At 47.9% G+C, this 120,813-nt stretch overlaps 3 protein-coding genes and 1 pseudogene across 3 annotated transcripts; 2 read left to right on the top strand and 2 right to left on the bottom strand.

The window, feature by feature from the left end:
- Positions 1–9,767: 9,767 nt before the first annotated feature.
- On the top strand, positions 9,768–68,628 carry LOC136464263 (3-hydroxy-3-methylglutaryl-coenzyme A reductase 1-like; annotated as a pseudogene).
- A 1,091-nt stretch (positions 68,629–69,719) lies between these two features.
- On the bottom strand, positions 69,720–70,695 carry LOC136466058 (uncharacterized). Its single transcript, XM_066464553.1, has 2 exons — positions 70,360–70,695; positions 69,720–70,280 (listed from the first exon to the last, which is right to left on the bottom strand). Exons 1-2 carry the CDS (start codon positions 70,693–70,695, stop codon positions 69,720–69,722), a joined length of 897 nt encoding a protein of 298 aa, XP_066320650.1.
- Positions 70,696–71,591: 896 nt separating this feature from the next.
- LOC136464262 (protein ALP1-like) lies at positions 71,592–72,948 on the bottom strand. Its single transcript, XM_066463226.1, has 3 exons — positions 72,439–72,948; positions 72,120–72,345; positions 71,592–72,034 (listed from the first exon to the last, which is right to left on the bottom strand). The coding sequence occupies exons 1-3, from the start codon at positions 72,946–72,948 to the stop codon at positions 71,592–71,594; spliced, it is 1,179 nt and encodes a 392-aa protein (XP_066319323.1).
- A 34,072-nt stretch (positions 72,949–107,020) lies between these two features.
- On the top strand, positions 107,021–109,205 carry LOC136466057 (uncharacterized). The gene is made up of 4 exons (XM_066464552.1): positions 107,021–107,164; positions 107,626–108,165; positions 108,412–108,795; positions 108,933–109,205. The coding sequence occupies exons 1-4, from the start codon at positions 107,021–107,023 to the stop codon at positions 109,203–109,205; spliced, it is 1,341 nt and encodes a 446-aa protein (XP_066320649.1).
- The last annotated feature ends 11,608 nt before the right edge of the window (positions 109,206–120,813 follow it).

Below are 120,813 nucleotides of genomic sequence, written 5' to 3'. Positions count from 1 at the left end.
ACTTCACGCAAGCTACGCCACTACTTTGACGAACACAAGGTAACAGTGGTATCCGACTTCCCACTTGGCAATGTCCTACACAATCAGGATGCAACAGGATGCATATCCAAGTGGTCAGTCGAACTCAGAGCTCAGAACATTGAGTTTGTCTCCCGCAAGGCTATCAAATCTCAAGTCTTGGCTGATTTCATAGTTGAGTGGACCGAAGCCCAGCAGCCTACTCCAACGGTTATCCTCGACCATTGGAAGATGCATTTCAATGGTTTCCTCGAGCTAGGAGGCATGGGCGCTGGCGTTCTTTTCATATCTCTAGATGGAAAGTAGCTTAAATATGTCCTACAAATACTTTGGCCTGCTACCAACAATGAAGCCGAGTACAAGGCCCTCCTTCATGGTCTCCGAGTAGCAGTCTCACTTGGCACTAAGCGTTTGCTCGTCTATGGTGACTCCTCGGTGGTCATCAACCAAGTCAACAAGGATTGGGACTGCACCAAGGAGAAAATAGATGCTTACTATGCAGAAGTCCACAAACTTGAGAAACACTTCCAAGGTCTAGAAAATCCTCCATGTCATGCAAGATCTCAACGTTGCAATTGATGTTTTGGCCAAATTGGGATTAGATAGAGCCCAAGTACCCCCTGATGTGTTTGTTCAGGAACTCTAAGTCCCTTCAATCAAACAAGAAACCTCCACATCCACCGGTACTCTGACTCCTGGTATCTAGGTACTAGTGGTCAACCTGGCATGGACGCAAGTATTTATTGATTACATTTGAGACTATAAGTTGCTTGATGACAAGGTAGAAGCAGAGCAGATCACGCGCAAAAGCAAGAATTATGTCTTAGTCGGAGACACGCTCTACCGATGGGGCGCATCATCTGGTGTTCTCCTCAAATGTATTACACCTGAAGAAGGGCAAAAAATCTTAGAGGAAATTCACTCCGGGTCTTGTGGCAACCACGCAGCCTCTAGGACCTTAGTCGACAAGGCTTTTAGATCTAGGTACTATTGGCCTACAACACTAAAAGACACAGAAGAGTTAGTGCGACACTGCAAGGGCTATCAGTTTTTCGCCAAGCAAGCCCGCATCCTAGCTCACAACCTTATCTGCATCCCTCCATCATGGCCTTTTTCATGCTGGGGGCTTGACATGGTTGGACCTCTCAAACGAGCACCGGGTGATTTCGAGTACATCTATGTGGCTATTGACAAGTTCATAAAGTGGATAGAGTACACGCCACTTGTCATGTTCAATGCTACAAAGGCAGTCGAGTTCATGCAAGACATTATGCACTGGTTCGGTATGCCCAATCGGATCATTACAGATCTCATATCACCCTTTATAGCTATCGAGTTCAGAAGTTGGGCTCAAGATTGCGGCATCGGCATCGACTATGATTTCATAGCTCATCCACAAGCAAACAACCAAGTAGAATGGGCTAATAGGCTACTTCTAGCTAGACTAAAGCCTCGGCTATTCGATGAGCTTAAGGACTACAACGACAAGTGAATATATGAGTTACCCAAGGTAGTTTGGGGACTGCGCACTCAGCAAAGGAGAGAGACAGGGTACTCTCCCTTTTTCTTGGTTTATGGCTCATAAGTCATCTTGCCAGTGGATTTGATATGGAACTCTCCCAGGGTTGAACAATATAATGAAGGTGAAGCAGACGAAACCCGATGGCTAGAAATTGACAGTGTCGAAGAAATCAAGCTTAACGCACTCTTCTAGTCTGTCAGGTACCTGCAAGGCCTATGACATCACTATGAAAAGAACGTGCACTCCCGCACCTTTCAAGTCAGAGATTTAGTCCTCAAGCGTATCTAAAATACCTTAGGACGACACAAGCTACTCAGCCTCTAGGAAGGCCCCTTTATCATCTCCAAAGTTACTCGACCAGGCTCCTTCAAGTTAATCATAGAACACGGCGTTCCCGTGCCTAACTCCTAGAGAATCGATCAGCAATGGAGATTTTATGCTTAATATTATTAAGTAGTTTTTCTTGTTTAAGTAAATTCAGTGTTCTAGCATCTGTACTTAAGATTCTTTGATAATAGTACAGAGTCAATGTTCTTCGCTAGTTGAATCTGTCTTTTTACTTTTATGCAAGATACACAACTATTCCAGTTGTCTCTCTTTGTTGCAGCCTTTGTTACATCATATACGAGATATACAGGTGACTAATTACGTGGCTACATATCTCTCAATATGATAAATTTACTTGACACATAGTTCTTATTCTGTATACCGAGTACTAGGCTATATTATACGAGATACGCCTCCTATTCGGTTGGTTTACATCTCCTTGTCCAGGAGCCAATTACCGACATTTAATTTAATTATTGCATGTCATCCTGGGTTGGGTGATTCTCATAAGCAAGTAAACTAATTCATTGGCTATGGGATGGGATCCTAACAACAAATAATTGTTATAAGGGTTCCTTGAACAAGTGACTTCGAGCACTTAACATTGACAGAAGGGTCTAACATGATTCTAATCATAGCGACTACGTTGATCACTTTTTTCTCAGCTACTTAGTCTTACGCACGTTTCTAAAGGACTCCACAAGACAAATTTACAGCCTAAGTAGACTATAGTCTTACTTAAAAGATTACCAAGTCTAAACAAGTTGAAAAACCCATCTTAGGTGTTTAAGTACCCTAACAAGACGCATCATATTCGCAACTCACATTCTAAGTTTTGTCATTAAACAAACAGCCTATACAAGCAAAAGAGCATTGTTTCTTACAACGTGCCTACCCGACACATATGCTTAACAAGTTTTTTCCAACTTACATAGCCTATTCATCAGGCTTCTCAATCCTAAGGTCTAATTCATCGGTTATTGTGGTTGCAAGTCTGTCAAGTTCTTCTTCAGCTCTTTCCACGACAGCAAGATGTCCTTCATCGTCATAGTCTATGGTTACCTGATGGAGATCCACAGCCGGGTATAGCACTCAAAGCGTATCGAGTACATTTTGGACACAAACCTTGGTGGCTCCACGCACATAACTCTCGAAGCGGTTGGGGATATCTTTCACTATATCCACCCACTTTTTTCACTGTATTCTAGCCTACGAAAGAGGAGGGCGAGTGGCTTCACGACTTCCCAGAGCATGTTCCGCTCTGACTATGCTCTCTCTAGCTAGGCCTTCATGTCAGTCACTGACTTTAGAGCCTGCATCAGATCACGATCAGCTCCCTGCTTTATCAGCTTAGCTCGAGCAAGTTCTTCACTCGCTCATTCAGTTACCTCTTCAGTTTGGTTGTGTTTGGTTCTCAGGGCTTCATTCAACTCCTTCACCTTGCCTTCCAATCGTTGGGTTCTGATCTGCTCTTCTACAAAAAGGACCATAAACGATCATCATCATGATCACCAACTACTACATGTCATAAACTATAGAGAAGTCATACAATTCTCTTACCTTTTAGCTTGGTGTCAAAGAGCTCAACCTTCTCTGTCATCTTTAACAAAGAATCAAAGGCAACATTTTTCCTAGTTTCGGCGGCTGCCTTTTGGCACTTGGCTTCACCAATCTGAGAGCGGAGGATACAGAGGGTCTCTTCATGGTGCTTCTACGTAGATTCCCACTCGGCCTCCTTCTTGGCCTGCTCCTCCTTTAGCTTGGCGAGCTCTGCCTGGATCTTTTGGACCCCAATAGAGGCCTTCAGCTCCATGCCCTAAGCATATGACTATTTTTGGAATGAGAATTTGGAAGTTATCTACAGAAGTGACAAAATATGTTTACTTACCCTTAACTGGTCGTCGAAGACGAAAGCTTGGTTTAGTAGCCCAGACCACGACCTTGTTAACCCGGCGATCTTCGAGCAATATGCCTAGAGCTGGGTACCCAGCCTAGTAACCAGGACAACATCATCTCCTCTGTTTGCTAGGCTCTTATCGTCGACACCTCTAGGCTAGGAGCACTCGGTGCAGCAGCGCTTGGGTTAGCCCTTGCACTCTGCACTTCTTCATCAGGAGTAGCCTCTGTTGCCTCCAACCCCGATGGCTGGTGTGCTTCATCACCAACAGGCACCGCTACCTATGGCTGTGGCACCTCCACACTCTCTACAGCACCCGGCTACGCAGGTTGCTCTGCTTCACCAACAACGGACATCGGACCCTGCGCCCATGGCATTTCAGTGGACCTAGGTGGAGACATAGGTCCGCTTGCCTAGCCTTTTTCCACCCAGTCACTGTCAGTACGCGCGCCCTCTTCAACCCAAGGCTCTTCACTTTGCACCTGAGTACTTAGTGCCTTTTGTACCTTGGTATGAATAGCAGTCAAGTGATGTCCTGGGAACAAAATAATGTATAGAGAAAGCTTTAACACTTACTTGGCACTAGATTTCTTCTTCAAGGTGGGCTTTCCTAGCGATATACTACTAAGTGATCGACCCAGACCCAGGCTTGATACTGATGCTGACAGTACTGAGTCCTCTAGATGACTCGCAGTACAAGCAACTTGTTCGAGTGGGATCCCATCACCCTGAGTTGGGACTCGGGTGCTCAACAGATCTGGTGGCGACATCCTGCCAAGAGCAATTCAATGTCACCAAGAACATCTATGTCAGAATTCAGTAAAGGAATTTTACTCAAAAAAAAACTTACTGTTTGATAGGAAATGAGGTGTCTTCTTCCTCCTCTTTTGGCTATTCCTCCACAGCATCACATGCAATAACTGTTCATGAATTGGATTCAACACAAGGTAAATTTTAGATTACACGGAGATAGTTCAGACATCTCTTACCTGGTCTCAATGTACAAGATCGATGGGGCCTCTTTGGTACTGACCCACTCACGCTAGCGGTGACATCGGCCTCCAGCGACCGCTTCTCGCTAGCAGCTATCTCCCCAGCACTCGGATTACCCTGGACTATGAAATTGTCTGGGTTCCCTGAGTCGCTATCACCCTCTTTCTCCATAGGGATGGTGGAGGCGACGCTCCCTCCGTCTACTCCGGCAGATGCTGCCCCGCTCCCACCAACTCCTCCAAAGCCAAGACATGGAGGTGGGGCGGGCAAGTCATCAAAGTTGCGCCCCAAATGTTGTATCAATAGTTTTTAATCTACAGGAGTAAGTCCCCATAATATCAAGACATTGCAAACTCACAAAAGTCAGAGTACTTATGGCAGCAGGTGGATTTTGATGGTCAAGTTTAGGTTACTGGTATGGTATCACCAATATCGCCTGGAGTATATCTTGAATCCTCTCTAGGACTTCATCCTCTATCAATTCTTTAGTTGTCACTTGAGATGGATCCTGTGGCCTAATGTATTCGAAACCATAGTTTACCCTCTCCTGGAGTGGCTGCACTCGGTGTCTGATAAAGCTGGCGACTACTCCAACTCCATTTAGGCCTTGATCCTTCATGGCCGAGAGCTGCTTGAGGAATGGACGAATTCCTTCAAGCTCCGTCACGTTCATCGGTCCCTTCTCCCAACGGGCATTGGGCACCGGTGCGGCATTACTATGAATCTCTAGCGACGGCCACATATTCTCGGCATAAAACCACTCGGCCCTCCAATTCTTTATAGAATCAACCAGGGTATAGTGGAGATATTCTTTGTTATTCCCCACCCAGAACTGAATGCCGGCACCCCCCAAAACACTTGGGTTTGCTGTGTTCGGGTGCAGTTTTAGTTTGAAAAAATAGCGGAAGAGAGTGATGGACGGGGGAATGCCAAGGAAAGTTTCATAGAGATGAACAAAAATCAAAAGATGCAGGATGGAGTTAGGGTTCAAATGATTTAGGGTTATGCCATAGTAATGCAAAAAAACATGCAAAACAGGACAAGCTGGCAATCCTAACACATGCTGGATGAATGGCGCAAAGAGCACAATCACCCCTGGCTCAAGATTGGGAATACGGTGCTGACCAGGCTCCTTCCATTCACCAAGCTCCTCGTCTGGCAAAAAGCCCTGATCGCGGAGTTTTTGGAGGTGCTTCGGCTTTGTACTTGGCACTGGCCAGATCTAGGCGGCGACCGCCATCTTCGGCACCTCTAGCACCCTCTTCTCGGCAGTCTTCTTGGCGGTGATGCTAGGGTTCGTACCCTTACCCATCAAGCGGAGCTCTTTTTCAGATCTAGGGTTTCAAGATGCGAGATTGGCAACGCTCACATTGGCTTAGGGGCTTAAGCAGAAAGCAAATGGAGCAGAGGGAGATGATGCGCAGGAGTGGTTTCCTTTTTATAGGGTTTTCACCATGTTGTGGCCTAATAATCATGCCAACAGGCGCAGCATTTCGGTTTCCCTTCCATTTTAATGCGGTTGCACGGTTGATATGACGGATGCACGCCTTTTTAGGATTTTAAATGCGTCACAATGTCTTCAGACTTATCCTTTGGATTCACTCCTTTCGGGTACCTGCCACGCTATGACCGTTATCTATATGGCCACAACGTGAAGTACCTGGATGGTTGCTGCAGTATTTGTACAATCGCTTGATAGTATGCAATAAACCGCGTAGTACTCGGATGAAGATTTTTTTTCAACCATAGTTCAATGGATACAAAGTTGCACACTTTACAAGATCCAAGACCACTCAGATTAATGTGTGACTATTCATTTAGGGAGTTACAGGTATTGGATACAAGATTTTTTCAGTCAATAACAAAGACAATATCTACTCGGATATAACAGAGTACTCATACTCTAAGTGCTTCTCAGTAGGTACTTTTCTATCCGATGCACCTAGATCCAAGGGAAGAGTAATGCATCTGGGTAGATAACAGAAGTGCAGTGTGTCCTAGCCTAGAACCTTTGGGTGGACTGTACAACTATGAACATTTGTGGATCGACTACCCTTGGGAGCATAGCTACTACAAGAGGAAGCCTGCTGGCTGGTATGAAGGATGAGCTACTCGCACATCTTGCCACCCAGCCGACGCCATCTGTACACATTCGGGTCCAGGTACGACCCTTCATGGACAAACATTGATAGGCACCCTAGAAGAACTAACATGTGCTGCTGGATGTGCCACCGACTTCTTCTAGTTGTAGATCCAGACTACTCTACTGTGCACAACTACGGGTTTAGCCTATCTCTAAACCCTCTCACAAGAATTCTTCTAGTCACTATATCCTTTTGATATACCAACCGAGTACTCCCGGGGGCTGGTCTACTTCGCTCACCACCATATTTGCAAGCTTCAAACTCTAAGACACTTTGCTTCTTGTACAACTGAGGTTCAAGTGCTCGCCAGGAGGGTTTTTATAGGCGTCTTGGTGTTGTCAATAGACCTGGTTCATGAGGAATACACGGACAAGCTACTGACTACTACATAGGTTCACATGCTACACTACAAGGGTACAGTGCCTCCCACTACACCTTTTCAGTGTACAGACAGCCTTTTTCCAGCACATGCGAAGCCATAGTACACCCGATAGCACCTTTGATGGTATATTTCCATGAATACCCTGAGTATCTTTGAACCAACTGTACTAAAAGCTTTGCATGTGACTTCGACATGTCCTACCTGCTTCTGTACAAGTAGACATGGCAATAATTTTGGCTGACACTCTCGTCCTAGAGTATATTCTTTTCAGATCCTTGTCTCGAGTACAAGTACTCAGACACAGGCTCAGGAGCTGCAAGGTACATATCCTCTATGGATATTTTTTCTTTTAGACCATCTAACTCTTTATTTTGCAAACAGCAAGAGGCTCGGAGGCTACACTCAGTGAGTGCACTTTTATGAAAAGCGCACGTCACCTAGAGGCTTTACGGAGCACCTCATGGCTTCACTCACGAAAGCACTCGGACTACGTGATGAGGACATGACACCCATGCATATGACCATGTTTGGCACATGGTATGGAGGGGTAGGAGGCTAGCAAGGGTGTCCAAGTCAAGAAGGAGGTCCGAGGCTAATTCGGTTCGAGTCCCCGAGGTGGAGGCCCAAAGCAACTCAAGTTCAAGTCTACCTTGGCCTCCAGGACCAGTCTGCCTTAAACTGGTCACCCAGGACGCATCCGGACTCCATTTTCGACGATCCACATATGGTTGGAAAGCTAATTTGATGAGGAAGCCAATCCAAGTGGTCTCACATCAAAAAGCCCTTCAGAATCAACTTAATGGAAACAGGGATCCCGATCTTTCGTCAGGTAGTGGTAACTATCGTTGTGGCGGAGAATGACACACCGATCCGGCTTCAGATCGAAAGATCGAACCCTGCAATCTTAGCACCACAACTCCTCTGGTTATCAACCGAGACACGGATCCGGTTGACCTCGCCAAGAAGGCTAATCCCTGCCTGCGCAACGAAGAACACAAGCAAGAACAAGAAAGAAAGCAACCAAATTGCAGATGAATGATTAATCTCACGAAGTTGGGGTCTCACAAACCGATGAACGTCGAAACTGTTATTGACAGATTAATCTAAGCAAAACCCAAAACCTAATGACAGTGGTGGCGTATGATTATAAAGGTCTTAGGGTCGTCGTCTACCCTGGACACGCCCCCTAATGGGCCCAAACATGATACACGGTCCAACGGACCAAAAGACGGTGTCGCAGCACCCTGGCAGATTCTGGACGCTGACTTGTTTCGACGATTTCCATTGATTCTGATGGCCTTTTGACGTGAGACCACTTGGATTGGCTTCCTCATCAAATTAGCACATCATTCCTATCGTGTCTTCTGGTAAGCACATCGTTGGCCCATGTGCATCTCTAGATTTGCAATACGTTGTTCATTACACTCTTATATGCAGTATTGGACAATTATCTTGTTTACTCACACTGACTAACATTTTCTGAAGAAACAAGACTGTCATAGCATCCCAAAGCTGCTGATCTGGAAACATTACCTGATAATGAAGTGAGTATATGAATGAAATATGCTTACTTCTGGCTTCTTGCCTGATTTGTTCTGTACTTATTTAGTTATGGCTTTTAGCAACATTCAACTATTTCATAACAAGAGTAACAATTATGATTTCTGGAGCAGGTTCGAGGTGACCGGCTTGCTAGGAGTGATGATAATATGGCTGTCTTGTGTGATATAGCCAAGGAACTAAAGGAAACATTTCTTACATTTCAAATCAACCATGTTTTGAGGGTAGGTCTCACATTTTCCATTGTCATTTGGCCTTGTTCACATTTACTGCTAGATTCGTGGTACAACACGTGTTAGCTAGACATTAGCATAGCATTAGTTCAGAATGGATGGAGTGGCAAATGATGATCAAGGCTGTTGCTTCCAGTTATCCCAACATCAGGTGCTAGTTAACATATTTATTCCAGAATTTCATCAATCTTTATGACCTGAAAACATCTAGGTTGACAGCTCTATGGATTTGAAAGAGTTTCCTAGTTTGATTTAGCATTCAAGACAAGATGGTGATTTTCAGCAGCCCTCTGAAACAATCGGCTTGCCGAGGCGGCGGCGCGGGCCCCGTGCCCGCCCCCTGTCCGTCCGCTCGTTTGCCCGTCACGCTGAACATCTGAGCCCCACTAGAGGCGAAACAGCCCCGCTCCTTCCGCCGCTGCGGCCTTGCGGGTTTCGTGCACACCACCAGCGCAAGAAACCCCGCGGCTGCTCCGCGTCCGTTCGATCCCCATCGACGAACCGACCACCCCCCGCAGGCCGCACCACGCTGGTCCCGCACGGCATGCTACGCACCGCCCCCCTCCTCCCGGCTCCCGCACCAGCAGTTGCTGCACGCACGACACACAATCGTCGCACGCGCCCCCCGGTTTGCTCGCGCTCCGCTCTAACCCCCTGACGGTGGTGGCCGGTTATGCCCGAGCGGTGGTGGATGGACGTGCGCCGGCTCGGAGGCCGCATCGCGGCGGCGCGCTCGCTGCCCATCTCGGTGTGGATCGCCAACGTCCTGGTGATGATCTCGTTCGTGCTCTCCTCCTGCGACCTGCTCCGCCTCTGCAGCGACAGGGACCGTCGGCTCCTATTCCTGCTCGGCGGCCGCGAGTTCGTCACCGTGGTCTGCCAGCTGGCATCCATCGTGTACGTCTTCAGCCTTTGCGGCACTGGCATCCCATTTGCGAACACCGAGACCCCCGCCAGCCGCGACCAGGGTGGCTCCCCCAACCAAACGCGCGCCGCCGCCGCCGACACCGACGTCGACGCGCCAGAGGCATTGCATGACGGGGTGGAGGACGGGGACGAGGAGATCGTCGCCGCTGTGGTGTCCGGCGTGCTGCCGTCGCACCACCTCGAGTCGCGCCTCGGAGACTGCCACCGCGCGGCCAGGCTGTGGCGGGAGGCGCTGCGGCGGATGATGGGGCGGGGCGTCGAGGGGCTCCCACTCGACGGGATGGACTACCAGGCCATCCTGGGGCAATGCTGCGAGATGCCCATCCGGTACGTGCAGGTGCCGGTCGGGGTCGTCGGCCCGCTGCTCCTGGATGGAGTACAGTACCATGTTCCCATGGCTACCACCGAGGGATGTCTCGTGGCCAGCGTCAACCGCGGCTGCAGAGCCATCGCTGCGTCCGGGGGCGCCGTCAGCTCGCTGTACCGGGATGCAATGTCTCGTGCGCCTGTCCTCAAGTTGCCATCGATCAAGAGGGCAGCGGAGCTCAAGGAGCTGCTGTCTTCAATAGGTAAGACATCCTTTTCCATTTGTGTACCTGAAGATTTGCAGGCTTACTTAGGCCCCGTTTGGCAGGGCTTCTTCACCGGCTTCAGGAGCCGTTTGGAGCCGTTTTCTGCCAAACGGGGTAAAGTAAAATAGCTTCACTTGTGAAGCCCCTAAAAACATGTTCCCACAGTGATTTGGGGTGGGATGAAACCAAAAAAGTGGTTTCTCCCAGCTCCTCCTCCAGGCCCCTAAAACATGCTCTCACAGGAAAGCCATTTTACCAAACGGTTTACCAAAACCGCTTCAGCTCCACCGGTGGAACTGTTCGTGGAGTTGAAGCAAAAAAAAAAAAAATAGCTTCACTAATGAAGTGAAGCCCTGCCAAACGGGGCCTTCAAATGGGACATGAATCTGCTTAACTAATAACTACTCCCTCCGTCCCATTGAGTTTGTCGTTGGAAAACCGTGCCCCCCTCACAATCCCGGTTCCCGAGCGACAAACTCAATGGGACGGAGGGAGTACTTTAGTGCGGGGTGACATTGATAGTAGTAGTTAAAAATACATTCCTTTGGTGCATCTTTAAGTTCCCCGTGTGCTGTTTGACTATTGTCATAATGTTGACGGCTAGAACGACATGGTATTAGTATTCTAAGGTCAGGTGATTGCCCACAAAAGCAAGTGTCCTTTTCTTATTTGGTTGATGATGATAGGAGGGACTCCGCAGCTTATTAGCTTATTCCAACCTTCAACATACACTAGCTGAGGCAACAACAATTACCTCCTATTTTAGTATCTGTGGCATTATCTACTTTTATATATATATATATATTTCACTGCGCGTCCGGCGCTCCCCAAGACTCAGATCACTGTAGATCAGCAGTACCGGGTACCGGATCTGCAATAAACAGTACTAGATCTGCAATAAACAGTATAAATCCAAAACAGAACAGTATATGCCCGTTATGGAACAGTACACACCCGTTTCATCTTTTTTTTTTTCTTTTTTTTCCCGCCCTCCTTCCCACGCGAAGCGTGGGCACCCACACTAGTGTTTCCTTATTTTCTGGGATTCGTTATCAACCGTTCGCGAATGATGCCAGTTTATACTTTCAGAAATGTCATCCTTGAATTGTCGTGTTGCATTTATCCAACCACAGGATATTCACAAATGATACCAATTATACTTTCTGAAGTGTTGCCCTTGAATTGTCCTGTTGTGTTTGTTGAAACCGCAGGGAATGTTAACGGTTTGTCGGTTGCGAAGCTTACTCATGGCATGTGGGCTTACCGTCATATGATTTCCGTACTTCCTAGTAACTGTCGGCATATGTTCTTAGAAAGAAGGGCAGTTGATCCTGGCAACTACTTTCGTTACTTCCTAAACCTAAATTAATGCCAGTTTCTGCAAGTTACAGAAGCTTTAAACATTTGTTCTATTGCGTTGTTCGGAAGTTCTGGTTACTTGCTCTTTCATCTCACTAGAAGCTTTTGATTCTGTTGTTTTCTAGGCTTGATAAACTTTAGGTTATTTTTGTTTCACACTAGTCCATTATCTAGGGCCTGATTATGTTGTGGTTCTCTGTTGTAAAATTCAGAAAATATGGAGTCTATTTTCTCAAGTTTGTTTTTCAAAATCATGGTCATGTGCACACCCTATCGACATTTTCTTCATTACTACTGGTTGCATGTATAAGCATTCATGGGTAATCTGGCATTTCTATTAGCATTTAGTAATTAGCTTCTTAGGAATGTTGTGTTCTAGCATTTAAATCACTGCTATTTAATTAAGAACGTATCTCATTCTTTTTAATGTTCTTCCTCACTTTGCTTTATGCCTAATACGTTATTTCACTGCTATGAAACTTTTATCAATCCATTACGATTTCCTCCGCTTCTCTATGTTGACCGTTTTCCTTCAGTTTTTCAAATCTAGTCATGTGGCACCTTTTTTTCACTCTTTCAAAGTACTATATACTGAAACTATTTAATGCTGGTTTGCAACTTTTGAGGATAAGATATTAAAAGGTCACATGCATTTTTATCATTCAAGCTGTGCATTTGCTGATTTTTTTATTTTTAGCCCTTTTTTTGAAAAAATTTCACAAATATGCCTCTGGAGGAAAGATTTCAAAATCTAGACCCTTAGCTCGGCGCCATCGTTACTGGCACCGAGCTTACACATCTCGGCCTCAGCGTCCCTGGCGCCGAGATCTTGGGCTCGAAGCAGACGTGGCGGTGACATGACAGTCATCTCGGCGCTGTAGATTTTGGCATCGAGCTCGGCGCCAGGGTTACTGGCGCCGAGCTGGTGTTTTAACCCCGGCCCCAACCTTTCTGCCCGAACTTTCTTCCTCTTCTTTCTTCTCCCTCTCGGGTTTTTTCTCTACCCACTTCGTCCTACCTCACGAATCAACATATTGGACCTTCGAAACTTTGATTTGATTCGTAGATCTTCGAGAGCAATGTATCCTCACTTCTCTCCTAATTTTTTTCGCATCGATTCGGTATATATTAGTCAGATTTTTCAACCTAAGAATCGTCATTACTTCGGGTTTATTTCTATCCCTCAATATTTGTATTATACAACCGTAGGATGATGCCAAGACGTGGAAAAAACTAGCAAACCTAGGTAACCATAGTACATGTAGTTATGTTATGGGTTCATTGTTGTGCATTAAATGGGAAATCATAGGTTTAAGGTTTAATGTTAATTGCTTTTGGTTCTTAGAACAAAATTGGTTGTATTGTAGTTATGGTTCTCATTGATATTAATTTGTGTTGTTTTGATTTTTGTTTGTTAAATTACATCCGTTTTGTTAGATGCAAGAAATGTATCGGGATGAGTTTTGGTGAAAACGGGGCCATCCTTGAGAATTATACCCCGACGTGTCTAGCAAAGATACCCCCGTCCCTCCTGACCTCCCTATCCCTAACTGTGACTGTGGTTTCTCGGTCCACGTGTTTCAATCGAAACATCCGGACACAGTGGCGCGGTGCTTCTACACATGTAGTCATTTTAATGTAAGAAATTCTTTCCATTGTCTTTTTCTTTATTTGTGTAAGTATGCTACTAATATTTTGTTGGAATCTCGTTGTGTAGGACCATGAGAGGTGTGTTTTCTTTCTGTGGATCGACGGTGCAAACAAGTTTGACCCTAGGTACCTCTTTTTCGACGATTGGTTTAGAAGGAGACATCTACGTGAGCACTTCAAGCGGTGGGTTCCACCCCCTAACCCTCCACCAATGATGGCTAAGGAGAAACACCTAGCCGCAGTTAGACGACTTAAGGAACCTTCTCTGTGCGATTGCAGAGATCGAGCTATGATAAACCCTGAGAATACATTGGAGTTTGTGTGTCCAAACAAGCATAAAGTAAGTGCAAAGTGTATGTGTTGAAATGTTGAGCTATATGTGTTCATGTACTAATGTCACCTTGTTTAGGTGTTTTCAATGACGAAGTGTCATTTAAAGGAGTGATTGTATGGTTCTAAGAACCAATGGCCCGAAGAACCGCGAAGGTTAAGGAAAAGAAGAAAGAAAAGGTAATTTACAAAGCACCTCATATCATGTGCGAATGTGGTGTTAAATCCAACTATGGCCTAGTCCCTTCAGAGCTTGGAATATGCCGGTATTGTGGCCATATGGTTGACTATAATGAGGTTGGTTATTTTTATGGTAAACATGAAATCGTATTTTGTTTCTTTTGCTAAGACATATATGATATAATTTTTTGTTTGAACAGAGCACTAGGAAATGCAGGTGGGAATGTTATGATGATCAAGCTAAGTTCTTGGATGAACTGAAGGGGAGGCAAGTAATTGCACGGAAGAGGGGATATGGACCTGACTACGTCAACCTATTCGTTAAACATCACAAAGAAAAGATACGTGAGTTTGCTAGACAGCACGGTATTTGTAACCCGATCGATGTTGGGCTTAATAAAGGGGGATTGGAGAGATGGATGACGTTAGAGGAGGAGATGGCAAGGGAGGAGACAAGAGTACAGATGCAGATCTTGAACGAGCATGTTGTTGCATTATATGCTAGTGAGTGCTTGAAAGCCTTTTTTTGTTGCCTGATTTTAAATGAAATATAATCGCGTTGCTAACTGATTGTATTTTATAGATGAATGGATTGGATGCAGCGAGGAACATGCCACAGAGGTGGCTCGTGCAAGGTATGATGAAAAGAAGTTAGATGAGCACAGATCGTGAGCTAGTCGCACCGTTCAATCACCGATTGTGTTGTCTGATGAGGGAGACGAGGATGATGACGACACTAGTAGACTGAGTGAGCTCATCACTCTAGCAGAGGCGGGTTTACAGGAGGAGGAGGCTGAGGACGACACTAGTAGACTGAGCGAGCTCATCGCTCTAGCAGAGGCGGGCTTGCAGACGGAGGAGGATGACGACGCGTTCTTCACTCAGGCTGCTGAGGCCACAGATGAAGTGGAGGCCGCTTACTACAGGCGACAGGTAGGTCAGAGCAATGCAGGTGAGCCTAGCCACAACAACAGGGTTGTGGTAGAGGACTGGTACTCGGATGATGAGTTGCTTACTCAATATATTTCAGACTGAGGATTTAAAAGTGCATTTGCCCCCTATGTCTAGTGTCGGCACGTACTTATAGTATTATTATGTTGTTTAATGTGGTATAGTATTGGACTTTTCATTATGTGGTTGTTTTCATTATTTGTGGTCATAATATTCAGCTTAATATCGTTGTTCATTTGTATTTTTGTACCCAAATGAAGTTAATAATCATATAAGAAGCCAATCCTGTAATGCAACACAACGCCACATTTTGTTTCCTCTAAGAGTTGATGGAATGTTAAAGAAGCTGAAGGTTTTGCATAATTTACATCCTATATAACTTAAGCAGTAATATTGTGTACAAGTTACTCTGTAGTCCCTTAATCCATTGTTACACTATTAGTTGTGATGCAACACTCTACTTATTCGTTGCACACTTTGTTTTATTTTCCCCCTTTGTTTTCTATGTTTGTAATCTTTAGACATGTATAACAGCTTAAACTTGTTATGTTCAACGAAGCATGCACAAAATTTATGTCACTTTGCCAGTGGCATCCAGGCATCAGTCCTCAAACTGCGCAGGTTTAGAAGCCGCTGCAGAATAGTAACCCAAGCCAACCATCCAACATGCAGTAGATAAACAAGAAACACAAACATATGTGTCTCATTTGATCTTTGTAGTACATTTGTGCCTTTTTAGCAATGTACTACATTTGTGCCTTTTTAGCAGTGTAGTATGATTAATGATTCATGGAAAAAATCGCAAGAGTTTCCCTTGTTTCAGGAGCATCCACAATTACAAACAGAGACATCATTATATAATCTAAACATTTAATCATCCAAAGAGCACAATGCAACCACAACGAACATTACAATCACCATAACATGTCCTGCACAGTCCAAATAGTCCACAATGTTCGTACAGTCCCAAATAGTTACAGGAAAGTAAATACAAAATTCATAATAGTGCGTACTAACATCTACCACAACCCTTACAGCCTCCTACTCTTACCCTTACCCTTGTGACCGAGAGCGCTCATACCTGGAGTTAAGGGTCAGGTGGATGACGTCGCCTAGCGCCTGGAGGCTGTGTAGGCTGAGTCGAGGGAGCGTCATGGAGCTAAGAGGGGCCAAGCTCCTCGTACCTCTGGTCCACGTCGTCCTTGTCATCATCCTCGTCCTCATCCCCGTCCCCTATAGCTGCTTAGCTAGAGGAACCTAAGCCTCCTCTATCTGCGGAAGGAACGTACACGTCTTATGTCATGTCTGTCCTGCAACCACAACGAGCAGCCGCACGGCGTAGCCGACATGATAACCTTTGCTATACAAAATTATATTAACTAAAAGAATCTAACGTATTAATAATATGTTCGAAAGAATATTTTGAATCTTACGTCTAGAAAGCTACGCATGTCGTCGTCCCTGACTCTCGGTCGAAAGCGCTCAATGTCTTCAATGGAGCATTTGAGTGTATTGCCCTGCAACAAAGTTCTCTGTAATAATACTTCTAAACAGATAGCAATAGGTTTTGTTTATTTTTGTACAAGAATCTAACGTATTATAAGGATGATACGGCTCGAAGGTGGCACTAACTAAAATAGATAACTCTAACACCTAATGTATTAGTATGCAACTTAACGTAGAAAAATAAGGCAATTGACTTACCACTCTATCCAAGATCGGTCCTGCCTCCACCTGCCTTCCTGCATGAGTAGATTGGTCGTACGCCGTGTCTTCATCGTCGAAGGACTTGATGTCGGCGTAGTCATCTTTTGTCCACTGTACCCTCAGCCTGCAACGTGTTGCATGTTGGTACCAAGCTTGGTACCACCTGAACTCATGGTTTGTGTGTGGCTCGTTGTTCTCGTCCACATTGTCGTACATCTCCTCCAATTGCTCAATGTAGAACTGGTGGTGCTTCTCCTAGTCAAAAATCTTTCTATTCTTCTAACGATCCAACCTGCACGTATGTCATCGTTACTTGAATCCATGTACATGTCACCATATTAATAGAAATGGACCATCATGAGACATTTGAAATAGCAAAACACTTACTTGTGTAAGTCAACGTCAGTCGAGAACGGAGCCATTGGCCAAAGCTGTCTCACTCCAAATTGGCGTGCAACTCTATCTTGCAGATGGAACTCGACAGCATAGAAGCAGATTAGAGGGCATCTCATCCTATAGAAGTCGTCTTTGAACCCACAAATGTTGCTCAACTAAAAAGAAAGTGCCCCCTTTCCATCCTACGGCTCCCACTCCACCTGCAACATGTCCAAACAAGATGTTATATGGTATACTAATCTATTTCAAACCAGCATGGGAAATAAAATTTACTTACACTAGACATCGTGAGCGTGTCTAGCTCGTTCATGAACTCAATGTATGCCTGCTCAAACCTTGCATATGGAACCTCACCTGGTCCCAAAGGTACGCCCACGTCGGCTACCGACGTGGAGGCTAACCATAGAACCACTCACGATGAGCCAGAACCACCAGATGACCAACTGGAAGATGAGCCCACATCCACAGCTAGAGCAGGTACACGCATCCACTAAGTGACGTTGTGGACGAAGTCCGACGACACTCCTCGCACAGTTGCCGGTATAGAAAACCTAAGACTGCAGAGCCCCAGCTGTAGTGACCCACCTGGTCCTAGTCACTAAGGCAGTGGACCCACATCTAGAAGGTAGTGTGTAACACCCCAGGTGTTTGTCACCAGTTAAGCAATGGGTTTAAGCTCAACCTTGACATGTTAAGTGGTGATGGAGATGTTAGGTCAAACATATGAAAATGAGCCACCACTTAAACTTGGACCATGCACCATTGCTTACATGTTGCCTTTTCTAAAAAGTATACTTGAGTAATGCTGGATGTACTTGTTTCATGTGTCTCGCATCAATATCCATCTATATTGATCCATGGAAAAGTTTCATGAAAGTTTGGAATCAAAAAGTCACATGAAATGATAAGTCATATCTTTGCATGAATTGCTTTATCAAGTGGATGGAAACCTATGAAGCCAACCAAACCTTGGTACCTTGCTCAAACAACTCTACTTGCACTCATGAACAAAAGTTATGAAGGGTTCATGTTGACCAGGTGGCCAGAAAATGCTCCAATAGATTAAAAAGGGTGATTTAAGCTTTATAGTGATGCTACTTTGATTTGGTTTGAACTGCAGCTTAGAGTGTTTGCATGGCAGTGGAACCTAAATAAAAGTTGGAGTCCATATTATGTACAACAAACTTTATGTTTAGACCAAGAGCTAGATCAGCGTGTAAGCAAGTCAAACAGAGGCTCAAAGTTGCAATCCGCTGCTATTTTTGGACTTCGCAAATTTGGCTAAGTGTTGGAGCTGATTTCAGTTTCATGTACCCATATTTGGTGAATTTTAGTTTGCAAACCATTTTGAATCTGGCCAAACTCCTTTAATAAAAGTTGGAGTACTCTTGTATCTGTACACAACGGTGTAATCGGTGGAACAAATCATCTATCGGTGTAGGAGATACGATGGGAGGAAAATGGAGCTTCAGTCGCATTTTTGAGGTGGTATTTCAATCCTTCAGACTTTGAAATCGAACCAGCAGGCGGATGCCGTGGCCGACCGACTTCGGGCACTGCAGGCCGCGTGGCTCGTCTGTGCTGGCCTCCCTTGTCGCATGAGCGCCACCTCGCCCCCTCTTGTGCTGGAATGCTGAGAACGGCGCCCTCTGCTCTCTCTCTCTCACTCACTCGCCTCTCTCTTTCTCTCCTCTGCGTCTCGCTCGCCGTGGCTGACGCATGCTGGAACTCCATCGCTGCCGCTGCTCTCCTTGCTCCGGCTTCCTCTGCCCGAACCAGCCACGCCGCTGCTGGCCACAGCAGGGCCGCAGCCGGCCGCTGTCTGCCGCCCGGCCTCGCAACGCTGTAGTGCTGTACCACGTCTACGCCACCATGGCTGGCTCCCAGCAGAGCGCTCGCAGCCGCGCCCTCCTCCTGCCGCTTCTACCAGTCAAGCTATGGCCAGGCACGGTCCATGGCTTGCCACAGCCCCACAGCTCGCCGTGGCCTTGCAGCTCGCCACCGGCGCCGTCCTTGCCGGCCGAAACGGCGAGCTCTAGAAATATGCTCTGCTGCAAATCCACGTCAAGGACTTTGCGCAACAATTAGGAGAAAGGGAGGGTCCTATCTGCAATGTATAGACTCATATGAATAGTGCTCCTAGGGACCTATTTGTGTTAAATCAGCTGAAAGTTTGGAAAATAATAATAAATCATAGGAAATTCGTAAAATAGCAAATGGGGACTTTTTGGAATCCTTGTAAAATTTTCTATGCAGTAGATCTATAATATTTCAGGTTTTAGTTTAAAGTTTTAGCTGTGAAAATGGATTTATGCATCTAGGTTTTCAATTCTAGTTATATTTGTCTTTTTCATAACTGTAGTTGTAGGGCTCCAAATGAAGTGAAATTTTTGTGGCATGCTACTCATATGATGTTTGATGTATGGTAAAAATTTCATGAGTATTGGATGAAGTATGAGTGAGTTATTGGTTTATCTTGCTCTCACATGATTTCTTGCTTTAGCAACTTGTCTTTTTCATAGAGGTTGCTATACATATTCAAATGGAGTGAACTTTGTACAGTAGACTATTGAGAGGATATGTGAGCCACTGTAATTTTTGTAGAATTTATTGTATACTTTTGGTATATGTTCATTAAGTCACCTTGTTATCTAAAATAAATTAAGAAATGCATTAAAAGAATTTATTTGGTCATGGACACTAGGTCTTCTGGTGTTCTTTAGTCATGTGTGAAATGTTGGTAAAGTTGGTTTTGCCCAATTATGAATTTGCAACATAAGTTAATAATTATGTTCTTGCCGATGTGGTTTATGGACAGATCTGAGAACTTAGCAAAGTTCTTCATGATAATGTGCTTTGTTGTGAAACTTGTTTATATAAAAGTTGTAGATAATTCATGTATCTATCTGATGTTAAAATTTGGTGGTATTTGGTCTTGTGGTTTGTGAGTTATGCCTATTTAAAGTTGGGTTCTAGAAATGGCTGCTCTCTGTTTTGTATGAACCAGTTTCTGTAAAGGTATAATTTTGACCTACTTAACATGGGAATCATGTTGTGATGGTTATATATGAAATGTAGATAATTTCATAAGCTTTCCAAAATGTCTTCTTTCAAGTCATTTGGATTTGTATAACTCCAGTTATAGCTAAATCTTGTAGCTGCTGTTTGCATGTCCTGAAATTGGCAGATTCCAATTATAGTGTTTGCTTGTATATTGTTAAGTGTGACTTATGCCTTGAATGATGACTGAGTTAGAGCACCTGAGATCTTGAGAAACTTGTGTCATGCTTGGTGTTGTCGTCTTCTTTGCCATCTTAGCATGATAGATTGTGTGATGTTAAGTTAAGCATCGCAAAGTACTTTAGTGTGTTAGTGTAAACTATGCTTGTCTTGCTTGCTATCTTATGATGCGTCTCATGGTACTATTCTTCATATTTATGCACTTGTATATTGCATCTCATCTAGGTACGCTAGATGCACCACGTGAAGGATGCGATGTTGGAGCCAAACCCGAAGACGGTGTATGGTGGACCTATCCCGAAGGTGGAAGGACTGGACAAGTGCTAGGACGGGAGATGCTCACTTAGCGAGTGTCATCTAACAAACACGAACCTAGTGTTGGATCCCAGGTAAGCCCTAGAGCATATTAAGCCTCCTAATTTCCGAAATGCAGTTAAAGTATTATTGTTACATATATATATTGTTGCATTAAGTTTAGGTGTTGGATGCAAACACTTGCTGCATTGGTTATCCAATCCTTGTCCAGATATTAATACCCTGAATCCTATGTAGCTCAGGCTCGTGTAGTGCTTAGCCCTGCTTAAACACGGTAGAAGTCAAGTGATTTCCTGTCACCTGCGAGATATAGGAAGATACATATGGTACGGTTGGCTATATTTGCTATCGTGGAAAAGAACCAGTTTTAATTTGAAATGAAGACCGGACAGAGGCTTGCCGGTTTGTAGTGACTCCATCTGTGTCGATTAAGGACTGAATCTTGGAGCCTTTCCTGTTCATGTTGAACGCATGCCTCTCTCTTAGTTGGCCGTGTCCGAAGACCGACCGCGAAGCCGAGTAACTCAACTCAGGCCGGGAGTCGATAAGTATAAAGTACGCCTCGGAAGGGAGGCGTAGGCGTGAGTCCAAGGGCAGGTGATTTAAAAGTCCTGATCGTCCTGGCAGAAGGGTAATCCCTGAGAGTGCTGGCGCTGATCAAACCCACGAATTTGGTTCCTGAGTTGTCCCAAAGGTGACCCACGGCTACCCTTGCAAAGTATGCCAGGGTGAGAGTTAGGAATACCCCCTCAGCTGAGTTGTAATTCGATTCGAGTCGCCGTCTCTCCCGGTTAGTGAGAACTTGACGGGCTTATCTCCAAAGTAGATACACTAAATAACATAATAGTTCGGAAATGATGATATGATGATGACAGCCTTATTATACCTGCTATGGTTAATATTGATTGCTCCTAATAAGTGAGTGCTCTAGTACAGGTGCAAATCTAGTGGACAGGTAAATGATGATAAACTTGATGCGAAGTTTAAATTGGTCACTATATTCATAAGCTCTTTTATGCAACTGTGTCCAGCTAGCCCACCTCATAAGCCTTGCATGACCCTTGGTGTCTTTTATTTCTGGTTTTGACGGGTAAGTCTAGCTGAGTACCTTCTCGTACTCAGGGTTTATCCCACCATGTTGCAGGTGAAGTTCTCGGCCTGTGAAGATGGTGGCTAACCGCCGGTGGCTCGGTGATTCTATCGTTACTTCTCATCTATATGCTTTTGTCGGATGATGTCACTTATGCTAGCAATGTATTTGGAACATATATTAATGTAATCTTTTGAAAGCTATGTTGTTTTCACTAATCAATTTTGAAACCCAAACTAGTACTTTTAATTGTGAACCCAGTTGTAATATTATTTCCGCTGCAACCCTGTGTATGTGATGTGTATTTGCTTAATCACGTGATCTTGGTTGTGATGTTGATTTACCGAGGTCTTTCGGGACACTCGGCGGACTACCGGGTTTATATGAGTGAAAGTATGTGCGTGTCAACGTGTTAGCGGGGACAGTCGTACTTGATCTTGTATAAATTGGGCGGTTCTATTACAGCTGGCATCAGAGCAAGATTAAGCATAATACTGTCATGTACATTGTTTTAAAAACAAAGTTTTGGTTTTAAAAAGCCTATTTTAACTAAAACTGTAGCTACAGGCAAATTTGTCAAAACTAATTTGCAAAACTATGCTAGCGACATCCTCCTTTATGCCCAGTTAAGGACTATTAGGTGGCTATCTAAGTACTAACATGGGGGGTTTTACTTTCGTCGTCCATACGGCGTGCTATTGTATGGATGCCATTCGCTTGAATGGTAATGTATGGATTAATTGTCTCTACGCCCAGGTAAGTGTGAGTTGTGAGAGTATGACCGTCCCACTGTCGGTCTAGGGGAGAGTTAGCTTTGGTTACTGGAATATTTACATGTTACACACATGTATATATGAAGGTACTTAATTGCGGGTATATTTATCGGGTAGCTATGGATATCAAAGTATATACATCTGGGGATGTATATATGGAGAGTATCTTAGTTTACTGCTTTCATTGTATGCTTATTTATCTCTTGTGGGGATGGGCTGCAATGAATTTGCCTGCAGGTACGCTAACCACGAATGCGTAGATTGAATATAGCTGACGACTAGCTATATATCGAGAGAGTACGTGTTATGCCACCGACATAGAACGTGATTGCCACCTTAGGCTGGCAATTTTGTGAGGACGAATAGGACGAGCATGCATCATGATTGTGCTTGTGCATAAATATGCTTCCCTCACCTTGTTCTAATACTAAGTAACTTGCGATCAATGTGATGTTACTATCTTCCCTGTGTGAAGCTAGACAAAATGCCTTGTCCCATGCTGCTTGAATAGCTATGCTTGAAGGTAGTGTGTGATTAGTTTTGTCTTGTATGTTTGCTTCCAAAGGAAATAGATGACAAGTTATTAATTGACAAAAACTCACCCCTTCGAAAACTAAATTGCTAAATGTAAGTAAAACTTGTTTTGTAGAGATATCCACCTACTCAGTAAAAAGGAAACAAAAGATAACAGTGCCTTACCACCATGTTTTGCCTGATATGTGTAGTGGTGTTGTTGTAGGTGACTGCTTGTTATGTACGAGCTTTGTGCTTCGTAATAGCCATTTAAGCTAATTGGATTGAGTGTTTCGAAATGCTCGCTTAAGACCATGATGTAGGCGTGGATGCTCGTTATCTAGGTAGTGCCATAGTTGTCACCCTTTTGTCCTCGGTAAGCATATGAGTGTGGAAGAGCGCTATCCTAGAGCAGCGTCCAAGTCTTGGTAATATCAGGGTTGTCGTCTACAATTAAGTTCTCTCTTAGGAACCTAAGCCTGTACATGTGGTTGCTAGCCTTGAACGTTGTGCTACGAAGACCTTTATCCATGCCTTTGCTCGACCTTAGGCCCAAGCTTAATTCCCTTGAATGCTTGCATGTGTCGTGGTTGTCCCGCTCCTATGGGGGAGGACCTTGCTCAAAAATCTTTGTCGGACTTCATTGCTCTTTCTCTTACGGATGAGCTAGTGCAACGCTAATCGCTATCTGCCCTAGCTTTGGAATCTTTTCTGCGCAGATCATGTCATTGCTTTATCAACTGAATCCCTAGTTAGTGCATTGGCTCTGACCTTCGAATCTCGTTTATTTTGCCTCCAACCCATTCAAGTCCCTGGATGTTTATCAGTCTTGATCTCATGTTGCTGCTCGACAAGACCAAATCTCATGTTAATCTTTATCTGGTAATCACTTTGGTGGACATGAGGCATTTATGGAAATTAAGCAAGAGTCTCCTGCTTAGTTGCCTTTGGCAATTAGGCTATGTTCTTTTGCGCTGTGTTTTGATCTTCTGATCACCTCCTTGTTGATTCCTAACCTTGTGACTAGCCTTGTTTGCTATCCCTCTTTTGCACAATGCTTGTTCTTACAATCTAATTGGTGCCACTAGAAGTTTCACTTTGGTTGTATGTTCAGTAATGGTGCCACGACTAGCGATCTACGGTGCCACGACGGAACTTGGGGCCTCCTTGTGGGCGGCCGACGCATGGTTGTGCTACTGGGTGCGCGCTGGTATCGAGGTTTCTAGTCATGATCCATTGTCAAACTGCACCGATGTGTTATTTTCACGTGAGCTCTTCCTTGGTTATCTCTCTATATCTTATCGAAGATCCATATCTCAGACCGAAAGTAGTAGAGCTTCCTTTTGAAGTCACAAAAAGGATATCCTTTGAAGAACTAGTCACTGACATAAACAATAATAGACGGCAAGAGGTGGTAAACAAGCGACTCTACCTAACTGTCCCTGTAATGACATCGATCGTCTGATGAGCAACTTATGTCATCCATGTTGGATCAGAAAGGTATCCAACACTTAATGTTGGACAAGTTATCAATCTAATGATAATGGATGGCGATATCATGTGGTGTAATAGGTCACCGGGTGCTCATGAACCTCCCGTTCAAGTTCTTGATCTGTAGGTGCTTGATGGTCATACAGTTGAAATCAACCATCTCTAGTGTGACTCATTATCTACAGACTTCGATGGCGACCATCTTTTTGTGCCTCGATTGCAATTACTGTTGTGGTCAAGAGTAAGAAATTGGAACTTTGAGTGTTGAGAGACAACTGATTAGTTACTAGTCGGAAGCTTAACCTCCGGCTAGGTGACAACTTTTTTCTAATTACGAAGGTTATGTCTCGCAGAGCAATGATAAGTAATGTAATAGCAAGCCGTTTAGCAATGCAACTACTGCTTTGTTTTCCAAAACCTGTGCTATCCAGTCAATTCCATCTTGGACAATCACACAGATAGTACAAGACGTTGTATCGGCTATGTAGGAGCTAGCAAAAACACATCCCTAGTTTCAGTCAGCATCTTTGTGCCCCTAGGTACCACAAATGGATTTGTTCAAGGTTCTATTGGACCAAGTGCCAGGGAATATTCAGAAACGGTTCCTTGTCTATGTAGGAATGCCCTCCATGTGGAGTAATGCTTTGCGCCCTGTGAAAATAGCCCACAAGTCCAATGCTTGTGCATCGTCAAGTTGGTGTCGAGATCAACGGCGGAAATTGTTACCTAAGAAACATGTCAGGAAAACTCTAGCCTCCATCCTCAGCTAGGGAAAGGCTGCTGCTGCTATGAGAAAGGTTAAAGAGTGCAAAACACACACCTCAATGTGTGAAGCAAAGAAAAGGGAGAACACGAAATCTGTCCAGATTTTATGGCACTAAACCGGTTATCTTCAAGCCGGCGATTAGTGACTCAAACGAAGTTGGATTTACTCCAAACTTGGTGATCTCATTCCTTGCTTAGGACCCTTCAATGTCTTAAGTTGGTTTGAGTATTGGTTGAGTAAAACATTGGATTTGAGAGATACCTTGTCGGCTTGGTTTGCTGCTATTTCAGAACACAGCAGTTTTGGTAGATGAATTGTTTGGATGGTCAAACGGTGTCCGGTTGAGTTGAATTTTGGTGAGTAGTTAGAAGACCCATGGATCTACATGCCCACCAAAATTTGTGCATATTGAAGCAGTAGTTTGTGAGATATGAATAGAAAACAAAAGGGTACAGAATCTGCAATTTCGTTATGACTGCGATCATCATTTGCATTAGACGGTTGTGTTTGTCATTCATGCCAAGAAATTACAACTTGTAGGTGTATTGCTGTTAGACAACCCTCCTTACCCTTGAGAAGACTAATTGCACCCCTATGTGCCTTGCTTTTGCCCTCTTAGATCAGCAATGTGTGAGCAGTCAAGGTGTTCTAGAAGTCAAATTGTGCCTTGCAATTCGAATGTAATTGGAAAGGTGTCAAACCATAGATTTTTGGATTATGGTTTTTGAGATATTGATTGGCCTAAGAATGGAAGCCTCGACGTCAAATATAGTTTAAGAAAGCTGGTTTTGCTACGATGCAAGTAAACCCAACTTGCTGTGCAACTGCACCACGAAGGCAAATTGTACTTAACCTGCTTGGTAGTGAACTAGTCCCTAGTTTTGTGATTACTTGCAACTTATGTTGTCCTCCAAGCCTCGCTAACATCCTTCTGCGTCAATAGTTCTCCAATGCTGACATGACTTTGGTACCTTATATGTGTTTTTACCTAATAGGTTGCATCAGATTCAACCCAGATCACTGTTGCAACTTAGATCCAAAGGCTCCCTAAGGAATGATCATCGAGAACATTGAGCCGACTGAGTCAGCTATCACATTCACCGCTCACTCAACTGACTCAGGTGATACAGTATTGTTATTAGAGAAAGAGCACTGCACACATGGAACATTATGTAGCTTTCCATCAGTTGACATATGAGTGAGCGCACCACTACAACCAGTTTGGATATTGATTAACTAGCTTCTCATACCCTCAAAGGATGTTTACCCTATCTATGATCACCTCCTTTGCGAAAGGTTGTGCTCGAGCCACTTTAGTAGATAACTGCTTTTCAAACCTTGTGAACAAATATAGCACCGTTGCAAGGAATATCCTTCAACCGACTGCGATCTAGTGAAAGTCCATAAGTTATGTGCTATATCCACTAGGGAAGTAAATGCTACAAGTATTTAGTCTACATTTGAATCACTCTTCGTACATCGAGGATGAAGTACGAAGGACAATGCTATCTTGGATTCCTTCCAATGTAATAATGCTTTATGGACGCCAACGAAGGAAATTCTTCAGACAACAGCATACGACGAAGAGCAAGTATCAGAAAGTGTCGTGACCAAATTAGCCTCTCTGATACTTCGAAGTTAAGTAGCCTAATGCTATCCCTGATGTTGGAAACTGGATGACAAGTTTCTCTTCCCTTAAAAGTCTTTCGCACCGAATCTCGGGACGCGATTCCTTTAAGGGGGAGGGCTGTAACACCCCAGGTGTTTGTCACCAGTTAAGCAATGGGTTTAAGCTCAACCTTGACATGTTAAGTGGTGATGGAGATGTTAGGTCAAATATATGAAAATGAGCCACCACTTAAACTTGGACCATGCACCATTGCTTACATGTTGCCTTTTCTAAAAAGTATGCTTGAGTAATGCTGGATGTACTTGTTTCATGTGTCTCGCATCAATATCCATCTATATTGATCCATGGAAAAGTTTCATGAAAGTTTGGAATCAAAAAGTTGGAGTCCATATTATGTACAACAAACTTTATGTTTAGACCAAGAGCTAGATCAGCGTGTAAGCAAGTCAAACAGAGGCTCAAAGTTGCAATCCGCTGCTATTTTTGGACTTCGCAAATTTGGCTAAGTGTTGGAGCTGATTTCAGTTTCATGTACCCATATTTGGTGAATTTTAGTTTGCAAACCATTTTGAATCTGGCCAAACTCCTTTAATAAAAGTTGGAGTACTCTTGTATCTGTACACAACGGTGTAATCGGTGGAACAAATCATCTATCGGTGTAGGAGATATGATGGGAGGAAAATGGAGCTTCAGTCGCATTTTTGAGGTGGTATTTCAATCCTTCAGACTTTGAAATCGAACCAGCAGGCGGATGCCATGGCCGACCGACTTCGGGCACTGCAGGCCGCGTGGCTCGTCTGTGCTGGCCTCCCTTGTCGCATGAGCGCCACCTCGCCCCCTCTTGTGCTGGAATGCTGAGAACGGTGCCCTCTGCTCTCTCTCTCACTCGCCTCTCTTTCTCTCCTCTGCGTCTCGCTCGCCGTGGCTGACGTGAGCTGGAACTCCATCGCTGCCGCTGCTCTCCTTGCTCCGGCTTCCTCTGCCCGAACCAGCCACGCCGCTGCTGGCCACAGCAGGGCCGCAGCCGGCCGCTGTCTGCCGCCCGACCTCGCGACGCTGTAGTGCTGGACCACGTCTACGCCACCATGGTCGGCCCCCGGCAGAGCGCTCGCAGCCGCGCCCTCCTCCTGCCGCTTCTACCAGTCAAGCTATGGCCAGGCGCGGTCCATGGCTTGCCGCAGCCCCACAGCTCGCCGCGGCCTTGCAGCTCGCCACCGGCGCCGTCCTTGCCGGCCGAAACGGCGAGCTCCAGAACATGCTCTACTGCAAATCCACGTCAAGGACTTTGCGCAACAATTAGGAGAAAGGGAGGGTCCTATCTGCAATGTATAGACTCATATGAATAGTGCTCCTAGGGACCTATTTGTGTTAAATCAGCTGAAAGTTTGGAAAATCATAATAAATCATAGGAAATTCGTAAAATAGCAAATGATGACTTTTTGGAATCCTTGTGAAATTTTATATGCAGTAGATCTATAATATTTCAGGTTTTAGTTTAAAGTTTTAGCTGTGAAAATGGATTTATGCATCTAGGTTTTCAATTCTAGTTATATTTGTCTTTTTCATAACTGTAGTTGTAGGGCTCCAAATGAAGTGAAATTTTTGTGGCATGCTACTCATATGATGTTTGATGTGTGGTAAAAATTTCATGAGTATTGGATGAAGTATGAGTGATTTATTGGTTTATCTTGCTCTCACATGATTTCTTGCTTTAGCAACTTGTCTTTTTCATAGAGGTTGCTATACATATTCAAATGGAGTGAACTTTGTACAGTAGACTATTGAGAGGATATGTGAGCCACTGTAATTTTTGTAGAATTTATTGTATACTTTTTGTATATGTTCATTAAGTCACCTTGTTATCTAAAATAAATTAAGAAATGCATTAAAAGAATTTATTTGGTCATGGACACTAGGTCTTCTGGTGTTCTTTAGTCATGTGTGAAATGTTGGTAAAGTTGGTTTTGCCCAATTATGAATTTGCAACATAAGTTAATAATTATGTTCTTGCCGATGTGGTTTATGGACAGATCTGAGAACTTAGCAAAGTTCTTCATGATAATGTGCTTTGTTGTGAAACTTGTTTATATAAAAGTTGTAGATAATTCATGTATCTAGCTGATGTTAAAATTTGGTGGTATTTGGTCTTGTGGTTTGTGAGTTATGCCTATTTAAAGTTGGGTTCCAGAAATGGCTGCTCTCTGTTTTGTATGAACCAGTTTCTGTAAAGGTATAATTTCGACCTACTTAACATGGGAATCATGCTGTGATGGTTATATATGAAATGTAGATAATTTCATAAGCTTTCCAAAATGTCTTCTTGCAAGTCATTTGGATTTGTGTAACTCCAGTTATAGCTAAATCTTGTAGCTGCTGTTTGCATGTCCAGAAATTGACAGATTCCAATTATAGTGTTTGCTTGTATATTGTTAAGTGTGACTTATGCCTTGAATGATGACTGAGTTAGAGCACCTGAGATCTTAGGAAACTTGTGTCATGCTTAGTGTTGTCGTCTTCTTTACCATCTTAGCATGATAGATTGTGTGATGTTAAGTTAAGCTTCGCAAAGTACTTCAGTGTGTTAGTGTAAACTATGCTTGTCTTGCTTGCTATCTTGTGATGCGTCTCATGGTACTATTCTTCATATTTATGCACTTGTATATTGCATCTCATCTAGGTATGCTAGATGCACCACGTGAAGGATGTGATGTTGGAGCCGAACCCGAAGACGGTGTATGGTGGACCTATCCCGAAGGTGGAAGGACTGGACAAGTGCTAGGACGGGAGATGCTCACTTAGCGAGTGTCATCTAACAAACACAAACCTAGTGTTGGATCCCAGGCAAGGCCCAGAGCATATTAAGCCTCCTAATTTCCGAAATGTAGTTGAAGTATTATTGTTACATATATATATATATATTGTTGCATTAAGTTTAGGTGTTGGATGCAAACACTTGCTGCATTGGTTATCCAATCCTTGTCCAGATATTGATACCCTGAATCCTATGTAGCTCAGGCTCGTGTAGTGCTTAGCGCTGCTTAAACACGGTAGAAGTCAAGTGATTTCCTGTCACCTACGAGATATAAGAAGATACATATGGCACGGTTGGCTATATTTGCTATCGTGGAAAAGAACCAGTTTTAATTTGAAATGAAGACTGGACGGAGGCTTGCCGGTTTGTAGTGACTCCATCTGTGTCGATTAAGGACTGAATCTTGGAGCCTTTCATGTTCATATTGAACGCATGCCTATCTCTTAGTTGGCCGTGTCCGAAGACCAACCGCGAAGCCGAGTAGCTCAACTCAGGCCGGGAGTCGATAAGTATAAAGTACGCCTCGGAAGGGAGCCGTAGGCGTGAGTCCAAGGGCAGGTGATTTAAAAGTCCTGATCGTCCTGGCAGAAGGGTAATCCCTGAGAGTGCTGGCGCTGATCGAACCCGCGAATTTGGTTCCTAAGTTGTCCCAAAGGTGACCCATGGCTACCCTTGCAAAGTATGCTAGGGTGAGAGTTAGGAATACCCCCTCAGCTGAGTTGTAATTCGAATTGAGTCGCTGTCTCTCCCAGTTAGTGAGAACTTGACGGGCTTATCTCCAAAGTAGATACACTAAATAACATAATGGTTCAGAAATGATGATATGATGATGACAGCCTTATTATACCTGCTATGGTTAATATTGATTGCTCCTAATAAGTGAGTGCTCTAGTACAGGTGCAAATCTAGTGGACAGGTAAATGATGATAAACTTGATGCGAAGTTTAAATTGGTCACTATATTCATAAGCTCTTTTATGCAACTGTGTCCAGCTAGCCCACCTCATAAGCCTTGCATGACCCTTGGTGTCTTTTATTTCTGGTTTTGATGGGTAAGTCTAGCTGAGTACCTTCTCGTACTCAGGGTTTATCCCACCATGTTGCAGGTGAAGTTCTCGGCCTGTGAAGATGGTGGCTAACCGCCGGTGGCTCGGTGATTCTATCGTTACTTCTCATCTATATGCTTTTGTAGGATGATGTCACTTATGCTAGCAATGTATTTGGAACATATATTAATGTAATCTTTTAAAAGCTATGTTGTTTTCACTAATCGATTTTGAAACCCAAACTGGTACTTTTAATTGTGAACCCAGTTGTAATATTATTTCCGCTACAACCCTGTGTATGTGATGTGTATTTGCTTAATCACGTGATCTTGGTTGTGATGTTGATTTACCGAGGTCTTTCAGGACACTCGGCGGACTACCGGGTTTATATGAGTGAAAGTATGTGCGTGTCAACGTGTTAGCGGGGACAGTCGTACTTGATCTTGTATAAATTGGGTAGTTCTGTTACACAGTGTCACCCATGGCATTGGGGAAGAGAATGCAGGCAAATAGGTGTAGGATCCACGCCCTGCAGTAGTACCCAACTATCTCCTCATCTGCCTCCTTGGGGCACTATGCGAACTCTTGCCAAAGCCAGGAGATAAGAACTCTAGAAGTGCGAGCCCCTTGCTCGCCAAGCTCACGCCCAAGGAAGGCCTCCACTTGTGCTCTCCAGCCTTCTGATCTACACTGCCCGATGACTAGGTTGCCATGAATCCTCAGGCCGAACATCTTCTGATAGTCCTAAAGCGTGACTGTCATCTCCCTTAAAGGTAGGTGGAAGCCGTGAGTCTTCGACCGCCACCTATATTTTAGACAAAGCAAGATTACATGTCAAAAAGGCAAGCACTTGAACAAATGACCATGATTGGAGGCAATGATTGAATATAATACTTGTCAACCAACGCAGTTATGGCCGCTGAGTTGAACTTGGGTAACCCACAATGAACCTGAAAAGAGATGACATCCAGACCAACTCTTTGTAGGAAAGGAGTGTACATATCGTCGTACCGCATGTCCAAGAACCCACTGTGCGTTCTAGGACGAAGGAGCAGAAGGGCCTATATGGAATAAAACATAGTCTCATGTTACTTCACGAACACATGTATGCTCACCATTTGAACAAAACGTATAGATTATTACCTGCCCCTACGCTATGAGACGTCCTCGGTGGGTTGCCTCGTACGTCGGGTCGAGCAAGTGGAATTACGCCATCCTACAAAAAAGTCTATGAATTAGAAATTCAATATACAATGAAACATGAACTTAGAAATGTACAAGTAATTGACATAATTACATGCATAAATTGAGACATGCATAATTAATTAAATAAATACGATAAATATGAAATAATAAAATCAACCAATAGTCGCACCTCACTAATCTGCCAATGACAACTTTATGAATTGTGGCCAAGTCTACCACACTTGCCGCACTCATACTGCTCGGGGTCAGTAACAAATGGGGTCCATCTCCCACGCCTCATTCTTCTAGGTATCTGATCCATAACCATTCTGTGCCTCGTCCTCTTCCTTAATCCATGCTTGTTCCAATGATAAGCTGGATCCACAATGTACTTTGGCCCATCATATGGAGGCCACTCTCTAGGGCCCTGAAAAGGCACGAAGTGGGGGCTCCATGTGTGCACAAGCATGTCACAACTGAACTCGTGAGGTATCCTGCTCTCGATATTATAGTTATGATGCCTAACTACTACCACCAAATGGGAACATAGAAAGTGGTACTGCCTTGGTTTACCACAAGTGGATTTGAAATCTTGGAGGACAACCACATGCATCCTCGACTCTCGGACCTTGCCGTCGGACGTTGTACCACCCCTATGCTTGACCTGATATGTCCCTGTGGCATAGTCAAAGCATGTAACCTCATGTGTGCCAGCCCTTTCATTTGCCTTCTCTAGGTGTGCCTTTGGTTTTGGAGCCCATATCTCCCTATCACTCTGCAAATTCAATGCATGGGCGTGTCTATCATTGAACCAGACAACAAGCTTATAGAAGGTGAATTGATTGATTGCATTCACAGGCATACCACGTATCCCCAATAGCAACTTATTGAATGACTCCGCCATGTTGCTACACTAAAACTCGTACCTCCATCCACCGGCGTCGTGAGCTCTCGTCCATTTCTTCAAATCCCTCATCAAACCTATGAGCCATTGTCTACCTTCTGCATTTGATGTGGTTCTAACCTTCTTCAACTTTTTCTAAAAGTACTTGTCCTCAAGCTGTCGTGTAGTCTCCTAGAATAGATCAAAGTTACCCTTCACACCATCCTTTCAGAGTAGATTCTTGGCAAGGTGCTGATTACACCAATGATGGTGAAAAGGTGCATACCCCTCTACCTGCTCTCGCACGGCATTAAGTATGCCCTGGTGCCTATCAGATATGACGCCAACCTCCCTATCAGGCCCAACCACGTATATTTGGACTAGCCTCAAGAACCATCCCCAACTATCATTGTTCTCCTTCTCAACCAAAACAAATGCCAAAGGAACCAACTTGTTGTTCGTGTCACATGATATGGCTATAAGAAGTGTGCCCTAGTATTTGCCAATCAAGAACATACCATCAATGGAGAAGACGGGATGATAGTGCCTAAAGGCCTTGACACATAGAGGGAAGCACCAGAAAGCACGGAAGAATATCTGCCTCCCATCCTTCCATGTATTTGGTTTTGGGATGTACTCATAATGCATGCCTAGATTCATCGCTTTAATTGCATTGAAAAGTACTGGTAGCTGCTCGTACCCATCCTCCCAGTCCCCATATATCATCTTCCACGCTCGCTGCTTAGCCCTCCAAGCTTTACCATAAGTTATCACATAACCTCCATAAAATGCCTCAACGGTCCTGATAATTGTCCTAACCTTCATGTTGGGTTCTCCCTGCAATATTCCCATCAACCGCTTGGCAATGAGGGTAGATGTCAACTGCTGATGCCTCAGTGTTAGCTCATGGTCAGCATAATTGTGTGGCCCGACAACTTTTGTGATCTTCCACTTTCCGGTGACCTTTTGCTTCCTTGCACAAACCCTCCATGGGTAGCGTTCCTTGTCACACACAACTATGTAACGGCGCTCCGCATATGAATGCAAGACCTTGTAAGGTCTCTTTTGTATCACTACAAAAGCCTGCAACCACCTCTTCAATGCAGGGAGGTCATTGAACACCCTCTCATTCTCAATTACCATGTTAGGACTGGCATTAGGAGCTTCTAGGAGCTCATCATCACGTCCTTCTACACATGCCTAATCAGAATGAGTAAGATCGCTGAACTCGTGAACTCTTGGATCACAACAGCCGGGAAAGATACGCCTCAGCATCTCAACATCACTCTCTGTCATCTCTCCAATAGGGCAATCATCATCAGAATCAAGAGCCCTTGCCATCTCATATGGCTCTGAATCATGCATAATTTCAACACTATTGGAGCCACAGAATCCATCTCCAAAGTGCACTTGCGCAGCAACAGGGGGCACATCCACATTCTCAGGAATGTCTCCTGCAACATAAGTAGAGAAATGAGGAAAGAATAAAAGAAATGGATGTAAGGAAGGAGGTAAGCTCCCAATAACCATGTGGTTAAGACCCTTACTTAGATGATTCTATGTCAAAGGGATCTCATGAGGAGGATCTACCACAACAACATGAGTCTGACAAGCATCTCCAACTACCTCATTGGGGGCAGATTGAGCATCAGGAACCTAGGTGTAACCTCCACATCCCTATCAGGTTCCAGGACATGAGGGTCGATGTGTGTCTACTGACCCATTGGTGGGGAAAACCCATGAGGGATGGGGTCAACTAACAACCGATGCACAACCACGTCCAAACATTACAGCTGGCTCTTCATAGCCGATCTCACATAGTTCTCCCACTGATCCGCACAACCAATTGGGATCATTCGCCTAAGGATGTTGGGAGGAGAACCTAGGTGCAGTACACCCCAACTGCAATGCCATCATCTCTAAGGCAATGCAGCTCCTCCCGAGCCCCTGTAACCATCTCACTAAATGAAGGCCTATCATTGAATAGCACAGGCACGCTTTGTGTCGGGGACCAAATACTGGGGTACCCAAAGAGGTGGATCTCATAACCATCAAACGTTGATGCTTCCGAATAGACAAGAACACAACTACACTTTTTGCTCATACGACCGAAGGTTGGCTACGCCTCGCCCGGCCCCTGAGGGTTGGCTCCACCTCGCCCGACCCCCAAGGGCTGGACTCTGCCTCGCCCAATGTCTAGGGACAGACTTCGTCTCGCTCGATGACTGAGGGCTGGCTCTACCTCACCCAATGTCCGAGGACTGGCTCCGCCTCGCCCGACGTCTAAGGGCTGGCTCTACCTCGCCCGATGTCCTGAGGCTAGCTCTGCTTCACCCAACGACTACACCCTGCTCCTTCATAATGATGAGCATAGGGTAAGATAGGACACTCGAGTCAACCATAGTACCGTGGACCATACCCTGCACGTCTATGGGAAAGTACCATTAGGATACAACGGGACGGGCGCTTTAAGCCCTTCTAGGCATGACAGAGCCCGAACAGTGTTGTAGGCGCTGACTTTTGTCTTACAGTGTTGTGGGCGCTGCCACCAGCCCTCAGACGTGGATCCTGACATAAGCATACGACAACCACTATGACCCAGAAGGGAACTCACATCACCTATAGTGACGGATGCATAGTCACTACCTCATCTGGTCTCCGTAGGGTCACAGCTTGTCACCCTGGCACACCGCACCATCTGCTGAAGTAGGATGGGATGTGACCACTTGCTGAACGAAGCTAGAGCATGGCCCTATCAGGATCAATAAATGTGCTATCCCTAGCACTGTATACCATGTCAGCAGGGCAGGCTCAAGGAAAAAGGAAGACCCGGCACCTTCGACTGACCTTCTCTACCTCTGGTTTTTCCTCTTTCTCCCATCTGTAATCCCTGCTCTCTCTTGGTCTATAAAAGGGAGGGCAGGGCACCCCACTAAGGGGATGGATCAATCCTACACACCACGCACCACATAGCACACAGCTGAGCAGCAACCGAGCTCTCAGTACTCGCTCGACTTTTCCATCAGAGACTTGGGACCTGTCCCTCTCTCGACTGTTTGTACCCCTACTATGAACCTTTTAGTGCTAATAACACGAGCAGCAGTAGCAAACTGGATGTAGGGACATTCTACCCAAACCAGTATAAACCTTGTGTTTTTTAGCACATCATCCGGACCTAACGCGCAACAAATACAAATTTACTAGTTATTGTTTATTCAAAACACCGATAGTTGGCATGCTAGGTAGGGGATCTTTGCGCGTTCCGATGTTAGACATCTGGCCATGGATGGCTAGCCACAGTATCAGCTGGGTCCTAGGCACACATGTGTGCTTTGGGAACCTAGACTTCATCGTCATGGTGGGAGGAGAGTTAGCATTGGCTCACACCGCCATTCGATCTCTCCCCTCCATTGGCCTCAACCATGAGAAGTTTGAGCGCCAGCTCGACATCTCCCTTAGACCCCAGCAGTCCAGGGAGGACCAGCGCTGCCTCAACCTTTCTAGTGCCCATGACATGGCATGATTTTCCAAAGGAGGATCCCTCTCTCCGGAACACCACATACGAAGCGCCGCGATAGAACTACCGTTAGGTCTTCGCAATGCTGTGGCGACTGTTAGCCACCTTGTTGCACGATGCATGGTCCTGCCGCCCATGAACAATGAGTTTGTGGGCGTAATCGAACATGTCACGGAATCTCTCCACAACCTCCTCACAGAGGAGCCAGAGTCATCCTCCGGCTCTGACTCTAGCAGGGGAGCCATCACCCCTCCTAGGAATGCTTCATGACGGGTACCCCCGAGGAGGTACCGTTAGCCACCTTGTTGCACGATGCATGGTCCTACTGCCTGCGAACAACAAGTTCATGGGGGTAATCGAACACGTCACAGAATCTCTCCACAACCTCCTCACAGAGGAGCCGGAGTCATCCTCCAGCTCTGACTCTAGCAGGGGGAGCCATCACCCCTCCCGGGAAGGCTCTGACGTCGAAAGCATCCCCACGGAGGAGGCTACCATGGCGGGCAACCTTGGCAATGAAACCAAAGGGGAGAGAGCAGCCCCACCTCGCATGGGGGTGGAGCAGCTAAAAGCCTGACAACAGGAGATTGAGGAAGCATGACTCCAGCTTGTGTTGGAATGCGTGGGGCTTGATCGGGAGATTGAGCGCCGCGGAGATAGTGGGCGCGCACGTGCCATGGCCTGTGATGTAAACCGAAGGATTATCGCCGATGATGAAGCCCTTCCTCACTTTGCTCGGGCAAGCCAGAACATCGCTACCACGATGGACTTGCTCCATGGCCTTCTAGAGGTCACGATGCCCAAGGATTGTCAGGCCCACCGTGAGATTCGCACGCTGCTCGAGCGTGCAGCGGTGCAACAGGCAAAGAGCTTATTGTCTTGGCGACACGAGCTCAATGCCAACCAGTGCACGCCCTTCAGGTGTCTCAGTAGGGATGCGTCGGTCCATAAGGCACCACAGGGCGGCAGGCAGCGCACCACTGTCCTGGTGCATCAGCGTCTCAACCATAATAGCAATGCACGCAACACTCTCGATGCCCACAGACATACCTACATTGACCCAAGAGAGGGAGCCCACTATAGCTATCATCCTTGTTGCAGTGGACGCTACGACAGCGGTGAGGACCGAAGCCCAAGCCCTAGCCTACTGGGCCCTCAGGCCTTTGGCCAGCACATCCTCAACGCTGCCTTCCCACCAAGGTACCAGCCACCAACCAATATCCTAAAGTACTCTAGGGAAACAAACCCCAGATTATGGCTCGAATACTATCGGCGTGCCTGCCAAGCTGGTGGGGCAGATAATGACGACTTCATTACTCGCAATCTTCTACTGTTCTTGGCCGATTTGGCACGAGCATGGTTGGAACACCTGCTATCCAACGCAATCCAGAGTTAGGCGGATCTGAGGGAGATCTTTGTAGGGAACTTCTAGGGCACATATAAGCGCCCTAGGAACCCCTAGGACCTCAAGAACTACCAACAGAAGACCGATGAGACCCTCTATGGGTACATCCAGTGCTTCTCCCGATAGTGCAATGAGCTTCCTAACATCGCTGATGCAGACGTTATATGAGCTTTCTTGTCCAGGACTACCTGTGAGTCTTTGGTTCATAAGCTAGGACGCAAGGGCCCGTGAACAACCAAAGAACTCTTGGACATCGCCACCTACCATGCCTTAGGAGAAGAGGCGGTCAGAGCGATCTTTGATCGTCTCAACGCTAAGGCAAGGCGGGACGAGGGTGTTGCCGAAGGCGCCTCCAATCATTCTACCAAAAGAAAGAACAAGAAGCAATGGTGCAAGGACTTGCTCGTGGCCGCTGCTGACCGCAAGGGTGGTCGGAAGCTCACGGAGGGCACTCTGAACCATTTCAAAAAATTACTTGAGGGGTCATGCCCGAACCATGCCTTCCCGATTAAGCATCTATTCAAGGACTGTAGGCTCATGCGGCGATTCTTGTCTGGAGGCTCCAATAAAGGGGAGCATGAAAATGACCCTACCCCCACCATGGATGACACCGAGGAGAAGGATGACAACTTTCCAATGCCAGACAGTTGTCTTATGATCTTTGGAGGATCAGTGATCTATGACTCCAAACGTCGTCAGAAGGTCGCGCGCCGAGAGTTCTATACGGCCGAACAGGCTACACCTCCCTTTCTCTGGTAGTCAGAGTCCACCATAACCTTTGATTGAACTGACCATCTAGAGAGCATCCCGCATCTAGGGAGATATCTGCTAGTGGTCGACCTGATCATCAGCCCGAAGTGGCTCACCAAAGTACTAATGGATGGAGGCAGCGGCCTCAACATCATATATGCCAAGATGCTCAACAAAATGGGCATCGACCGGACATGCCTTCGCCCAACCCGAGCACCTTTCCATGCCATCATGCCTAGGAAGCAGGCCATGCCACTTGGGCAGATCAATCTGCCCATTACCTTTGGGGATTAGTTCAATTATAGGACAAAAACCCTCACCTTCAAGGTGATTGGGTTCCCCAGAACCTTCCACGCCATCCTGGTACATCCATGCTATGTGAAGTTCATGGCCATCCCCAACTATACTTACCTCAAGCTAAAAATACTAGGTCCCGTGGGATCATTACCATCGGCATCTCCTTCCAGCACGCCTATGAGTGCGAGGTTGAATGCTGTGGTCACGCCGAAGTAATCATCGCCTCTAGGGAGCTCGCCGCTCTCAAGGAGGAGGTCATCGAAGAAGCGCCCGACACCAAGAAGTTGACCGGGTCCTTCGAGCCAGCATAAAGCTCTAAAGAAGTCCTCATAGACCCCAAGAGCACTAAGGGTAAAACAGTGCGCGTTGGTACCACGCTTCCTCCGCGCTAACAGAGACATCTTTGTGTGGAAACCCTCGGATATGTCAGGCATCCTGAGGAAAGTCACCGAGCATACCATGAAGATCTGACTAGGCTCCAAACCAGTGAAACAACGCCTGCACCGCTTCGACAAGGAGAAACGCAGGGCCATCGGCAAGGAGATAGCAAACCTCTCGGTGGCCGGATTCATCAAAGAAGTATACCACCCAAAGTGGTTAGCCAACCCCATCCTTATACAAAAGAAGAGCGGGAAATGGAGGATGTGTGTTGACTATACAGGTCTCAACAAGACGTGCGCAAAGGATCCATTTCCTTTGCCGCGCATAGACCAAATAGACGAGTCTACCTCGGGGTGCGAAACCCTCTGCTTCCTTAATGCGTACTCCAGCTACCGTCAAATCACGATGAAAGAGTTCGACCAGCTATTGACATCTTTCATCACCCCTTTGGATCGTTCTGCTATGTCTCAATGCCATTTGGTCTGAAGAACGTTGGGGCTACATACCAGCGCTGCATGCTCAAATGCTTCAGGGACCTCATCGGGCAGACCATTGAGGCCTACGTTGATGACATCATGGTCAAGTCCAAATGGGCTAACCACCTCGTTGCCGATCTCGAGCAGACCTTTACAAAACTCCAAGCAAATGGCATCAAACTCAATCCTGAGAAGTGTGTTTTTGGGGTCCCAAGGGGAATGCTGCTCGGCTTCATCATCTCTGAGCGCAGCATTGAAGCCAACCCAGAGAAAATCTCAGCCATCACAAGGATGGGCCCGAATCAGAACATAAAAGGAGTTCAGCGAGTCACAGGGTGCCTCGCCACACTCAGCCGATTCATCTCATGCCTCGACGAACAAGGTCTCCCCCTTTATCGACTCTTGAAGAAAGCCAACCACTTTGAATGGACATCCAAGGCCTAGGAGGCACTTGACATGGTCAAACTGCTTCTGACAAAGGCCTCAATCTTGGTCCCTCCAACTGATGGAGAATCCCTTCTGCTATACAGCGTGGCCACCACGCAAGTGGTTAGCGCCGCCCTGGTAGTGAAGCGGGAAAAAGAGGGGCACGCCCTCAAAGTGCAGCACCCTATGTACTTCATCAGTGAGGTACTATCCAACTCTAAGACCCGCTACTCCCAAATCAAGAAGCTCTTATACGCCATCCTCATCACCAAAAGGAAGCTACGACACTACTTCGAGGCACACCCGGTGATGGTTGTGACATCATTCCTCCTTGGCAAGGTCGTCCAAAGCCAGGATGCCTCGGGAAGAACCACAAAATGGGCACTTGAGTTGATGGATCAGGGCATTATGTGTGCCTCCCAAACAACGATCATGTCCTAGGTGTTGGCAGACTTCATCGCGGAATGGACCGAGGTCCAAATGCCCCCAGTGGTCGTAGACCAAGAGTACTGGATGATGTACTTTGATGGATCATTGATGAAGAAGGGCACCGGTGCAGGGCTAGTCTTCATATCACCCCTCGAGGTACGCATGAGGTACATGGTTCATCTCCATTTCCCCTCATCCAATAATGTGGCTGAGTATGAAGCACTCATCAATGGCCTACGTATCGCCATTGAGTTGGGCATTCGACGCCTCGATGTCCGAGGCGACTCCCAGCTGATCATTGACCAAGTCATAAAGGAGTCAAGCTGTCATGATGCCAAGATGGCAGCATACTATCGAGAAGTCCGATGGCTAGAGGACAAATTCAACGGCCTCGAGGTCAATCACATCCTGAGGCGCCTCAACGAGGCGGCCGATGCGCTTGCGAAGGTGGCATCCTGCCGAGAGCCGATGCCAATAGGTGTCTTCACTAGCGACCAACACAAACCCTCAGTGTGCTACGACGGGTTGGAGCAGGCCCACAATGGTTCACCCGATCTAGCCTTGGGGGCTAACCAACTGATGGCTCTATCCACGCCCAAGGTCATGGAGATTGAACAAGATCCAGTAATAGAGCCCGACCCTCTGATCGACTGGAGAATTCTCTACCTTGACTACCTCCTCCATGACACATTGTCGATGGACAAGATGGAAGCTTGGTGGCTCACACGTCGCGCCAAGTCCTTTGTTCTTATGGAGGGCGAACTCTACAAGTGGGGCCACACTAGGATCCTATAGCACGGCATCCCCATAGAACAGGGGAAGCATCTGCTAAGTGATATCTATGGTGGGGTCTGTGGTCACCACGCCACGCTTAGAACCTTGGTTAGAAATGCATTTCGATAGGGCTTCTACTAGCCCATTGCAGTAGCCGATGATGAGCAGATCACGCGCACATGCGAAGGGTGTCAGTACTACGCTTGACAAACTCACCTCCTAGCCCAGGCACTCCAGATGATCCCCATCACAAGGCCCTTCATGGTCTAGGGGCATGATCTAGTTGGACCTTTAAAGAAGGAGCCCGGGGGTTACACCCACTTGCTTGTCACCATAGACAAGTTTACAAAGTGGATAGAAGCTCGGCCGATCTCTGTGATCAAATCTAAGCAAGCCATGTTGTTCTTCCTCGACATCGTCCATTGCTTTGGAGTCCCAAACTCTATCATCATGGACAATGGCACACAATTCACCAGAAAAAAGTTCCATCAATTCTGCGATGAATACCACATCTAGGTCAATTGGACCACCGTCGCGCACCCCCGAACAAACAGGCAGGTTGAGCGCGCAAACGACATGGTTCTATAGGGCCTCAAGCCTAGGATCTTTAATCGATTGAACAAGTTCAGCGCACGGTGGGTCGCCAAGCTCCCCGCGGTGCTCTAGAGCCTAAGGACAACCCCTAGTTGAGCCACTGGCTACATGCCTTTTTTCGTGGTCTACGGTTCCGAGGCCGTCCTCCCAACCAACCTCGACTATGGAGTGCTAAGGATAAGAGCTTACGATGAACATGGAGCTGAGGCATCCTACAAAGATGCCATGGACCAGCTGGACAAAGCTTGCGACATCGCCCTCCTCCGCTCAGCCAAGTACCAACAGACATTGTGATGGTACCATGACCGATGACCGATGGGTGCCCCTTCTCGGCGAAGACTGCCAGCACCATCTCATCTATGTTGGATGACCTCCAGCTCGACATCGTACTCTGGATTCACAAATGGATCTGTGAGTTCTCCTCTCCCTCGCATTACCCTCTCTCACTTAGGAATCGCCGCGATGCACGAACGCACTCGGTGAGAAGGAAGGAGGAGAGGTAGCAGCTCAAGAATAGGTGGAGGAATGGGACGAGAACCCTCTCCCTCCCCCTATTTATGGAGGAGACATAGCAGTTGGAGAAAGGCGAAGGGTTGGGGCAAAAACCCCTCTCCCTTCCCCTATTCAATGTAGATGGGAATTTGATGCTGATGGGAATTCGAGGGGACGTGTCTTGACCAACGGGACTCGCCCTGCTCGATGAGACGGTGTCTGGTCAAATAGGACGTGGCCTGGGCATGGCCCGCCACTACCACATGCCAGGGGCGAGAAACAAGGCGCAGCCGCATGCAGGCGGCTCTCCGCCTTCCCAGGCAGAACCCGGAAGGGCCCAACGACGGAACCTCCATCAAGGGGAGCCCAACGGGCCTCCTAAGTTGATTGGACGGCCTAGGCGAATGTCGAGCAATGATGTAACACCCCAGGTGTTTGGCTTCCACATTTGCACTTGCATTTCATAAACATGAGCATCATTCACCCATTCATGACCTTAGATTGTTTGGAACATGCTTTTGAAACATTGCAACATATATTTATATTCCATGTGTGTTTGTTTTATGAAATGGATAGTGTGCAACACTCAAGTGCAATATGTGCAACTCACTCTTGAAACATGTCACATACTTTAGTGAAACATGGTTAGTTAGTACTATGCAACAAACTCATGAACCATATGAAACATGGCTTTGAAACAAAAGTAGCAATTCACTTGGTTTTCCTTGTTTCAATGTATGTGATGCTTGATTTTGGTGTGATCAATGTGTGGTGTGGTTAATCACCTAAAACACCTTAACTACACTTAGGGTACATAGTGGAACATTGTTCATGAAGGTTACTTCACCTAATTAAGCCCCTAAGTCATGTTGAGTTTAGTTTGATCTAGGGAACCAACTTGTTTGACCTTTTATGAACTGCATGTTAGGAGCTTTGCATAGTTGAGCAACCTAAATCAAAGTTGTAGCAAATTATATGTAGAACAAACTTTGTTTAGAGGTCAAGTTATGAAAATGTGCAGAACATGCTCAAAATGGGATCACAACACGAAATTTACCCCTGATTTCAGAGACAAAAAATTTCTAAGTGTTAACTCTGAAAAATAGTTTCATGTACTCGACTTGTCAGGCCTGTAGCTCCCAAACCAAGCTGAACTAGCTCGAGCTCCAATTGGAAAAGTCAAAGATCTCACTTGGTACTACAACTTTGTCAACTACACCTTAACCTGGATCATCACAGATTAGGAGATTGAAGGTCACCAAGTCTCGCTGTCAGGCCAAAATCAGAGCTCTGATGGTGGTCCATAGTAACCGACCGGTTCAGACATCGGCCGCCGTGTGGAGGCCGTGCGTCAGCGTTTGCATTGCTCGGCTAGGCCACATCGGGCCGTTGCTCGCCAACTTGAGCGCCAGTGCTCGCTCGGGACCCCGCTCTCTCTTATTTCATTCCCTGCCCTCTCCTTCGCTTCCAGCAGCAGCCACCGAAGCTCCAAGCTCACCGCCGTCGCCATTGCCGGCGCCAGCTCGCACCGCATCACGTCTCCGCCACCATAGCAGCTTAGTCACCATCCCACTACATCATCGTGCCCGTATTGCTCGCTAGCCGTGCTTGGTAAGGCCTCAGCGCCGTGCACACCCTCACCGCCGTTTCGCCCGTGGTACGTCGCCGTGGCCCGGTCACCTCCGACCACCACGTGCCACGATAGAGTGCACAATAGGTTCACCGTAGTTCATTTAAGCTTGGTCAAGCCCTAGATCGAGTCGTCATGGTTGCCTCCGGTGCCTCGCCATCAAGCCGCGCCGCCGTTCCGCCATTACCGCCGCCATCATGCATAGCTCCGTCAATCGGTCCAATTAGCTAGCTCGTTGTGTTCGCAATGTTTGGTGATTGTCTTGGTACCGGCGACGTCGCCGGAGAAGCCATTGTCGGCGAGCTCCGTTGATCCCGTGCCATCCCACGCTATGTCCCCAACTTTTGGTGCCGATGACATGTGGGTCCGTCTAACCGATGGGCCCCAGCTGTCAGCGACACAGATCTGAAAGATAGCTCATTATTTCTAGATTTGCATGTAACTTTTGAAAATCATAAGTGGAGTTTTAGAGATCCAATTTTGGTGAACCAAAATTTTGTGGTGTTCCTCATGAAGTGTAGTATTTAGGAAAAATATAACATGACCACTTATAGTAAAGTTTCTGGAAGAATTAAATTGCAACTTAAAATGTGTTTTTAAATGAATGCAAACTTGTTTAACTCATATCTAGAGTTCCAGTGCTCCAAAAATTATGAAATTTGTATGGTGAGCTGTTCTTGATGAGTAGAAGCTCTGGTAAAAATTTTAGAGTCAGTGCATGAAAAGTTTTTGAGTTATTAATTTCCCTTTTATAATTAGGTAATCTTTGTGTGAATTTTAATAATTAATCTATGAATCCAATGCTCATGAAACTTATTGGAGGTTGTCATAGTACCTTGAGGATGCTAAGAAAAATATAAAATCTGTTGCTTGACACTTTTCACTAGGGTTTCCTATTTATGCTATTTTCAGCTCTACAGGCTTGTTATTTTTGTGTAGGTTGTTATATTTGTTCAAATGATGTGAAAGTTATACAGTAGTCTATTGGGGACATGTATGAGCTACTGTAATTGTTGTAGAATTTTCTGTACAATTTGGATATATGTTTATTATTTAACTTAAATATCTAATTAAATTAATAAAGGCATGAAAAGAATTTATTTAGGAATGGCTACTATGTTTTCTAATGTTCATTTGATGTATGTTAACTATTGGTAACATTGGTAGTGCTCTTAGTACTATTCTTGTATGTAATGAAATATTATTTTCACTATAATTCACTCGCGGTGAATTTCGGGACAGATTTTAGAGATAAGCAAATTAACTGGTGAAGATGAGATTTTCTAGGAATCTTGTCTAAAACAAAGTTGTATATAACTCACTTAACTAGCTTGTGTTAAATTTTCATAGCATTTGGCCAAATAGTTTTTGAGTTATGCCTGTTCAAAGTTGGCCTTCAAAAATTATAGCTCTCTGAAATTTCTGGACCAGATTTGATAAATGTGCCTGTTTGACCTTGTTAAATTGGGAATCATACTGAGAGATTTAAATATGAATTGTAGACAATTTCATAAGATTTCTAGATTGTCTTGTTGCATGTCTTTTGGATTAGTACAACTCCAGTTATGAGTAAAACTACCTGCTGCTGTTTGCAGCCTTGACTCTGTGATTGAAGTGAATAACTTGTTTGCTTGCTATGAGTTGATGTGATGATTTAGATGCTAGGCCAATTAAGATAACTTGTTAGTTGTAGGTGCTAGACCTCTTACTAAAGATGAACAACCTTATCTTAGGTTGTTAGAGCTTGGTGAGTGTGTAGTTCTTGTTGTCTAGAAGAGATATTCAGCTACTCAATAAAATAGATGTTAATCTTGTATCATCGTGTCTTTCATACGTCCATCTATACATGTCTGTACATTTCATCATCATCTTCAATCTCTTGTGCATGCATGCTTCTTATACTATGCATATGCATGCAATAGGTGTTCCAGAGAGAGTCATGCTTCTAGAATTCGAGCAAGGACTTTCGAAGGAACAACAGCAAGCTCAGGAGCAGGAGGTGCAGGCCCCCGAAGAAGGAGCCAACGAAGAAGTTCTTGAGTGTCCCGATCACTAACCTTCATCTTTTCTGAAAGGCAAGCCCAGAGCATTCTAAGTCTTCTATGTTTTGAAAATGGTTACTTTGAGTATCTTTATTTGTTGATGCATTAAGTGATAGGAATTGGATGCAAACACTTGTTGCATATATCTATTCCTTGTCCAGTAAACGTACCCTGAATCCTATTTAGGTCCTAGAGCAAATCAAAGCTTAGCCTTGCTTAGACCGGTAAAAGTCAGGTGATTTTCTATCACCTACAAGTTAGGATGATGTCTGGTCATGGTTGGCTATATTTGCTATCATGGAAATAACCAAGTGTTAATAATGAATGGAGACCGGGCGGGATATCGATAGAGAAGCAACAAGGCAAGGAGGTCTTGGGTGTGGATCTATCCCTATCTGTGTCGTTTAAGGACTGATTCGATGTACGTCCTCATGTCATATTGAATGCAGCCTAACACTTAGCTGGCCGAATAAGTCGTTTCGACCACAAAGCTGAGTAGCTCAACTTAGGCCGGGACCACGAGCAGTTGTGCACACTCTAGATGGCAGTAAGGATGTGCAGAGAGCCATTGGCATAAGCCCAAGGGTGGGTTAGAGTCCCGATCATCCTTGGTAGAGTGGTTCTCTGATTGTGTGGCGCTGATCGTACCCGTGACTTTTCTTTTTATTCCTGAGTTGTACCAAAGGTGACTTATTTGCGACCCTAATGGGGGAAGCAGGGTTTGTGTTAGGAATACCCCTCCAGCTGGATAGGAATCAATTCGAATTGCCGTCTCTCCTGGATAGTGAGAACTTGACTGAGCAGCGGCAACGTAGATTCACTAAATTTAAAGATATGGGTAAATGATGATGATGATGATGATAATGATCCATGAAATACCTGATATGGTTAATATTGTTTGCAACTTAATCAAGTGATTGATTAGTACATGTGCTAATATAGATGGTAGGTCATGGCTAAAAGTCACTGCTAGGACAAGTGAATGATGCTAATGATTACTCAAACTTTTATGCAAAAAGGTTGTCCAGCAAGATCCACTGATAAAGCCTTGCATACTCCTTGGTGTCATTTATTTTTGGTTTATGACGGGTAAGTCTAGCCGAGTACATTCTCGTATTTAGGGTTTATCCCCCCTTGTTGCAGATGACGTGCTCTATAACGGCTACTGCAAGTATTGTCTCCACCCTGCGGGGGATGAAGACTAGATCATGGGGCATGATCGTCTATGCTATCTTATCATGTTGCTTTTGCTGGATATGACTATGGAACTGGCTTGTATTTGAACTAAGTGTGTGTGAGGGTCTCAAACTACTTTGCTTTCGCTATTTATGAACTCGTATTGTAATAACTATGTGAACTCCGATGTATGAGGTACTTGTGAACTACTTGTGAAATGGATGTAACATGTGGCTTGTTATGTGAATCACTATGATCTTGGTTGTATGTAAGTTGGTTTGAAATCCTTCATGGTTTTGGTTGACTACCGGGTTTATATGAGTTCAAGTATGACAGTTTGATCACTCCGGTGATTGCTTTCGTACTTGTGCTCTTATAAATTGGTTGGTTCTGTTACAAATGAGGTTGAGAAACCAAACGGCCTCTGAAAGATAAGCACCCTTATTTACTTACTTTATGTATCAATTTTACTATTGAGCCTTCGACCCCAGCAATGGTAGGGGCGTGGACATCGCTCGGGGGCTATCAAGAGAGTCTACTCGTTTAGACATTCTCTTCGCCCGACCTCTCCTTATGTTTGAAAATCGGAAGCACGGTGTGTGGGTGTAAACTTTGAGTAAAACTGGTCGAACCACTAGACCCTACTCCCCAACGACTATGGCATTTTTGTTCACTAGCATGATCGAATTCTTTGTCCCCGCACCCCAAGCTTTAGCATCCGCCTTCTCGAGAAGGGTTCGGAGGGGTCTACCTACAGAATCTCCTTCAAGGAGAAGCTTTTAGGTCGCCCAAGTCGATCAAATGGCTCGGATTGCTTCCGAGAAATAGAAACAAAAAACTACGATACTCGTGCAGGTTACACCGGCCTTGTCGCAAACGTCGGACCCGAACCTCGCACGGTAAGAGCTTCTCATCGCTCATGCTACCAAGGTAACATCACCGACCCTCGCTTTTGTTTCCATTATATCGTACATTCATTCCATACATTCAAGCGTTGCATATGCAATTGCCGCATCTCAACGTTTCGCATCGCGTCACAAAGCGGTAGTCGTCTCATTCAATATGAGCTACAACTGACTAAGGTTCAAAGGCTGGCCCATGAAGGGCTCGAGGCCACCTCATGTCAAATAGAGCTAGGGGAGAAAAACTGAGATGAGCTCCAGTAGCCTTGCCCGACCCCGCTCAGAAGCGGACAGGGACATCTCGACCTTTCTCGTTTGATTCTAACATCGAGCCAAACCCATAGAATCTCCATCGAGGAGAGGCCAACGGGCCACCCGAGCCTATCAAACAGCTCAGGCATCTACCAAGAGGCGGGTTAAGAAGTAGTGGAATGCCACATGAGGGCTCTACCGACCCCGTCAGCGGATGATGGACCCAGATTCCACACGAACGTGCCCATTAGCGAGCTCATTGAGTGCAACACTCAAGCCATCGAGGCAAGTGTTGTTAGCTCAGCCCCTCCGGTTGTAGAAACTGAGGATGGGGTGACGCGTGAAACATGACCAATCCCTATCAGACCCTAGGGGCTCGGGGGCTTGAGCCGCCTGATGCTATATCGAGAGACCGAGGTTTAATGGCTGGCTCACTAAGGGCCTGAGGACGCCTTATGTCGAACAAGAGCTAGGGGAGAAAACACAGATGAGCCTCAGTGGCCTTTGGCCAACCCACATAGAGGCGGATAGGGTTGGCTCAACCTTCTTGTTCGATCCAGCCTCTAACTGAGCCCATAGAATCCCCATTGAGGAGGAATCTGTTGGAAGGCGGGTTAAGGAGCAATGGAATGCCACCCGGGGGCTTTGCCGACCCTGTCACGAGTGACTGGACTAGATTTCGTTTGAACAGCCCCCATCAGCGAGCTCATCAAGCGCGTCACTCAAGCCATCGAGGCAAGTGACATCGCCTCAACCCCTCTAGTTGTGAAAACTGTAGACGGGGCGACAGTCACAAAAATGAGTCGACCCTTGACCGAATCCCCGCCACGCATGGGGGCTAGGGGAAGGTTGGACTTGCAATGAGACCGAACGCATGGTCGTAGAACGATAGCTAAAATCCTAAGGAAGGGATACGTGTGAATACAAGAGTAGTTTCATTATCTTCTCTTCGGTCTCAAGTGACATTCGACCCCAGCAATCGCAAGGGGTCGGATCTCACTCGGGGGCTGATAAAGGTATAAATACCCTCTTTTTTCAAAACAGTCACTTCGTCGGACCTCTTCCTCATGTTAAGGCTAGTAGCAAGGTTTGTGGGAACAAATAAACCGAGTGTGTCTGGTCAGACTACAAAAAACCCATGCCCGGACGACTACGACAAATTTGCTCACAAGCATAATCGAAGTTTTCCTCTTATACACCTCGGGCCCTACGGTCTTAACAAACAAAAGGGTTTAGATTGCATAAACCTTTTTTCTCGAATGCAAAAAGGGAAGAAAGCAAGTTCAATCAAACGAAACAAAATTGTGAATTTGTTTAACAAAATGAAGTTGCAAATCTATATTCAAAATACAAAAGTGCCGACACTTGTCCACAGATTATAGATAAATGTCCATTAGACTTATTCGACTAACTACCCCTCCGGTGGAGAACCATGTAATAGAACTGACCAACTATACGCGATTAAGTAAGAAAATTTTCCACCGAAGCAGATAATTTAGCAAACTTAAGCCCGTATAACCCAGTAGTCCATGAAACCACGAAGGATTTCAAACCAATCGACATACAAACCAAGATCATACAAGTTTAGCAAGTACCGTGACATGTTACATAAAGTTCGCAATGACCGTAGGATACATCAGAGTTTAGAATATAAAGTTATTACAAACCAAGTTCAATCTGTAATAGCGGAAGCAAATAGTTTTAAAGCCACACACACACTTTTAGTTCAGATACAATGCCAGTAGGTAGTCATCTCCAACAAAAGCATTAGATGAGAGATACGGAGTGACCATTGCCCTTGGTCCTAGTTGTCACCCATCGCCGGGTACAGGCAGTTAATGCAATAGCCATAGTACATTTGACCATCTGCAACAACAATGGGAACAACGCCCTGAGTACGAGAAGGTACTCGACTAGACTTACCCGTCTTAAACCAAAATAAAGCGACACCAAGGATTATGCAAGGCTTTCTTTAGTGGGCTAGCTGACTTGTTTGTGAAAAGCATAAGCTATCATGAAGAAACCATTTTAAGTACTTTGCATCATCTTTATTATGACCTATCCATCTAGGTAAGCACCTGTACTATAGCAATCACTTGATTAACCAATAACGTCTAGTTACCAATTTAGATTTAGCATATCCCATTCTATCCAGATAACCATTATTGTTCCATAATAATTACTACGATGCCATAGCTCGAGTCAAGTGCTCACTATCTAGGAGCGATGGCGATTCGAATCGATTTCTAACCAGCTGGTGATTTATTCCTCACACAAACCATACTTCCCTTGCCAGGGTAGCTTAGATCACCAAGGACACTATTCAGGTAGCCGCGGGACAGTCTGGAGCCGCAATACCCAGGGACCGCCCGACTGCCAGGAATTAGGGTGCACCTACCCTTGGGCTCACTCTTCACGTCCCTGTCATACCCCCATCAGCACCAATACGCGCACCCGTGTAGATCCTGGCATGAATAGCGTCACTAGCTTCGCGGTCGAAAGGTACTTTATTCGGCCAGCTAAATGTGAGGCATGCATTCAACATGACAAGAGGGACGAGCAACGATCGGTCTTTAATCGACACAGATGGAAACTAACAACACCCCAGAACCCTATCTGGTTGCCTCCAACTTTTTCCGTCTGGTCTCCAATTATCCATCACACATGGTTAATTCCAGGATATCATTCTTTCCATAGCTAAATTCTTCCAGTAACCACCTATAAATGTAGGTGACCGGATATCACCGATCGCTACTGGTCTAAGCAAGGCTAAGCAGTTATTCGATCCTGACCTAACAGGGTAACAAGGTGATAAGGTAGTCAAGGATAGTAATAAATGCATCAACGGTTTCAATCAACTCCTACAACTTAATGCAACAATATATAAACTCATATATATAGAAAGAATTGCTTTTATAAAGTAGGAGACTTAGAATGCTGCAGGGCTTGCCTCGTTCGAACGAACTAGGTTGATGATCCACACACTCGGGCAAGTCCTCTCTCGGCTCCTCTTCCTCTGGCACCTCCTGTGCCTGGACTTCTTGTGGATCTGTCCCGGTCTGCTCTTCCTGAACTACTGCTAGCAACTCCTCCTGCGATCCTGTATGATGCAGATGTATGAGTGCTAATGCATAGGTGCATCAAAGAGATGACATGTAATGATCATGATACATGAAATGTAGATGAACATGTTTAACTTTATTGGACATAGTAGAAGTAAAGCCCTTCTACAAGGTAGCCAACATCATCCAAGAACAGGTACCCCTATACTACTACTACAACCACTGTAATAACATGCCAAGTCACCACACCAATCTAAGATGCTTCAAAGATACACCAAAGCAAACATTATTAACTAATCATGCATTAAAGAAGATTTGTTTATTTCATTTTAAACTAGGGCTACAACAGCAACATATATTTCCAGTGCTCATAAAAATCTGAGAAAATTACAGTAGCATAGTACTACTCTAAGTAGGATACCATAAAATTTTCATGGCATTTAGATAAGTATAACAGCCTACACAAAAATGACAAGCTATGGTGGATAATTGAGCATGAAAATACTTTGTACTACGAAAAGTGTCAAACAATAGATTTAGTATTTTTCCCATGATCTACATAGCATACAATCACTGTACAAAAAGTTTCACCTACATGTATTATTCATATTTTTAGCCCTAGAAATTTTACAAGAAATCAGCAATTAATACACATAACCTACCTAGCCATATTTTTCCACATAACAAGCATGACATATATTTTTCACAGAAAGTACATCTCAAGAATAGATCAACCAAATTGGAATCATAATTTTCTGATACATATAGGATTTACTAAACATTTCACAAGATATCAGCAATATCAAGAATTAAATAAAGCTCTACACTAAAGTATCTTAAAAATGACATGCAATATTTTTATCATGTAGATCTGGTGACAAGGAACACAACAAACTTTGTTTCATCAGTTTTGGAGCAATATAACTCAAGCTAGACATTTTACAAGCTTTTTAATCAATTTTTGAAATCATTTTCTTTAAAACTGAAATTACACCGAACCCTAATCTGCTAGGTGCACCCGGTGCAGTGCACCCAGAGGTGCTGCCATGCGGGACCCGCGGTCAAGCCAGGCCCACGCGTCAGCCGGAGCCGAAGCAGGGGCCAACGTTGACCGGTCGGCTTTCGTCGCCGGTGAGCTTGCTGGCGGTGAGGTCACCACCAGCGACTCCCCGCTACGAGGCGGACCCGATGCACCAAGAACGGGCACTAGAGGAGCTCGGAAGTGAGCTCACCGGTGCGCATGGTGACACGGCGGCGCGGCATGCCCACGTGCAGGCATTTCCCGGCCACAGCAAGGCACGGGGAGGCACGCACGAGGTTCGCAAGGGCAAGGCGGTGCTAACGCGCACAAAATTGGAAGAAGGAAGGGAGCGAGAAGGGGAGGTCCACGGAGCCGTGCTGCTCCGGTGAGAACGGCCGTGCTCTGGTGAGCAATAGCGGCCGGCTCGAGCCTTACCACGTCGAACGGAGATGAGCACAAGCTGCGCGAGGCTGGGGCGAAGGTGAGGCGAAGACGTAGCGAGCTCCGGTGGTCTGGTGTGGCCGGGACGGCTACTCCGGCGACGCAGCGCGGCGGTGGCGGAGCGAGGGTGCTGCGGCTGCTGCTTTCCGAGCAAGAGAGCAAATGAGATGGAGGAGGGGGAGGCAGGATGGAGTGGAGTGCACGCGGTCGAACTGCCTTGAAGCAGCGCGGCCGGTCGGAACGGCGCAGGCCGGGGTTGCCGCGCGGCGTGCTCGCCGGCGCATGGCTGCCACGCGGCGTGCGCGCTCTGGCGCGGTTGGGCAAGTGCACGGCGAACGGGCGAGGCTCGGCGCTGAGGCAGGCCAGGCGAGGTGCGGGGCAGGCCGACTTCACAAACTGGGCCGAAAGCGAGGCGCGAGGCCCACTAAGGTGAAATGATATTTTTCAAATTATTTTCTATTCCTATCTCATTAAATGTAAATTTTGAGCAATTTCAAAGTAGTTTCAAACTTTGGCCCAAAAATAAAAGCTGCTCAAAAATTTATTCTCTACAACTTTGCTTTTAAGACCAAAGTCAAATTCCAAATAGATTTTGAATGACAAAATAAAAATCAATATTAATTCAAAACCCTAATTTTGAAGAATTATTTTTAAAAGCAAAATTTGGCAAAAATTTAAATATAAACTTTGCTCCAAATTGTATCCTAAATATTTATAAGCTATCTTAGTGATCAAACCAAGAAATTATATCACCTAAACATGAGCATGGCATTTCAAATAGTTTAAACATGATGAATTTCAATTTAATTTCAGCACCACATGAAATGACACTTCCTTTCTTTAGAATGGAATGCATAGATGCTGCTTATGCATAATGAAATGATGATTATGCTCATGAGATGGAATGTTAATGCATGCTTAACACCGAGGTGTTACAAACCATGTCTTCAATTTTGCTCACCAGGGTTTCCACAAGAGGAGTCACCGCCGCTTCTATTTCATCCAACTCAGAGGGCTCGTAGCCAGGCGCAAAACCGAGGCTCATTGCATCCAAGTTGATGTTGTCATCATAATGCGAGCGGGCGATGGTGAAGGCTAGGGTGATCCCTGAGCGAAGAGCTTCCTTCTCCAGCTGGTGCACCCGCACCGTGATATCTATGGCACAGGCCGCGTGCGAACTGGTCCCCTCTGCCTGCACCTCCTATAGGTCATCGTAGACTATGCCAAGGCCAACCTTTAGGACATCAAGCTCATCACTCTCCACCTAAAGAAGACCCCTTGCCTCAGTGAGATCCATGGCTAGTTCGGCAGTGGCGCCCTCGGCCTCTAGCTTCTGGGCTTTCACGGTCTCGAGCTTGGCATGGAGGGAGCTTATCCTCTACTGCGCCTCGTCGCGCTCTCAGATGGCCTAGTCATGCTCCCCGTGGGACATATCATGCTTCAAGTGGAGCCTTGCCACAGTCTGGCATAGCTTGTCTCACTCCTTATGAAGCCAGGCGACCGCCTCGGCATCTAGTTTCACCCTCTGCTCTAGGGCCATGGACCTGTCCTTGGCTCCTAGCCTAAGATCCCACTCCTTCTCGGCCACGGCCAGGAGGTCGATGATCCACTGGCTGGTCTCAGCATTCTGCTAGAGCAGTTCATCCTGCTCCTTCCGCATTCTAACTGCCTCCTCCTGATCCTGCCGTGCCCTCTCTGATAGTTCATAAAAAGACTTCTCGGCGTCCTCCGCATCTCGGTGGGCCTCGGCCTCCCACCGTCGAAGATCGTCCACCTCTATGGCAAGGGGCATCAACTTGGCCACCCTATGGTGGAGCTAGGTGGTCATGTCCCTATGCAGCCATGCCTCATCGATAAGGTGGTCCCAATCCTCCTTGTGTTCACGAAGGAACCGGGATTTCTCCCGGCTATGAGCAATAAGAGACTGAAAAAGGCAGTGGTCAGAAAACAAAAATAGATGAAGAAAAAAAGAGATCAAGAGGCAAGACCAAGTGAATACCTAGCCGGTGGGAACAATTACATCTCGAAGGGCGCCCCTGGCCTAGTTTAGAGCTTCCAACGCGGCCGTGAACCCCTTGTTGAGATTCTCTCACTCCATGCCCTCGGCAGCATCATCGAGGGTGAAGAGTTCCGACGATGGGTCCCATGGACTCACCCACCAGAGCGGGGACTCATCCCACGTCGGTGGGTGGTAGCCCCCCAATGTTAGGACTAGGGACAACTCCATGCCGATCTCCTCGGCAACCGCCATGGTGTCCGAGGGTCCCTTGGCCATGACCCCCTCCATCCCACCCATGGCAGACATCGTCTCTGGGGCTGCCGATAGCACGGGATGCGTCACTGCCTCGGGCGCCACCACCATAGCTTCTGGCTATGACCCATCCATCGTAGCCACCATTACCTCCACCTCTATTGGTGGGACCTCATCCGGCTGTGCCACGCCCGCCATGGTCGACGCAACAGGTGCGGCCGATAGCTCTGCCTGCTCCAACGTTGGCATCAGAATCACTTCCGTTGCTGGTTACATAACAACCTTCGAGGTTGCCCCCTCAGCCTTGTCAACCGCTTGACCCACCAAGGGCACGGGCACCACCACAAGCGACACTAGACTGGCTGATGAGGCTGTGACGCCGGCTCTGCTCTTGCCCAAAATGGGAGCGATGTTAGGCGGTGGCCCTCGCCTTGCCTGAAGGGCGATGGTCTTCTTGGGCGCCAGCACAAAAGAAGTGCCCTGTTTGACCCATCTCCCAATTCCACAGAAGAAACAAAATGCATGAGTCACTATGAAAAATAGAAAAAAAACAGAGATAACAGAGGAGTCAGCAACTTACGTTGGCGCTGTTAGGCGGTGGAGACGTTTGGGGGACAAACCCCTAGTTCCCTGCTCCACCTTGTTAGGGCGGGACTGTTTTGAGACTATCCCCTGCTCCTGAGCCAAGGGGCTCACCCCCCTCATATCTGGGGGCACAGCGGTGGAGCCACTCCCCTCTCTCGACACCTCGGGCACAGCGGCGGATCCACCCATCCCCACCGGCTCTTGGGGCACGGCGATGGGTCCGCCCGCTCCCGCTAGCACCTCGAGAGCAGTGGCAGATCCGCCCATCCTCGCTGATTCCTAAGGCATGGCAGCGAGGCCACTCCCCTTCACTGGCACCTCGAGCGTGGTGGCAGATCCGCTCACCCCTGGTGGTTCTAAGGATGGGCCAATGGTCTGGCCCTCCTCCTTTGGCCTCACAGCCACACCTTCCCTTGTGTGGAATGGGAAGGGTCCCTGCATTGATGAGTGGGTACCTGTCAGCATGTCCTCGCTTCCTAGGTCACCCCACTCGATGTCTGTGACTACCTCATCATCTTCCTCATTGTTGTCGTCGTGGTCGTCATCACTATCTGTCTCCTCTCCTCGCTCCCATGCCTGCAGTTTCTACTTCTTTTTCCTCTCGACCTCCTTTGTCTTCTTCTGCCACTCAGCCGCAGTGCGATTCGCCACCACCACGAATGGGTCCTTCGGCAGTGGAGCCACATGGTCCATAAGAATGAGCCTCTTCAGCTGGTCCTGCTATCTCAATCTTAGCATCAAGGAGTCAGGAGCTCAATTAAAAAGGAGGCACGGGGAAAGAGAACTTATGAAGTCGATGTACCCTAGTTCCGACCACATTGGGGGGGTGCCTCGGCACCTAATACACAAAATCAAGAGCGACGTCGGCGTCATCCCGTGAAGGCTCCATCGCCTCCTTGATGCGCTAGGCCACTTCGGAGGGGGGAGCACTCCATCGGCAAGCGCCGTCCCATCGAGTGATGCTCTGGGCACCATCAGGTATAGGGGAAGTGCATGACTCATCAGCGGTGCCACCCTCCGCGTATGGTAGGCACCGATGATCCCTGACCCCTTCACGCCCCTCTCCTTCAGAATTTGGATGGCGGTGGGATTGTCCTATATTTTCTTCTTGTCTTTATCTAGGATCTCCACTTTCTCCATGATTCTAGGGCCCCTTTGATGAGGCATCAGGTGAATGCTAGCAACGGGGTGGCTATGTCATTCTTGATGTAGAACCAATGCGAATGCCACCCCTTGTTGGAGGTTGACAGACGCATCGACAGGTATTCATTGACCCAGTTGTTGTGGAGCTAAATGCCAGCACATCCTATTGGCATGCTCCGCTCCTGCCTCTTCTCCCGCTTCTTCAGGAGGGTGACGGTGAAGAAATGCCACCACAGGTCAAAGTGGGGAATGATCCCCAAGAACCCCTCGCATAGGGCGACGAATGCCACAATGTGTTGGATCCCATTAGGAGTGAGGTGCTGTAGCTCCACATTGTAGTAGTTCAGCCATCCCCGAAGGAACTTGTGGGTGGGGGTGGCAAATCCCTGCTCGTGAAAGTGAGCGAAGGACACGACATAGCCATCGGGCGGTGGCAACACGTCCTCATTGCCGGGCAGTCGCCACTCCTCGGCAGTGGTCCATGTGCAAAGAAGGCCGCGGTAAATAAGGCCCTCTAGGCGCTAGAGGGTAACATCAGATCTGCACCATGGCTCCATTAGACAATTGGGGTGGATGGATGCGAGCTTGATGGTGGCTGCGTTGCGGGTGCAGAAGGCTCAGGTGATTGGTGGCGGAGGTTGTAGATGCAAAGGCAAGGAGGCAATGTACAAAACCTTGGGGCGAACCCTTTGGTTTTATAGGGGCGATGGATGCGAGGAAGGCAACCGTCCACCTGGATCTTCGTGCTTGCCACGATTCACCACCACGTCACCATGCAGGATATGCGCCCCTAATCCCTATCCTTTCCCACCAAAGTCACGCCGGATGTTTTGCCTTCCTGTACAGACCAGGACTCTTTTCCTGCAGAAGGGATACAGGTCAAAAAGCGTTTCTCCGACCTACCTAGGCCTAGGAGTTCGAGGGCTGGCCCAATGCTTTCGATGGCATCCCAACGAAGGATGGGCCCGTGAGCGGCCAAAACTCAGGCGCACGAGCCTCAAGGGAATCTTGATCCACAATCAAGTCTCAACCGGGCTGATCCTGGATGAATCCACGCGAACAGGATACCAGGGTTCCCTTTAAACTATCTAGTTATCAAAACACCAAATCTCACAGCCATACCCGCGAAGGGTCCGAATTACCCCCTGAGCGATTCTATCCGAATCACCAAGGGGCTCGGGGGCTACACCCGACGGGTGCACTCACGCGCACCCTCTAGCGAATCGAAATACCCCCCCGGGCGATTCTATCCAAATCACCTGGGGGCTCGGGGGCTACGCTTGTCAGGTGCGCTCACGCGCACCCTATGGCAAGTCAAATCACCCCTCGGGCGATTCTAACTGAATCACCTAGGGGCTCGGGGGCTGCTGTTGGCGACCAAATACTGGGGTACCCAAAGAGGTGGATCTAATAACCATCAAACATTGATGCTTTTGAATAGACAAGAACGCAACTACACTTCTTGCTCATATGATCAAAGGTTGGCAGCGCCTCGCCCGGCCCCGGAGGGTTGGCTCTGCCTTACCGGACCCCTGAGGGCTGGACTTTGCCTCGCCCGATGTTTGGGGACAGACTACACATCACCTGATGGCTGATGGCTAGCTCCGCCTCGCCCGACGACCGAGGGTGGGCTCCGCCTCATCCGACGTTCGAGGGCTGGCTCCGCCTCGCCCGATGTCCTAGGGCTGGCTCCGCCTCGTCCAATGACTGCACCCTGCTCCTTCATAATGATGAGCACAGGGTAAGACAAGACACTTGAGTCAACCACAGTACCGAGGACCATACCCTACATGCCTATGGGAAAGTACCGTTAGGATATGACGGGATAGGCGCTTTAAGCCCTTCCAGGCATGACAGAGCCCGAACAGTGTCATAGGAGGCGACTTTTGTCTTATAGTGTTGTGGGTACCGCCATCAGTCCTCAGACGCGGATCCTGACATAAGCATACGACAACAACTATGACCCAGAAGGGAACTCACATCACCTATAGTAACCGACGTATAGTCACTACCCCGTCTGCTCCCCGTAGGGTCACGGCTCGGCACCCTGGCATGCCGCACCGTCTGTCAGAGTAGGATGGGACGTGACCACTTACTGAATGAAGCTAGAGCATGGCGATATTAGGATCAACGAACATGCTATCCCTAGCACCGTCTGCCATTCAGTAGGGCAGGTTCAAGGGAAAAGGAAGACCCGGCACCTTCGAAGGACCTTCTATACCTCTGGTTTTTCCTCTCTCTCCCATCTGTAATCCCTGCTCCCCCTTGGTCTATAAAAGGGAGGGCAAGGCACCCCACTAAGGGGACGGATCAATCCTACACACCACGCGCCACATAGCACACAACTGAGTAGCAACCAAGCTCTCAGTACTCGCTCGACTTTTCCATCAGAGACTTAGGACCTGTGCCTCTCTCGACCATTTGTACCCCCTACTACGAACCTTTCAGTGCTAATAACACGAGCAGCAGCAGCAAACTAGACATAGGGACATTCTGCCCGAACTAGTATAAACCTTGTGTCTTTTAGCGCACCATCCAGGCCTAACACGTAATAAATACAAATTTACTAGTTGGTGTTTATTCGAAACACCGACACTTTGCATGTCAACAAACTCAATATATCCATAGCGATCATATTAAACGGTGCCTTCATGATATATGGTTACTAGGTTGTCCATCAAGTTCAAACACATAAAGAAACACATGCCCTTTAGTCAAAATTAGACAATAGATAGTACCTAACAAGTATTTTCTAACTACAAACTAAGTAAATAAGATAATAACTATATACATAGATACATTATACTAACTAAATAGCTAGATCTTATTTAATTAACTAAATATGCAACTACCTATATAAGTAGCTATCTAACTATATCTATGTACCTATGTATCTATGTTTCTATCTATCTACATATCTATCTCACTAGATCACAAACTAAATCAACTACCTGAGTCATCACATTAACTAGTAAATAACAAATGCCAAAACTACTACACTACAATCAAAACTAAGTACGCACATTGCAAATTCATAATTTTTACCTGTCCGACGACGGAGTCATGGACGTCGATGGAGTCGCAGCGGATGCCGAGCATGTGTCAGGCCGGCGATGGCACGACCAGGCGCTGCAGGTGCCGGGGCTGGTGGGGGTGCGACCGACGATGGTGGTGGCGCGCGGTGGGCGTGGGATGCCCGACGCTCCGCACGGCGAGGCCGGCTCGGTGGGTGCGGGCAGCACGGCGAGCGTGGCCGAGGCCGTCGGTGGGGTGCGGGCGACACGGTCACGGCACCAGCGCGGCCAAGGTGGCCGCGGGCGTGGGCCGCACGTCGGCCGAGGCGATGGGACGGCTAGGGCGCAGGGACAGACGATGGCGCGGCGCGAAAGCGGTGGTGGCATGGCCCGGGTGAGGTGAGGACGCGGCAAGGGCGTAGGGCCATGGCGCGCGGTGCAGTCGCGGTGGCGGCGTGGCGTGGTCGGCCAGCCACGGGGCGGGCGTGGGTAGCCGGCGCGGGCTCGGGGTGCGGTGGCGGCGCGGCGTGGGCGTCCGGCGCTAGCGCGAGCGTCTGGCGCTAGCACGGGGCGCGGTAGTCCGACGCGGGCTCGGGTGGCCGGGGGTGGGAGAGGGCGCTGGCAGCGGTGATGGTGCGCTGCTCGGGCGAGGGAGGTGCAAGAGAGAGAGAGAGGGAGAGGAAGAGAGAAATGATTGGGGCCCATACGTAAGAAAGGCTCGGCCCTAGGAACCTGGCGCCGAGCTTGGCGCCAAGATCTACGGCGCCAAGCTCGGCATCAGGGTTACTGGCGCCGAGATGCCTGCCATGTCACCGCCACGTCTACTTCGAGCCCAAGATCTCAGCGCTAGCGATGCTGGCGCCGAGACGTGTAAGCTCGGCTCCAGCAACGATGGCGTCAAGCTAAGGGTCCAGATTTTGAAATCTTTCCTCCAGGGCCATATTTGTGAAATTTTTTCAAAAAGGGCTAAAAATTAAAAAATTCAGGTGCATTTGAGACTTGTTACAATATCATTTGTGGCCGTAGCGATTGGAAGACAACCTGTTTGGATAACGCGGTTGTTCCTATATGGCATTTGCTGATTTGGTACTTCCTTTACAAGACTAGCTGCTGTTATTCCCCTGTTAGTAGTATTGCATATCTCATCAAACTAATTTTCATTCCAGACTTCCAGTTAGACATGTATCATATGCATGCTTGTATGAGGGACACATTTCTTGGTCAGTTTTTTTTTTCAGAAAGAAATAGGAGACGATTAGTTTCTTCTTTAATTGTGCACACTTGTTTTGTATCTTTGTAATTTTATGTCTCAGTGATTGTTTTCTTAATAAAATCAATACAATTCATAGAAAATGCTATCTGCTTTATCTGTTAGAGGTGACATGTAATTTTTTTCATGTCCACATGTCTAGCAGATTTGGGAAGCTTTAGGGTATTCAGTGTGCACTAGCAGGTAGGAACCTTTACATGAGGTTCACTAGTAGTACTGGAGATGCTATGGGAATGAATATGGTGTCAAAAAGTGTTATGATCGGTAAGACGTATGAGCGCAGGAACCGTGTCTAGAGTCCAGAGTTGCTACGATACTGTTGGTTCGCGATCACCAAACGAGTTGCACGTCAGGGATCAGCCAAGTCGGTTAGCATGTCCTAGAATCTAGGACTATTATCTTTAGTTTGTTATTTGTTTAAGTCAGTTTGTTATTTGCGTAAGTGAGAGTCTAGTCGGTTGAGGATTGCTTGTATAAGTACTACACAATTATGATTGAATGGATCAGCTTGGGATTAAGATTAATATCTTCCCTGGGCACCCAGGCGCCTAATGTCCTTGTCGTGCTACTGCCCTAGCTCTGTTCGATCACGGCGCCTCCAACTCGACGCCGTGATTTAGGACCTCGCGCCGTAGCCTCTCCTCCCTACTACCTCCATAGCAAAGCACGTCATATCAATCTGGTATCAGCGTTCATGGCTATGTCGGGTTCTAGAGCACCGGCCATCCCTCCCACCACCACCGCCTCCGCCGCCACCACCCTGCCGCTCGTGCCATCCACATCTGCTGCCAACTCTGGGGCATTCCAACCACCGCCTGCCCCCCCAAGCCCTCCGTCTAGGACAGCCTCTCCGCGCTGACCCTCGCTGTGCAAGGCATGCAGTGTCAGCTGGGGGAGGTCTCTCTGCGATTAACGGCCGTCGAAGGCCACCCCGGTCCATCGGCGACACCACCCCTTCCACACTCCTAGCCTCTACTCCTTGGCATGCCGGGGTACGGCGGGATTCCGACGTCCGGCCCGGTGATCTCGGAGATTTTGCCTTCGCAGTCGCTCTCATCGGCCGAGTCAGTGCATCCATCATCCGGCGCGCCGACTGCTACTTCTGGCGTCGCTGTATCGCAGCCACCGGTGACGGGCCTGCCGATCCAATCTATCCTGTTCCCGCATTCGCCGTCGCCACTGCCGTCGATGTCGAACATCCTAAACGGCGCTGTCATGTCCTCTGCTACTGTGGTACATACACCACCGCACCGGCCACATCCGCATCCTGTTCATGAAGACCATGGGGAGAGCGCTGGAGTTCCCAAATTCCACAAGCTTACTTTTCCTACTTATGACGGCAAAGAAGACCCTCTTGGTTGGCTAAACCGCTATGAGGCGTTCTTCCGCGGCCAGCTCACCCGGGAGGCGGACAAAGTCTGGCTAGCTTCGTTTCACATGACCGGCGATGCTCAACAGTGGTACTACATCATGGAGAGAGACACTAGCCGACCATCATGGGACGCCTTCCGGCTTCTATGTCATCAGCGCTTCGGGCCGGCCTTGTCCACCAACCACCTGGCGGACCTCGCTCGCCTTCCCTTCACCACCAACGTCGACTCCTACATGTCGGCGTTCCAGGCGCGGTTAGCGCATGCCGGCCGCTTGGATCCAGTCCAACAAGCGCAGCTGTTCATAGGGGGGCTCCCTGAATACATCCGCGTTGACGTTGAGCTTCATGAGCCCCAGGATCTGCACCGCGCCATGCGCTTGGCCTAGGCCTATGAGCGCCGCAACACGCCATCAAAACTTGCTCTTCCAGCCCCGTCAAACAGACCGTCTCGCCACACGGGCCAGGGACAGTCAGCTTTGCCTCCTCCCAGTGGCGCATCGTCACAGGCTGCCTCGTCCTCACAACCTCCGGCGCGGGCCTTCAAGTTCCTTACCCCGGTGGAGACGTCCGAACGCCGCAAGCTAGGGTTGTGCTACAATTGTGATGAGCCGTACGTCCAGGGCCATAAGTGTGCGCGCCTCTTTTATTTGGAAGCTGCTGATTATATTGTTCAGGAACCTGAGACGGATGATGAAGAGGACCAGACCCAACCTGCGGGCCAAGAAACTCCCACGATCTCCCTGTCAGCTATCGCTGGGATCCGGATGGAAGACACCATGCAGGTGTGTGTTCAGATTGGGGACATCTAGTGTGTGGCCTTGCTGGACTCAGGATCGACTCACACGTTCATCAGTGGGGACATAGCTCGGCGCGTTGGCATACACTTTGAACCATGCACGGGTACCGGCGTCATCGTGGCCAATGGTGACTGCATTGCTTGTCACGGCCTTGCCCATGACGTGGGCATTCGGATTGCAGACGAGGTCTTCTCAGTTGATTGCTACACAATTCCTATGGATAAGTGGGACATGGTCCTTGGTGTCAACTTCTTGCGCACGCTGGGACCGATTCTATGGGACTTCGATGGCCTTTGTATGGCATTCACCAGAGGAGGCAAGCGAGTGTTTTTGCATGGCATCGGTTCTACTCGGTGGGATGTGCAGTCTACACGGCACCTCAATGCACTCCAGGGAGTCCCGGCCAGTACAGACACCCCTCTGTTGGACAAGATGCTCCTGTCCTTTGACGATCTCTTCACCACACCTGAAGGCTTACCCCCCGCTCGTGCATGTGATCACCGCATCCATCTTCTCCCAAACACGCCTCTGGTGGCTGTGTGCCCATATTGATATCCCCAGCTCTAGAAGGATGAGCTGGAGTCACAATGTGCCATGATGCTGTAGCAGGGCGTGATCCGTCCAAGTACATCAGCGTTCTCCGCTCTAGTACTCCTCGTCCATCAAGAAGCACGACGGCTCGTGGCGCTTTTGTGTTGATTACCGCGCTCTAAACAAGGTCACCGTCAAGGACAAGTTCCCTATTCTCGTGGTTGAGGAGCTGATTGATGAATTACAAGGGGCACGATTCTTTACAAAGCTGGATCTATGATCGGGCTATCATCAAGTCCGTATGCACGCAGCGGACATAGAGAAGACGGCATTCCGCACTCATGAAGGTCATTTCGAATTTTTGGTGATGCCTTTCGGACTCTCAAATGCACCGGCGACGCTTCAAAGCCTCATGAACACCGTGCTCCGGCCGTTCTTGCGTAAGTTCGTACTCGTATTTTTTGATGGCATCTTGATTTATAGCCCGTCTTGGTCGACACATTTGCAACATCTCAATGCTGTCCTCACTGCGCTACGTGAACATCAACTCCGGCTCAAGCGTTCCAAGTGCTCTTTTGCTACTACATCAGTACAGTACCTGGGGCATGTCATTTCATCGGCCGGGGTCGCTATGGATCAGGATAAGGTGGCGGCCATCACCAGCTAGCCACAGCCCGCCACGGTGCGCGGGCTGCGTGGGTTCCTCGGCCTCGCGGGCTACTACCGCCGCTTTATCAAGGATTACGGCACAGTGGCTGCTCCCCTGACCACGCTGCTCAAGAAAGAAGGGTTCCTCTGGACGTCAGCAGCCACTGAAGCATTTGATGCCCTCAGAAGGCGCTCTCGGCGGTGCCTGTGCTTCATCTCCCAGACTTCAATAAGACTTTCGTCGTCGATTGCGATGCATCCGGGACGGGTTTTGGTGCAGTTCTTCATCAAGGTGCCGGGGCCCTAGCATTTTTCAGCCGTCCTTTTGCAGCTAGGCACCTCAAATTAGCAGCTTACGAGCGGGAGCTTATTGGTCTCGTCCAAGCCGTCCGGCACTGGCGACCATATTTATTGGGACGGCAGTTTGTTGTGCGCACAGATCATTATGCCCTCAAATTCCTGCTTGATCAACACTCTCTACTGTGCCCCAACACCAATGGGTGAGCAAGTTGTTCGGATATGATTTTGTGGTGGAGTTTCAACCAGGCAGTCTCAATGTGGTCGCGGATGCATTATCGTGATGTACTGATGGTGACCTGCAGCTTCAACTCGTGTTCGAGCCAACTTTTTAGCTGTTCAAGGACCTTCGTCATGAGCTTCAAGTCAACGACGAGCTCCGCGCCCTCTGGGACTCCGTGGTAGCCGCACGCAGCGAGCCCTGGCACATCACTGGTGGCCTGATCAAGCGTGGCGCCCGTGTCTTCATTCCAATAGGGTCTGCACTCCTGCCCGAGGTCCTCCAGTTAGCCCACGGCGTGGGTCATGAAGGCTCAGAAAAGACCCCCCATCGTCTCCGCCGGGAGTTTGTGGTCGACCATGACCGCCGCCTTGTCAAAGAATTTGTCCGTTCTTGTTTCACTTGCCAGCGCAACAAAACGGAGCATCTGCACCCCGCCGGCCTCCTTCAACCTTTGGAAGTTCCCTCCCAGGTCTGGTCTGATATCTCCATGGATTTTGTGGAGGGCCTTCCCCGTGTTCATGGGAAGAGTGTCATCTTGACAGTGGTCGACCGGTTCTTGAAGCAGGCGCACTTCCTCCCTTTAAGTCACCCCTACACAGCAGCAATGGTGGCCAGGGCGTTCTTTGAAGGCATAGTCAGGCTGCATGGGTTTTCGGCCTCCATTGTGAGTGACCGTGACCCGGTTTTCACAGGCCACGTCTGGCGCGACCTGTTCAAGCTCGCCGGTGTCAAGTTGCGGATGAGTACTGCCTTCCACCCTCAAACCGACGGGCAGTCCGAGGTCGTCAACAGGACCATTGCAATGTACTTGAGGTGTCTCACTGGTGATCGCCCGAGGACTTGGTTGGAGTGGTTGCCGTGGGCTGAATATTGTTACAACACGAGTTACCACTCCACGCTCCGAACGACTCCATTCGAAGTAGTTTATGGCCGTGCCCCACCGGTACTTCTTCCCTACACGACTGGTACAGCACGGACTGACACCGTGGACAGGCTCCTGACCGACCGTGACACGTTCCTCGCAGAAGTTCGCGACCGGCTACTCCAGGCGCAGGAATACGCCAAGCGGCACTATGATGCCCGCCACCGGGCTCTGCAGTTCAAGGTCGACGATTGGGTTCTCCTGCGCCTTCTCAACCGACCAGCTCAGTCACTTCTGCCGGGTGTGCGTGGGAAGCTGAGTCCCCGCTATGCAGGTCCGTTTCAGATTGTGGAACGCGTGGGCGAGGTCGCCTATCGCCTGCGCCTGCTAGAAGGAGCCCGGATCCATGACGTTTTTCATGTCGGAGTCCTCAAGCCCTTCAAGGGCACCCCTCCTATGTCTACACCGGCGCTGCCCCCTCTCCATAATGGTCGTCTGCTTCATCGCCCAGAACGTGCTCTGCGTTCTCAGCTTCGCCGCGGCGTCTGGCACGTGTTGATCACGTGGGACTCCTTACCTCAAGACGACGCCACGTGGGAGCCTGTGGACGAGTTCCGTGCTCGTTTCCCCTCGTTCCAGCTCGAGGACGAGCTGTTTCCCAAGAAGGGGAGAGATGTTATGATCGGTAAGACGTACGAGTGCAGGAACCGTGTCTAGAGTCCGGAGTTGCTACGATACTGCTGGTTCGCGATCACCAAACGAGCTGCACGTCAGGGATCAGCCAAGTCGGTTAGCATGTCCTAGAATCTAGGACTATTATCTTTAGTTTGTTATTTGTTTAAGTCAGTTTGTTATTTGCGTAAGTCAGAGTCTAGTCGGTTGAGGATTCCTTGTATAAGTACTACACAATTACGATTGAATGGATCAGCCTGGGATTAAGATTAATATCTTCCCTGGGCGCCCAGGCGCCTAATGTCCTTGTCGTGCTACTGCCCTAGCTCTGTTCGATCACGGCGCCTCCAACTCGACGCCGTGATTCAGGACCTCGCGCCGTAGCCTCGCCTCCCTACTACCTCCGTAGCAAAGCACGCCGTATCAAAAGGTGTTGAGAATGTCTTGGGCTACCTGCAAACTGATTTCCCCGGCATGGATATCATCAGCCTATCTGGTTTGGTTCTTCCCTTCTGTTCTGTTATAGCAAAGAATTGCTAGTTTTGCACTCTTTCAATAAAACTTGCATGTTATTTAATCAGACAACTGTTCGAGAAAAAAATTATCAGACAACTAAACACAGTGTAAGTTTGAACTCTTTACTTGCTAGTAATTTTACACATGAATTGCGGAAGGAACTGTTGACTGAGGCATTGAAAATGCATACTTTTTATTGGTTCTGTGCCAGTGTTACCCAAGGAAAGTGTGTGTACCAGATTGTTTGATAAGTTTTCATTTTGCTCTGCATACTCAAGAGCTCAATGTGTAGAATACAAGCTGCTCTTCTCACAATGCATGGTTTGCTACATTGCATCTGCCCCCGAGCAAACTTGTTCTGAGGCTGAGCATCTTCAGCTGCCATCGCCACTTTTTCTTACTCATCATTGCAACTGTAACCTGAGAAAAGTATGTCTCTGTATCAGATTATGCTGAATCTGGAATCTTCATGTTGCTATCTATATTGTTTTATCACTCTCAATCTCAAGCATAAATAGAAGCTGCTTTTCTTATAAAAACAGCAGTGAGTAGTGAGTTTACTGGCTGGTTTCAATTTGACACGGAACAAATTCTTTGTAATAATCATGATCTATTATTAGCATTATTGTTCGAAAAAGAAGCGACCATCAGCATTCCCCCCTCCCCAGTCATGGTATGCACGTTGACTTTTTTTTTAATGCCAGGTAACTATTGTTCAGACAAGAAGCCTGCAGCCGTAAACTGGATAGAAGGTCGTGGGAAATCTGTTGTTTGTAAGGCCATAATCAAAGGGGGAGTTGTGCAGAGTGTTCTTAAGACCACTGTGCAAAAACTTGTCGAGCTTAACATTGTAAAAAATCTCGCTGGGTCAGCTGTAGCCGGAGCTCTTGGAGGTTCCAATGCTCATGCAAGCAATATCGTAACTGCCCTGTTCATTGCTACGGGGCAGGATCCTGCCCAAAATGTTGAAAGCTCACAGTGCCTCACCATGATGGAGGCAGTGAATGATGGAGGTGATCTTCACATCTCTGTGACCATCCCTTCCATTGAGGTACTACGATTTTTGTGCTGTGTAAGGTTACAGGCTTATGGTTAGTACTATCAAGTTTTGTTGGAATTATAAAATCAATAGCCCCATTATCCTTCCAGATCATTTACTTATTCCTCGTGCTTTTATATCTGTGATTTGATTGAATGCAGTATTTTGTGACACTAATTTGTCTTCGTAATCTGTCCATTCTCAGGTAGGCACTATTGGGGGTGGCACTTGTCTTGCTTCACAGGCCGCATGTCTGAACCTGCTTGGTGTCAAGGGTCCGAATCGTGACTCAACTGGGAAAATGCTAAGCTTCTGGCTACCATCGTCGCTGGCAGTGTGCTCGCTGGCGAGCTGTCTCTCATGGCAGGCCTTGCTTCTGGCCAACTTGTGAAGAGCCACATGAAGTACAACCGATCAAGCAAAGATGTGGCAGGTGCTGCTTCCTGAGTATTTACAGAAGCTCGTCGGGTACTTCAAGGCAAGTGACATGTTTAGGTAGCGTTTGGTTGAGAGGCGAAATGGAATAGGATGGTTCTGACTCTATTTTCTGGAATATGATGGTTCCTATTTCTGTTTGGTTAGTAAAATGGGATGATCCCTGTTTTCTGTTTGGTTGGGAGGATAAAGTGAGACGGAGTGATCCTATTTCATATTTGGATGAAGAGATAGAGATAGGATATCTCCATATGATCAGGATATCTCCATATGATCACCTCCTTCATAATGTAGCTATACTTACCACCTTTTATATTGAGGACATACTGTTAATAAATAGAATGGCTTATCATTGCTATTGCATTCTGTAACTACTCTGTCTCACCATTGCATTGACTAATTCAAAATTAAATTATCTCTTAGCATCACGCACATGTATTGCCATATGAAATCAGCACAGATATATCTAAAAAAAGACATTGCCATCTAAAATCACCACAAATATATCTAAAAAGATAAATGCATATGTAACATTCAAGTGCACAGTTTGCCATAAAGGTCTTAACTCACATATATTAGCAAGTGCCAAGACTACAGGTCATGCCAAGTTCTTGGACACAACAGAAGTTCAAGGCTTATACATAACAATTCTAAGGCCCCGTTTAGTTGAAGCCAAAAACCAAAAATTTTTGCATAGTACTCGTCACATCAAATCTTGCGGCACATGCATGGAGTACTAAATGTAGACGAAAAAAAACTAATTGCACAGTTAGCCGAGAAATCGTGAGACGAATCTTTTAAGCCTAATTAGTCCATAATTGGACAATTTTTGCCAAATAAAAACAAAAGCGCTACAGTAGCCGAAAGCCAAAAATTTTTGGAACTAAACGGGGCCTAAGCCTTACAAATAGTATAAGTTTTAACCTACCACATAATATACAAACACATGATAGTAAATTCAAGGCTAGTCACAATATATAGTTCGAGCCTTGGAATTAGTTAACCACAGCTAATTGTCTCATGTGGTGCAAGCAAAAGAAGCATTGAATTCCCTATTTCACTGTCCTGAGAACCTTGCAAGCAAAAGAATCATTGAAGCCCCTATTTCATTGTCCTGGGAACCTCTCAAAGACAAACATAGCCACCCACATCAACTTGTGGTCAAAAGGACGGTTGTAGAATGCGCGTCCCATGTCTTTGTTGGCCACTAAATACTGGTAGTATAGATTTAACTGGGTGGCATCGAAACCTGGAAGGTTAATCAACATGTTGAATAGATCATCTGGTAAATCATTGGTGGGCTGTGGTGGAGGTGCAACACAGGCCTTCTCTATAGCTTCAGCAAGTCTGTCACCAACACGATTGATTACAACAATCAACCCATCCTCTTCATCCCCACCAATCCTAGCTTTCTTTGGCTTGCTTGCTGATGAGGTAGCCGCTTGATTAGAAGGAGAGGGAGTGGCCTCACTCTCACCATTTGCATTCAACTCACTCACAGTATTTGCATTCAGGTCTTCATTTTCAGTGTTAGCTTCTTCAGTACCTAATGCAGAATTTGAGTCCTTGGCAAACTTTCCTGTTGCCATACTATTTCCAAAGATTGTCCGCATTTCACCATAGTTTGGAAGACGCCTGTTCAAGAATTCAGCATCAGCCTTGTGATCCTACAATGGATAAATGGAAGTTTAGTTAGAAACAAACAATTAAAACTTAACATGCTGGTTAAGTTTTTTGCAATTATACCTTAACATAGTCATTGTAGTGCTCCTCATCAAGAGTGATAATGAAGTTGTCCTCACCCCAACCAGTAGCACTCACTTTCCTAAGCTTGGTCATCTTTGCAAACTTCCTTTGTTGTGTCTTCAAATGATTTTTAACTTGCTCTCCAGTCTTCATGGTCCTAAACTTTTCATTGATAGCTTTAGCACAAGTGTTCAAATGGACTTTCTTAAAGCCAGAACATGTCTTTGTGCCACTAGCCACCAGATTGGCTAGGTGAGTCAGCATAAAAGCGATCTCTGGTGCTGTCCATACATCATGTCCATTTGTTCCCCCAACTTCCTCGTTCAGGTCTGCCATGACCTCTCATATACAAAACCAGGAAACACAAATGCCACTTGAGAAGTTATTTATTAATTGTTTCTGGCTAAGAAAAAAACCAGGAAGAAGCTATCATATACAAAACCAGGAAACACAAATGCCACAAAAATTGTGGCTAAGAAAAAGCTTATTTTCATGGACAAATACCTGCCAGATTCAAACTACCATTAATATCTCACACTGTCATGCAACATGTGTTCCAACCAATGCTTTAAGAAAAAACAAAGGGTAATTTAAAAAGGCACAACCCAACAAAAGCTCAACTTCACAATGGGGCAAGCCGAAAGTAATTTTGCATTACCAAATATGTTTGCATGGATATGTGCTATGCATAAAGCAAGGGGCTCAGATAAGCATAGCATACAGCCGCCAAACCTACAGCTTGGCTCTACACGGAGTAGGCAAATGCCTCACTTCCTTCAAATTCCTAAGAAACCACACAAAACTCTTCCAAAAACTAGCAAGGTCAAGAAACAGTATATAAGCTGAAAGTGATATCGGTAATTCAAATACTTGCAAAGGAAACGATATTGCTAATTCACACAGACAAGCACACAAAGCAGTGCTTATTAGCCTGCAGAAATATATTGAACCTGTCACTATATCGTGTAATTGTGCACCTTGTAAGGAAGAAAATAGAGCCATAAACAATTAATAAATAACTTCTCAAGTTGCATGTTTCAACATAAATTACTTCTCAAGTTGCATGTTTCAACCAATAAATTTTAGCAAGGCATATGTCATACAAATTCCAGCAAGCCGTACATACATTTCAGCAAGCCATATGTCCATACAAATTAAATTCAGCACGGCTGATCCACAATTGTTTGTCTAAATACATAAAAATACATAGAGATACATAGAGATACTATATATTAATTTGCATAATGGTTTTGATGGTCTACCCACATTTGATCCGCAATTGTTTGTCTAAATTGAACGGTTGCAGCATGCTCACTTGCTTGTCCAGTATACGATGTAGCATGGGTTTGCATTGGCCAATTCGAATCTTGAATGATGTACTCATCAATCCCATCTGCTATGACAAAATTATGGACTATGCAGCAAGCTACAACAATATCTACTTGAGTTTGGAAAGGGAAGAATGGAGTTGCATCATCAAGAATTTTGAATCTCCTCTTAAGTGAACCAAATGCACGCTCTACAGTCACACGAAGAGACGAGTGCCTAAGGTTGAATAACTCCTCATTTTGGACCGGATTATTCCCCCACTCATTCAAATGGTACCTAACTCCACGGAAAGGAGGCAAGAATCCCGGTTTGGCTCCATAACCGACATCAACAAGATAGAATTTGCCTAGCATATTGTAGAAAAGGATATCTCACATTTCAAGTTATCAAAAATTGGCATAACGAAATTAAGTTAGTGATTTTTTTGTTACCTTGTGGAACACGAAGGCCATTAGGGCGTTCTAAAGCATCTCGCAAAACTAAAGCATCATGTGTTGTGCCTTCCCAACCAGCCAAGACATAAGTAAAACGTAGATCGAAATCTACGGCTGCCATTACATTTTGAGTTGCAAAGGACTTTCTACCACGAAACGAATGCTCCAAATCTTTAGGAATAGATGCTCTTACGTGTGTACCATCAATAGCTCCAATACATTCCTAGTTTATGTTCATCAAAGTAAAAATTAATTAGGGGCCAACACAAGGTTACATAATTTAAATGTGAAACAAAGGTAGGGATAAACCTCACACCTTTAAATAAGGATCCCACCGATAGTTTCCGACAATTTTGGATGGAGTTTGCAATGATGGGGGCCTAATAAATTCTGTTTGTAGCTCTCCAATGACATGAAGGACATTGTTGAAATAGCGGCTTACTGTTTCTCCTGACCTTTTATAATTAGTGCCAACAAACCTATTTCTAAGGTTGTGCCCTACTGTATTTAGAAACATAGCCACCTGTTGCTCAACACACATATGAGTGGTATCTTGAAGCAACCCTCGATCTCTAAAAAGGTTACAAAATCGATACAAACATGCTCTATTAAGTCTAAGCATGTTTACACAAGTTGTATCATCCTTCCAAATGCAAGTGTCTAGGTATTCTTGTCTAATTCTATCCCTTTTCTCAATTGGCGCATAAGTAATACCAACTCTACTGGCACGTCTTTTTCTTTTTCTAGACTGAATAACCGTGGCCACCATGAACAAGAACATATATGCAGCAGCTGAACAAATTAGAACCTTGGTTCTCTGATCCATCTATAATGCAATAATCAAAGAAAGAAAAACAATATTGTCATGTCATGCTCATTGCTCAAACACAGATCAGAAACATAAGGCAACTTAACATCTGGGAACACCAGAGTCAATACCAATGAGCCATTGCCACTATGGCAGACTAGCAGATGTGTTGCCATTCAGTACATAAAAGTGGTAAATAGTTAATAATCTGTGGGCATAGCGCATACTACATTAACCTGGAGTCTGATAACTGATAGGGAGTGTTTTGTTTGTCACTAATAAATTTGCTGGTACTTGTCGTTATATTTTTTTTCTTTTCAATGTCATACTGAATATGATGAGTAACATATACTTGTAATCAAAACTTTTTCTTTGGATGTTACCAGAACTATATACCAAATAGAAAAATTGCAAATATTTCTTAAGCATCCACAGGATGCTAGGAGCACAAATGGATGAATAGCCTGAATCCATAAACAAATGTTGGACTGAACATCATCATACAAAGGGTACATCCTTGCATGGCGATAGTACAAATCCAGGCAAACTGAATTCAGCGGCTCAGCGCAAATAGATACATGTACTCAGGGGCATGCAACAACACTCATCTACTTACTAGCGCTACAGCGTAGGGAAAAAATTCCCATTGGACTTTGCTGATTTTTTACCATATGCAGAAGCAAACATGTCTCAAGCATAAATCACATCATACTTGTTGAACTACTGGAGGCAACAACAAAAATCTGCTAATGGAGATCACAAATCTCGGGCAAATCCATTGTGTTAGGGTTTGTATACCTTGGGCAAATCACAAATCTGCTAATGGAGATGGAGGACGAAGCTGCCGGACGTGTGCCGCACCGCCGCCGTCGACCACAGGCCGCGTCGCCGCTGCCGACCACAGCCCATGCCGCCGCTACGAGGGCCCGTGCTGCGCCGCCACCATGGGGGCCGGTGCCACGCCGCCGACGCACCGCCTGGTGCCACGCCGCCACCAAACGCTGTGGCCCCGTGTCCCGCACCGGTGAAGGATGCGTCGCCGCCGAGCTCTCGCCCGCTCGTGCCTTTTTTCCAAGAAAGAACTGAGTGAGGCTGTCGGTGAGAGGTGAGAAGAAACAAGAAGAAAGCAGGGACCGCCCCGTCTGTGTAAAAAAGTGGGATGGGAGTCAAGGAATCTGAGAGCAATATGCTTAGGTGGGATGTCCCTGTCCTTGGGCGAACTCCCATCCAAACAGCCCAAATCCCAGGTCCATCCCATCCCGCCCCTACAAATCCCTCCAACCAAACACATAATTAGACAGCAATGGCCCAAGTGAGATCATCGCCAAACAAATGGGATAAATAGAAACCGATTGTACAGAGTGATAAGCGAGTAGGTCCTAACAGCAAGCGCAACTTGTTTGACTGTTCTGTATGTTAGAATGAACTACTGCTCCCTTGTGTGAACACACAGCAAGGAAAAGCAACGCCGAAAGGGCCCCCTGCTGTGGTACTATAGCCGCTGTTAGAGGTAGGCACCGAATGGCTCACATGTCGAACTGTAGCCACATGCAGGGACAGGCGTAAAAGTCAGTCCTGCTGTGTTATCTAGTTATTGTTGCAGCATGTGCGCTGTAGTAGGACTAGATAGATAGAGTTCAGATTTGCCATCTTCTATACAGGGCTTCGGCCAATGCTGGTGTCTTGTACTGTGTGTATGCTCTGTTCTCCCTCTTCTTCAACCTCTAGACATAGTGTGTGGGGACGGACAACGCTTGTTCGTGGTCGGCTTAGCTAGTGGGTGCTCGGCAACACTAGCGGGTGCTCGGCAAGACTGGTGAGTGGTTCAAACACCTGAGCCAGTGATCCTGTGGGTTAACAAGTGGTATCGAAGCCGTACAAGCGCCGTCGCCAGACTAACCGCTGGCGATAATGAATGGTTCAGAGAGGGGCGATAGCAGTGGCACTGCTGTGGCTGCCCAGCCACGACCGGATGTCATTGTTCGCATGGTGCGGGAGGACAGCGGCACCAGTTGGCCGACGTTGACTCACACCAACTATGGAGAGTGGTCGGTAACCATGAAGGTCAAGCTCAGAGCCCGATGGCTCTGGAACGCTGTTGATAAGGGCACCGACAATGAGGAAGATGACATGCCTGCATTGGAGGCTATCCTCGCTGCTGTATCAACGGAGTACAAGGAGCCATTGGGGGCAAAGAGCTCGACTAAGGAGGCGTGGGAGGCTATTGCGGCGATGCACGTCAGTTCCGACCGCCCAAAGAAGGCGACGACCTAGCTTATGAAGTAGGAGTACGCCAACCTCAAGTTCAAGGATGGTGAAACGGTGGAGGACTTCTCCCTGCGCCTACAGACGCTCATCAGCAAGCTAAAGAGCCATGGCATCACCATCGACAAAGAGGAGGTGGTCTCCAAGTACCTCCACTCCGTGCTGGCTGAAAGGTCCTAATGGCTAGAGGGGGGTGAATAGCCTATTAAAAATTTCTACAACAACACTTAACAAACCAGTTAGACAATTATAAGGCGAAGCAAGTGTTGCGCTAGCCTACTAAAATAGCAAGCCACCTACCACAATTCTAGCTTATATAGTTTCTATCCACACAATAGCTATGACACTACACTAAGTTAGTGTGCTCTCAAAAGCTAACTAAAGAGCCACACTAACCAAACTAACAAGCTCTCACAACTAGCTACACTAAAGAGCTTGATAACTAGTTTGTGGTAATGTAATGAGTGAGCAAGAAGGTTATACTGCTGTGTCGAGGAAGGAGCCAATCAATCACAAGAATGAATAACAATGAAGACCAATCACCTTGGAATCAAATGATGAACACAATGATTTTTTATCGAGGTTCACTTGCTTGCCGGCAAGCTAGTCCTTGTTGTGGCGATTCACTCACTTGGAGGTTCTCGAGCCAATTGGCATCACATGCCAAACCCACAATAGGGTGCCACACAACCAACACAAGATGAGGATCACACAAGCCACGAGCAATCCACTAGAGTACCTTTTGGCTCTCCACCAAAGAAAGGTCAAGAACCACTCACAATCACCACGATTGGAGTCAGAGACAATCACCACTCTTCGCTCGATGATCCTCGCTGCTCCAAGCCATCTAGGTGGCGGCAACCACCAAGAGTAACAAGCGAATCCCACAACGAAACACGAACACCAAGTGCCTCTAGATGCAAATACTCAAGCAATGCACTTGGATTCTCTCCCAATCTCACAAAGATGATGAATCAATGATGGAGATGAGTAGGAGGGCTTTGGCTAAGCTCACAAGGTTGCTATGTCAATGTAAATGGCCAAGATGGTGAGCTTGAGCTGGCCATGGGGCTTAAATAGAAGCCCCCATGAAATAGAGTTGTTGTACCCCTTCACTGGGAACAACATAGGGTGATCGGACGCTCCAGTCATATCGACCGGACGCTGGACCTCAGCGTCTGGTCACGCGATGCGTGCCACGTGTCCCATCTCTTCAAATGTTGATCGCCCGATCTCAACGGTCAAGTGACGACCAAACGCTGCGGCTCAAAGTGACCGAACGCTGAACCCCAGCGTCCGGTCATTTCTAGTAAGCATCCAGAGATGACTTTTCACGACCGGGCGCGTCCGGTCATGCTCGACCGGACACACCCAGCGTCTGGTCAGTCGGCGACTCCTCTATGCATGACCATGTCTGTGTGACCGGACATAGCCAGCCAGCATCCGGTCGTTTCAGCGCCAGCGTCCAGTTGATGACCGATGCTGCGCTTCTTCAGCTGCTACTGACCGGACGCGCTGGTCCTACAGAGACCAGCGTCCGGTCACTTATAGTGACCTCCGTCTTTTCTGTCTAGGGCACCGGTGAAGTTCCTAACCCTTGCTCAAATGTGCCAACCACCAAGTGTATCACCTTGTGCACATGTGTTAGCATATTTTCACAAACATTTTCAAGGGTGTTAGCACTCCACTAGATCCTAAATGCATATGCAATGAGTTAGAGCATCTAGTGGCACTTTGATAACCACATTTTGATACAAGTTTCACCCCTCTTAATAGTATGGCTATCAAACCTAAATGTGATCACACTCTCTAAGTGTTTTGATCACCAAAACAAAATAGCCGCTACTATTTATATCTTTGCCTTGAGCCTTTTATTTTTCTCCTTCTTCTTTTCAAGTCCAAGCACTTGATCATCACCATGACATCACCATCATCATGTCATGATCTTTATTTGCTTCACCACTTGGAATGTGCTACCTATCTCATGATCACTTGATAAACTAGGTTAGCACTTAGGGTTTCATCAATTCACCAAAACCAAACTAGAGCTTTCACTGGCAAAGTACATCTAGACCGCTCTCTCCATAGAGACAATGTTGGACTTGTCCACCCTCACCATTGAGGATGTGACAGGGTGTCTGCAGGTGGTGGATGAGTGCCTAGAGCAGGCGACAGCAATGAAGGACAACGACAAACTACTGCTGATAGAGGAGGAGTGGGCTGCTCGGAGGAACTCCGGGAAGACAGCCTCCTCCAGCCGTGGTGGCGATGGCAAGCGCTGTGGCAAGGCTTCTTTGGGGAAGGAGAAGCAGGTCGACCCCAATGCCTATCGGCGCTGCGGGAAGATGGGCCATTGGGCACGGGAGTGCCAAAATCGCAAGCAGGAGAAGAAGGCTCAGGCTCATCTGGCGCAAGCTGATGAGGAGGATGAGGCCACTATCCTAATGGCGACGTTCTATGCACTGCACGACGTCGAGGCTAAGGAGAGGGAAGAGGCGACGATGGTGGAAGGACCTGGGAGGGCCCTAAAGACTGTCAACCTCGATGAACCACATGCCCAAGTCCACCTCGGACATGTGGGCACCGACCAGATGCAACGGTGGTATCTGGACTCTAGTGCCAACAACCACATGATGGGCTCCAAGGCATCCTTCTCTAAACTCGACGACGATATTACCGGTACGGTGAAGTTTGGTGATGGCTCACGGGTGGCAATCCAAGGGTGTGTCACCATCATCTTTAGGTGCCAGAACGAGGAGCACCACGCGCTAACAGATGTATATTACATCCCGCAGCTACATTCCAGCATCATCAGCATTGGTCAGCTGGATGAGCGCGGTAGCGAGGTACTGATTAAGGACGAAGCCCTTAGGATCAGGGACCAGGAGCAGTGACTTCTTGCCAAGGTGAAGAGGTCCCTGAACTAGTTGAACCTACTCGACCTGAAGGTAGAGCAGCCGGTGTGCCTGGCAGCAAGGCACTCCGAGGAACCGTGGATGTGGCATGCCCATTTTGGACATCTCAGCTTTGACGCGCTTGGTCCGAGGGCTACCCCACATCAAGCAAGGAGGCGAGCTATGTGACAGCTACCTGGCCGGGAAGCAAAGGAGGCTACCATTCCCAAAGGCGGCCAAGTATCACGCGAAGGACGCTCTCGAGCTCGTCCACGACGATCTCTGTGGGCCGATCACGCTTGCTACAAACGGTGGTCGACGGTACTTCCTCCTGCTCATGGATGATTGCAGTCGCTACATGTGGCTGCAACTCCTGACGAGCAAGAACGAAGCGGTGGTGGCGATCAAGAAGTTCAAGATGCGTGTGGAGGCCGAGAGCGGCAAGAAACTCCACATGTTGAGGACTGATCGCGGCGACGAATTCACTTCGGTGGAGTTTGTTGTGTACTGCGCGGATCAGGGTGTGGTGCGACACCATACCGTGCCATACTCACCACAATAGAATCACGTGGTGGAGAGGCAGAACCAGACAGTGGTCGGTATGGCCCGATCCATGATGAAGGCCAAAGGCATGCCGATAAGGTTCTAGGGAGAGGCGGTGACCACGACGGTGTTCATACTCAACCGCGCTCCGACCAAAGCCCTGACGGGTGAGACGCCGTTCGAAGCTTGGTATGGGTGCAAGCCGAGCGTGTCCTTCCTCCGGACATTCGGCTACATCAGCCACGTCAGGAAGACGAAGCCAAACCTCACCAAGCTGGAGGATAGGAGCACATCCATGGTGTTCCTAGGCTATGCGGAGGGTACCAAGGCATACCGACTGTATGACCCACGCGGAGACAAGGTGCTTGTCTCGCACGATGTCATTTCGACAAGAAGGCAGCTTAGGACTGGAGCAGTCCGAGCATGGGGGAAGCTGGCGGTTTCACCAGCACCTTTGTTGTCAAGCACTTGGTCATCCACGGTGGTGGAGACGCTGGGGAAGAGGTGCAGAGCACTCCGGGAGGAGTGCCGAGCACTCTAGCGGTAGAGCTGAGCATTCCTGGGGTAGTGCCGAGCACTTCAGGAGGAATGTCGAGCACTCAGGGAGGAGTGCTGAGCACTCCTAGAGGGATGCCAAGCACGCCAGGAGTGACGCCAGGAGGTTCTTCAGTGGTGGCAACCACTCCAGGACAGGTGTCGAGCACTCCCATGGCGAAGCCAAGAGGTCTTGCAGTGGTGCCGACCACTCCAAGACTGAGGCTGCGCACTCCTACAGTGCCGCCGACCACTACAGGAGTAGTGACGAGCTGTCTAGAAGTAATGCTGAGCACTGCAACCAGGGTGTCGAGCACTCCAAGTGCTGTGCCGAGCACTTCAGCGGAACAGGGAACTCCATCGACGCTGATCGAGTTCGCCTCACCTCCAAGTGACATCACTGAGTTCGTGGATGCCTTTCACGAAGGTGAGGAGGTGCGGTTCCGCAGGCTGGACGACATCATCGATGGCATAGGACCATCAGGACTAGTTGGTCGGCTGCTCAATGACGCAAAGCTACTGCTCATCAGTGCAGAGGAACCACCCACGTTCACGCTGGCCGAGCGGGATGGAAACTAGCGACGAGCGATGCTAGAGGAGATGAAGGCGATCGAGGCAAACAAGACAAGGTAGCTCATTGATCCACCTCTAGGATGTCGTCTGATCAGCCTGAAGTGGGTGTATAAGGTCAAGCGGGATGAGCTCAGCGCCATTGTCAAGCACAAGGCGTGTCTCGTCGCTCGAGGCTTTGTTCAGTGCAAGGGCATAGACTTCGAGGAGGTCTTTGCACCAGTTGCGTGCATGGAGTCGATCCATTTGCTACCAGCCTTGGCAGCTGCAAATGACTGGCGCGTCCATCACTTGGATGTTAAATCGGCCTTCCTTAACGGCAAGCTAGCAGAGACGGTCTTCGTCAGGCAACCTCTAGGTTTCGCCATCAAGGGAGAGGAGCACAGGGTGCTCTGACTACGCAAGGCGCTCTACGGGCTACGACAGGCCCCACGAGCATGAAACGCCAAGCTTGACGCCACACTGGGCGAGCTTGGGTTTCAACGGCGCGCAACCGAGCACGCGCTCTACACGCGGCGACAGGGGAAGGAGGAGCTCATCGTCGGTGTGTATGTGGATGACTTAATCGTCATCGACGCGCGCACGGAGGACATCAATGGCTTCAAGCGCGAGATGGCGGCTCGTTTTCGAATGAGCGATCTCGGCGTACTCTCCTACTACCTCAGCATCGAGGTGAGACAGGGGAAGGAGGAACTCACACTTGGTCAGAGCGCGTATGCCTCCAAGCTATTGGAACGGAGTGGCATGGCAGAGTGCAAGCCATGCGTGACTCCGATGGAGGAGCGGTTGAAGCTGACGAAGACCAGCACCGCGGCGAAGGTGGATGCAAACTCTACCGGAGCATCGTCGATGGTCTGCGCTACCTAGTCCACATGAGGCCGGACATTGCGTTCGCCGTGGGCTACGTCAGTCGCTTCATGGAGGATCCCAGAGAGGATCACTAGGCTGCAGTGAAGCGGCTACTGCACTATGTCAAGGGGATGGTGGATCAAGGGATCATTTTTCCCAAGACCGGCGGGAGTAGGCTGTAACTCACTATGTTCAGCGATGCAGACATGACGGGGCACATTGACGGACTACGGAGCACCTCTGGCGTGCTCATCTTCCTCAGGTCAGACCCAATTTCATGGCTGTCGCTGAAACAGAAGGTGGTGACGCTATCTACGTGCGAGGCAGAGTATATAGCGGCGGCCACAGCATCGTGCCAAGTTGTGTGGCTGCACTGGCTGCTGGGCGAGCTGACCGGCGTGGAAGCTCACCCACCGGCACTGATGGTGGACAACCAGCCCACCATCGCCCTCGTGAAGAATCCGGTTCTGCACGACCGGAGCAAACACATCAGCGTGAAGTTCCACTTTCTCAGGGACTGTGTCGATGGAGGGCAGATCGTCATCGAGTTCGTCGAAACTGGTCGGCAACTCGCGGACATCCTCACCAAGTCGCTCGGACTTCTTCGACTCACGGAGCTGAAGAAGATAATCGGCATGGCGGGGGTACAAAGGATAGCAGTAGGTTTAGGGAAAGAATTGTTAGAATGAACTACTGCTACTTGTTTGAACACACAACAAGGGAAGACGACGCCGAAAAGGCCCCCTGCTGTGGTACTGATGCCGCTGTCAGAGACAGGCGCTGAACGGCTCACCTATCGGACTGTAGCCATATGCAAGGACAGACGTAGAAGTCAGTCCTACTGTATTATCTAGTTACTGTTGCAACATGTGCGTTGTAGTAGGACTAGATAGATAGAGTTTAGATTTGCCATCTCCCATACAGGGATTCAGCCAATGCTGATGTCTTGTACTGTGTGTATGCCCTGTTCTCCCTCTTCTTTAATCTTTAGCCATAGTGTGTGGGGACGGACAACGCTTGTTTATGATCGGCTTACCTAGTGGGTGCTCAGCAACACTAGACTGATGAGTGGTTTACTCACGCCGATGATCTGTGGGCTAACACTGTGGATGTTATGTTAGCGATCGTACAGCACCTAACAGATTATGCAGCTTCATTCTGACTGTTACTTTTGTTTATGTGCGAGTCTTCGTATATTAATGTTTGTTTGTAACCGTTCAAACATCTCTTTGCTTTGGATAGCAGCAGATCAGATTAAATATGTGTTCCTTTTGTGCAGTATAGTAATTTGCCTATTATTATGTTTATATCGTGAAGTGCTTGAGAATCGGTGTGCATTCTCTGCACGATATCTTCATTTTTGGCTCCATCCCTGACTTTCAAGCTTCCAGTTCCAGACGCTGTTTTCCTGAAATGAGATGTTAACTGGAGTTCAAGGTTCAGAACAGAAGTGACTCCTGTTGCCACTTGCCAGGCGCTTGCTTTCCGAGACAAGCCGAACATGCCCCCGTTACTTCAGCACACGGACTTCAATAGGAAAACGTGGTCTTGTTCATTCTGCTCGCAGAATTCAAAAGAAATCTTATCAGCATTTCGATGCTTCCTGTCTCCGTCAACGAATATATTCCCCACTTGTCAGTCGGCTTGTTCGCTGATTGGTTTTTGGGTTGGTTTGAGCTGGCTGGTGCTGGTTTACTGTGAGAGAAAAATATTGTTGGCTAGCTGGTTTTGGCTGGCTGAAACCAACAAGCGAATACTGTTGGCTGTCTGTGTTCCATATCAAGCAGCACAATGAACAAGTTGAGCGATCCTTCTGTGTTTTTTTTAAACTTTTAAAGGAGAAGAACGATAAAAGTGACCAGCAGGAGTGCGCGTAACTTCAAAATGCACCGAAAGGCAGAAGGCTCAGTCAGATCTATCCGCTAGCGAGAATTGTCATGCCGTTCTAGAAGCAAGTATGACGGCCCATGTTTCGCGACTCAAACGGCTTCTGTTTCTCTCCACTCGCAGCGAGCCGGACCAAGGGCCCAACAAAAAGCTCGACTCCTACTCCTGGGATTCTGGGAAGCTGGCAAGCAACGCGATTGCACGATCTACAGGCTACAGCTGCTACTAGTTTCCAAATTCCAAATTCCGGCGTATTCCGGGTTCGAAAGAATCCATAATGCCCTAGCACGTATTTGATCAGCAGCAATCCGTGCTTGCGACGCGTGACCCCCGGCGTTCCGACCAGTAACCAGTTTTTCCGCACCACACGCCAGTGTAGGTGCAGTTGATCCGAACGCGACGGCCGAACGGGTTCAGCGCCCTAACACCAGAGGCGCTCCGGGCCGCACTGAGGCAAGCGGTGTCACTTGACGCGACGGGGCTCGGGCGGAACGGAAGGGCGCGGCGCGGAGGTCTCCCGGCACCGTCACGTGGCCGCGCGGGCCGCCTCGGCGCGTCGCTGGCCCACGGCCCATGGCAGCATCATCAAAGATTCGACGCGACGTCTCCCGGGCAGGCCACGGGAACCAGGACCGGCCGGAACCCAGCGCTGGCTGCTGCTGCGATTCGCGGGGGCCGCCGCCCACGTGTGGGCGCGGCCCCCTCCGGACGGCCTTCCCACGTGGCTGGGCCGGGACCCACTCGCCTGCATGCCGCGTCGCTAGCTGGTGCAACCGACTGCTCATCTTCTCCGGTCGACACGTGTCCCCCGTGGCTTTGCCTTAACAGCGTGGCGCATCATTGCATGTTCTTTTCCTTTCCTGGCCCTTTGTATCAGTGGATTTTCTTTGCCGGGTTTGGGTATCCTCGATTAGATTAGCTACACTGTTTTATGCGTGTACATATATATAGACTATATATCGCAATGAATAAAAGTACTATAAGTAAACTATTAGTCCAAGTCTTGTACAATGCGATGCTAAATTAACATTGACATTTCAGGCAGAGAAGGACTATAACAACATACTTTATGAAACGACGACCCTGAAGGCTGCAAATGGGCTAGACAAATGCCAAAGCACTACTAATGGCAACAAGTTGCGAAATAATGCGGCCTCTGATTGCGGCCGGATTGCGCGCACCTAGCCCGGATTGGGTCACCTCAGATTAAGACCGCCGGCCCGGCGGCAGACAACTAGGCGAGCGCATCATATCATCCTTTCGACCGATGGACTCCCATCCGATAAAGCAACGGACGTCGTCGTCGCCTGCTTACGGCTGCTGGCTGGCTGGGTCATTAACAATAATCGTCAAAGTCAGACGCCCCCCACCCCAGCCGTCGAGGAAAGAAAAAGTCGTCATCGCTAGCTGTCGACGAGCGAGGGCGGCCGGCCGGGCGCCATGGACGGAGAGGCCGGAGCTAGCTGATCGATGAGCCCGGGCCGCAGCCGTCGGTCGATGGAGATCGCAACGCGACAAGCGCGGGGGCGAGCACATGCCCGGCGAAGAGACAGCGCGCCGCTCGGGGTTATCTTAATCCCCATCTAATCTAATCTAATAATCTAATAATCGCCTCCCCACTTGCATGAGAGCTAGCTATACTAGCTACTTTAATCCGTCTTTAGCCCGCCACTGATTTTAAATTAGCCGGCCGGCCATCGGATGCTTTGCCTCACTGTAATCAATCAGCGCGCGGCCAAGCTATTGTTAATTAGTACTGGAACTAGTATAATAATCACTTGTTGCTGGCCTGTCCCTTCGATCCGTGGCTCGCGCGAGCTAATGTGTACGTACAGTCTGAACGCACGCAAACAATGAAACAATGCGCCTCTCTCGCTCGTCGCTGACATGGAATTCAGATTCGTGTCGATCAAACAAAGCTTTGAGTTTTTGCGGAATAATGCTTATTTTTATGACGTCGTCCTTTGTCGTCTCTCGCCATCGACCAAGTAATTATCCCAAATCGGGTCGAGTTCTTTCTTCCCGAAAACGAAATCGAATCTGGCCGTCGGTTATGTCATTAGTTAATAATAATGCTGATCGTAACCCATGCATTTCCAATTACACATCTGGTACCAATCAATTCTCTGCTGCTTGAGCATGCAAGCACGTACGGAAAGGCGGAATCGGGTTTGTGTCGGGGGAAAAAATATATGACACAAGAAAGCTATGAATTTTCCCTTTCCAAAGATTAATTATTATTCTGCGTCACAAGCTAGTGATCACTTTTCTGGGCTGGCTAAACCGGATGGAGGTATCACTGCTGGATTCAGGTTCTTTGCCGAGTGCCTGAGGCTAAATTGCACTCAGCAAAGCCTTTACCGAGTGCGGCATTCGGCAAAGAACACATAGCAAAGAATTGATCGGCAAAGCCCTCTTTGCCGAGTGTCTTTTATCGGGCACTCAGCAAAGGCTTTGCCGAGAGCCTCGGGGGCACTCGGCAAAGAAAAGCGACCATCACGGCGCCGGCCCCGTTGACGGTTGCTTTGCCGAGTGCCAACCCTGTAGGCACTCAGCAAAGATTTTTTATTTTTATTTTTTAAAAATTCTTTGCCGAGTGCCCTCTATCCGGCCCTTGGCAAAGATGTTTTATTTTTTTTCTAAAAATTCTTTGCCGAGTGCCCCCTGGCCGACGCTCGGCAAAGTTTGAATTTTTTTTAGCATGGTTATGGCACTCGGCAAAGCTGGAAAAATGGTTTTCCGAGCGTCCATTTTTCTAGCTTTGCTAAGTGCTGTGACCATGGCACTCGGCAACGGGGTCCTTTGCCATGTGCAACACTCGGTAAAGTGACCAAAAACGGTAATTTTTAATTTTTTTTTACATTCCATCATGACAAATAAATTTATGCAAACATATGTCACATATATATCTCATCCATCACATATATATCTCATTCATCACATATATATCTCATCCATCCATACATCCATCCGCACATATCACATCCATCACAATATATATCACATATATAATACTTCCTCCGTTCCTTAATATAAGCCATATAGATTTCTAAAGAAAATTCCAAAATATAGGTACGTATCAGCTCCCACGCCGATTAATTCACTGGTAGAGAACCGAGCTTTACTCCCGGTGGGGAACCCTCTCTAGTCCCGGTTCCCCACCCGGGAGCAAGCATCCGGGACTAAAGGGGGGGTCCTTTAGTCCCGGGTCAGGAACCGGGACTAACACCAACCGGGACTAAAGGTGCCTCATGACATGCCACGATGGCCGGCACCTTTAGTCCCGGTTGGTAATACGAACCGGGACTAAAGGTTTTTTTCTTTTTTCTTTTCTTTTCATTTTTTTGTTTTCTTTTCAAAATAGGTTTTCGAAGTCGTATTATACGCTGCTAATTATACATTTATACGCGCGTATAGTATGTTTCGGTTCAAGCACAATGAACGTATTAAATCACACAAATCAAGCATATATATATATATATATATATATATATATATACACATATATATATATATATATATATATATATATATATATATATATATTTGCATGCATGCATCATATATATATTTACATGCATGCATGCATATGTGTATTTTACATTATATTATTTCATGTGCATATATTACAAAAGATTGCATTACAGTTGTTGTGACATAACAAGTTTCCTCTCATCCTCTAGCTTGGCTTCAATGGCAGTGTTGGGTCGAAGTAGAACTCGCCCTTGGAATCGATGATCTGCTCATTAAAAAATCCGGCTATAGACTCTTGAATTGCTTTGATTTGGTCTTGCCGTATGACCTTTTCGTCCAACCATCGAGTCTACAGGTTTGAATTAAAGGAAAATAAATTAATATATGTACATATATATATATATATATATATAAAGACATAGTAACATAATCAATAATAATAATTAAATGAATATATAGTGTATTTTTAACGTACTTTGAGTCTCTCTGTAGGAGTTCTTTAGGAGAGCACCTTGATAAACTTGCAAACATAGTAACCACAGTAGTTGTTCCCCTATTCCTGCCTCAGACACCACTTTACGAGAAAAAGATTTGTCATCCAATCTGGTGATCCGGTGAAAGCTATATATTTAATTAATAAAGATGATGCGATTCAGGGGACTTACTTTCAAAGGGATTACATTCAGTGGCGCTTTGCATTTTTCCATGTGTTGCTTCTCAATAAAGGTTTTCCAAACACTGCCCAATAAAAAATTTGCCACGTCATCAGATATAGTTAATCATCATGTTTGTGTGTATATATAGTTGCTAGAGATCCCAAAATTACCTCTGGATAATATCTATCATATCTTGGTAGTCTTGTTGTGGTTTTCTCATCGAGTCATAGATTATCAAGTGACTTTTCACTAGATCGATGTCCATCAATATCCAGTGATTGCTGCATGTGTTTATATGATATAACGCATAACACTCATTAATTAACTAGAATCAACATATGAGCCATTAAGGATATGATCGACATGATTAACACTCACTTGAAGTTATAGGGAAAGAGTATATCCTTCTTGTGGCGTTGGTTCACTAAGAAGTTCATGAGGTTACTCTCTGACTCAGACTTCCAATTAGTCTTTGGAGTAATTGGGTCTTTGAATACTATATGGGGATCAACAAAACCAATTTCATTGCAGCCTTCCTTTCTGAGCTCTGTCATTGTAAATCTGCATATATATAGTACTTGTTAGGATAATTTATATGCATATACACACATATGATGAGTTTAATAATAGATCGAAAGAATTATTACTTACAGGCAATAGCAGCTAATGATAACTTTGTCCAGAGAGGTCAGGTGGCATAGTTGATGAAATTCTGCAAAGTCAACATACATAACATCATCGCCACAGAACCAATGTTCGTCTCTAATTCTGACACCAACGCAGAAGTCTCCACTGGTAGACGCCTGCATGTACCACTTGTTTAGCAGGTACATTTGCGTCCCCAGATCAGATAAGGCTTGAGGGTTGTATAGACTCTGGCCTAGTACAAATTTTTTTCTTTCAAATATCAACCTTCGCCGCACTCTTAATGTTTCCATCACCAAACATCTGGTAAAGGTCGAGACCAGTCTCATCAAGAAATTCACCAAGGTGATCCAAATCGACATCCGGAGGTATGTTTGCCTGATGCATTAATCCTAAATTCGAACCATATTCATTACCAACAACTAGCGGGGGGATTGATTGGTGCGCTTGTTGTCCGAGTTGGGCAACTCCTTTCCCTGCCCGCTTCTTTTTCTGTGCCGCCTCAATTGACTTGGTAAGAGTGCGGTCATAGTCCGATAACGTTGATTTGGACGGCTTACGAGATTCCCGCTGTTGTTGCTGGTAAGAAGTCATCTTTTTTCTTAGAATATCTGGAGCTACGAAGAAGTACGGTTTCTCCGAGTTTCTCCTTGCTTCTTGATTCATTTTAAGTTTGTCATAGAATCTAGACATGTCTTTTTTATATGCATCAGTTCCTTCTTCCTTCTCTTTAGATATTATTTTGGGAATAGCCCTTAGTTTCACGGTGGCTTTCTTTGCAGGTGGGGACTGGTTCTTCGTTTGAGGGGCTGGCCTCTTGCTAGGCTTCTTGGTAGGCGGGGGCGGGGGAGGCGTTGGAGACCTCCTTGGAGGTGTTGGCAGCGGCGTTGGAGACCTCCTTGGAGGTGGCAGCTGCGGCGTTGGAGACCTCCTTGGAGATGGTGTGGATGCAGCCTCGTCTTCCAACACAATGTCATCGTACAGAGCACTATGATGATCTGGCGATTGAACAATTGGATTTAGGTTGGGGGAGGATCTGCTACAAAAAAAGGAATGACATATTATTATGAGCAGATTGTTAATTATTTAAGCCAATACAAATTAATGATGTAGTGTTTTCATCCGCACGTACCTATGGTGAGGTAGTTCAGGAGGAGGTGGATCCAACATCCCTGGAATGATGATGTAGCACTTGCGCCATAGAATGAATGTCTTCTCCGCTTCTCCTAGAGTCTTCTCGCCATCACCTCCAGGAATGTCAAGAGGCAAATCACTAAAACCTTTTTCAGCTTTATCTACCAAGATGGTAGCATATCCTTCTTGGATTATATTCCCATGAATCCTTGGTGTCTGGATTCGGTCGATAGGATTAACAAGACCGATAGCCACCTTGATTGTGGAATTCTCCTTCGGAATGTGTAGCTCACACGTTGTACAAGGTTCGGTGACATCATCCACAGGGAAGCGCAGTCCTGTGTCCCCTTGATTTGGTATCTCCGTGGAAGCGTAGCTACTTTTCAACTGAACAGATTGGCTAATGTTGATTCCTGGCTCTGATGCTTGCTTGCTTGCACTCACTGCTATTTGCACTTGCCTTCTGATTTCCTCCTGCATTCTCGCTTCAAGGTTTTTTTCCTGCTCCTGTGCTTCACGCACCGCTTCCTCCAACCTCTGGAGCCGCTGTGCCTCTTCTTCCTTCTTTCTCTGGCGACTTCTGTAGGAAGGTCTGTCCTGAGGGAATCCATGCTCCCATGAGACACTTCCTTTGCCTCTAGTTCGGCCACCATGTTCAATAGTCCCGATGGCGTATGTCAGCTCATCCTTCTCTCTGTTGGGCCTGAACGCACCACTAGCAGTAGCTCTCTGAGCATAAAACAATCTTTCTGCTGCTTCTTGCAGTCTTGCGCTATAAACGCACTTCCCTGTCTCCTGGTCTAGTGTTCCCCCATGACCGAAAAACCAATTCTTTGCACATTCTCCCCACTTGAGTGATTCTGGTCTGATACCCTTGGCAAGAAGGTCTGCTTCCATTTTGTTCCACTTCTTAATGGCAGTCGGGTAGCCACCTGATCCCAAGGTATGGTGGTATGTCTTCTGTTGGGCATTACATTGGTTCTTTATCACCCGACTCACACCCTCTTCCGAAGTCTTGTACTGTACAAACTCATCCCAATAGGGCCTCTGCTTTGAGATCGGGCCTGGGACAGTAAAATCTGGTGCTATGTTCTTCTTCACATACGTCGTGTATAGGTGTTTCTTCCAAGTCTGAAACTGGGTGGCCATCTTCTTCATTGCCCAATCCCTAACTCGCTCATTCAATTCATCACCATCTATTATATCATCATAACCATCTGTTTGGAGCGTGAAATGTACCAAGACATCTTTCCAAATTAACGCCTTGTCACGATCAGAGACAAAACTTATATGAGGAGCATTGGTCTTCTTCTTCCATTCACGGGTACTAATCGGGAGCCGGTCCCATACAAGGTAACCATAGTGGTGCACAAATTTCATTTTATTCGGCCCCCCGGTTCTCCTGTATCCACATTGAACTCCAAGATGATGAAGCGGCCCTCCAATGGCTTTTTGGGACCTCGAACATTTTTACTCTTCGTTGTAGTTGTTGATGTCGATCCAGAGGGCTACAAAACATAAACATTATTTTTAATGTCATGAGCACACATAAGACATATGATAATATATATAGCTAATAATAAAAAATATATACTTGGCCAATATGTTGTTGCTCATTTTGTTCAAGAGCTAAGTACTGACTCCCATCATCTGCATCCTCTTGCACGTTATTTTTAGCACCATCATCGCCGGCAACTTGAGTGCCAGTGTTGATCAAATTCATCATCAACTCCTCCTCATCCATGTTTCTCAGGTCGGCCATCTAGCTTCAAAAAACAAAACCAATATATAGTACGTCAAATCTTTGCTTACATGCATAAAATCTACGAACAATATGCATTATTAAATCTTGCCCCTCGGTCACGGACGCAATTCGCCATACTAGGGCGAACTACGTCGGTACTAGGGCGAATTAGGGCTATACATAAACGGCCGAGGGCAAATTGCGTCGGTGACTAGGGCGAACCACGTCGGTGACATCAACAGCGCGGTTCGCCCTGGTGTGATTGTTTAGCATTAACGATAACGATAATACGAATGTTGATCAACTAGGCCACGAGAAAGGGTGGTGTGACAAGAGTGGCGGTGCTCCACTCCGCCGTATATATGTCTGTACACATGGGTGAACGAGGGCGGCGGTGCTCCGCCGTATACATAGAAACGCATGGGCGAACGAGGGCGGCGGTGCTCCGCGACGTATATATACATGCATATGAATACAAATGACATATATATACGTGTTGGCGCGGTGGCCGGTGTGCTGATGACGATGATGTGAGGCGGGCCGGCGTGCTGACGACGACGACGACGTGAGGCGGGCTGGGGCGGTGTCGGTGCGTGATGTTGTGATCCTATGTACCATGTGAACCATGTAGTCATTCATCATATGAGAAAATTCTATGTTGATAATGTAAGTATAAGTCATTATGAAATGTAAGTATATGTGTCTTATTGCTAATATAACCATTACTATTTCCGAAATGATAAGAATTTATTTTCTTCTTCTACAGGCGATCTCTGATGATATGATATAAAGTTTGAAGATAGTCTTCCCGGAAAAAATATGTAATGCTCATATTACTTTAGCAACATTAATATATTATATCTGTATATTCAAAGTTCACAAATGAATAAATGTTGAAGTTTTCCTTCATTTGTCTGTAGCCATGCATGCAAGTCCAACCAAAACTGCTTACATCATCACATGTGATATTTTTTATAAACTAAAAAACGCTTACTTTATAAACTGGGTATCCAAATTAAGTTCCTATTTGACCATTATATATCCTACAACAAATCCTTCAAAAAAAAGACCCTACATGAATATATTTGGATAAAATTTCGTTAACAAACATTGATCTATGAAGATAGAAAAAATTCTTCTATTGAGCAAAGGCAGTGTTCTAGATTCATGAAACAATGTTCAGTTTCCGGCCACCGTCTGAGAATGTACAAAGAGATCGACGAACATATCACCTCGAGCTCGGCAGTGGAGGGCCTCGGGCGCGGTGGAGGGCCACGGGCGCGGTGGAGGGCCTCGGGCACGGAGGAGGCCACGGTGGAGGGCCACGGGCGCGCGCGGAGGAGGGGCACGGGCGCGCGCGGTGGAGGCCGCACGAGGAAGAAGAGGGCGGCGCCGGTGTCACGGAAGGCGAACGGACGCGGCGCGAGGAAGAAGAGGGCGGTGGTGTTCGACGAGGAAGAAGATGAGCGGATCGATCTGCGCCAGGCGCTGGAGGTTATATATCAGAGAGAATTACTCCCGGTGCCAGCCACCAACCGGGAGTAAAAACCCTTTACTCCCGGTGCGTATTACCAACCGGGAGTAAAGGTACCTTTACTCCCGGTGCGTGTTACCTACCTTTACTCCCGGTTGGTAACACGCACCGGGAGTAAAGGGTTTTTTTGGCGGGCCACGAAACTGCAGCCCACCTTTACTCCCGGGTGGGCTTCCCACCCGGGAGTAAAGGTGGCCTGCAGTTTCGTTTCCCGCCTGTTTTAAGCAATAGTCTTGTTAAATACAATAGAAATGCAATAGTTTTTGTTAAATACATAGTAAATTAAATAAAAGGCATAAAATTATTTTGTTAAAAATATGAATTTTCTTTTTGTTTATTGCACATAGGAAAAATCTATAACCTAACTTTTTTTTATTTTTTGTTAGAATTATAAAACATAATGTAACTAATATTTATTATTTCGTTAATGCAAAAATGTAGTGTTTAATTAAAATTATTAAAACTATTGGTTTTGGACAGGAAATTTGTTTTCACATCATTTTAACGTTAATATTTTAATTTTTCATCACTCAGTATCCTAATTTACCTTTTTGAGAGAGAAATCCCACCAAATCAAACATTGATTTAATTTGAAACATGACATAATAAACATCTGAATTCACAATTATTACATAATATCTCAAACACACACTATATTAAATCACTATATCATCAAGTGGGCACAGCAGTGAACTTCTTCTTTACGTATGTCCCTTGGTTATGATCGCTTCGTAACCATGGAGTGTCCTCATCATTTACCAAGATGCTAGGGTCTTTGTTCACTTTGAAGGGCGGAATTCGGTCATCCTTTTCATATTCTTCTGACATGTCCGACTTGTCCTCAATTCCCACGATGACTCTTTTCCCTGAAAGAACTATGTGGCGCTTTGGCTCTTTGGTTGAGTCATTATCGTTTTTCCCTCTTTTTGGTTTGGTAGACATATCATTGACATAGAACACCTGATTCACATCCTTGGCAAGGACGAATGGTTCGTCTTTGTACCCAATATTACTAAGGTCTACTGTTGTCATTTCATACTCGTTGTCTACTGTTACCTCGCCTCCGGTCACCTTGACCCATTGGCACTTGAATAATGGGATCTTCAAAGTAGGTGCATATTCTAGTTCTCATATTTCATCTATGCGTCCATAATATGTCTGCTTATTCCCATTCGGGTCTGTGGCATCTATGCGGACACCACTGTTTTGGTTGGTACTCCTTTTATCTTGGGCTACTGTGTAGAATATTGTAACACCTCGGGTGTTTAAATATTAAAATCTAACATGTCATCATATGCATTGCAAAGGATTTGGCATTTGGTGAAAACTTTGATGTGCATGTACTAAAACAAGTTTACATTTGTGTAATGAGTGTTGAATTGTATTGTTTGACTCAGGTTCAAAGTTTGTCTGGGTTTTGAATTTTTCGAGAAAACCCCTCTTTTCAACATTTAAATCCTACCCTGAAAATCCATTTCAAAATCTAAGCATATTTTGGGGTTGGGCCCAAAAGCAAAAGTGTAGAGCTTGGCAAGTTAAGCAAAGTTTATCTTTGGAGTTTTTCAAGTTGTTTAGAAAAATTTCAAGTAATTCAAAAAGGCGTAATTCGTTAAATTTCCCGATTCAAATTCAAAAGTTCATTTCAAAATCTAGACCGAATTAGGTGATGGTTATAAAAGCAAAGTTGTAGAACTTTTGATTTTGAACAACTTTTATTTTTGGAGATTTTTGAGTTGTTATGAAAATTTGGGAGTACTTTGTGAATTTTGGCGAATGGCAAACTTGTAAATACTGTGAACAGTGTTCACCGCCGTAGCTACACCGCTGGCGACCTTCGGTTCGCTTCTAGGCGCGCGCGTGGACGTCCTCGGCTTCGCGCTGGCGCGGAAACGTCTCCTGCATCGCTTCCTTGAGCTTCCTGGCTATCCTTTATAACCAGAGCCATCGCCGTTTGCCCCCGCCCCTTTCCTCTGTTTTCCAGTCACCGCCACCGCAGCTCCGTCGAGCTTTTGCCGTCGAACCAGCGCCCATGCCATCGCAGCAAAGCGTGTCCCATCTCCGCTAGTTCCTTGCGCGTCCAGCAAACCAGTCCTTGTGGCCTGTCTTCACCGGAAACTCACGGTGCACGCCCTTCTTCCTCGCGGCCGACAATTCCTCCGCCGAGCACGATTCGCCGCGGCCTGAGCTCCACGGTGCATCTCCGTCCTTGGTTTTGGCTGATTCTGTTTCGTCTCGATGCTGTAGTACTTAATCCATAGCTGGTTGCTCATTTTGACCACTGCAGTCGCCGGTACACCATCGCTGACGATGTTTTGCTCCGCCTTGATCACCGTGATCGTTGTCACGCCTCTCCGTTGTTTCTCCGACCTCGCTCCTTGCTTCAACGTGTTCGGGGTGAGCTACTGGTGCTTCCTTGACCTTTAGTTTGAGCTCTACCGGCCTGTAGCCGCCGGCGTAGCGCTGCCGTGCCACCGCGTCCGCCATGGTCGGCGTAGTGCTCGGTTCGGTCCGTAATTGGTCACGTTAGTGCCATAGATCGATGCGCTGTAACGTAGTGATCATGTTAGTACTCTTGCCGTCACCGTTGGACTCACCGTCGGTGAGAAATCGCTGGTCAGCGCCGTCGCCGTCGTGGTCAGCGCGCGAGGTTAGGGATGACAGGTGGGGTCGGGTTGTCAGTGACTCAGCGTTCAAATGTATTTTTCTATTTTCAGATTTGAATGAATAGTGATTCAATTTGTTATTTTTGTATAGATTTATTTAAAGCTCCAAAAATTATGAAAATTTTTGTGTGACTTCTCTGTGATGTATAGTATTTAAGAAAAATATGAAATAATGTTTTTCAGTACTTTTTGAATGTGATAAAAATTACTCAATTTATTAATAAATGGATTTCCATGATTTTTCTAGGCTTATTTAATTGTCCAAAAATTATGAAATTTGTTTTGCCACTTACTTGTCATGTAATGAACATTTACAAAAATTTTGAGCTCAATTAGAATAAGTTGATTTATTTCATAATTTTGAATTAAATAATTAATTCATAAAAGCAAATAGTAACCTTTAATGATTTAGGTTTTGTTTGAAATTTTGGATTGAGTGATGACCTTGGGTCATTAGTTGATGATGATCCTTGGCAATTGATGTATGTGTTATGAAAAAGATTTAGTTGTTTGACTTGCAACTGTACCGCGAAGGAAAGTTGTATTCAAATTGTTAATTTTGCATCCATCATCGAGCATCATGTTTCGTACTCCGCATCATGTTAAACATGGCATTGTTATTACGTGTAGTGAACGAAGGTGAAAACGTGGTAGTTAATCAAGCTGTTGAGGAGGTTAATCCGTCTGTTGAGGTCGGATCGAATCCTTGTGTAACGTCACAGGAACCGGACTTTTCCGTCAACGAAGGCAAGCCCCGGATGCATACAACTCTACCTTGTGTTTTATAAATTGATTTCGCTTTTGCTTTCCATTACTGCATTAAGTGATTAGGAGTTAAGTAAAAGCCTAATTGGTGCATTACCACCCTTATTATTCCATATTTACCATATTACCAGTTTCAAACTCGTATATGCCTAGTCTTGCTTAGCTATGCGTAGAACGATGAAAGTCGGATGACTACCTATTACCTGCAAGTTTTAAACGGAACATTGGTTAACTATGTTAGCATGTGATATGGGAATGTGGAGTAATAAATCTAGACCGGGCGGACTCGGTGTGTGTGAGCCACAAGACATGGAGGTCTTGTGAGCGGGTTCTTTCCGCCTGTGTCGATTAAGGCATGTCCGTTGTTGAATTGCATGAGGTGAGAATTTATAGTACTAACCACATACTCCGGTAAGCCTGAACTTGGCAATTCTATTACGAGAATGGCTGCTCGCGCACTGGGAGTGGAGAGATGGCGGGAATAGCGTGTACCCATGTGGCCATGGGCTGGAATGGTGGAGTACTATGTTCTCGGGTGGCGCGGACCCGTTCTTGTTTTAGAGGATCCAAGGGTAGATTGGTATATGTAGGTCGGGGACCTGCATATGTCGTGTGGTCTGGAATCCCCAGCTGGGTTTAATCGGTTCGAATCGTCGTTGCTCCTCGATCATGGAGACTCAACTCACTGTTCATCATCGTAGTATTAATAACTGGAACTTGAATAAGGCTTGTGAAAGTGTTGGATATGAAGTTTCATGATCTCAGTGCGGATCGTGTCAACTTTGTATATAATTCGTAAAGAAGTTTTCTATATAAAGAATTTTATTAAAAGAGCTTTTACGCAAAAGAACTTTGATCATTGTTAAAGCTATACCTTGAATCCCTGAGCCTGCATTACTGAGTTTATCAGTTAATATTTCGGATAAGTCTTGTTGAGTACGTTTGTACTCAGGGTTCGTTGACCCTTGTTGCAGGTGAGCCTCATGAGCAGATCTGTTTTGGATCGTGCTGCATGACTATCGTTCGTTCTGACGACGAGAAGTAAATGTGTGATCCTTGGGCAGGATGTTTATTTTGTGTGTTAAGTATATGTTAATTATGCCACTCCACTACTACTATGGTTTGTAATAATTATCGAACTTAGTTTGTAAGGTTTGAAACAACTAGTTTGTAAACTATATTACCGTAAGACTTCCGCTGTTTTTACTCTGGTTTTGATATTTGAATAAATGTTGTAATACTACATGACTCTGTAACGTGATCCTGCTCGGAAATCGTGGATGATTCGGGGTTCCCCGAGGACACCCGACAGTCTTTTTAAGTTCATGGAAACATATGCAGAGATGTCAAAGGTCGTCGGACAGTGACAGGTGCATGTGGGCCCTATAACTTAGGAGGTTCTGCCACGGAATGGTATCAGAGCGATCGTTACAAGGTTTTTGTTGTATTGTTTTACAAAAACTTCAAAATGATTTGGGATGATTAAATGTAACTTGATAATTTGGTCCAAATTGCTTCTGACTTATCTTATTTCTTTCTCACCATTCCATATTTGATTAAAAAGGTTTTTGTGTGGTGGAGTAGTAATCATACTATGCCCTATATAAAAATAAATGTTGTTTATGTGCATTATAAACTTTGATGTTTTTGTTCGTAAGAACGATGCATGCATCATGAATAATTCACTCGTTACTTCCTTCACCTCTTAGTCTGGAGTTAAGTAGTGAGTCTGGTTTGAGGAATGTAATCCATCTTAGCTACTTTTAGATTTTGATCAAATGGTCTTACTTGGATTAAATTGGCTACCTACAGTATGGCTCATGCCAAGATGACGCCCCGTAAGTCCACCGGACCCAAAGGAGTTCCTCGTCACCAACTTGCCCCTAGAAATGATGGTGCTAGCAGTAGCAGTACTAGGCCTGATCCCCAGGCAGAGATACTGAGGGTTTCTATGGAGTTAGCACAATCTACTAGAGATAGGGCTTTGGATATTATACAAATAGGAGAATTACAGGGTCAATTGAGGCAGCTCACCACCGCGCATAGGAACTGCGAAAGTATGTTAGTTCGTACGGTGGAAGGAAGAAATGAAGCTTGGCACAGGGAAAATGTAGCTAGAGCTAGAACTCATGAGCTAGAATTCTATGTAGAAGATTTAGAAGAACATAATACATATCTACATGAGCAAGTTCATAGGCTTAGCAATCTACTAAATTCGAATCATGAGCCTCAAGCTGATGCCATGGACCCCGGTGTCATCCTTGCCGATGATGATGAATCAGGAGAGGAAGAAGAAGAAGATCCTGAAGAATTAGTAATGATCGATGAAAGTGATGATGAAGGCGGTAATAATTCCGGAATGGATACCGAGCCTGAAGTTTGAAGAAATTGAGGAAAAGAGTAGAGTTGTATAATAATAGCTCTAGTTAAGTTATGTAGTTCTGTTTTCGTACTCGTGGGTTTGTTTGTACATTAGTAAACTCTATGTAATGTGTCTAGAGTAAGCTTTGGTACAATTCAATAAAGACATGTGAATAAAGTTTGGTTTGTTATGAGCAGATGCGTCGTACGCGGGGTTCGTTTATTCCGGGAACTTCACAAGATGAGGACGGTATTCCAGATCCGCCACCAGTTCCAACCAATTTAGCTGATGCTATAACTGCACTTGTCAATGTGACGTCGGTGGCGGCCCGCGGCGTCGGCGGTGGCCCGGTGGCTGGTGGGCGCGGCGCACAGGGAGGGGAGGGCAGCGCGCGGCGCGGGGGCGGGCCGGTGTTGGCGGGCGGCGGCGCGGGGACGGCCGGGAGCGACGCGCGCGGGGGCTGTCTGTCTGTGTGGCTTTGACTGCCCGGCCGAATTCGCCTAAGTGCCCCCACACGCCCCTTTGCCAAGCGCCGGATCAGGGAGGCACTCGGCAAAGGAGGCAATTTTGCCGAATGCCTTGATCCGGCCATCGGCATAGATTTTTTTTGAAATACCTTTGCCGAGTGCCCCTGTGAAGGCACTCGCCAAAGCGGAAATTTCTAAAAAAAATCGAAAATCCTCTTTGTCGAGCGCCTTATTCTTGGCACTCGGCAAAGACCCCCTTTGCCAAGCGCCGGGGCATGGCACTCGACAAAGGGGGTCTTTGCCGAGTGCCAAGAATAAGGCGCTCGACAAAGAGGATTTTTGAATTTTTTTAGAAATTTCCTCTTTGGCGAGTGCCTTCACAGGGGCACTCGGCAAATGTATTTCAAAAAAATGTAATTTTTTTAATTCCTCCCTTTGCCGAGTGCCGAAGCTGTTAGGCACTCGGCAAAGACATTTCAAAAAAATATTGAATCTTTGCCGAGCGCCGTGTCAGGGGCACTCGACAAAGTATTTTCTAAAAAAAAACTTTGTTGAGTGCCTAACAGCAGGCACTCGGCAAAGAAGGACGTGGCCCAACACCATTACGCGGGGCAGCCTATGCCGAGTGCCGCGCTTTTGCCGAGCGCCCGGCACTCGACAAAAAAGTCCTTTGCCGAGTGCCCTTTTTTGCCGAGTGCCCGGCACTCGGCAAAGAATTCTTTGTCGAGTGCAATTCTTTGCCGAGTGCGGCACTCGGCAAAGAAGGTCTTTGCCGAGTGCTCGATTTTTGACATTCGGCAAAGCAGTTTGCACTCGGCAAAGGCCCTGTTTCCAGTAGTGTATCAGACTGTCTCCAATGGATAACCCATATGGAGACCTAAACTCAAAATAAGTCGTGGATGGTACTGTATCAACCTCCAACGGAATATCTATATGCAAGACCCATTTTGGGTTATAGCAAAGGCACAACTTAAATATGAGTATCTTCTCTCCTGAAGACTCATTTGCAGAAAGGGTTATCTTTTGGGTCCTGTTGCTGGAGAAGACAAAAAATGGGTATTAAACCCTTTGCCTGTAGCGATACCCAAATATGAAATGGGTCTTGTATTTTGGGTGATGTTGTTGAAGATAGTCTCATGACAAGCTTTCTTGGTGTCTTCATAATTGATTATTACTGGTACGACACCTGCTAGCCTTGTTCGCTTCTCTTATAATCTGTACTTTTCAGCTTATTTTTTCAGCTGGAATAATATTTTTCTCTCACACCAAATTAGCCGGAACAGTGTTTCGGCTTATTTTTTCAGCGAAGCTAACGGGGCCATTAGGGACGGCGAGGCAGACAGTCTGTAAAGAATGAGCTTCCCTGAGATTGAGGTCGTAATAATATATATTGGCATTGGCATGACCTAAACTGGGCAACATCCCAGATTACGAAAAGTAAGCGTGATCAACTTGGACTGCAGAATATGTAAACTAGAACCGTCTGTGTACGTAGGAGTAGTATATATTTCATCTGAACTGGAATATATACATAATTGGTGTGGCCGTATTTCCAGAAATGGCTAGTCTCGTTTAATACTATTTCAGATTCTATTTTCGTGATCCACGACAAAATAGAGTTTTTGAAATACATATGTAACGAAACGAGCAATGCAAATTGCAGGTTTGAGCTGTAAGATCATGTCATGTCATGCATAGACATGGCCCGTTCGGCTTACCCCGTATCCGGCTTGTTTGACTCTTTTTTTTAGTCGGAACAGTATTTTTCTCTCACAACATTTTAGCTAGAACAGTGTTTTTCAACCAATTTCAGCTAAGATTAAACAAGCCGAACGGGGCGGCAAGATGTTCAAAAAAAAAAAACTGCAGGCAAGATCGACTCAGACCTAAATTAAGAACATCACCAGTAAAGTAGCTGCTCACAGCTACTGCATCTTTGACACAGCAATTCTTATAAAGGTGTCGCCTTTGACACATGCATGCTAGCTCTTGAGCTGTTCACAGCAGGACAGCATCTGTGTTGTAATCCCACGCCCACCAAAATCGTACCTGTCTCCGATTGAAGAGTATTTCGTTATGATTTCTTTTGACTTTTGAGTAATTTACATTTTACTGTCAATGAAAGATTAAATATATATAACTTTTCCTGGCAGCTGCGTGCGCGACATCATGGTAACATGCACTATATTCTTCGATACGTCAATGTTCCCGAATTTTATTGGTCCACCGTACACACAATCATCAGTATAGATCGCTTAGCTAGCCTACACACATATATATAGGGCAGGTAAGTTTATTAGATATAGCTTGCAACTTGTTATATACTCCATCAAATTCCAACCGTATGTTGTGTTGCAACTACTCCAGCTATAGCAACAGTCGTGTTTTCCAATTGTTTATTACTGTTTGCTTATATTGAACTAGAGCTTGTTAATTAAATCTTTGACAGACAAGTCTGCGTATAGCTGAATATCTGATGATGACCCAATAACACGTCGCTTTTGAATTGGAAATTTGGAGGCAGATGCCCCATGACTCCAAATTAAACGACTCTTAGGTCATGCATTTATCCATCCAAGCAGTTGACTTACAACTAACTATATGAGAGCTCATACGCTAGCTAACAAGAATCGTGTCACCTACTGTCAGGTCGTCTCTCCTTTCCTTGCGTACGTACTTAAAAAACATCAAGCACCTCTCTCTCTACTATATATAATCGATGCGTACACACCTGTGGAGTTGAGTTGTTTTCTACTTTGACCTAACGAAGCAGGGCATAATCAAGCAAAACCATATGGAATCTATACAATTAATGTAAACAGCACCAACTGTACATACAGTGAGGAGAGAATTAGGTCATGGCATGGAAGGCATAATTTGTCGCCACACGCCAAGGCGCGTCACATCAGGGAGCTTACAGGTGTAGCCGATGGAATTGGCCCGACCTCTAGCTCTGCTGATGGAGCACCAATTATATACTCCCCATGGATAACATAATCATAGGTTTCAACACATAAACAAATGGGTTTTAGTTGAGGAAACCAACACCGTCACTTAATAATAAAGCTTTAGTTGCAGGAACTTGCAACTGATGCTCAATGCAATATTTTACTGCTAGGGCCAGCCCACTGGGGTGATTGGGTAGTGAAGATCGTTCACACGCTTTTGTCCACCACCAATGCAATATAATCTTTTGCTCTACTATTCCAAACTTTTGCTCCCTAGCTAGCTCTTGTTTGCTCTAGTGTCCTGTACTGTCATCTAATTTGCTGGGCATGCTGCATGCACGCACCAGTATTCAAACCATTGAACAGCTGCACGATTGCACATATAATATATCTATCTATCTCCATAGTTTAATTCTTTCATCCACTGCAACGCAACAAAGAGTATAGATCCATCAAGGCCACGCGCATGAGGGTCATGCGCTGTTTGGATCGGAGCTAAGCTACGCCTTGACAAATCAACAATCACTGCAAGGAGCTGTGTGAGATACTAGCTGCAAGGATAATATAAGTTTTGACCTCCTCTGATCTCATCACCCACCCAAGGTCGAACAAAGTAAGCACCGAAGGCGACGACGACAACGACCAGCACGAACGAAACAGCGCGCACATATAACAAATCCAGACGTCGCTGTTGGGGTTTTGACTTTGCTGTGCTCCCGGCGGTTTACATGCAATAACTCTCTGCGGGCGCGCAGGCTACAGCTGCCGGCTGCCGCCGCTCGATCGGTGGCACCGCGCGCATCTCCTGGCCGGACGGGGGCTTTAGTTGCAGACGACGACGTGCCGACACGGATCGCGCTGGGAGCGTGCGTAGTACAGCGTACGTGCTCGATCGTGCTCGTGCTCTCGTGCTGTGCTGTGCACTGTGTGGGCGCGCAGAAATAAAATACTGACGCGCATATGCGTCGGGCGTCGGCGTGCATGCATCTATGGCGTCCCCAACATTGGTTCCCTAGGCCGTAGCCGTGCCACTTCAGTTAGCTTATGGGAATACACACCAGTATTTTGTTTACGTGGAAATAAAAGTAGAAAAACGAAAAGTCTATCTCGTATCTCTACATCTATTTCACTAAGAATACGAGGCCATTTATGGACCTGCAGGAGGGGAGAGGGAAGGAAGGGATATATAGAATAAAAAATCATTTATACATAAGGGGGCTCACATAATGAAGTGACAGTGACATAGCATGTATGAGATAGGTGCTATCTCATACTGTTAAGAATGCCCTTATGTAGTGCTTAAGGTCCTGTTTAGATCGCCCTGCTAGCTACGTTAGCTAGGAGAAACCAGCTAATAACTGATTGTTAGCTGGGAAGTAGGTAAGCATTAACAAGATCCAAGCATCTCTCATCTAATTTTTAGCAGCTAACTATTAGTTATACAAAGGGACCCAAATAGACTTCAATAGGGTGTTTGGTTGGTGGAATGATATTGTCGGTGCAGAAAGTGACTAACTAGTAAATATTTATAGTTTTGTTGTACGTTGTGATCAGAGGTGGCCTAGCACTCAATGACACAGGATTTATACTAGTTCAGGCAACGTGCCCAACGTCCAGTCGGGGTCGGTCGGTGACTTTATTCCTGAGCCCAGGTGCTCGAAATCTGTAGTGGGGGTACAAACGAGAAGGAGGAAGAAGGGAGGATACTAGAGGTTCGGTTGGCTCCGACCGGAAGGGTCACGGTCGGAACTGGGTGGTCCTACGGTTGGGAGTGTTGATGTCTATCTAGTAAGTCTGAGCTTGAAGAAGTCGATCTCCCCTGGTCGGAGGGAGCGCATCCCCTTTTATAGATGAAGGGGATGTCTTTTACAGATGAGAGCGAGAGAGTACAGATATTTCTAAGCCTTGCCGCCTATGGTGATCAAAACTGGATAATGGTTGAAGCCCCCCAATACTGTCGATGTCGCTGTAGGATGTCAGATGTGCACGGGGGGTCGAGCTATCTTCTTCAGGAAGGATGGACGTCGGTACCTGCAAATACTTCTGGATGCCTAGTGGCATGTGAGGAGCTACGCTATGTTCACCCGGTATGGCAAATCCTGGAGCCCATACCGTGATCGATGTCCAGAGACACACGGGGGGGGGTGGCTTGCCATATGGGAGTTTCTAGAGGCCCCTACAATACTTTGTGTCAGGGTGGCTGCAGAGCACTGTTTCGTGCAGAGTATGGTCCCTGGTACAGTGGTTTTTACTTTGTGAGCCATGCCTTGCCTTTCTCCTCATGTCTTCTGGTTCCTTCCGAACGGGGAGCCCCCGGTCGGATGGCTCCAGTCGGCTCTTAGTGCGCCGGTCGGAGAAGAGCGGTGAGCAGGCTTCCCATGAGCCAGGTCGCGGGGTCGGAGTCACAGGCGGTCCTTGGGTCAGGCTTTCTGAGCGGAGACCGTGCGAAGGCAGCCGGGACCTGACGCTAGTGCTCCGATCGGAGAGGCCGTTTCGAAGTTGGCCTGAGCCTGAGCTAGTGCTCCGGTCGGAAAGGTGGGCCAAAGGCGGCCAGGGCATGAAGCGAGTGCTCTGGTCTATTGAATTTAGACTCTTGGGCCGGTCCAGAAGAAAGGAAGTCGTCCTCTTGGGCCGAGCCCTGGCGTGGAAGCCGGTCTACGAGGGACCCTGGGTTTATGAACCTGACAGGAGCCCCCGAGCCCCGGGCGATTCGAGCCGAATCGTCCGAGGGATTTTTTCGTTTGCTGGCGGGTGCGCGCGAGCGCACCTGCGGGTGTAGCCCCCAAGCCCTCGGGTGGTTCGGGCGGAACCGGCTGGGGGGTTCTTTGCGTGGTGTCTGTGGGTGCGCGTGTTTTCTGAGTTTTAAGATGTAATTTTGTTTAACCATGGCGTCGTTGTGCAACCGAGGTGTTTTTTAAGCGCGCGGATTGGATTGAGGCAAAACTTATTGATCCCGACGTCGGTGCACGCCGGGGATCGGGCGAGGAAGTTTAGTTTCGGATGTAACGGAGTTTGATCTTTGGCGTCAGTGCGCGTCGTGGGATCGGGTAAGGTGGAGTCACGAGCAGACCCGGGCATCGGTGCTCACCGTGGGTCGAGAGAGTTAGTTTTAGTTAGTGAAGCCATCTGAAGCCGTTACGTGAGTTTAGGAGTCGCAGTCCCCGGAGTCGTAGCCGGATGTCGCCGATCCTGTCGATGCGAGTTTAGGAGTCGTGGTCCCAAGAGCCGTAGCCGGATGTCGCCTATCCCGTCGACGCGAGTTTAGGAGTCGCGGTCCCAAGAGCCATAGCCGGATGTCGCCTATCCCGTCGACGCGAGTTCAGAGTCGCGGTCCCATGGCATTTAAACCCCCAAGCCTTGTCGGCCCTTCATGGGGGTTGTGAGTTGTTTGCGCTACCCCATCCGGTTCCTCACAACCGGAGGGGCTGAGTTTCGTCACCTGTCCCGATCGCTCGGGCTCGAAGACTAGCTCGGTGAGCTCGCTAACGGGTGTGATCGAGCGGAATCCGGGTCCGTCATTCATGACGGGGTCGGCATAGCCCTCTTGTGGCATTCCACTACTCCTTTACCTGTAGCCCGATAGATGCCTAGGTCGTTCCATAGAGCGACCTGGGTGGCCTGACGACCTCTCCTCGATGGAGATTATGTGGGCTTGGCGAGAGGTTCAGGATCGAACGAGAAGGTTGAGATGACCCGGTTTGCCAGACCGGGCGAAGGCCACACGGTGCTCATATACGGTTTTCTCCCCTGGCTCTGTTCGGTTGCTCATATCGAATGAGGCAAGCCGCCGCTTCGTGGCGCAACATGGAGCATTCTGATGCATTTCGCTGCATGTGCGATGCTTAGTTCCCGAGCCCCTAGGCGGTTCATGCCCTAATCGTCCGGAGGGTTCAGGCGTATGGTATGAAATGCGCATATGGATGTATGAAATGATTATAAAGAAATAGAGGGGCTTTGATAGTGTTTTACCTTGAAGACTGGAGAGACGGGGTTCGTCGGGCTCTAGTCGGAAAACGTCCGTCCGGGACCTACGCTTGTCAATCGTGGGTTAGCCCTCGTGTGAACAGTTTTGTATTTAATGAACATATGCTTACCTTGATGACCTGAGAGACGGGGTTCGGAGAGCTTCAGTCGAAAATGTCCGACCAGGACCCGTGCTTGTCATTCGAGACGGAGTCAGCATGGCCCGCATGGGGCGCCCCTTCGCTTCCTACCTATATCTCAGGTGCTTATCCTGAGTGAATTGATCGACTCAGGAGGCCGGTTGATCTATCCTGGGTGACTCGATTGACTCAGGGAGGTCTGGTTGTCTCTCGGCGGAGATTTCGTGTGGTGGCGCCTGCACGACTGGAGTGACGGAGTTTGAAGAGCTCTAGTCAGAAACGTTCGACCAGTACCTGCGCTTGTCAATCGTGGGTTAGCCCTTGTGTGAACTGTTTGTATTAATGAACACATGCTCACCTTGGCGACCTGAGAGATGGGGTTTGAAGAGCTCCAGTCGGAGACGTCCGACTGGGACCTATATCTCAGGTGTTTATCCTGAGTGAATGGATCGACTCAGGAGGCCGGTTGATCTCTCTCGGCGGAGATTTCGCTGTTGGGTCTCTCTAGGTCTGGCCTGGGGAGACAGGGAGTCGTCCGCGTGCGGTGGCGCTTCGGTTTTTGTGCCCGGCGCACGGTAGTGGTTGATCGTGCGGTAGTGGTGGGCCACGGCCAGGCCACGTCCCGTCCGATCAGGAGCCGTTCCATCGAGCAGGGCACGTCTTATCTGCATTAAATGAAAGAAAGAGAAAGAATCTCACCCCGTCGTTCTGGCTTCCCTGATTGGTGCGTCCCTTCGTAACCACCGCTCCCTTTTCTTTAAGTAGGAGAGGGGAGAAGGTTTTCGTTCTGCTCTCTTGCCTGTTCTTCGTCTGCCACCGCCTTCTCTCCTCCTCTGTGCCGTGAGCGTTCCTGAAAGCTGCGGAGGTTTCTAGGAAAGAAGGGGAGAGAGCAAGAGAGAAGAGAGGTACTCACAAAATGTTGGACTAGAGGTCGTCCACCATGAGAGCGTCGGTGCAAAAGGCGTTCGTCGTGAAGGGGTTCCTGCTGCCGCAGGAGGTGGCGCACTAGAGGGTCCCCAGGAAGGAGAAGTTCCCGCAACCTCATCCTGATGAGGTGGTGTCTTTCCTTACCTTCCACGAGCGTGGATTAGGATACCCCGCGCACTGGTTCCTGCACGGGCTCCTCAACGAGTGGGGTCTAGAACTGCAGCACCGCAACCCGATGAGGGTGCTGCACATCGCTGGCTTTGTCACCGTCTGCGAGGCTTTCCTCGGTATGGAGCCACACGTGGACCTCTTCCGGTTCTTCTTCTCCGGGAGAGCCATGGCGGACTGGAGTTCGGCCGAGATCGCTTCGATCGGAGGCTTCGCCCTGCAGTAGAAGCCGCGCGTGGGAGGATCGTATCCCGCGTACTCCCCATGTGACTCCAACCGGGGATGGCATGGGGGGTGGTTCTACATTAGGAATCTGGTGGGGGCACCGTTTCCGGCGTTTACCGATGGAAGGCCGGTGAAGCAGAAGAGTTGGTCGTGGGGCTGCGCCCACACGGAGAGTCACAAGGTGGAGGCCATCGAGGAGGAGTTGTGGAAGCTCATAAGGGACGGCCTTGATGGGGTGCGGGTGTTCCACACCCTTTACCACCGCTGGGTTGTGCCATTAGCGGAGAGGACGCACCTGATGTGGAAGTACAATGGCCGGTCGGACCCCAATCGTGCGTCGTCGGAGGAGCTGCCGGACGATGAGATCTGGAGTCGCATCGGCCGAGTGCTGTAGCTGAGGCCTAACGAGACGGTGGTGGGAAAACCCATACCGTTTAATGCCTCGATCGTGCCCTCGCTGGTATGCTCCCTCACTTTGCTCGTGCTTTTTCCTCTGCCCCTCATCTTTTTTTTATTTCGGTTCATTCATTCCATAGGGGCTTGGGAGGTACAAATCCCGGCCGCACCTTCCTAAGGGGTGGCGGGCCAGGCCCGGCAGGCCGCCCAGAAGGAGGCGGCAGACGCCCGGAAGAAGAAGAAAACCAGGGAGGTTCGGCGAAAGGAAGAGAAGAAGAAGGAGGTCGCCCGATGTGTGAGGGCCGGGGAACGTGCGAGCGACGTTGAGTCGGAACTCATGTCGGATGATCCTATGGACCAGGACGACATGGCCTTCTCCGACGAGGAGGAGAGTCGGGAGGTCATTGCGACCTTGGCGGTGCGTCGTGACCCTGCGACGATGTCTGCTGGCGAGGAGCAGGAGGCCGCACGGCGCGCGGAGGTTCCTGCATCGAGGAAGTGTGCGGCTAGTGCGAACGTCACCGGTGAGCAAGCGGTGAAGCGGGCGCGGTCACCGCACCCCTCGACGGCGTTGCCAGCTCCGTCACCGCCTATGGCGGATGCGGCTGGACGGGTCGGGTGGTCTGAGGGGTGGACTGGCGCTCGGTTGATGCGCGACTCGTGGTCGGGGACGCCCCGCCTGCTGCTCTGGTCGGGGAGCCCCGAGCCTGAGGTCGTAGCGACCCGCAGGCCGGGCAGGAGCGGGTTGGGACAACTCCGACCCCGTCTGAAGTGAGGGGGCGCAGGTCGCAGTTCGGGAGCGGTCCTCGTCCTATGAGTTCGGCGTCGGAGCCTGTCTTCAGAGTAGTGCCGCTCGCCACTCAGTATGTTTCTTTTTGTTGCTTCTTTGACTTTTGGTGGTCGAGTCTTTTTGGAGTGCGGCTTACCCTTGATTTTTGTTAGTGGCCGAGGGACGCCAGGGTTGAGCATCGCCCCAGCCTCCGTGTAGGAGGTTTGGAGGCCCACTCTGCAGCGCGTTGCGGTGAGCGAGGGGGGCAGCAGGGTGGCAGCGGCGAACCCTTCCCTCCTAAGGGTGGTGTCCCCCGGGGCGGCTGTTGGTACCGTGACAGCGGCAGTGACATTGTTGGCGGCGATCCCAATGCCGGTGGCAGAGGAAAACCTTGCGGCCCCTCCTCCGCTGGTCGCAGTGGAGGAGACGAGGGGGGCGAGCTTCCCACCGTGCCAGGTGGAGGGCTGCACGCCCCATCCCTACCGTCAGAGCCGAAGTCACAGAAGGGAAGCATGGCTGGAACGGAGTTGGGGCACCAGGCGGCATCTCATGGGAACGTGGTGGTGGAGATCCTGTCTGACAACAAGACAGATACCGTGGCGGATCCACCGGTGTCGCTGCGGGAGCTGGCGGTGGTCCGGTTGGAGGCTGGGCCCTTCGGTGGTTCATCGGAGGGTGACCTAGAGTGGCCCTTCCCCAAGGACCTATCGAAGGTGAGGTTCGTCCTCTGGGATTCCCGGGAGCACCAGCTCTAGGAAATTTTTGGCGGACAAGGGCACGCCATGGTGTCCGAGCTCACCGAGCTGTCCGCGAAGCTGGAGAGCGCCCGAAAGCAGGCTTAGTTTGCCCGGTAGCTGGTTGAGGTCGACCTGTAGCTTGCCGCGGAGGTGAGTTTCTGGTACTTCTCCTTGCCCTTTGAATCTTTCGTCGGTTGTTTTTATAACGCCCGTTTTCCACAGGAAATAAGGAAGGTGTCGTCCCGCAAGTCTCACTTCCTCCGGGCGGAACATGCCCAGATGGCCGAGCTTGACCGCCGAGTGGAGTCTGCTTGCCATGGGTCCCAGGTCCGAGCGACCGAGGTGGCTGTGGCACGGGCAGAGGAGCAGCGTGTGGTAGAGCGGGCGACTGCTGCTGAGCAAGGGCTAGAGGCGGCAAAAGTCCACCAGGCGGAGACTAAGGCGGGGTCGCGCACGTCCCTGGCGAGCACCGAGGTGGCGCTCCAAGTGGCCTTGGCAGCTCTTGAGCCGGAGCGAGCCGCCCTGGAGTCGGCACAGAAGGCCCTGGAGGCAGAGCGGAGGGCCCGGTCAGAGGCGGATCGGGAGGTGCTCACGCTCTGGGACCAGGTGATGGTGATAGAGGACGCAAGTGCCCGGCTACGCGAGCGGGCGGCTCGGCAGGCAGAGGATCTCTCCACCCTTGAGGCCTCTCGCGTTGGTGCGTACCTTTTTGTTTTCTCGTGGTGTTGATTCCTTTTCCCCAGCCTGTTTCTGAGCTTGTCGCCCTTCTTGTAGAGCTGGGAGAAAAGGTGAAGGCGCTGGAGCGAGACCTGGAGACGACCAAGGCGAACTTCAGCCATAATGCCGAGGAGCTGTCCAAGTCCCATGAAGAGTGTCGTGCTCTCGAGGGGGAGCCTGGTCAGATTCGCAACGCTGCCCAGCTCATCGTCTCAGAAGTCTTTGGGTCGACGCCAAGTACCAGCGCGCCCACGGTTCAGCTGGTGGAGGTCCCAAATGCGGTCAAGGACCCTCGTTAGGAGTGGGCTGTTTTATGGAGCATCGGGGGTGCTGACCTCGGTGGCGACGTACCACCCGAACCTGGACTTCGCCACTATCTGCGGTGGGTATGCTGAAGGCCTGAGCATGGAGGACATCCAGTCAATTGGGGTGAGACTACTGCCGCACGCGCGGTTGGTGTCAGAGCATGTCTCCGCCGAGTGGGTGATGGATGTTCGCCGTCAGGACATGGCCCGAAGCATGCATGGAGAGGATGCCTCCGAGCCTGCAGATAGCACGGAGCCTGGTTCGGGGGGTAATGTCTCCTTGGCCCTGATCGAGCCAAAGTCGTGCTACCGGAGAGCGAGCAGCCTGCGCCTTCATCGGTTGTGCCGTCAGCAGGTGCCGCCGGGTCGGTTTAATGCCTTTGTTAAATACAAGTAGTGAGTAAATGTAAGAAGTTTAAGATCGTGGGGGGGAACCCCTGTGTAAAACGTTCATGTGTGTTTTAATGACTGCAATCGGTTTTTGTTTTTGTGATGGAGTTGCTCCGTTTAGGGAAGTTTGTTCCCTTTCGTTCCTTAGTTCTCCCTTAGCATAATTTTGTTTTAAATTTGTTTCTATCTCGTACCTGCCCGTTTGTTCCGTAGGTCGCGACTTTGCGAGCCCGAGGCGTGGCCCGTGAGGCTCGGCCGGTCGTATCCGTAGGAAAAGGCAGGGTGCGATCAGTCAGAATGTTCTAAAGCAAAGTTACATAAGGTAAAACAAAGGAACGAACTACCCTTTTGTTCAGGTAGGAAGGAGTTTCTTCATACAAAACCAAAAGAGTACTTAAGGTAAAAACAAAAACAAAGGGGTAGTAGAGCCCCCTAGTGGAGCCCCCGAGCACCCCGAGCCAAAAAGTGTTTGGGTCGGGGTGCTCTTATAGGAGCGTTCGCTAAGTAAAGGTAAGACCGAAACTTAGGAAAAGAAGAAAAGACATAGCTGTTCCAAGGTCATCGAAGAGAGCGTCGTCGTCGTTGTCCTTCAATCGGTAGGCTTCCGGTCGGATCCCTTCGTGCCTCAGTCGTCTGGATCCTTGTCCATTGCGCCCCCTTCTTCGGTCGCTGCCTCCTCGCCTTTTTCTTCCTTTGGCCTACCGGCCTACCTTAGCAGGCGCCTGAGGAGCTGGCAGTCCTTGTAGAGATGGTTGACGGGATAGTTGTGGTTGGTGCACGGGCTCTCCATGAGATCATGGAAGTGGCCCGGAGGGTCTTGCTAGGGCTGCGTGCCCGTGTGATCGGTCGTAGCGACCGACGCGAAGTTAGCCAGCTGGCGGCGATCCTTTCTGTTCTTTTTTCCCCTCTGCATGGAGGGACCCTCATCAGGATCCTGGCGCTTGGCCTTACCTTTGTCACGGCCCCTGTTGAAGTGCGTCAGAAAAGGCGCTTGCTGGGGGTGTTGGACAAAGGTCCATGGTTCTAGACTGTCAGGGCTGGGACTCTGGTCGATGCTGCGCGCGTCTTGGTTCAGCCCGAGCCGCGCGTAGATAGGCAGTCGGCACGGGCGGTCATCAAGTCAAGACGAGGAGCGGTTGTGGCTTCTTGTGCCGCAATCGATGGTTGAGACGATGACAGGGTGTAGTGTCCCATCTGCTGCGTCCCTGTTCCCCGGATGGGGAGCAAGGTCATGAGTCGGCATCGCGATACGGAGCACTCCGCTTGCTGAACGGCGGTGGTCTCCAATAGTGCCCGGAGGTTCTGGTGGATTGCTTGTCCACGAGGGTCGTTCGGCTCGGGCAGGTCACGCAGGAGCATTGCTGTGGTGGCAACGTTCTGACTGGCCCGAGCGAACTACGGGGGGTTGGTCCCCCAAACCAGGGCATTGCGCTAGGGCTGACGGGCGTGACCCCGAGCGCCGCTCGCCGGTCTATGCGCACGTGGCGCAGTGTGGTGCGCCGAGCGCGTTGGTACAGTTGGTGGCTGATGCGGCCACTATCATCGTAGATCCTCCCCGTGCTCACGTGTGAGCTCGGGGGTCCCCACGTGGGGGCCTGGCGGAGCGTGGGTCCGGAAGGACTCCGTTAACCCTAGCGGCTATTCCGGGACGTCCGTCGCAGCGTACTCCCAGGACCGACGGTGGCTAGGCGCCACGTCGCCGATGCTGGAGCCGTCACTCCTGACGTCGTCATCCATGATGTTGAGGAAACAGGTGGGAGCATAGCTCGCCATCCCCACGAACTCAGACGTGAGAGGGTGCGGTGCCAGCACCTTTTGGAGTCCCCGGGCGTATGCGTCCGCAAAAGACGCGAGACCATAGGGGAACCGGGCATATGGCGGCTACGATGGGGACAACGGTAACCCACAGAGTATTTGGCGGAAGATAGAGCGCAGTAAGTAAATAACAACATGTATATTACTCACCGTGGGGTTTGAGCAGAGAGTTTGCTCGGAATAAAGCGCAGATGCCGCGCCGTCGAAGTCGCGCGTCCCGGAGTCGATGGAGGACGTCCCTCCGGTGGGTGCTGGGTCACGAACCTCCTCACGGAGGTGGAGTACGCCGAACCGATCGGCGACGAAGTCTAGGCTCCCGAAGCGGAAGGCCTGGAGTGGCTCGAAGACGGGTGGAACCCGCATCCCGGCTGGCGAGAGTGCGGGGAACTCTAGCGAGCCAAAGCGAATCGTATCGCCCGAGCCCGCCACGGCGGGGGTGGCGGAGAAATGGGCCATCCGATTACCAAAAAAGTGTTGAACGTACAGCGTCTTCCCCACGGACGGCGCCAACTATCGGTGCAGAAAGTGACCAACTAGTAAATATTTGTAGTTTTGCTGTATGTTGTGATCGGAGGTGGCCTAGCACTCAATGACATAAAATTTATACTGGTTCAGTCAACATGCCCTACGTCCAGTCAGGGTCGGTCGGTGACTTTATTCCTGAGCCTAGGTGCTCGAAGTCTGTAGTGGGGGTACAAACGAGAAGGAGGTAGAAGGGAGGATACTAGAGGTTCGGTTGGCTCTGACCGGAAGGGTCGCGGTCGAAACTGGGTGGTCCTGCGGTTGGGAGTGTTGATGTCTATCTAGTGAGTCTGAGCTTGAAGAAGTCGGTCTCCCCTGGTTGGAGGGAGCGCATCCCCTTTTATAGATGAAGGGGATGGCTTTTATAGGTAAGAGGGAGAGAGTATAGATATTTTTAAGCCTTGCCGCCTACGGTGATCAAAACTGGATAATGGTTGAAGCCCCCCAATACTGTCGATGTCGCTGTAGGATGTCAGATGTGCACGGGGGGGTCGAGCTATCTTCTTCAGGAAGGATGGATGTCGGTACCTGCAAATACTTCTGGATGCCTAGTGGCATGTGAGGAGCTGCGCTATGTTCACCCGGTATGGCAAATCCTAGAGCCCATACCGTGATCGATGTCCAGAGACACGCGGGGGGGGGGGGCTTGCCATATGAGAGTTTCTAGCGGCCCCTACAATACTTTGTGTCAGGGTGGCTGCAGAGCACTGTTTCGTGCAGGGTATGGTCCCTGGTACAGTGGTTTTGACTTTGTGAGCCATGCCTTGCCTTTCTCCGCACGTCTTCTGGTTCCTTCCGAACGGAGAGCCCCCGGTCGGATGGCTCCAGTCGGCTCTTAGTGCGCCGGTCGGAGAAGAGCGGTGAGCAGGCTTCCCAAGAGCCTGGTTGCGGGGTCGGAGTCGCAGGCGGTCCTTGGGTCAGCCTTTCCGAGCGGAGGCCGTGCGAAGGCAGCCGGGACCTGACGCTAGTGCTCCGATCGGAGAGGCCGTTTTGGAGTTGGCCTGAGCCTGAGCTAGTGCTCCGGTCGGAAAGGTGGGCCGAAGGCGGCCAGGGCCTGAAGCGAGAGCTCCGGTCTGTCGAATTTAGACTCTTGGGCCGGTCCAGAAGAAAGGAAGTCGTCCTCCTGGGCCGAGCCCTAGCGTGGAAGCCGGTCTACGAGGGACCCCGAGTTTATGAACCCGATAGATATGGTCCATCATCATCTCACGCTTTTCTCCCTTTTTTTTGGTTCGAGGAATAGAATGAGTTGTCCAGGAGCACCGTATTTCTCATAAGCTAATAATTATTACTAGTATGAGGAATAGGATTATTCTACCAAATTTAAGAAATTGACTCATGATGCATTAGTCCATCTGGGATAAGGTGATTCCTTAAACAAAACACACCCTAAATGGATCGAATACACACAAGTACCTACAGATACATATATGTGTAGTTTTTCTTTCTTCAGTTTTGATTCTTCGGTGATGTATAGTGCCGGCTATGTTGAATAAGATATAAATACATATTGATATTATATATCTGAAGCTCTTCCATCATGCTACTACAAAAACAATTTCAAAAATATTCTAGATCCGGTGCACTGTGGATATTAATTTTTTTAGGCGGTTAGTGTTTTCAGCCATCTCTAAGATACCATCTACTTGTAGAGTAATTGGGAACACCAACCATATCTAGAATTCTGATTTTGTAGACGCGGCTACGCTTCCTAATTGTCTTCAGAAATCAATTTCTAGACTAGTGGCAATTAGATACATGGTCTGCCTCTAAAAATATATGCAACACAAAAGGTCATTAATTTTTTAAACCAAATTAAATATAGACAAAATTTATATCAAAGTTGCAGCGCTCGAAGAGACCAACAACTTTGTAGTCGAGTCTTTTTTCTTTTGAAATTGTTTAGGGTGTCTAAATTGTAACTCGTGGCTTTTTCTAGGATACCAAAAATACTATTTTTATTGCCATTCTGTATTTTCTAAAAAACTACTTTTAGAAGAAGACTATATATTATACCAAGAAATGGATTTGTATAGACCGTCCGAAATTAGCCCACCTCTAAAGACGGCTAGAAAATATAATAGTTGGACCACCTCAGATAAGATATGCTCTCACATAGTACAAAATACTTGCACTAGTTACACCTCTAGACGTAGGGGACTGAGAGATCATGGCTAGCTACTATTACACAGCTAGGATCACCGATCAAAGGTGCGGCGTCCGTAGCGGCGGCGACGATGATATGATGTGATGCACGCGCGCGTTGCTTGTTGCGGCAGAAAACAGGGGTGCAGTGCATGCATGGACGCGGCGATCGATAGGGGTTGGGCCGGGAGACATGGCGGCATGGGACTGGAGCGGGGAGGAGAAGACGACATGCATGCATGCGGCCGTGCAATTGATCGGAGAGAGAAATGCCCCCGGCCGGCCCCAAGTGGAGCTGCAGCTCGAACGGCGACGATGATACATATGGCGCCGTTACAGCTAGCTAGCGCGCTTTGCATGAAGGCAGGCATTGCTGCTTTTGGTGCTGGTGGAATGGGAGGGCGCAGAGGGATAAGCATAAGCTAGGGCCGCCCGGGGAAGAGAGGTGGTCAGGTTCATTTGACCACTGATCGGACGTCCCCTCAAACGTTCAATCAGATCGTGCGGTGCCGCGGGGTGGCCCTGACGATCGAATGAAGCAGGCGCGACGGGAGATGATCGATAGTGGAGAGAGAGAGAGAGAGATCACATCTCACACACCTCATCGATCCCCACACGATACAGTACAGCATCAGCGTCGTAAGTGAGCTGCAACTGCAGGCATGGGCTTAATTCGAATGATTTGCGATCAAATCGCGGCCGGCTGGGGCCGGGACCGGGAGAGCTGCGGCGGCTGCTCCACGCGCCCGGCGCCACCACCACGTGTCTGACAGCTGTACGGCGGGGTAGGCGGCCCGCGCTCCTCCCTTTGACCGCCAAACCAAACCACTTGACCGCACGTGACGCTGCTCGATCGGCGATCATCGATCCACACGTAGTAGTCGTCCGTCGTCCCGGTCGCCCGGACATAAACGCGTCCGCGCCCAGCGCCTAGCCGCCGGAGTAGCGGTCCCCTATCTGTTTAATTTATTTTGTTCAAAATGTTATTAGGCTGTGTTTAGTTGTAGGAAGTTGGATTTTGGGGCTACTGTAGCACGTTCGTTTTTATTTGGCAAATAGTGTTTAAACATAGACTAATTAGGCTCAAAACGTTCGTCTCGCAATTTCCCACCAAACTGTGCAATTAGTTTTTCTTTTCGTCTACATTTAATGCTCCATGCACGGGCCGCAAACATTCGATGTGACAGGTACTGTAGCAACTTTTTAGAAGTTAAGGTGAAACTAAACAAGGACTTAGTTCCTGGGTAGTACACTCATGCGATCCAAACAGGATCGGAGGTCAATCTGCTGCAATGGGATTCTCGTTATGCAAAATTGAATTTGTATTTACTACTACAGCATAGCAGATCACAGATTTTTTGTTCACCCGTCGAGTAGTTATATCACTGCAGCACTGTACCTCTGTCGACTGTAGTACTGCGCGTGCTTCCACAATCGAAACGGCAGAAGATTGACAGGCTATTCGTTTCGGCTTATACGATCATGAATTATAAGTTATAATAATATTTTTCTCTCACACCAAATCAGCCAGCAGTACTTCTAACTTATAATCCACAATCGTTTCAGCCGAAACGAAGGCTGCGAATCCATTCGGATCTGGCTGCGGGTGCAACGAACTGATGCAATGGAACGTACGCCTGCAGGGTACGACCACAAGCATAATCCACGCTTTGAAAGAATTCAGGGGAAAAAAGCAAATAAATGGATTCTTACATTTCCTCACTTCCAACACAGATTCAGATTTTCAACTTTCGTTTCGCAACAGCGCCTTGGCACATACTCCGTATTCAGAATTTCAAATCAGCATCAACTTAGTCGCCAAAACCCTGCGGGATCCGACGAGTTGTGGTCCTCCACGCCCCCACCGCCACCTCTGGCTAAGACGGGGCCCGCCATCGCGGCCGCCAAGTTCCCCGTGGCAACATGTGCCGAAGCTTCTCCGCGGGCCTCTCCACCACCGCAAACGACGACGCAGGGCCCCAACGCCGCGGCTGACTACAGCAGCGGCAACAGTGTTGAGTCCGATCCCACGGGGTCCTGCGCTGGAGAGCCTCCGCGGATTCCCTTCCCGTCCCCACCGCTACCAACGCTAGGCTCCACACTCTCACCGACCGCGGCTCCGTTCTACCCAACTTCAAGAGGGCGCACGAAGCTCCGTCGGTAGGCAGACGACGATGGTGAGGAGTCCGACAACGACCACCCCACAACCTACCTAGATGATGTCTGTCGACCGGCGAAGCCGATAACCACGTCCCCGCCGCGCGCCCAGATTCATTCAATCGTGGTTGTGGACCGTGGTGGAGAGGATGCTGCACGGCAGGGACAAGGAAAAAAGACGGAGCCGGTGTGCGGCATGCCTGCTCGGCCAGTGGATAGCCGCGTCCCTGCCCGCCAACGCCTCAGCCAACGTGGACGGGTCTCCGCGCAAGGCAGCGCATCTGATTGCCGGCGATGGCTAGGTAGCACGATTAGCGAGTAATAGTCCATGATTTCCTTCTGCTAGGGAGGGCAGAGCCGATTGTATTACACTTTCCCCCCTAGTGTGCCATTCGTGGCGCGTCGTTGTAACTTTCACTATTCTCAATCTTAATATAAAGATGTGCAAACCTTTTACGTATTCGAGAAAAAACTTAGTAAAAAAATCAACTTAATTTCCATACAGCTCGCATATCCCTATTTTCAAATACAGCAGGAACGTAACGTAGTACCCACCTTGCAGTATACTAGTATTACTAATTGAATTAACTCCGTTCGCTTGGAGGAATTTGGAGGAATCCGGATGAATCTGGAGGAATTTGTGAGAGGAAAACACTGTTCTGAATAAAAAAAAAGCGGATCAAGCCGGATTTAAGGACACGCGACCGGGAGTCACGGATGTCAATGTCCTTCTCTTTTTTTTTTATATATATAGCAATGTCCTCTTTGGTATATGTAGGCCGGGGGAGAAGAAACCAGAAAGAGTAAGCCATTGGAGAAGTAAACGACGCGATGGAGAAAATCACTATCATGGAGACATGCAGCCTGTTCGCTTGTTCGTAAATAATCGTAAATTTTCAATTGGGAACGGTGTTTTTCTCTCATACCAAACCAGCCAGAAATAAATAATCCACGATGTTTACGGCCTGCGAACAAGCCGATGGACTGAGCTTCACGAGTACGTACTTCAGTTCCTTGCTCCGATCCGTCTGCGAGGCACAGCTAGATCATGTGTCCTCACCCTCATTTGTCGCCATCCGATCATTATTCGCGATTGCGGCCGTATATTAAACCCCCACGGCCGCTGTGTCTCGAGATCCAACCAATCAGGGCCTAGTCATTCAATTTGTTTCGCTCTGTGCGTCACATTATAATGACTCGCAATTTAAAAATTCGTTAGTGTCAGCCTGTCAGGTTGAGCAAGGCGTGCCAAGGTCAGCCATGTCCACCCAGGAAAGCTTGATCACAAATTGCAAGGCCCCTGCTTTCCTCGTTTGCTCAATTTCATACCGGCTGATCCGGGCCCCGGAGGAACTGTGTTTGGATGGACGCCTTTCAGGCAACTCCAATTTCTTCCCAAGCAGCGATCACAGTTCCAGCCCGTACGTCTAAAATCGACCGCCTGAGTTCTGCATGACACTTCTGTTTTTTTTTAATAAAAGCTGGATATTATCACTACGTGAAATAGTATTTTTAGGGGCGGCTCTAGAGGTCTTTTTTGTAGGGGTGGTTTGCTCAGCTGCACCTATCTAAGCGTCGGCCGAGATTCGAACCCGCAATCTCTCCCTCGAGCACAAACTCCTCTACCACTGCTCCTCACGATCACATGTGTTTACAGTCTATTTTGGTTCCCCACGTATTATATAAAACTGAACATAAATTGATTATTTGAGGCCCTAAACTAATTCAAATAAAAAAATTGTCAACTACAAAGTTTTATAACTTTTTGAGATCTATAACTTTCGTTTTGGTAGTTTCTCCATCCGAGGTTACTTATAAAATTTGGATTTCAAATTTGAGAAATTCGAACGTAGTTTTCTATGATAAGATGATTTCAAATGAGAAAGTTATCAACTACAAAGTTTTATAACTTTTTAAGATCTACAACTTTCATTTTCACTGTTTATCCATCCGAGGTCGTTTAAAAAATTAAAATTTCAAATTTTTGAAAATTCAAATGTAGTTTTTCTTGACAAGATGGTTTTAAATCAAAAAGTTGTCAACTACGAAGTTTCATAACTTTTTGATATCTACAACTTTCATTTTGGTTGTTTCTCCATTCAAGGTCGTTTATAAAATTTAAATTTTAGTACTTAATTTTTAATACTCGATGTCTATTTGTAGGGGCCATTAATATTGAGCCGCCCCTACAAATCTGATTTGTAGGGGCGGCTGGATATAGAGCAGCCCCTACAAATTAGCATATTTTTAGGGGCGGCTGATAACACCGGCCGCCCCTACAAATCTATTTGTACGGGCGGCTCATTTGACAACCATTGGTAGGAGCGGCTCAATATAGAGCAGTCCCTACAAAGAAAGGGAGGCGTTGCCTAAAATTGTTTTTGTAGTAGTGTATCTTTATAAAAAAAAATCAACCGCCTAGGAGGGCTACTAAGGCTTGTTTAGCTGAAAATATCCCAAGCAATGCGTGAATAGACAACCAATTCTGGCTTCAGGCATCCAAATTCGGTCGCTTGGGAGCACTGTCTAGTGTTTAGGTTAGATGAGGTTTTTATGTTTCCATCCAAACTGTCGGGTACCTCAGAATGGGGTACCCCAAGCAAAACATCAAATGGGTTGCCCAAGTCCCATCTAAAAAATAATGATGATGACAAAAGCAAAAAGGTAAGTCGCGGGCCCCTCCCACTGGGTCCTCCTCCTCCTCGCGTCGAGCCCCGAGACGGAAGCCTCGGCAGGGAACGCCATCTCCGCCTCGCCCGAGGCCCCCCACAGAGGGCCTCGGCAGGAAGCGCGTTCTCCGTATCGCGCGAGGGCCCCTCGCGCGAAGTCTCGGCAAGGAGCCCGATCTCCGTCTCGCGCGAGGCTCCATTCTCCGTATCGCTCGAGGCCGGCTCACCCGCGGTCCGTCGCCCCCCCGCCTCGGCCGACCCTCCCGACAGCCGGTCACGTCCCATTAATGCTTCCAACCACCCCCGTGATCTCTGCCGGACAGCGGCTCAACGTCACAAAAGACCGACGCGACCCGAAGTCGCATCAGCGCCATACCGGCCGGGGCAGGGCACGGCGGGGATTACCAGCCACTGTGTCCTGCCACTGTGACCACGATCAGCGCCTGGGACAGGGTATGGCGGGGGTTACTGGCCACTGTGTCCTACCACTGTGTCCACGATCAGCCACCCGTTCAAGGCCTCGGCGCTGTCCACCAAAGCCTCGGCACTGTACATCAGGGCCTCGGCGACATTGGGGTCCGCGCCTGCCGAGACCCCCCTCGAAGTACCAGCCTCGGCCCTGACCAAGTTTCGGCCTCGTGCATAGTCTGTCTCCAGCGGCTTATGGTCGCCGTCACGTCCACTCCGAGGAATTCCTGGGGCTCCCACGACGCACAGGATATGATGGGACGACCACGCTGCCCCGGTACTCCAAGGATGGGCCACTCCGACGACCACGCCATCACAGGAACAGGCCACAGGGTTTGGACATGCCGTTCCTGTCGGCACGACGCCGCATAGTAATACATGTACTGCCCTTGTCCCCCCTTCAACTATAAAAGGAGAGGACTTGGGCCACTTAGGGGAGGGAGACGCCCGGATAACATACACACAGGCACACCCTCTAGCCGCTTGAGAGCAACATCTCAGATGGCCCCACGACACCCTGCCGAGACCTAGGACAAGTTCCCTCTCTCCCTTAGCTTGTAACCCCCTGCTACGAGCACTCCGGTGCAAGGAATGCAAGATCGATCTCTCGGACTGGACGTAGGGCCTCGATTGCCTGAACCAGTATAAACCTTGTGTCTCTTTGCATCACCATCCGGAATCGGGAGCACGCAGAACAAATTCACTAGTTGGTTGAGGACCCCCCGGGTCCGAAACACCGACAGTTGGCGCGCCAGGTAGGGGCCGTCTGCGTGTCAGTTTCGTCATCCCAGCAGGTTCCGGATGGCAGACCCCGTGCGACCATTGCGTCTCGGCACCGTAGTTCGGTTCGGGAGCCTAGAGTTCATGTCTTTAGGGCATGAGTACGATATGGTACTCCTCGCTCCTCGAGCCCCACCGCCCGACGAGAAGAAGTTGCGCACCGACAGCCCAGGCGCAGGCGGCGCCCGGGCGGCCACTCTCGCCGCGCTCGCCAGGCACGACACGAGCAAGGCCACCCCGACGCTACGCGAACGCAGGGCGGCATGCCACTCCCCGCCGATATCCTACGACCAGCTGTTGGTACGGGGTCCCTGGCTGGGGACCCTGTCTGGCCTGAGCTTGGACAAGGGGAAATCGCCGATGGCTCACGATGATAGCCCAGTCGTCAAGCTCCGCCTCCACCACTCCCTGAAAACCGACCCCGACGGAGCAGAACCCTGGCAACGACATCGTCTCCACACCCCTGTGGATTGAGAAATGCCGCGCTTCTTACATCTACGCATACGCTGCTGCCTCATGAAGGTCCCTCAGACACGCTGCCAGCGCTTCGGTCCTCGACCTAAGCACCCAACTGACTCCTCGGATGAGGACGAGGCCATGGCCCGGAGCGAGTTCTCTCCGGGCTCCACGACCCCCTGGGACTTTGCGCCAGTTTCTTG

Source organism: Miscanthus floridulus, chromosome 7, assembly GCF_019320115.1.
Source record: "Miscanthus floridulus cultivar M001 chromosome 7, ASM1932011v1, whole genome shotgun sequence".
NCBI classification, from domain to species: Eukaryota; Viridiplantae; Streptophyta; class Magnoliopsida; order Poales; family Poaceae; genus Miscanthus; species Miscanthus floridulus.
This window is presented reverse-complemented; position numbering and strand designations above follow the sequence as displayed.

Bases quoted from the DNA above. Each gene is read 5' to 3' on its own strand.
- LOC136466058 (XM_066464553.1), bottom strand. From the start codon at position 70,695: ATGGCAGACCTGAACGAGGAAGTTGGGGGAACAAATGGACATGATGTA. The intron at 70,281-70,359 runs GTATAATTGCAA...TATCCATTGTAG, and splicing joins ACTACAATGACTATGTTAAG to GATCACAAGGCTGATGCTGA.
- LOC136464262 (XM_066463226.1), bottom strand. From the start codon at position 72,948: ATGGATCAGAGAACCAAGGTTCTAATTTGTTCAGCTGCTGCATATATG. The intron at 72,346-72,438 runs GTGTGAGGTTTA...AACATAAACTAG, and splicing joins GGTGGGATCCTTATTTAAAG to GAATGTATTGGAGCTATTGA. The intron at 72,035-72,119 runs GTAACAAAAAAA...ACAATATGCTAG, and splicing joins TGGCCTTCGTGTTCCACAAG to GCAAATTCTATCTTGTTGAT.
- LOC136466057 (XM_066464552.1), top strand. From the start codon at position 107,021: ATGTCGGATGATCCTATGGACCAGGACGACATGGCCTTCTCCGACGAG. The intron at 107,165-107,625 runs GTTCCTGCATCG...GATTTTTGTTAG, and splicing joins AGGCCGCACGGCGCGCGGAG to TGGCCGAGGGACGCCAGGGT. The intron at 108,166-108,411 runs GTGAGGTTCGTC...CGTTTTCCACAG, and splicing joins TCCCCAAGGACCTATCGAAG to GAAATAAGGAAGGTGTCGTC.